Source organism: Rhinopithecus roxellana, chromosome 19 (assembly GCF_007565055.1).
Source record: "Rhinopithecus roxellana isolate Shanxi Qingling chromosome 19, ASM756505v1, whole genome shotgun sequence".
Taxonomy (NCBI): domain Eukaryota; kingdom Metazoa; phylum Chordata; class Mammalia; order Primates; family Cercopithecidae; genus Rhinopithecus; species Rhinopithecus roxellana.
Window position 1 is genome coordinate 82,069,523 of NC_044567.1, and position 121,896 is coordinate 82,191,418.

Here is a 121,896-nt window from a genome sequence, read left to right on the forward strand (position 1 = left end):
TTTGATGTTGGTCCTTGGAAACCCCAAGAGCCATGATGCCCCCTGCTCCTGTTCAAGTAGGTGTATGTGTGAGGATCAGGTAATAAATGAAGTTCTAACTCAGGTATGGCTTACACTGGGTCCACTGAGGCCCTGTAGGTACCTGGAGACCATTTCTCTGATTCCTAAATGTGTAACTACAATGACGTATGAGTTGCAGCCATATTCCTAAGTGTGGAATATACCGCTTCCAGAGCTTGAAGATAATTACCAAGCACTAGGGTCTTTCTTTTTAATAAATAAAGGTTTAAACATGATGTTTAAAAATATTGAAAAGACCAAGTCCCAGTAAAATCCAGATCGCTAGGTCCCTGAAAAAATATGGTGCTCCTTGAGTTTTATAGGGTTTATCTCCTACCCTTTGGGTTGCATATATCTTACCAAAGCCTCCAATCTATTTGCTACCTCTTGCCCGTGTGTATGGATCACCATGATGGCACTGATTTGGTGGGTTAATGTGATGTTCTGTGGAATGTCACAATGGTCTCATCCCCTTGTACTATGAGATGACAGAGGGTAGGGCAATTAATGCAGCCCTGGGGACAGACTTTAAGTAAACGTAATATGCCTCTGATCCTTCTTCCAGCTAGAAATGAAAGAGAACGCAGGTTTACCAGCACACTCCTGGACAGGACACTTTGTCAGCACCAATCCCTCCCTCATTCCAACCTCTAACCACTGCCTTCTATCGTGATAATATCCTGACTTCTATTAATTACTTGACCTACAATCTATTTATGTGACTAACTTTTCATGATTTCTCTCCATTTGCATGTCATCACTTCATTCCTTGCCCAGTTTACATGGTTCCACCATTATATCAGTCCTTGCATATACCCTTGATATCCTTGTCTCTCTTCTAACTCTGCCTTCTGCACACCTGCTTTACGCACCAGAACATGACTCTAGAGAATCATGGAATGTGTTGAAAGTCTCACTTTAAATTCATGTCCACTAATCCCAACCTGGGCCCTAGTCCTGCCCAGAAATCCTACCACCTTCAATTGTATTAGTATTTTCACTCTCCTTATCCTCTTCCTCCAAATTTATAGCACCTTTTCCCTTCTTATTCTCCTTTTCTCACTTCACTGAGGAAAAAAAGCTAGCAGAAGAGAATTTCTGTCATCTCCCAACCACACATCTACTCATTTACGGGATCTGGATCCCATGCCCGTGTCCTCCTTCCTGCTGTTATGGGCAAGTATCTGTGCGTTTAAGGACATCTGAGGACAGCTGAGGATAACTACTTGTATACCAGATTCCATCCCCTCTCATTACCACAAGATGTTATGCATAAACCTCACTTCTCTTCTGCTTCATCATTCTTCTTTCTTTTAGACCTTTTTTTTTTTTTTTTTTTTTTTTTTGGAGACGGAGTCTCACTCTGTTGCCCAAGCTGGAGTGCAGTGATGTGACCTCAGCTCACTGCAACCTCTGCCTCCCAGGTTCAAGTGATTCTCCTGCCTCAGCCTCCTGAGTAGCTGGGATTATGGGCGTGTACCACCACGCCCGGCTAATTTTTGTATTTTTAGTAGAGACAGGGTTTCACCATGTTGGTCAACTCCTGACCTCATGATCCACCTGCCTCAGCCTCCCAACGTGCTGGGATTACAGGCCTGAGCAACCGCACTCAGCCGGTAACCACCTTTCTACCCTCTATGTCCATGAGTTCAATTTTGTTTTTATTTTTAGATCCCACAAATAAGTGAGAACATGCAATGTTTGTGTTTTTGTGCCTGGCTTATTTCACTTAACATAATGATCTCCAGTTCCATCTATGTTGTTACATATGACTGGATCTCATTTTTTTTTTTTTTTTTTTTTAATGGCAGAATAGGACTCCATTGTGTATATGTGCCACATTTTCTTTATCCATTCCTGTGTTCGTAGACATTTAGGTTACTTCCAAATCTTAGCTGTTATAAACAGTGCTGCAACAAATAAGGAGAGCAGATGTCTCTTCAATATACTGATTTCCTTTCTTTAGGTATATACCCAGCAGTAGGATTGCTGGGTCATATGGTAGCTCAATTTTTAGTTTTTTGAGGAACCTCAAAAGTGTTCTCCACAGTTGTTGTATTCATTCACATTTCTACCAATAGTGTATAAGGCTTGTCGTTTGGATATAAGTCATTTTAACTGGAATGAGATGATAGCTCATTGTAGCTCTGGTTTGCATTTCTCTGATGATCAGTGATGTTGAGCATCTTTTCATATGCCTGTTTGCTGTTTGTATGTCTTCTTTCAAGAAAGGTCTATCCAAATCTTTTGCCCAGTTTTTGGATTATTAGATTGTTTTCCTATAGAGTTGTTTGAGCTTCTTATATATCCTGGTTATTAATATCTTGTCAGAAGGGTTGTTTGCAAGTATTTTCTCCCACTCTATGGGCTCTCTTCACTTTGTTGATTGTTTGCTTTGCTGTGCAGAAGTATTTTAACTTGATGTGATCCCATTTGTCTATGCTTGCTTTGGTTGCCTGTGCTTGTGAGATACTGCCAAGAAATCTTTGCCCAGCCAATGTCCTAGAGATTTTCCCCAATGTTTTCCTGTAGGAGCTTTATAGTTTGAGGTTCTAGACTTAAGTCTTTAATCCATTTTTGTTTGATTTTTGTATATGGCGAGAGATGGGGGTCTAGTCTCATTGTTTTGCATACAGATATCCAGTTTTCCCAGCACCATTTATTGAAAAGACAGTCTTTTCTCTGGTGTACATTCTTGGCAACTTTGTGGGAAATGAGTTCACTGTAGGTGTGTGGATTTGTTTCTGGGTTCTCTATTCAGTTCCATTGTTTAATGTGTCTGTTTTTATGCCAGTCCCCTGCTGGTTTGGTTATGATAGCTCTGTAGTATATTTTGAAGTCAGGTAATGAGATTCCTCCAGTTTTGTTCTTTTTGCTTAGGATAGCTTTGGGTATTTCCTTTTACCCTTTCTTACACAGTTGTTGTTTTTAGAAAACACACACTCAGGAATGATCAAAAGTACTTGCTTTTTTTTTTTTTTTTAAATTATGTTTTGGAGTAATGTTCCATAGTAAGATTCTGAATTGGTACCAGGAATGCCTTTCTTTTGTAAACCAGAAAAAAAATGCAAAAATGGGAAGTGGAAAAGAAGAACTGGAAGTCCACAAATGCCTTCTCAAGCATTTTTTTAAGTAAAGTGGTCAAAAAGAGGTTGTGTGTCTAGAAGTTGAGTTCTTTAAAGCTTCTCATGCTCACATATACTCTGGAAAATCTTGTGACCCCAGGGTATGTATGGCAATGCCCTATATCAAATAATGTGCTCTAAATTATTGGAGATCTACACAATCCTCTTATTTGAGCAAAAAGATGTATTTGCATGTCTCCCAAGATATTTGACAAAAGTCACCAAGCTTTCTATTATCAAAAAATATTTTAATTGGTGTATCACCTGACTGTTCACCTAGTTTCTGTTATAATTTGGCTGAAAGAGAACATGGAGAGAGGTGTGATAAGATCCTCATGGTAAGGTAATTGAAAAGTAATGAGCACTGAAAGTCTTTACAGAGAACAGCATTCCTGGGGAGGAACATTGTTGTACCTTTGGGATTTTGCTTGGTTCTATTCAAATCCTCAGTTCTGCAAAAATCCATAAAAGTTACTTCTATGTGAGTCACCAAAGGATATCACCAAGATATCTTTCCATTTAAAAAAAGTAAGATAAAAATTTAATTTTAAATTTTCTTTTACCAAAAGACTCTATGTGATGCAACGTTCCGTAGTATTGGGTTATCGTTATTATTATCATTCACAACTTCTAAAAAACATGTATATCATACAAATGTTAATATATAAATATTAAACATTAAAATTAAATTTTATTGGAAATGTGTATCTTAATGAGGTGAATTGAAGTTTATTTTTCTTTTAGTTCACTTATTTATGAATGAATATTGCTAATTGCTGGAATAAGATAACTCTTAGAACAATAACTGTTCCTTTTTTTCATTTATATATACCTAAATATCGGGAAAACTAACTTACACAAATAAGTAGATAGAAATAGAATGTCATTGTACTGTTACTAAATTATTTACCTTTCTCCCAAGATATTTGACGAAAGTCATACAAAGCATTCTGTTAATAAAAATTCTTTTAACTGGTGTATCAGCTGGCAATTCAACTAGTTTCTCTTATAATTTGGCTGAAAGAGAAAATTAGACACCATTTGACTCGATGGTTTTCTAATTGTTAGCGTCATTCACCTTCTCAACAGGGACACTGCCATTTTAGTAATCCCACTGTTTGTCATTCAGACGTTTTTATACCCAGAGCAATGCTAATGGTAAGGTTCATAAGGGGGTGAGGAGTGACTACAGTTTAATAAGTGGGAGAAGAGTTGTTACAAAAGAAGCATTGAAAAGCAAGAATCTGCATGTTCATCATTGAAACATCCTCAAATCTAGTGATTTTAGGAAAGCATGCATAGGGAATTGAGGACTTAGGGGTCTGTTTCCTTATAACTGTTTAATCCTTGGATAGGTTTGATATAACCTGCTCTAATAACTGCCTGTTGAGGGTGCCTGACTCTCCCAGTTTTCCTCCTTCCCTCCCTGATCATCCCTTTTGAATTTCTTTTGCAGGCTCTTCCTCACCCCGGAATGCTCCAACCAATCCTCAGAAAGCTACATTCTTTCTCCTAGGGAATCTCTAGGGAATCTCATCCATGACTTAAGTAGCACAAATAGGCTGACAGCACCCAGAGATTTTTTTTCTATAGTGGAATCTTTTGGTGAGCACTCAATTTATATAACAAACTCTCTCCGTAACATCTCTAGTGAGATGTCTAGCAGACATCTTAAACTTAAGCTGTCCTAAAGCAAACTTCTAACCTGCTCCCTGATATGGTTTGGCTCCATCCTCTCCCAACTCTGGTCTTGAATTGTAGCTCCCATAAGTACCACGTGTTTTGGAAGGACCCAGTGGAAGATAATTGAATCATGGGGGCGGTTTTCCCAATACTGTTCTCGTGATAGTGAATAAGTCTCACAAGATCTGATGTTTTTATAAGGGGTTTCTGCTTTTGCTTGGTTCTCATTCTCTCTTGCTTGCTGCTATGTAAGATGTGCCTTCGGCCTTCTACCATGATTTTGAGGCCTCCCTAGCCACACGGAACTGTGAATCCATTAAACCTCTTTTTATTTATAAACCACCCAGTCTCAGGTATGTCTTTATAAGCAGTGTGAAAACAGACAAATACACTCCCTCTCCCTAATTTTCTTCTTCCGTAGTCTTCCCCATGAAAGTTAATTTGGAGCATTCTTTAGCTACCAGCCAATGCTGTTGGCACTACCTTCTATTTCCAAAATTTGGTCTCCAATACTGTCTCTTATGGGTTGTTCCTGATACTGCAGCCCAATGAATTCTTTAAAAACACACAGAGAAGAGAAGAACCCTTCAGCACCTATTTCTCTCTCTCTCTCTCTAAAAGTAAAAGACAAACTCCTTAAAATTTCCACAATCCCATACATGGTTGGTCCCTACTTTTCTAAAGGCATTCTGGACTGTTCTGCTCACTCACTCCATTCCAACTCTAGTGGCCTACTCAGGCATGTCAGGTGGGCTCCTCCCTCCAGACCTTGCCATTGGCTGTTCCTTCAACTGGGATTCTTATTATCCAATATATTTATATGGCTTATTCCATTCCCATCCTCTTCTTCAGGTCTTTGCTCAAATGATCAACAGTGAGGTCTTCTCCAATTCCCAATTGAATATCGCATCCAATCCTTCTTCTACACTCCCAATTCCTCATTCTTGAATCATTTTCTCTGTAGCACTTTTCATTCATGATGTACTGCATGCTTTACTTGTTTATTATTATATTACTTTTTCTGTTTTCCTTCACTCTGTCTCCTATGAGGAGAGCTATTTTTGTCTACTGCATCTCTAGGGCCAAGAACAATGACTGGACTCACAGTAAAAATTCAATAAATATGTGTTGAATGATAAGTAAATGAGACAACTATGCCACTAAATTGTAGAATGTAATAATGTGCCTGGAGTGTATAAAGGGAAGGAGAGAAGGAGAAAAGGAGCAGACTCTGCCAGTATTTATTGGCTTCTTTTAACACCTTTTGCCTGAGCAGTCACTGATCCTGGTTACGGCTCTTCAATGTGAATTTCTCTCTAACCTAAATATATAACCTTAGTTACTATCAGTATTGATTTTCCACTTGCCATCAGCTTCTTGCCCCTCAATCTGCTTTTCCATGATTTGGTCATTTACTTGATTACTGTTTGTCCAAGGTGCTGGGTGCCTCACTTTCTATACTTTACCATGTAGAGATGGTCACTTTGATCTCAGACCTGGGAAAGTCAAATTTCCAAATGTTAGGCTTGCCGTCACAGGCTAGTTCTTGGCATGACATGGCCAACTATCATCTGATGCTCCCTTTGAATGGGTCCTTGTGGTATGAAATGTTTATTCTTAACTTTAAAAAATCACATTTTAAAACACCAGCTTATTATTCATTCTCAGTTGATGTAATATTCGACTCAGTGAGGCTAAACGTAATCAGAATCTCAATTCTAATATCATAGAGTGACTAGCAAGGATTTTGTTCTTAAATTTACATCAGTTTATATCAGTTTTTAAAGAGCAGAAGTTGGAGCCTTCATAGCTAGAGGCCATCTAGGGCATTCACATAGGCTGCCTGCTGATAAAGGTCTTCATTCAGATGATTTTTGACAGAAAATTTTGACAGATAATTCATGGAAAGGAGGAATTCTGCTTGGAGAATACAACTAACTGTTTGGGACCCCTGACTCATTTAAAAGTGCTTTTTTTCTTATCCTTTCCTCTGTCCTCCTTCATTTTTCTTTCACAATTTTTTGCTTTAAAACTTGATAAATACCAGTTTCAGAGCTTGGGATAAACACTCTTTCCCATCTAAACGTCCCAGGACAATTCACCTTGGCTTTCCACCAGTGACTTGCCCTCCTGAAATTTTAGCCCCAGACCCACGGTGGCCTTAGGACCTGAAGCTGTAATCCCACAGTCTCAGGAATACACCCATATCCAACAGCCATAGAAGAACTAATGGTCCCACTCGAGGCTCAGTCCCTGGCTTTCATGGCATTGAGGAAAGAAGCCACTCTTCTGGCAAGGTGAGCTAATTATCCATCTAGCAGAGGTCAATGTGAGATTGCTGGTCTTGTGTTCCAAAGCCCTGCATGCAAAGCTCAAGCCACCCTCACAGAAATGCCATCTGTGACTCAAGAGGGTTTTGTATTCTGCTGTCTCATCATAGATTCTGCATTTTCTTCTGAGGTTAAGACATTTCAGAGATTTGCAACTCATTAATTCTCAGAAGAGAATAAAAGATTTAGAATATTTTCTTTTTAATTATTCCTGATAAGGTTTGAGAGATGGGCCATCCTGCAAATGCAGTCAGCATATTCTTTTGGGACATCCACTAAAGTACGTATATAAGTATTTTTTTCTTGCTTTCCTTAACCCTGTTTTGTCCCAGATCAAAAATACTGACCCTGAGACTTGCTTCCCCTATTGGGTCAGCTGCCCTGCTTCCTCTTCTTGTTTGCTGATGCAAACTCCAGTCTCCTGCTCTAGTCTGTTGTTCTTGGAAGAGTTGGCTCCTCTCCTTGAGGAATTGGGGCCTCTAAGAGGAATAATCCTATGTTTGCCGCCAGATGTCTGACCACATCTTCCAGCTAGGTCAGCGTGGTGGGGTATGCAAAGTCCAAGGTGATGTGCTTGATTCCAAAGCAGAAGACATTGTGACTTTATAGTCCCTATGAGTTATCTAGATTGACTGAGAACCCTAATTCTTGCATTGGTTTCAAGGCCCCTCAAGGTCCTCTATTTTGAGAAACTGTAATTACTCTTAATGGGGCATTGTGTAGGAAGTTGTTTTCTGTCTGCTGAAAAATAGACCACTGTCCTCTTTTCCACTCCTCTCTCCACACACTGTCACACACACCCCACACTCAGGAAAGACATGGTGTGGTATTTAAGCATCCAAAGTGAGACCATCAGGGTGTGAAACTGGTTCTATCATTTACAAACTGTAAGAACAAAGCTTAATCTCTCTGTGCCTGAGTTTTCTTTCTTTTTTTTTTTTTTTTTTTTGAGACGGAGTCTCGCTCTGTCGCCCAGGCTGGAGTGCAATGGCCGGATCTCAGCTCACTGCAAGCTCCGCCCCCTGGGTTTACACCATTCTCCTGCCTCAGCCTCCCAGATGGGAGTTTTCTCATTTGAAAAATGAGAACATTCTACTTATCTGGTAGAACTGTAATAAATTAAATAATACATTATAAGCACTTAGAGCTATTCCTGACAGTAATGCTAAATAAATGTTAGTTATTACTTTTATGATCACAATTTGAACTGTATTATAGGAAATTACACATTACCCATGTCTCCTGTAGTCAAGGCAACTAGGCCACCAACCTTCCAATGGTGAAAGTTCCCAGTTGGCAGAAGGGATCATCCTAGTGCTGATTTAAGTCTAGCATTCATTCACCACCTTGGCAGTGGTATGGTTAAAAGCCAGAATTCTTGGCTTCGGGTCTTTTTTTCTGCCACTACCCAGCTCTGTGAACTCAGGCAAGTTACTTGACCTCCTGTGCCTTGTCTTCCTGATCTATGAAATGGACTCACAAGGTAGTCGAGAATATTAAATGAAATAATATGTGGAAAGAGCCAAACCATCAACACTGTAAATCTAACATAAGGAGCCCATTGTTTTCCATTTCTAGGTTCCTCTGGTTCCATTTGGCCCCCTTTTCTTAGTATATCTGGACTGCTTGGATCCTTCCTTATGACTTTTCCACTTCTTGGCTCTCTCAGATGACTGGGGTCAAGAGGATAGAGAATACCAGGCAAGGAGTCCTGGATTCTCCATAAAACCAAACAGTTCTAAGTCCTGGTTTGCTGGAAGCTGGAGAGTTGGAGAGATATTAATGCAAAACTCTGCCTACTTATCATGCACCTGGCAAGTGCTTTCAGTCATGGGATCCAGTAGAATTTCTAGCTCTATGTGCCCAGCGGAGGTGGAAGAGAATGGTAGCGACTGGGGAAGTGGCTAAAGAAGGAGACTGTACTCAAGTCCACATGGTCTTCCTACACTTTCTGTTCCACTGTTGAGCGAGGCACTTTCCATCATATAAAAGAGTCCCCTTTTCACTGAACCATTGGCCCTGCTCTATTCTTCAAACTGTTTGTCTTCTTCTCTAGTTTTCCAACTTCTGAACTTTCTACTCTTTCTTCTATTTTATTCTTTGGGCTTAGATGTCCATTTCTCTTTTTCTAATGACAAGCCATAATTTAGAATTAAGCATATGTAAACTTAATATGTATAAAGCAAGGATAACTTTATCTGCTCTCATAAATTTGGTAGCACTTATCAGCAAAACTATCTGCGTCTGGAGCTTTTTGAGGGTAAAGGATTTAATTATTATTACTATTTTTGTGTGGGTCAATTTTGGCATTTTGGATAATTTTTCTAGAGGTGTATTTATCTTCCTCCCTTTCTTCCTTCCTTTCTTCCTTCCTTCTTTCTTTCCTTCCTTCCTTCTTTTTTCCTTTCCATTCCTTTCCCTTCCCTTCCCTTCCCTTCCCTTCCCTTCCCTTCCCTTCCCTTCCCTTCCCTTCCCTTCCCTTCCTTTCCTATCCTTTCCTTTCCTATCCTTTCCTTTCCTTTCCTTTCCTTTCTAGAGGTATATTCATCTAATTCCCTCCCTCCCTCCCTCCCTTCCTTCTTTCTTTCTTTCCTTTCTTTCGCCAGGTCTTGCTCTGTCACCCAGTCTGGAGTGTAGTGGTGTGATCTTGGCTAACTACAACCTCCACCTCCCAGGTTCAAGCGATCTTCCCACTCAGCCTCCCAAGTAGCTGGGACTACAGGTGCACACCATCATGCCCAGCTAATTGTTTTTGTATTTTTTGTAGAGATGGGGTCTTATTGTGTTGACCAGGCTGGTCTGAAACTCATGGACTCAAGTGATCTACCTGCCTTGGTCTCCCAAAGTACTGGAATTACAAGTGTGAGCCACTGAGCCCTACCTACTCTAGGGTTTCTTCTCTTTTGTTTCCACTGTTGATTAGCATTAACTCAATATGACTCACACATATATTTATTTTTTTTACTATCTATTAAGGTTAGAATTTCTATGTTTTGTCCTAAAATGGTTAAATTCCTGGACCCACTCTGCTACCTGTGTCTGCTCTCTCCTCCTGCTCCCTCCTTGTTGATGTCCTGAGTTTAGCGCTGGAATGTTATAAATAAATTTGTGGGTGTGCTGGGATGGGGTGTTACCGGTTACTTAAACAAAAATAAACTGTACTGAGTTATCCACTTACTCTCACTTCCTGTATCGTTTTGCTTCCTCTGGCGTTATTTTTCTCTAGTGGTTTAATACTTCTTCCAAGAATGTTCCAACAACGCATTTGTTTGGTAAACTTTGAAAGGTCTTGGATACTAAGAATATTTTTATTTCAGTGTCATTCAATTGATAGTTTATTTGTATACAATTCTAGCTTCAGGGTTTCTTTTTTGCTTCCACAGAACCACAGTATTACCCATTATCATCTCACGTCTAATAACCCTATTGAAAGACCTTTAATAATATGGTCTTCATACTTTCGTGGTTCTGCTTGTCTTCACACAATGTGTTTCAGTTTTCTTTGTGTATCTGATGATCTGACGTTTCGTGACAACGTGATTAAATGTGATTTCATTTTTCATATCTCTCCCGCTCAGTGTTTTATGCACTTAATAATTTTGAATCTTCCATCTTCCTTTAGTTCTAGAAAATGTCAGTTAATATTTCTTCAAATATTCCCTCCCTTCCTTTAATTTTGTCCTCCCTAAGAGGGCCTATTCTATTATTTGGAGACTTCTCTTTTAATCTTCCAAGTCTCTCAAATTTTTAAAAATTTATTCTTATCAGTTTATTGTTTTCTGGGGCTTTGTGGGTGAGTTCCCTGATTGGACTAATGGGCTTCTTAGTTCATTTCTCAGCAGTACCCTTTCTGTCATCCAGCCCCTGTGTGGGGTTCTTTATTCAATCTTTTATTACCTCAACTCTCTAATTGGCTCTTTTTCTATTTTCTGTTTCTAATATGTCTTGTTTTCTCTTTGCCTATTATAATTTTTATTATGTTTAATCTATTAATTTTTATTTTTCTGGAATGACTGTGCAGTTGTCATTCATTTCTAAAACTTACACTCTGCAGAATATTTCTACTTTTCCCTCTGATCTCACAGTGTCATGACTTGTAGGGAGTACCTGGGATGGCTGGGAGGAGGGAAAAAGCCCAGGTCCTAGCCTATGCTCTTTGCAGAGATATGGTGGGTACAGGGTAGAGAAGGCTCTGGGACTGGCCTGCCTGTCTCTTCCTAAATCAGGGTGTAGTGCTGCCTTGATGTTTATCTGCCACTGCCTATTCCAGGGGCCCTGCAGTTTTTACTGTCCCATGTATTTTGCAGGAGAGAGAAAGCAGTATAACTGGAGCATTCTTTGCAGTCTAACGTGAGCATTCCTTTCTAACCTATCCTCTTCCCATAGCTGTCTTCCCATTACGAATGACTGTGTGCTGCTTGAGTGTGCATTTCTCTTACCTCCTCCAAAACCAACCTCCTAGTCACCTTCTGCTGCTTTAAGAGTTTCTGAAAGTTGTGTTTCTTTTTTTCCCTCTATTTTTAGTGTACGTGTCAGCACTGGGATTATTTGAAATGCATGTCAAATCTGTAACATCTCTAGGTTTGGCTTTAAGAGAGGAAGACAGGCCCTGATGCCAAGCTGCCATCTTATCTGACACTTGCAATTCTGCATTAGTTCTGTATCTTAAGAAGGAGCTCATGACTGGAAAGATGGGATCCAGGAATGCGTGTGGAGTGTGCCCCAGACAACCCCAGAATGTTTGAGGGGCAGGTCTCATATTTTCTATTTTGATGTCTCAGAAACTGCCACGAGCTGCTAGAGGCTTCTGTTCTCTTTTCTCTAATTTTCTTCACTGTCAACTCTGACCCTGTTGATTTCTATGGATATCTACATTGTCCTATCCTGAGTGACTCTAGAACTACCCAAATGTGACAAATACATCACCTAAACAGTAGTAGTCTCCTCTGGGTGTGCACAGGTCCTCTTTTGACACCAAATTTCTCTTTAGCTTCTCAATTAAGAGCATCAGATGTATGGCATTCAGGTCATGATCATTCTAAAACTTGTGTTCATTGAACGCCATCAGTACTTCGATTCTTGCTAGATTTTTCTGTATCATGAAAGAGAAGCTAACGAATGCTAATGAAGCTAATGACTGAATTAATGTAGGAATGAGTAAGTGCATTAATAGAACGCTATTTTGCTTCCCAGATGATTATGTCATTATAGGAATCGTTGGTTATAACCTTAAAACCCAAGGAAAATTTCACTCTCATCCTGGAACATGCCCCTCCAAGATGGTCCATAAGTTGCCTGTGGAGCATCTGCAACCTTTTCTTGATGTTAAAATGTTTAGTTCATTTAATCATGAATTCAGTATTCAGCATTTTCTCAGTGAACATAAAATGATGGCAACTCTTTACGTTTTTGTTCACTCCATTCTCTTTATTTGGGTCCTCCTCTACTTCTCAGAGTTCATCCAGAATCCCCCATTTTCTGAGGTTGGCACATAGTCCTCTTGGGGCAAGATGTTCAGTAAATACTCTCGAGTCCTCAAGCCACTGTGTGTTCCCAGGAGCCCTCCGTGTGCCAGGGCAAGAGTGGAGAACTGGCCATGTCCTCTTCTCTGTTACTCTTTGCTTTAAGTGCACGAAAACAGTTCTGCTTCGTCTATTTCTTGCTGGGAGTTCAGAACAAACACAGCCATGTATTCCCATTTAACATCTCTCAACCTCCTTATAATTCAGATAAATCTAAGTAAGAGTCACCGTGCTATACTCCATTAATCCATTTATTCATTTCAGAAACCACTTACTGAACCTTCTAGGTGTTAGCCATTGGGTCAGCTCTATAGGATACAATGATGACACAGTAGATAGTGTCAAAAAAAAAAAAAAAAAAAAAATAGACAAAGACAAGAGGGGGCGATATAGAGAGCGAATGAGGGCTGCCCAGCCTGGGAAGCGAGAAATTTGTCTTGGATAGAGCTCTGTGTATCTATGGTGAGGAGGCCAGACCTGGAGTAGCCTTTCCACAGGGTTTCTTTAGATGACAGATGGGTATGAGTGACAGAATTGAAATGAGACCCCAAGGAACACACGTGGCACTCCAGAATATCAACAGTACTATAAATATATGTATGTGTGTGTGTTAACTAGAATTAAAGCATTAAAATTAATTAAAATTAAAACTTCTAGTGAACTATTTCAAAAATTCTAAAGGAAGGAGTGTGGTAATAATGGCCACCAAAGTATCTACAAGTATCAAATGCTGTGTTTATATAAATGAGAGAGGGCATGGGTATTGACAAGATACGCATTGATAATAAATAATTATCCATTGAGAGCTAGGAATTGAAAAAATAATGTGAAACTTTCTTGAGAATCTCAAAAAAGCATTAATTCCTGAAGAATTGTTGAGGTGACATTTTTTTAAAAAGATACTTTTGTGTAGCTGGGGACCTGTAAGGCTCAATGAAATATACAAGATAATCGTGATTATCACTAAGGAAAACATGAGTTCAGAGCCCTTCTTCCCTCTCTCCTTCCTTCCTTTCTTTTGTACATGATAGAATTAGTGAATTGGAGAATTCAGTCCACGCTTTGGGAAGTATTTTTTATAAATGTGTTAATTAAATAGTGGGTAAAGGCATGTACAGAACTAAGTAAACATGTTGTCGTGTGGACTTTTAACACTCCCGCCACGCTGGTCATGTTCAGCACTGGCCACGCTCTGACCGATACCCATGTGGTATCTTGTTGCTCCCTTTCCTAATCCGAATCCCGAATCCCATTACCTTGCTGAATATGTTTGTTGGACAAATGAAGTCCATTTTTAAATTGTATCATTCTTATAAAAAGCAGCCTAGTTCTAGAACAACATTCTAAAGATAACTAATGTAATAATTATGGCAATAATATAGTTGAATGAGAATTGATCCTGTGTAAAGTCATTTTCAGTGCTTCTTTTTATCCATTTTTTCGTAGCCCTTCTCTTGTTGTATCTCTCCTGAGTCCCTCATTCTTCAAGAGCTATGATTGTGTTGTCTGCTCAATCTAGCGTCTGCTCCAAACAATTTACAACATTGTCCTGAGACACTAAAACAACAAGCGCTGTCGAGGACTTCAGGCTTGCTGTTTATGAAGCAGCTCCAGCAACCCTGGGCCTTTCTCTCTTGCTTGCTTCCTCACGTCTCATCAAGACTCACCTGTGAGCCAGGCACGGTGGCTCACGCCTGTAATCCCAGTACGCTGGGAGACCGAGGCAGGTGGATCATGAGGTCAGGAGATTCAGATCATCCTGGTTAACATGGTGAAACCTCATCTCCACTAAAAATACAAAAAATTATCTGGGCATGGTAGCACACGCCTGTAGTCCCAGCTACTTGGGAGGCTGAGGCAGGAGAATCGCTTGAACTTGGGAGGTGGAGGTTGCAGTGAGCTGAGATTGCACCACTGCACTCCAGTCTGAGCAATACAGTAAGACTCCGTCAAAAACCAACCAACCAACCAACCAACCAACCAACCAACCAACCAACCTCACCTGCTACCTGTCTATGTCCTGATGGGCAAGCAAAGTGGCTAAAGGCAATCTCACAAATTAGTCCATAGTGGGAAGATGTTGACTGCATCTCTCACACTTCTTTCACAGTCAAAGTATACTTTATTTTTAAATAAAGTCCTTCTGTGCTTTCAGTGGAGAAGGGGTGGGGATTTTAAGCAATTCCGAAGTTTACTGGGGGCACTCAGATGCCACCCCTTAGACTGCCATATGCTTACTGGAAGGATCACATTGAGGACCCTGAAGAGCCTGAGGAGGAATTGCATACCTTCTTTCATTGCTGTTCGCTGTGGATTGAAGTGTGTTTCTCCAAAATCTGTATGCTGAAGCACTAACCCCCAATGCGACTGTATTTGGAGATCAGGCCTTTAAGATGGTAAGTAAGTTTAAATAAGATCATAAGAGTGGAGTCTTAATCCAAAAGGACTAGTGTCCTTCTTTTTTTTTTTTTTTTCTGTATAGATAAGGTTTTGCCATGTTGCCCAGGCTGATGTCAAACTCCTGGGCCCAAGGGATCCATCCGCCTAGGCCCTCCAAAGTGCTAAGATGACAGGCATGAGCCACCGCACCTGACTTAGGATTGATGTCTTCATAAGAAGAAGAAGAGGACACCAGTAGTGTGCATGCACAGAAGAAAGCCATGTGATGACACAGTAAGAAGGTGGCTGACCACAATCCAAGAAGAGAGGGAAGAGAGACTTCCCCAGAATTCAGCCTTGCCCACACCTTGAGCTTGGACTTCCAGCCTTCACAATTTATTAGAAAATAAATGTCTGCTGTTCAAGCTACGTGGTCTGTGGTACTCCATTATGGCAGCCTGAGCAGACTAATACACTTGCCAGTTTGAAAACAAACTCTCATGTAGGTTAAACATGTATTTTAAAAGTTTAGATCATTAAATTAATTCAAATAATTAATTAATTTTAAGCTTTTATATGTATCTAGGGAAATTTGGGGGTTTAAGTTTCTCACAAAAAGCCCTTTAGAAAACTTGTTATCACAAACTGCTAAGAGTGATCTGGGCCTTGGGAATAATTGGCAGTGATTGACTTATCATTAATTAGGTTCTTGAATCAACAGGCAATGACTTGGTGTTTTCTTTTTTGTGTAAGACTGGAGCTGACATTCACACTGTGGGCTGGGTCTCCCAGTTGCTTTGCTGTCTCACTTACTGCACATTGTCCCATCCTTCTGGATGTGTGACAGCCCTTGCCATGTGGCACGGGCACAGCTGGCTAAACTGGCAGCTGTGCTTTGGAGCTCATGACTGATGTCTATTGAGAGTAAAGATGAGGGATTTATTAGAAAACTATCAAGATTTTGGAGTATATTGGTCACTTTTGGAAGCCTTGAAAGGTCTTGCCTGACTCTTCCTCCCCGGGGTCAGAAGCAGAGCCCTAGAGAAAAGCCAGCACGCCTAGGTGGGGTGGGTGTTAATGGCAGAAGCCCTCACATCTGTGCCAGGCTCAGGTTCAGAGACCAAGACACAACATGCTATAGGCTTCTTATACCTTTCCTAGAAATTAAAGCCAAAATGTCTAGCAGCCCAATTCTGTTTCAAGGAAGCTGCGTTGCTGAAGAACCTTGTATTAGTTCTCACATTGCTAATAAAGACATACCTGAGACTGGGTAATTTATGAAGGAAGGAGGTTTGATGGACTCACTGTTCTACATGGCTGGGGAGGCCTCACAATCATGGTGGAAGGTGAAAGGTACGTCTTACATAGTGGCAGGCAAGAGAGAGCCAAGCAAAAAGGGAAAGCCTTAGAAAACCATCAGATCTCATGGAACTTATTCACTAACATGAGAACAGTATGGGGGAAACCCCCCCGCCCATGATGTAATTATCTCCCACCAGGTCCCTTTCACAATATATGGGAATTGAGGAAGCTACAATTCAAGATGAAATTTGGGTGGGGACACAACCAAACCATAACAAACCTTTACTAGGCCTGAGAAGAAGTGGCTTATATTTGCTGACTCCCTCAGATGGGTCCTGATCACGCAAGCTACCAACAACAGAGGATGGGCTGTCAAGCCTGAGGGAGCTTTGGAAGAGAAAAACGAAGAACCTCCTCAGTGCTGTTCTCACACATGGCCATGGGGGAAATATGCAAGGCACAGACTTCTGGGGCTGCGAGATGGGTTAACCAGGATGCTCACCCTTACGCCTGGATTGGGGACCTCCCAACCCTATTCCTGTCTTTGACATCAGATCAATGTGGGTAGAAATTAACAAATCTCCTTGCAAAACAAGACATATACATTTGAAATTAAAACATTAAATCATAAGTGAGTGTCATTTTATTGAAAGAATAGCACAATATGAGGGAATCTATTAATCTGATTTGAAATATTAAAAAAAGGCAAGCATATAATCCTCTCTTTGGTCCCTTAAAGAATGCGTCTGAAGAAATTCAATATCCATTCATAATTAAAGCACTTTTCTAGGAATTTAAATATAAGGGGAATATTTCGTTTTTAATTTTTTTTTCTTGAGATACAGTCCTGCTTTCTCACCCAGGCTGTAGTGCAGTGGTGCCATTTCAGCTCAGTGCAACCTCTGCCTCCTAGGTTCAAGCAATTCTCGTGTCTCAGTCTCCCAAGTACCTGGAATTACATAGATGCACCACCTAATTTTTAGTCTGTATTTTTAGTAGAGATGGGGTCTCAGTGTGTTGCTCAGGCAGGTCTCAAACCCCAGGGCTCAGGCGATCCACCCACCTCAGCCTCCCAAAGTGCTAGGATTACAGATGTGTGCCACTGCACCCAACAGGGAGGAATATTAATCTTAAGTGTGCCTTGCTCACTTTCTACCAGAGAAACAGAACCAACAGGATGCACGCACCCACACCAACCCCCCCCCCCGCCCCCCCCCACAGAAAACCTTTGGATTATGTGATTGCTGGGGGTGGTTGGCCATATCTGGTACATCTGAGCTAGGGAAGGGAAGGCTGGAAACTCTTGGGCAGGACTGCATCCTGCAATCCACAGGCAAAATTTTGTTTTCTTCAGGGAAACTTCAGTTTTGCCCATAAGATCTTTCAGTTTATTGGATGAGTCCTATTCCAGTTATCAACAATAACCTCTTTTACTTAACGTCAACTGACTGTAGATGTTGATCACATCTGCAAAACATCTTCTTAGCAACATGAAGGTTAGTATGTGTATGAATAGCTGGGTAGTATGGCCCAGCCTGTCATCAAAATGTGAGGCACTTTGAGCTTTAAATAACAAAGGACTTTCAAAATAGGTTTTCCTTTTGCTGATCTGAGAAGCCTAAAAAGGCTTGTTCTGCTTAAGAAAATAGCATTCAGAGCCTGGGTGATCTTGGAGGTGAGAGTAAGGACTAGAATGGGGCCAGGAAGCTGCAGTGGCAGTGGTCAATGATAGAGGTAGGAAAAAGGAGAAAATATGGTACCTGCCTTGGGAGGGTTTTGAGACGGGGATTTCAATACGGAGTTTGAAGAAGCTTTGCTATGTGATAAGTGAGGGACCATCTCTGCTCCAGCTTCACAAAAATACCTTCCAGGCTGGGCACAGTGGCTCACGCCTGTAATCCAAGCACTTTGGGAGGCCGGGGTGGGTGGATCACTTGAGGTCAGGAGCTTGAGACCAGACTGGTCAACACGGTGAAACCCCGTCTCTACTAAAATTACAAAAGAATTTAGGTGGGCATGGTGGCATGCGCCTGCAATTCCAGCTTCTTGGGAGACTGAGGCAGAAGAATCGCTTAATTTGCTGGGAGACGAAGACTGATCGTTCCACTCTACTCCAGCCTGGGAGTCACAGTGAGATTCTGTTTCAACAGCAACAACAACAACAACAACAACAACAACAACAAAAAAAAAACAAAAACAAAATAAAAAACCAAAAACTTCAGTACACATCTCTCATAGTTTCCAGCACTCTTGGAGTGGGACTTCACTCTTCATTTACTGACACTCTGGTTGTATGTCACTATGGTAAGGCAAGATCAGGATAGCCCCAGGGCAATTACATTAGAGTTGCAGGTTTACAGGAGTCAATGAATGAAGACCAGTATTGGAAACATACATGATTGCTATGTTTGGATTGCTGTATTATAGTCAAGTTTAGGTGGCAGTAAATTGAGAGTATGCTGATAGCAGGGTCCACATAGTCTGGATCAAAGACTAACAGCAAATAATAGATGCTTTTCCTTAAGGGATGATCTGATGAGTCTTGGTCACGTGACCTGAAGGTTCCAATTCAAACCTAATTATATTATCTCCTTTAGCTCCTATAATTTTATTTTTACAATTCCCCAGTAGTAGAACACAGAAGTATATATTGTCTCGGTTCTTAAAGCAAAACTTTCTTAAAGTTAATTTTGAAGCAAAATAGGACAATGCTTTTGTTCATCTTATTTTCAGAATGACATAAATTTGGATTTGTTAACTTTAAAATTCCCAAACCAGCTGGAGATGTGAGCTTATTTGTCATTTCCATGCAGCACTGAGAAGCAAAATACTAACGGTAGGGTCAGACTCCTCTCGGTCAGAGTCCTCTGGCCTCCAGTCAATGTTAATTAGACCCTTTCAACAGCTGCAGGAAGTCAACAATTTAATAAGAAACATCACAAATACCTAATTTGCTCAGCATGACCACAACACTAAATTCCCACATCAACAGAGAGACAAATACTGATTCAAGCAATGTGAATCAAAGCAGATGCTAGCTGGCCTTCTCCTGTTAAACTGATTCAGAAATGTAGGACATAGTTGTAAGACAAGGTTACTCTTGTTTGCATATCAATTTAGTTAGGTGTTAAGAGGGAAATTTATAGCACTAAATGTCCACATCAGAAAGCGGGAAAGATCTGAAATCAACATTGTAACATCACAATCAAAAGAACTAGAGAACCAAGAGCAAACAAATCCAAAAGCTAGCAGAAGACAAGAAATAACTAAGATCAGAGCAGAACTGAAGGAGATAGAGACACAAAAACCCTTCAAAAAATCAATGAATTCAGGAGTGTTTTTTTTTTTGAAAAAATTACAAAATAGATAGACCACTAACTCAACTAATAAAGAAGAAAAGAAAGAAGAATCAAATAGATACAATAAAAAATAATAAAGGGGATATCACCACTGACCCCATAGAAATACAGACTACCATCAGAGAATGCTATAAACCTCTATGCAAATAAACTAGAAAATCTAAAATAAATGGATAAATTCCTGGACACACACACTTTCCCTAGACGAAACCATGAAGAAGTTGAATCCCTGAATAGACCAATAACAAGTTCTGAAATTGAGGCAGTAATTAATAGCTCACCAAAACCAAAAAAAGCCCAGGACCAGACAGATTCACAGCTGAATTCAATTAGAGGTACACAGAGGAGCTGGTACCATTCCTTCTGAAACGATTCCAAACAATTGAATTTGTTGCTTCCTAGCTCATTTTATGAGGTCAGCATCATCCTGATACCAAAACCTGGCACAGACATGTCAAACAAAAAAAAAAAAAAAAAAAAAAAAGGAAACTTCCAGCCAATATCCCTGATGAACATTAATGGGAAAATCCTCAATAAAATACTGGCAAACCAAATCTAGTAGCACATCAAAAAGCTTATCCACCACGATCAAGTCAGTTTCATCCCTGGGATGCAAGGCTGGGTCAACATACGCAAATCAATAAACATAATTCATTACATAAACAGGACCAACGACAAAAGCCACATGATTATCTCAGTATATGCAGAAAAGGCCTTCGATAAAATTCAACATTCCCTCATGTTAAAAACTCTCAGTAAACTAGGTGTTGATGGAACATATATCAAAATAATAAGAGCTATTTATGACAAACCTATAGCCAATATCATACTGACTGGGCAAAAGCTGGAAGCATTCCCTTTGAAAACTGGCACAAGACAAGGATGCCCTCTCTCACTACTCCTATTCAACATAGTATTGGAAGTTCTGGCCAGCACAATCAGGCAAGAGAAAGAAATACAGGGTATTCGAATAGGAAGAGAGGAAGTAAAATTGTCTGTGTTTGCAGATGACTTGATTCTATATTTAGAAAACCCCGTCATCTCAGCCCCAAAACTCTTTAACCTGATAAGCAACTTCAGCAAGGTCTTAGGATACAAAACCAAAGTGCAAAAATTACAAGCATTCTTACACACCAACAACAGACAAGCAAAGAACCAAATCATGAATGAACTCCCATTCATAAATGCTATAAAGAGAATAAAATACCTAGGAATACAGCTTACAAGAGACGTGAAGAACCTCTTCAATGAGAACTACAAACCACTACTCAAGGAAATAAGAAAGGACAGAAACAAATGGAAAAACATTCCATGCTCATGGATAGGAAGAATCAATATTGTGAAAATGGCCATACTGCCCAAAGTAATTTGTAGATTCAATGCTATTCCCATCAAGCTACCATTGGCATTCTTCACAGAATTAGAAAAAAAGTACTTTAGATTTCATATGGAACCAAAAAAGATCCTGTATAGCTAAGACAATCCTAAGCAAAAAGAACAAAGCTGGAGGCATCACACTACCTGACTTAAAACTACGCTACAAGGCTACAGTAGCGAAAACAGCATGGTACTGGTACCAAAACAGAAATATGGACCAATGGAACGGAACAGAGACCTCAGAAATAACAGCACACATTGAAACCATCTGATCTTCGACAAACCTGACAAAATCAACCAATGGGGAAAGGATTCCCTATTTAATAAATGGTGCTGCGAAAACTGGCCAGTGATATGCAGAAAATTAAAACTGGACCCCTTCTTTACACTTTATACAAAAATTAACTCAAGATGGATTGAAGACTTAAATATAAAACCCCAAACCATGAAAACCCTAGAAGAAAACCTAGGCAATGCCATTCAGGATATAGGCATGGGCAAAGAATTCATGACTGAAACACTAAAAGCAATTGCAACAAAAGCCAAAATTGACAAATGGGATCTAATTAAACTAAAGAGCTTCTGCACAGCAAAAGAAACTATCAGAGTGAACAGACAACCTACAGAATTGGAAAACATTTTTGCAATCTACTAATCTGACAAAGTCTAATATCCAGAATCTACAAGGAAATTAAACAAATTTACAAGAAAAAAAAAAACATCAAAAAGTGGGCAAAGGATATTAACAGATACTTCTCAAAAGAAAACATTTATGGGCCAACAAACATATGAAAAAAAGCTCGTCATCACTGATCATTAGAGAAATGCAAATCAAAACCACAATGAGATACCATCTCATGCCAGTCAGAATGGAATTACTAAAAAGTCAAGAAACAATAGATGCTGGCAAGGCTATGGAGAAATAAGAATGCTTTTACAGTGTTGGTGGGAATGTAAATTTCTTCAATCATTGTGGAAGGCAGTGTGGTGATTCTTCAAGGATCTAGAACTAGAAATACCATTTGACCCAGCAATCCCATTACTAGATATATACTCAAAGGAATATAAATCATTCTACTATAAAGACACATGAATTTGTATGTTTATTGAAGCACTATTTACAATAGCAAACACTTGGAACCAACTCAAATGCCCATCAATAATAGACTGGATAAAGAAAATGTGGTACATGTACAACATGGAATACTATGCAGCCATAAAAAAGAATAAGATCGTGTCCTTTGCAGAGACATGGATGAAGCTGGAAGATGTCATCCTCAGCAAACTAACACAAGAATAGAAATCCTAACACCACCTGTTCTCACTCATACGTGGGAGTTGAACAATGAGAACACCTTGACACAGGGAGGGGAACACCACACTCTGGGGCCTGTCTAGGGCTGGGGGGAAAGGGGAGGGAGAGCATTAGGACAAATACCTAATGCATGTGGGGCTTAAAACTAGATGACAGGTTGGTAGGTGCAGCAAACTACCATGGTATATGTATGCCTTTGTAACAAACCTGCACATTCTCCACATGTATCCTGGAACTTAAAGCAAAATAAAATAAAATTTTAAAAAAAGGACATCAACAACAGACATTGCTAAGAACGAAAATAAGTATGTGAATTTTTTTGAATGGTAGAAATGGATTTTTTGGAATTCGATATAATTGTAAACAACAGATTCACTTCATAAAAAATATTCAAGTAGAAAGGGAATAATCAATCTTTTTCACTTTATAATTATTCAAGAATTGCTAGAAAGGTTCACATGCATAGCAAAGATGATGAAATGAAATATTATTTGCCTCTAGATTGATTCCCTGATTGGGGAACATTGTGGTTTTTTTTGAAACATTAGGCTATTTCTGTTTCATGTTATATATCTGAGTTCCTCACACAATACTTAGATCCAAGGAGGGAAAAAAAGTACAAATTATTACAAGGACCTTTCTTCCACAGAATAAAGGCATGCCTACAAGCTGTATCATGGCAACTCTGGAGATCTTTCTCATGATTGTATTAGATACCTAAAATGTCTACATTATCCTAGCTGTCTAGGAAATGTGTTATAAATGGCACATATGTAATCTTAATTAATTTATTTGGAGGGGAGTGCAGTTAGAAAGGGAAAAAACTGCTTGATAAATTATGAAATTCCTCTGTAACTTTGTATCTTTTTTCTGTTTCTTTTCCAGTTTGTTCTTACCAGATGAATTAGTGAAGATTACACACACACAAATGCACACACACCTACGTCTGTGTATATCTCCTGGCATGTACACATGTAATATGTAATGTTACTTTTGTGAACCAAGTGTCAAATTTCACTCCCTGGGTGCTCTTCACTTTTATGGGTCATATTCTATTTTAGAAAGAAGGATTTATTAAGGAAGTGACTTTCGCTACAGCACACCTGTTGGCTGCCCATTCTCACATGGGCCTTACTTTCTAATTGCTACTCCCAAAATAGCCTCATCTAATGTAATGCAGTATCCTGTGTACAACTGAAGCTCTCTGATCTCTCCTTGGCTCTGCATACTAACTTCATTTCCTCAAACTGCCTTTCTCTCTGACTCTGGAGCCATATCTGTGTGCAACTCCAAACTTTCACCTCCTTAGCTTAACTATCACAAGGGAAATGGAATCCTGCTTCAGTTCTTAATACTGGAGTGCTGAATCTAGGTATCCTCTCTTGGGTCACAGGCTCACTGCTTTGAACCAACTGCTAGAGAGAGAGGGGTGAAGTTCATGACTGTCTCAGCTTGCCAGGATCAAATAGAACGCCGCAGTTGTCATGGAGGAGATGAAATTCCTTCTAGAAAAAGGGCATGGTTAAAGAATAAAGGGGAGGCTGGGTGCGGTGGCTCATGCCTGTAATCCCCGCACTTTCGGATGTTGAGGCGGGAGGATGGCTTGAGTCCAGGAGTTCAAGACCAGCCTGGGCAACACAGCAAGACCCTATCTCTATTAAAAAAATAAAAGAATAAAGGGAAAAGAGATGCTAAGAAACTAAAAATAACAGCTGTCTACTACTGAATATTTGTCTTACTTAAGTTTCAAATATCTTAAACTAAGCCATTGCAAACATTTAAAAATATTCATAACATAAAAGATAAAACAATAATACTGTTTTAGGAAGGAACCTAGAAATTTTTAATGGGTTTTAAATACTTAACTAAATAATAGATATTGATAGTTTAATACCTAGATTTGTATTTTACCAAAAAATAAAGTTTTTCTATAAACCACTAACACAGTCTAAGACAAAAGCATTGCAACCAAAAGAACTAGCTTAACACTTGATCGTGCTAATGTGAACACATTATTGCAAAATAAATGAAAAGGCCAAATTCTTGATGAAGCTGACACAATACTTAAGTCATTTAAATGTGGACAAAGATCAAAAGTTTAATTAGAAAAAAGAAAATACATGCAATTTATCCCTAGCACCCCTAATGTCAAAAATAAGTTCCCCAGTGATCAGGGTTCATTTACATTCATGCTCTCAGGAAAACCAGCTATTAAAACTGTTCTTTGTCTAGCTATATCATAGCATGGGTTATGCTTATTATGAACCTTAGACTGTTTCAATTCCAATCTACTTTTTAAATGTTAAGAGGAGATGCTACATTCCTGGGTTCCCCTAGCTCATTTTTCTCCCATCTGTATATCCCAATAGACACTATGTTTTAATCTGTGTCCATGTATTGCTGAAGTCCTTTAGGTATGAAGAATTCCAGTGTTGGGGAATTCCCTGTAAATTTGCATTTTGGGGGTAGAAGGTAGGGGTCCACACATGGCAGAAGGTGTGAGCCATTGGGGATATCAGGGCCAGAGATGCTGGCAGATAAAGATTGGCAACATGCCAGGTCAACATGCCCAGGCAGGAAGTGATGTTGCTTGAGCTACCTTTTCAGAGCAGTCAAGACCGGAATATCCCCAACAAACCAAACAATCCTTGAAAAATCAGATCAGAATAAGCTAAAGGAAAACAAATCAGGCTAGGGAAAGAAGAATGAATGGCAAAGCTTAATTACTTCAATGGTAAGAATTTATCACTAAGAAGCAGAAACAAACCACTCATGTGGAGAGCAGATGTTGTGGACTTGATTTAAGTAGGACCAAGTGAGGGTGAAAGCTTGCAGGAAGACATATTCAGGACCAGTCTATTAGAAATGCAGTTTTAGTCCCAATACAGCCCTTCACTTGTCTTGCCTTTTTCTCTCTATTATTCCCCAGCCACGTTGCATGAACATTAGTGGTTCAAACAAGGGATACTGTGAAGGGTTGACCCACTGAAAAAAAAATTGTCCTGTTATTTGCCCTGCCCCCTGTCCCACAAGTGTTAAGCTGAGGGTGGAGTACCATTCCAGGCCAAGTTTCCTTTTCAAATGTGCCCTTGTTAGCCTTTTTTTTTTTTTTTTTTTCCAGGAACTCTTCAATTTCTGGCTCACCATGCTCACTATACAGTTGTTTTCCATAATCTCCGAAGATTAGAGTAGGAGGAAAGGACACATTTATCTTGAGACCTAAATCTTACATTTAAGTTGAGATAGCAAATAACAAGGGAATACAGCATCAGCCTCTTTTTTTTTTTTTTTTTTTTTGAGACAGAGTCTTGCTGTGTCGCCCAGGCTGGAGTGCAGTGGCCAGATCTCAGCTCACTGCAAGCTCCGCCTCCCAGGTTTAGGCCATTCTCCTGCCTCAGCCTCCCGAGTAGCTGGGACTACAGGCACCCGCCACCTTGCCCGGCTAGTTTTTTGTATTTTTTAGTAGAGATGGGGTTTCACCGGGTTAGCCAGGATGGTCTCGATTTCCTGACCTTGTGATCTGCCCGTCTCGGCCTCCCAAAGTGCTGGGATTACAGGCTTGAGCCACCGCGCCCGGCCCAGCCTCTTCTTTTTCTTCTCCCCTCTCCATGCTCACAAGAGTCACTGCCAACTGAAGTAACTGCTCTGCAGAAATTATCTTGCTTTCCGCTCCAGGCTCATTGTGGACAACTCCATACTTTGCTATTGCACATGATTTAGAATTCTACCTTGTTATATTATGCTTCCTTATTACAAGCTTGAGGGGAGATGTACATTAGTTAGGGGCAGATCACATATTTCTTACTTTCCTTTTCTTTATTCCCCCAAAGACTCCTCCTAAAGACTTTACTGGACAGTAGGGGGTAACCAAGGAAAGTAAGGCCCCATTCTCCTGTTTAAGCAAACTCCTGAGCATGCGTGGGAAAGATTCTTCAAGTCATCCCAGGATAGGGTGGTGAAAACTGGATTTACTACATGCTAAAGTCTCAAAAACAAGCAAAGGATAAAATGCATTTAATTGCTTTAAATTTAAAATTTAAAAGCTAATTTATGTAAGAATCCAAGTGATTTAGTTTTCTTTCAGTGCTTATCAAAGATGTTTAATAGTTCAAATCTGAGCTTTTTTATGTATAAAAAGCAAAAAATAAGTTATACGAAGTTCTTAACGACATGACTATGGAGTTTCTCAGTTGAAATAAGTTAAAAGCAAATATGATTGTGAAGATTTTCTTTCATTTGTTTCTAATATTCAATCCAAAGTTGGTGAAACGTTAGATTTCCCTCTTGACCTTGACCTTAGCTCTACTTGGCAAAAAATTCAAATTGTGGAATATTTCTTGTTGAGGAAAGTGTTCAATGTTTGACTCAAAAATGTACAGGCGCTGGAACATTTGGACCTAAGAGAGAAAAGCTCCAGGATACAGCTTGAATAGAAACATGGAATCCAATCACATTTTTGGTGTTCTGGAGAGTCTCAACTCTGTGTCACTGTTGTCATTAGAGATGCTCAGGACTAGAAGAACAAGGTGGACATCAACCTTGTCAACATACAGGAAGTTATTTGAAATATTTGTAATGTCTCAAAAGCAACCAATAAAATGGTTTACAAATACAACAAAGTGGATAAAACCCATTATTTCCTGAAGTCCTTGCTCATGATGTTGGGAACTCTCAATTAACCTAAGGAATTTGTCCTTAGGTTATGATTTTTAAAATTCTTCTTTCTATCATTAAAAAATAAGAGTATTAAACTAGAAAAGTTTCTGAGGTGAGAATCCTATGGCAAGTGGCTTTGTTTTGGTTCAGGGTATGTTTTTGGGTAAGAAAGAAAACCTTTTATGCAGTCTGAATATTTAAATATTTAAATTTAAGATTGATAATAATGGATACATACCAAGAAGAGTATGGAGATCCTGGAGTAGTGACCAAAACAAACAAACAAATAAAAAAACACACACACACAGCAAAGAATAGAACAAGAAACTCCTATGATAAATTTGATTCTGTTCGTCATCGAGCAATTTTTCTCTTCTCCTATACATGTCCACAGCTGTTCATCTTCCAGATGTTCTCTCTTGTGAAACTTTGTCTTTTAAGAGGTTCATGTTCCTTCAAGATAAATCGTTCTTTTCCATTCCCCGAAGTATTACTTGCTCAAAACAAGCCATTCTTCTAAGCCTCATTTAAACTTTCCTAAATTTAGCACAACTCTTTTGGACACTAAACTGAACAATTTATAAACTTGAAGTCTTGGTGGAAGGCAAAAACTGGCTGTCACTGTGGCAGCCAAATGGACCAATCTTCCTTCTTGCCTTCTCCTATTAACCTGGGGGCAGGCAGATTACTCAAGCCCAACTAGTAAGATGCTCCTGCTCAAGTCTTTGGAACCGGGGAGGGGGGGGCGGTAAAGATTAAAGATGGTAGAGATTATTCACAGTAACAAAGACGTGGAATCAACCCAAATGCCCATCAATGATAGACTGGATAAAGAAAATGTGGTATGTATACACCATGGAATACTATGCAGCCATCAAAAGAAACAAGATCATGTCCTTTGCAGGGACATGGATGGAGCTAGAAGCCAGTATTCTCAGCAAACTAATGCAGGAACAGAAAACTAAACACCACATGTTCTCACTTATAAGTGGGAACTGAACAATGAGAACACATGTACACAGGGTGGGGAACAACACATACTCAGGCCTGTTAGGGAGTGGGATGGGAGGAGGAAGAGCATTGGGAAAAGTAGCTAATGAATACTGGGCTTAATATCTAGGTGATGGGTTGATAGGTACAGCAAACCACCATGGCACATATCTACCTATGTAACAAACATGAACATCCTGCACATGCATCCTGGAATGTAAAATTGAGAAAACAAAAGATGGTAGAGATACCATTTCATGGTGTCCATACTAAGAGCCCAGCAGCAATGACAGCTTCGAGAATTCAGTGCCCGCATTCAGTGCTGTTGGTGTTGATAATCCTGTGGTAGTTGTCTGGCACTCTGACCTTGAAACAGATTGTCTCTGCAGTGTGACATTAGTTGTACTTTCCAGCTATCTAGCTTCTTCTAGTTCTTGACCACATTTTGAGGCTAAGTCTATAGCTTTTCAAACATTCCTGTGAACTCTCTATTTCTTTACAATAACGCCTTTAACAGCTGGCAGATTTGACTCCTATTATTTCAACCAAGATTGTTACACTATCTGCAAAGTAATTCTTCCAGGCTTTGGCTTATGGGTGGGAGCCTTCTTGTGTTTCTGGTTTTGGCACCAAGGCATATATGTATGTATTCATGGGTCATTATGTAGAATAGTTGGCTTCTCTTCGCAGAAAGTTGGCAGACAGAAAAGGAGATTCAACGTGTCAGTGTACTTTGCTTTCTTAATTCAGATTCTTTTTCTATAAACTGCACTCTGTAGATTAAGGGAACCAGGAAGGCAGAGGGTTATGTGTGCCCAGTGACCCTTGTTGGAGCCTGTCTCCAAAGAGGAACTCTTCTGATTTAGAAATTCTTGTGCTTTTCTTTTCCCAATGGGTATATTTGCATACCATAAGCTGTTCCACATTCCCGAGTTCCTGGTGAGAACCACATGTTGCCTTGTTCTGTGTGTCTTCACTGGGTGTATTTTTTATGGTGCATGCCCATCACTACCCAACCCTTAGCTCCTGTTGCTCAGACAGTCATGATTTGTAATAAGCAACTCTGTTCCTCGATCCCAATTGCCTCAAAGCAACACGAAAAACAAGGTTGAGTTGGAGCCAAGGGAGAAAGAAAACCCGCAGTAATGGGTCATGCGACAGGGCAAAACAGGCACGCAGATTATCTCTGGCTTCTTAGGGGCTTCTTCTTCAGACGCTAGGCTGCTGCTGCTTCTTCCCAGCATCTTTTTGACTTGGAAGCCAGATAACAGTTTTGGTGGAGATTACGCTCTGGACACTGCCCTTATACGACTTCTTCCTTCTCCTGCACGAGCTGTGTTTGAGTTGAGGAATGCCTTCACAGAACAGGCAGGTTCTCAAATAGCTCACATTTTGCCAGGCTCTCATGGGTATCTCCAGTGCGTTCATAGGTTTGTAGACAGTCAGGTATGTGTGGAGAGTTAAGTTTCTCAGACTTTCTATGCTTGTGGACTTCCATGGTTCCTCCATTAAATTTCTTACTGGTCTGCTTACTGCTCCGGATTGCATTCCATGCCTCCAGTTGTAGAGTTGTGGGTCTTTACTGCCAGCTTCAATCTGGCATCGCCATCTCTCCCCACCTGTAATGATGCAGGTTCTGAAGCCTGAATGTGCTGGAAAGGACGAGAACAGCTCCAGGAAAGAAGGCCACATACTCACCACTACTGTACCAGATACAGCAGCACCATTTCAAGAGGAAAATCTTCACTATTTCTTGTCCCTGAATTGTTTTTATTGGTCATTGTTTTCAGTACCTCAAAATAATTGTTTTAAATAATTTAGTCCAGTTTTATGCTTGTTTTCTAGGCACAGGAATTATCTGACCTCATGTTGCCTTTACTGGAAATAGTCTTATAATTGTTCTGGGAAAGAAGACAAATGAATTTTTATGGGACTTTCAGTTCTCATATATGAGTGTTTATTGTATTCCTCACAGAAAAAATAAAGTTGCTCTTGATAGAATGCCACCACTATGGAGTTCTTTTCTGACCTACCAACAGGGGCTATTTTTAAAAATTTCCTTTTTGTTTTGTGGGGAATGTTCCAGACTGATACAGCTGTCTCTCTCTCGAGGTCTTTTGCAGCTGCAGTATTTTGAAGGGTTCATTTGTTGTTAAATCTGGCTATCCAGACTGGGTTAATCCCTTTGAGATACAGCTGCAGCGATTTTTAATGGCAGAAAATGACACTATTTTCTTTTAAAATCATTTGTACAAATGGAGTATCATTTTACATGTTCCTTCATTTTTCTCCATCCTTTTCCTCCTCTCATTATGTGTTTTCTCGGTATTGTTGTTGTTTTAGTTTTTTTTTTTTTTTTTTTTTTTTGTCATTTTATCCTTGTCCCAATAGTTTGGTTGTATTTTTTTTTTAAATAAGCTATTTGAACTCCTTTTTATCAATATGAGAGGGTATGAATTAAAAAATGAGAACACTATGTTTAATAATTCAATCATTTTCTTTTGAAATTCTTCCATGTTTACGTTAAGAGGTACATTCATTATATGGGGCAACTAAGACCTGTGGAGTAACCCACAATCTGCTTTCTGCATCTGATACAAAAATCTCAAGAGAGTAACAGAGAAGGAGCAAATAAACCCCTCAACCTGTGTTTCTCAGTCTTTTAAAATCTGAGATCCCTTTAAATGAGAAAACATACTCTCATTGTGCTATTGGTGTTATGTGAAATGTACAACAAAATATAACAACCTCGGTTAATTTGAGAATATCTTAATCTATAAGTTTAACAGTGTAACTTTTTTTTTTTTTTTTTTTTTTTTTTTTTTTTTTTTTTTTTTTTAGACAGCGTCTTACTCTGTTGTGCAGGCTGGAGTGCAATGGTGCAATCTCAGCTCACTGTAGCCTCAAACTCCTGGGCTCAATCTATTCTCCCACTTCAGCGTCCTCAGTAGCTGGGACCACAGGCACACACCACCATGCCCGGCTAATTTTTGCTATTTTTTGTAGAGATGTGGTTTTGCCATGTTGCCCAGGCTCATCTCAAACTCCTGAATTCAAGTCATCTGCCCACTTTGGCCTCCCAAAGTGCTGGGATTGCAAGCATGAGCCACTGTGCCCGGCCCAGCTTAATATCTTTGAACCTCAGTGGAGGAGGAGGTTAAAGTTCTAATATTGCCTCTTGGAACATGGCTATACTTGTATTTAAATTCACAAATGTAATTAGATGTTCTGCAAAAGAAATGTAGCTAATTTGATTTAAGGCATCAAAGTTTCAAATGCAACGTGAATGCATTGGGAGGGGCTGAGAACTCAGATCCTTACCTGCTCAAGTGACCTGTTAGATTACTACTAACTCTAGACTGGGCGTAGTGGCTCATGCCTGTAATCTCAGCACTTCGTGAGGCCGAGGCGGGTGAATCACCTGAGGTCAGGAGTTAGAGATCAGTCTGGCCAACATGGTGAAACCTCGTCTCTACTAAAAATACAAAATTAGCTAAAATTAGCCAGACATGGTGGCTTGTGCCTGTAATCCCAGCTACTTGGGAGGCTGAGGCAGAAGAATCACTTGAACCTGGGAGGCAGAGGTTGCAGTGAGCTGAGATTGTGCCCTTTAAATCCAGCCTGGGCAAAAAGAGTGAAACTCCGTCTTGAAAAAACAAAAAACAAACAACAACAACAAAAAACAACCAAAAAACTGAAAGATTACTACCAACTCTGTACTTACCAATACTCTATACTCTATCCCTACTTACTATTATTGCCATCAAAAAGTAAGGAAACGATTTCAGACTAAGTGCTTACCAATTCCTTGTCTTGGAACCTTCGGAGTATACACTTAAGCAGCGTGGCTTAATAAAAACACAAACAAAAGCAGCATATTTTTTGAAATCTGGGTCATCAGAAATAACTTGTATAGTGGTTTTGAGTGGAGAAGAAATAATGCTATTGTAGTTTTACCTTAAATTGGAATATTTATGTTAATTGCATCATTAGCTCATCGTCAGTAGTATTAGAGGTTCCAATAGCTTAATAGGCCTATCCTGCTTCTTTAAATTCAAACTTCTCAAACTTTTGTTCTTCTAGAGAGCTCTGGCAAGTTTTTGTTGTGACTCAAAATGGCAGCCAACCAGCTCCCTTCTTTTCCAGCCTGGGATCCCTTAGCCCCATCCTGTCATCCCGGGGCTCATTTTCTTCCTTTCTGGGTTCTTTGCCAACACTCTTTTTCTGCCCTGCTGGGATTTCTTAAAGGAGCCAGGCTTTTCACCTTTCTGAACTACAGAATCCCTATTCCCTGAGACACAACAATATTGAGATTAGACCAGATAATAACCCAAATAATAATCTTACAGGGTGCAAGATTGGATTCAGGAACAACAGGGTGGAGGCTAATGCAGAAATCTGGGTGCCAGGTGATGGCAATTTGGACTAGGGTGGTAGCAGCAGATAAAAAGAAGTGAATAGATTTGGGATACCTCTTGAAAGCAAAGTCAGCAGTACCATTGGATCACCCAAGGGGGTTGGGGAAGAGAGAAATAAAGAATAGTCCCTAGCTTGGCAACTAGTGTGTTTCTATTTACTGAGATGGAGAAGACAAAGAGAAATGTTAAGAGTTCTATTTTTGACGCATTTTCTTTGAAATGCCAACTAGATATTCAACAGGAAAAAACATCCAAGTGGTTGGATGTATGAGTGAGGCTCAAAAGAAGGGTCTGTCTGGTATTTGAAAGTTTTGCTTTATTTAAGAGATTGGATTTCAACATTTCTGCCACCCCTCTTCCTGTGTGCTTTCCTGAATTGCAGAGACCTGAAATTTAAGGTGCTACAAAGCCTCCTCTTCTTAGTTTCAGAACCACCACAACCATTCCAGGAAGTCGGGTTTCAAATCAAAGCCAAAATAATCAGAAATTCTAGAGTTTGCTATGTTTTACCCTCAGTAGTTCTCTGACTGGTGGTAGCAAAACAACCTCAGCCTAGTTAGAACTTGGATACATGCAGCCAGGCACAGCAGCTCACGCCTGTAATTCCAGCACTTTGGAAGACCAAGGTTGGTGGATCACCTGAGGTCAGGAGTTTGAGACCAGTTTGGGCAACATGGTGAAACTCCATCTCTCCTAAAAATACAAAAATTAGCTGGGCATGGTGGTGCACGTCTGTTGTCCCAGCTACTTGGGAGGCTGAGGCAGGTGAATTGCTTGAACCCAGGAGGCAGAGGTCGCAGTGAGCCGAGATCGTGCCACTGTCGTCCAGCCTGGGTGACTGACTGAGACTCCATTGGAAAAAAAAAAAAAAAAAAAAAGGACTTGGATACACGCTACCTCTCAATCCCAGCACCAAGACTTCAATCACTCAGGCTCCCAAAGGCTAAACTCTCAACTCCAGAACTTCTATTTAGTTTATGGGTAGACCTTGTTTTTTTGTGCTTCCCAGATACTGTTTTATACAAATTGAAGGTTTGTGGCAACTCTGTGAAGAGCAAGTCTATCAACACCATTTTTCCAATTGCGTAGGCTCACTTCATGTCCCTGTCTCACATTTTGGTAATTCTAGCAATATTTTAAGCTTTTAAATTATTGTTATATCTGTTATGATGACCTGTGAACAGTGATCTTTGGTGTTACCATTGCAATTGTTTTGGGCCACTACAGACCATACCCATGTAAGATAGCAAACTTAATGAATAAATTTGTGTTTTCTGACTGCTCCACTGACAGGCTGTTTCCCTATCTCTCTCCCTCTCCTTGGGCCTCCCCATTCCCTGAGACACAATGATATTGAGATTAGGCCAGATAATAACCCTACATGGCGTCTAAGTGTTTAAGTTAGTGGAAAAGTCACATGTTTCTCACTTTAATCATAACATTAGTGAAGAAGGTATGTTGAAAGCTGAGATAGGTTGAAAGCTATGCCTCTTGTGCCAAACAGTTAGCAAATTTGTGAATGCAAAGGAAAAGTTCTTGAAGGAAATTGAAAGTGCTACTCCACTGAACATATGAATAAGTAAGCAAAACAGCCTTATTACCAATATGGAGGAAGTTTTAGGGGTCTGGATAGAAGAACAAACCAGCCACAACATTCTCTGAAACCAAAGCCTAATCCAGAGCAAGGCCCTAATTCTCTGCAATTCTATGAAGGCTGAGACAGGTGAGGAAGCTGCAGAAGTAAAATTGGAAGCTAGGAGAGGTTGGTTCGTGAGGTTTAAGGAAAGAAGCCATCTCCATAACATAAAAGTGCAAGGTGAAGCAGCAAGTGCTGAAATAAGAGCTGCAGCAAGTTATCTAGATCTAGCTAAGATAATTGATGAAGATAGCTACACTAAGCAATAGATTTTCAATGTAGATGAAATAGCCTTCTATTGGAAGAAGCTACCATCTAGGACTTTCCCCATAGCTAGAGAAGAAAAGCTACCACCTGGCTTCAAAGTTTCAAAGGACAGGCTGACTCTCTTGTTAGGTGATAATGTAGCTGGTAGCTTAAGTTGAAGCCAGTGCTCAATTACCATTCAAAAAAATCCTCAGGCCCTCAAGAACGATGCTAAATTTACTCTTCCTGTGCTTCATAAATGGAACAACAAAGCCTGGATGACAGAACATCTGTTGACGGCATGGTTCACTGAATATTTTAAGTCCACTGTTGAGATCTACTACTCAGAAAAAAAAGATTCTTTTCAAAATACTATTGCTTATTGGCAATGCACTTAGTCAGTCAAGAGCTCTGTTTGAGATATACAAAGAGATGAACGTTGTTTCCATGCCTGCTAACACAACATCTATTTTGCAGCCCATGGATCAAGAAGAATTTCAGTTTTTGTGTCTTGTTAGTTAAGAAAGACATTTCATAATGCTATAGCTGCCATAGATAATTTTTCTTCTGAAGGAGCTTGGCAAAGTAAATGAAAACCTTCTGGAAAGGATCCATCATTCTAGATTAATTACATTTACTAATTACATTAATAATATTTGTGATTCATGGGAGGAGGTCAAAATATCAACATTATCAGGAGCTTAGAAGAAGTTGATTCCAACTGTCATGGATGACTTTGAGGGGGTCCAAGACTTTGGTGGAGGAAGTTACTGCAGATGTGATGAAAATAGCAAGAGAACTAGAACTAGAAGTGAAGCCTGAAGATGTGGCTGGATTGCTGCAATCTCATGATAAAGCTTGAATGACAAGGAGTTGCTTCTTACAGATGGCGAAGAAGTGGTTTCTTGAAGTGGAATTTACTCCCGATGAGGATACTGTGAATGTACTTGAAGTGACACAAAGATTTAGAATATTATATAAATGTAATTGATAAAACAGCAGCAGGGTTGGAGATGATTGAGTCCAATTTTGAAACAAGTTCTACTGTAGGTAAAATGATATCAAACAGTATTGTATGAGACAGAGAAATCTTCTGTCAAAGGAGGAATCAATTGATGCAGCAAATTTCGTTGTTGTCTTATTTTAAGAAACTGCAACAGCTACCCCAATCTTCAGCAATCATCACCGTGATCAATCATAGCCATAAATATTGAGGCAAGCCCTTCTGCCAGCAAAAAGATTATGATTTGCTAAAGGATCAGATGGTTATTAGGGTTTTCTTTTTAGCAATAAAGTACTTTTTCATTAGGATATGTGCATTTTTTGCACATAATGCTATTGCACACTCAAGAAACTAGAGTGTGGACATAATTTCACATGCACTGGGAAACCAAAGAAATTGTGTGACTTGCTTTATTTTGATATTAACTTTATTGCAGTGGTCTGGAATGAAACCTACAATGTCTTTGAGGTCTGCCTGTAGGTCTCATCTATATTTTTCTTACTTGTGAGGAGAAGGATCAGGACTCAAAATTTAAATTATCAAAAAAAGAGTAAGGACATTCTGGAATTTATAAAAAGAACATTAAGCCTCTCATCTTTCAAAATATTGCTGTTTGCCCTCTACTGTGTGGTGGTGATGGTTTACTTTCTTCCCTCCCTCCTTTCACAGCTGGGAATGTTCTTCTTATTGAAGAAGAAAAAGGATGTATCTTGAGGCACTCAGTTCCCACCATTTAAAGACATTGCATGTCATCCCTGTTCTCTTTAGCATCTCTTGTTCAACGTATTTCTTGGCCTCTCTGAGATCTTAGACGATTGTACATATTTTTTTAATTGCAAGAAAAATCCTCCCTTATAGTTTTAATTCAATAAAGTCTTTAAAAAACTTTGTTGAAATTTGCATAGGCCTAGAGAGAAGGAGAGGTAAGAAACATGAAAACAGAAAAGCAATTTAAAGCACAGAAACTGGAATAAGCAGGAGCCCAGGAGAGAGACATAAACCATATTTCCTTGACCCTAGCTTACCTGGTTGAAAAGTGAAGAGTTGGCTGGATGTGGTAGCTCATGCTTGTAATCTTAGAAGTTTGGAAGGTCAAGGTGGGTGGATCACTTGAGGTCGGGAGTTCGAGACCAGCCTGACCAACGTGGAGAAACCCTGTCTCTACTAAAAATGCAAAAAAATCAGCTGGGTGTGGTGGCGCATGCCTGTACTCCCAGCTACTCAGGAGGCTGAGGCAGGAGAATCGCTTGAATCTGGGAGGCGGAGGTTGCGGTGAACCAAGATTGTGCCATTGCACTCCAGCCTGGGCTACAAGAGTGAAACTCCGTATAAAAAAAAAAAACAAAAAAGTGAAGAATTGGTTCATTAGGCATCAGAATTGTTTCTACCATGCCAATAAATTAATTTTAATTGCATGTATCTTTTAAATACAATTTGGTATAGTGTCTACACAACCACAGTAAAAAGAAAACAGAGAAGTTAAACTAATTTTATAGAATATGAGAAGAAAAAGAAGGGTGGCATAAGATTGGCCATAAGAAGCAAAAGGAATTACCTCTCATGCAGCAATATGTTTCCTGCCTTTTGTGGCCTGTAAATATAACCAGTTGTGGCATACTGGGCGTAATATAATGCTTTCAGTTCCAGGTTTGCTCACTGGCCTCTGAAATGAAATCTGCCAGCCAGTCATCAACTTTTTACGGTTCACCATGCCCTGTGTGGTTCTAGGTTTGTAATAGTGGATTTCCTTTGCAGATATATCAGGTGACATCAGCACCAGACCTTGGGCTCACATAAAGCCACGTGAAAAGTTGGGCAGGCTTTTCCTTGCAAAAGAGCAGGTACAAAACATAAGCTCATTTAACACAGTTGTTAGTCTCATTTTTCTGAAAATGTGGTTGTCTGTGGTATCAATGCTGGTTGGTTCCATAGGCTGAATAAAAATCCTTTTTGGTGCTGAAACTCTGCCTGCCCTGGGATGTCTCTCCCACTGACCTCTCAAGTACCTTCAGATAACAAAGATTGAGCTAGTTTGTACTGTTTCTTTGGATGACAGCATGAATTCTTCTATTGAAATAAATTTGTTTAGCGCATTATTTGCAGATATCTCAGTTGGCCGTTGGGAAATGAAGTAAAAAAAAAAAAAAGAAGAAAAAACAGGTGCATTTTGATGTGTCACTGAAGAACTGAGGGGAGTAGGAGCAGGAAGGGAACCATCCAGGATGTGAGAGAACTTGGAGTTCTGGGAACAGCCAAGGAGCTTCTTGGTGCTGGTATTGCTTTTGTTATTCTTGGTTGCTATGGTCACCCTCTGAAGTGGGTACTGATACCTCCATTTTCTGGATGATGAAACAAAGTCTGTGTAGATGATAAATGGCAGATCCCAGATTAAATTTAGGTCAAGATCTTAATCACTGTACCATTCAGCTGCATTTACTGCAAGGAGAAAGTGAATTTTAATCATCTACTGTTTCCCAGAAGAAAGGGTGTGCACAAAACTGGCAGAGAAAATTCAGACAATCATCTCCCTGACTCAGAAAATCTTGCTTAATTATATTTCACACATGTAGGTAATCATGTATCTTGTACTTTTAGAGGATTATTCTAAGAAGTGTTTCTGCTTTCCACCACTTTTTACTGCCTTAATCATGATGTGGTTTGTTTATATTTTGGTAGAAGATTGATTAAACCAGCAAACTAGCTCTAATTGTGTACTTATAAATATTCTTTAATCTTCCCAAGTGTTTACATTTTCTCTTCCTAATTTGATTATAAGCATTTCACAAAGCAGAACTACACATCCAATTCATACTGAGTTCCCCAAAAAGTGTTTAATAAATGCTTGGAAGCAAAATGGGCTAATGGAAACTTCATGAACTTCAGGCTTGAGAGAGAACTCACTTGGTTCTGTCTCTTAGTGAATGTCTATGGCAATGGCCTAATTTTACTATTATTGATCCTAAATAACCTCAAGATACAGTAGAAACTGTGGTCTTATTTTTAAAAAGAATAGTCTGAATGCAAATTTCAAAATTTGACAGATTCAAATACACACCAGTGTTAAATGCTAGTTTAACACACCACACACACACACACACACACACACAATTATGGTATTTTAAGATTCACTGGCCGTACGATCTTCATACCACTCAAGATAGTGGTATTAGAATTAAACCAGTAAAAGTTTAGCTCTTTTGAAATAGGTATACATCTTATCAGTACATAAGAAGGATTTATGACTCTGGGATAACATATTCAAAGTGCTGAAAGAAAGAAAAGAAACTGTGAATCAGATATTTGATATCCAGCCTATCTATTATTCAAATGTGAAAGTGGAAAAAAATACATTTTCAGATAAATGGAAACTGAAATTATAATTTATTGCCAATAGACTTGCCATAAAACAAAACAAAAACTTAAAGGACGTTATTTCATCTGAAGGTAAATGAGACTAGATGGCATTTCAGATCTTTAGGAAGAAACAAAGAACACCAGGCATTGTAAAAATATAAGCAGATAAAATAAATGATGCATATATTTTCTTTGTTTTTTAAATTTTGTTGATATAATATGGCTTTTTAAAGCAAAACATATAACATTATTTTGATGGTTTTTTTATAATGTACATAGTTGAGTTATACAACAAAATGTGGTGCAAGGAAGGGAATAAATTGAAATAAACTATTGCAGAGGTTCTTTATTATGCAAGAAGAAAGTCAGTATCAACTCTGTATAGATTAACGTAAGTTTAATATGTGTTGTAATTCCCAGAGCAACCACTAAAATGTATGCAAAGAGAAGCTGCTAGAAAGCCAATAGAAAAATTAAAATTGAATGCTAGTAAAAGGCAAGATAGGAAAAAAACAAGGCAATAGTAATAACTACAATATCTGAAAAAAGAAAAGAGACACAAATATTAAATGATACGATCCTATCAATAACTACATTAAATATAAATGAACGTAACATTCCAATCAGAAGATAAAGCCTCATACTTGATATGAAAATAAGAACCAAGTATATGCTGTGTACAAGAGATACATTTGAACTACAAAGACACAAATAGACTGAAGATAAACACATGGAAAAAGATATACCATGAACAAGATAGCCAGGAGAAAGCTGCAGTAACTATGTTAATATTAAAAATAGGCTTGAAGATAAGGAGGGACACTACAAATGATAGAAGGGTCTATGCATTAGGAAGATATAACAATTTTAAATGTGTATTTGCCTAATAACGTCGTGAAAATACTTGAAACAAAATCTATGACAGAAAAATAAGGATAAGCAGATAAATCCACAAACGTGGATGGTGACTTTAACACACTCTCTAAGTAGCTGACAGAATAATCAGATCTAAAAAGAGAAAGTCTAAATGACACTGTCAATGACTTTATCCCAACTGACATTTACAGAACACTAAAACAGCAACAGCAAAACACACATTTTAAAAAGTGCATCTATATAGATACGCATAGTTAACACCCAGTATTTGCACTCTGAGATGCCTAGTGAGGTCTACTTACATGAAAGTTAAATAATGCAAACAATAGTGAGAGGAGGGAATTATCAGCAAAAGGTTTGAGAGAACTTTTGTTGCAAATGGCAAAGTCGTATACCACAATTGAGGCATTGGATGATATACATATAAATTATATATATATATATACACACACACACACAATTTGATAAGTTTTGACAAATGCATATATTTGTCAAATGCATTTATTTGTCAAAAAAACATATATCTGTGTGTGTTTGTCAATACTCATCAAATCATGCATTTAAAATTGCTGACTTTTATTGTATATAAATTACACTGTAATAAAAATACTCATCCTCTAAAACCCAATGATGAACTCTTGTGAATGTTAAAAATGGAAGGAATAAATGGCTACAATTCATGTCTACAAAAATATCATCACCTTTTATTTAGCACAAATTGCATACATACATAGCTCCCATTTTCAGTAATTGCTTTATAGATATTTTTAATGATACTGAGCAGCCATTACTCTTAATCTTCTCTCAAGGTACTTTGCCATCAATAAGAATAGTCATTCTTATTCTTAACAATTTTAAGAAGGTTGTATTGATTATAGAGTACTGTATTTTTACTTGATATTCACAAAAGCAGCCATGGGCTATAATCTAGTGTTTCTCAACTTTAGCATGCATTAGCATTACCTGGCGGGCTTGTTAAATACAGATTGCTGAGTACCATCTCCAGAGTTACTAATTCAGTAATTCTGTGTGAACCTCTGGATTTTGCATTTTTAGCAAGTTCTCACATATGGTGATGATATTGGCACATGAACTTTATTTTGAGAACCAATATTATGAAGACTATGGAGAATAAAGGTGATCATGGGTTTTTCACGTGCGTTCAAGACAGCAATTTGAAGCTATACATGGGGGGGCAGCACAAAGCACAGAGAAATTTTTTTTTAGTCCAAGGATCTCCAGAGTCACTCACCTTATTTGAGAGAGACTGTTAGCCAAAATATATTGTTGTTACTTTGAGTATTTAATTATGTGCCTTTTCCAGGGGTGACTCAACAAAGGAATAAACTTCTTTGCTCAAGAAATACATGTAATTATAATATTAATTTCAACATTTTTTCATACTTTGGATGAAAACTCCGCTAACATAAAAACCATGTCTTCTTCTTTAGCTTGGTAATACAACTAGAGTAAGCAATCCTAACTATCAATGGTGAATTACCCTATATATTGATGCTCTTCAGTTTTTCTTACTCAGAATGTTATTGTTCTTTTTTCCCCTTGTGAACTCAATGTTTTCTTTAAAATCAAGGTTAAATTCCTTTTCACTCATAAGAATCTTCATTAGATAACCTTAGTTCAAAATGGATCTTAATTTTTGTAGACAGCACCTTTGTTGATAGCATGCCATGTAACATTTGATCTTATAATATTGTTGTATTTTTGCTTTCTACCAAGTATGTGTACTTTCACTTCTGATTGAATTGTAAGCACATCAAGAAGCCTCCGGGTTTTCTATGTCCACTGCCTTCTGAATTAAGTTATCGGTAAGTGCTTGAGTTAGCTTGAGGTAGTGGGAAAAACATGGGCTTTGGTATCAGACGTTGTTGAACGCTGGATGGGCTAATGACCAGCTGAGCAAACTTGGTTAAGTTACTTGTCCCTTTGAACACAGATTTGCATATCTAAAAATAAGAAGGGTTTAATTCCTGAAATCCACCCCAACTAGCAGCAATGGAGTACATTAAGGCTTGACAGGGTTGTACGATTTACTCCAAATGTATATGTAAAAAATAAGACTTCCATTTCTTGGGATTCCAAATCCCAGCATATTTCTGTATAACACAAAAGTTGAATTAGACAGACAAACTTCAGCCCAAGCAAATAGAAATATGAATATTCTTTTCTGTGTTAACTGTCTGGTTTTATGGCTGTAAACATGAAGGAGTGCAGTACCAGGAAGTATGTAGAGCTGGTGTTTCATTGTTATACTTGGCAAACAAGGGTAATAATTAGGCTAATATCCCAAACGTTAGCTTAAATAGTATAGCAGAAAATCCTATTATGGGTCTTAAAGCCCAGTAATTATGCTTATATTAGAAATTATTTTTAATGAAATTTGTAAGTAGGAGGCCACCGAGTTAAGAAAAAGACACATGAAATAGAAAACATATTTCAAAACTACATATGAGATTTATTTCACATTTTCTACCTACTCAGTCATGTGACCTGTTGCTACATTTGTGAACTTTCTGAAACCAAGTGACAAATATCCACAAAAGATCAGTTACAACATAGACATCACTAAAGTCCAATGAAAATGGCACACAGTTGGCTTACAGAAATAAAAAAAGTACAATATATTTGAAATAGTAGGTTTTTGGTTTTCAGTTTATGCCTACATCATGGTGTTAGCTGTGGAAATGGTATCAACTATATTGATATCAGATACTATGACCCATGACATTTAGTATTTTTAGCAATAAGAAACACACTTAAATCTATTTCAAAAAGTATGACATGTTAAATTCTTAGGAAAATATCAACTTTACAAAGTATCAAATACCCAGAAGAGTAAACACATGAATTTCTCAGTCTAGGTTAGAAAAAAAGTGTTTTAAGATTTTTATTTAAAAAATTTAAACAAAATTTGTTTAGCATATCTACAAACTTATACCATCATATAAAAGTAAATTTGTTTATTCGGTACTACACAGAAAAATGGAACCAGGGTGACCTGCACAGATACAGGGGCTGTGAGGGGAGGTTGGCTTAGTCAAATGCCTCTGTCCACACAGACACGGCACTTACCCATCACCCATACCTCCTCCTCCCACCACACAAAGAACCATTTCTGTACTTATAATATAGTTTCTAAAAATAGAACATTGACACTATAAAAATAAATGTATTAAGAAAAAAACACCACGGGTTTAAAAAGAAACACAGAATTTGGGGTTTTAAGGCTCTTCCTTGGGGAGGAGTTTCCACTTCACTGAGGAATCAAAATCCTCCTCAAAATCACCCAGCTCCTGCTCCTTGGAGAGCTCTAGGAAAACCTGAAAGGGAAGGAAGAAATAAAGAGAGGAGAATAATACCTATTGTCTTTGCAGCTCCAAGTGAATACATTATACACATATACCATGGATGATATAGAATCACTAAAAGTGACCCACCTGCTCCAGGGTAGACTGTGAGAGGCTGTACTCCTCTAGGTCAAAGCTCTGTTTAACTGCATAGGGATGAACATGTATTAGTTCATATATTTCATATCTAGAGGTCTCATAAATCAACATATAGTACAAAGGATATATTTTTTTTAAATCTTAAATAAATAGGTTAAGGTAATATTCATTCATGTCTTAAGTACATCATTCAGTTAAGAATATACCAATGCATTTATTTAGGTTTGGGAAAAAAAGTGCTTGGACTATGCTTGTATGCTGTGCAGTTTTTGCGAACTGTATTTAACGGAGAAAATGGTACTGAGTAAGTTTTCTTTCTTGCCTATAACCCAGTGAGTTTTGCACATTCAACACAGAAAGAGGTGGAAACCAGACACATTTTGAAAAGGCTTGCATCAGAAGATTATAGAGAATGATTTGTGAGCTGTTTTAGAGAGCAGGTATCTTCACAGACCTCTATCCAAAAACCATTGCAGCTTCCCCTGATTGGATTAGAAACTGTTCTTATTGACCAAAATAGACTGGGAGAGGCAGTTAGGGCTCTAACAGGAGCTCAGCAGATTGGAAATATGCCACCAAAAGTTTCAGGTCAGTACTGGGCTTGTTGCCAACCTGGAGAGTGCTGTGAATGACCACATGGCCCAGAAAGTTGGATTGCTCAGATCCATCAGAGCATGAAAAGAAGAGCATTACTGTGAGCACAGATGCTCTCAAGGAGAGAATCAGACAATTACTGATGCTCTAGGAAGTTAGACAATTCCTCTAGAACTAGAAGATCTGAATCTCTTCCTTAGGGCAGGGGATAAGCAAGCAAAGATATATCACTGAGCAGTGACAATGAAAATAGCATAACGAGGGAGTTCTGACTAGCACAGTTCAGAGTAGCAGAGTTAATGAACTAAAATTGCAAGGAAAACATGAGCCTGTGATGACAGATGCAGGGCAGTTAGCTTTAAAATGTGACAGATGCGAGGAGATTGTTTCAACGATCAGACAGGAGTCAGTTTCTTAATATACAGCCTAAGACAGCAAAATAATATGCTGGTCCATGAAAATTTAATTTTACATATATATGCATAGATATTTTAAAGGACAATTTTCTTAAATGCATATATAAATGAGTTTTGACTTAGGTTGTACCAATATATGTGAAAAATACATGACAAAACCCCACAAAGCAAGTGAAAATAATCACTCTCATTATCTCCTGGCACAGACACAGAGAATCCCTCTAGCTCCTTGATTTTGGTCTTACTAAAATTCAATTTGAGATTGTAACTTTAAAATTTAGTGCATTTTGTCACATTTCATTTTTGTCATAAAGATGATTATTTTACAATTCAAAATTATCTTCTTTCCAGGGTCTTATTTCAAAGTCATATTTCTTACCCTTCTCTAATTTGAAGAAAGCTTGGGCTAAAGGTCTCACATCTTCCACTGGCAACTTATAAACCATCAGAGAGGAGTACCTGAGAGGAAAGATCAATGGAACAGAATAGAGTGCCATATTGTTTTGATTTGTGTAGCTTTGTATATGGGTTGTTATTTCTATAAAGGAGAGTCAGTTTGGTGTAGGAAAAAAGCGTAGGGTGAGTCAATATTAATCAAAAGGAAGCAGTTCACAAGGAGAACTGGGGGAAGGGAGTGTAATACTCAGACAGTTTAGTGTTGTTGGCCCCTTGGATGGAAGTGAGTAGGGGCTGTCCAGATGATATTTCAAGATTTGCAAAAGTCAGCTTCCACCTTATTTTCTAACTGAATACTTGATCTTCAACTTCAGCCTTCAATGAGGAACTTATACTGCATAGTTTCTTAAAGTTCCTCAAATAGGGTGGAAATCTAGATATATTTCCCACAAGTCACATATCTCTCCTTCTCCTCCATCCTACTCAAATTGCCTACCTAATATAGGATAATGTAATTGAGCCTCTGGTTAGAAGAGCAGGAATTCAACACCAAAAATGTAGGCAACAACAATTTTTAATATTTTGTTTCTCGGACAAATGTTTGTCTTTTCATCATTTGAAAATTAGGAAGATGTACATTTGATTTCATAAGACATCATTACATATGTTTATGGTGCATCATTCTCACCTATTTTGCTTATTCCCTATGGCTTCATGATGTATTTCTATACAGCCATGAGCTGGACATTGAATTATAGCGTTGCTTTTCCATTTATATTACACCGTAGAAATATATTTTCCCACATTGTTATTATTATGACTTATTTCTCCTTGTTAATATTTTTCTCACCTAACTCCTAAATTATCTATCATCTGCTATAAATTCTAGGTGTTAAAAATGATCCTAAGGCTACTCTTTAATTTTTTTCTGTCTATGAAAATAAATACATCGGGATGGTGCTGTTACCAGAATTTACATAAAATTGAAAATGTTAATTGATTTGAAATAAAATAATTAGGTTTACCTCTTGGTTCTGCCACTTGTTAACTCCTCATGTGACCTAACCTGTCTCTCGGCCAATTTCCTCTTCATAAAGATAGTAATCAATTTCAATTACGAAGGTCCCTGTAAAGGTCCCTCACAACCCTTTTTTAAGTCCACTCACTTTTCGCTGGAAGAGTTATGTCTACGCTGAAAAGTCTCTGTAAGTTTTGGATAGGATAACACAATACCAGGACAGCCCCTGGCACATAGTGGGACCATGACACTTGCCGTATCAGCTCTTACATCTGCTGTCTCTTCTCTGGTTTACTTCCTGTAGAATCCAACAAATAATCCCTTTCTTTTAGGTTTTCCTTTTGAATGACTATGAGTCAACATAACTGACAAGTAACATTGAACATTTGGTACCATTTCCAAAACAACAACCACGTTTACCTTTCCTGCCGAGCAGCCTGGGGGAAAAGCCTCAGGATCTCTGCGTGGAGGGGCTCCACTTGTGCCAGGTTCTTCACCTTCATCTCCAGCAGGTAATCTTTCCCAAATTTGCTTTTCAGGTGTTGGATGGAACCAATACATCTGGAGGTAGGAGGAGGATGAGGTCATATGAGAAAGGAGAAAAAAAACATTCAGTATAATGTTTGAGAACCTTGATTTGCTGCTAGCATTGTCTCAAGGTCCCTATTGTTAGACCTGGGCACAGTCATTTCAGCTGTTTTCAGTGATCTCTCCCTGCCCACAGACAACATTTTGCAGCAATGCACCTTGAGTTCAAGTGTGGGTCCAGGACAGGCACTCACCTCAACCTCCCGGACACCATGATGGCCACTCGGTCACACACAGCCTCAGCCTCTGCCATGTAGTGGGTGGTCAGGAGGGCACCCCTTTCCGTGTTTCTAAAGGTGGCCCGGATGGCCTGCCTATAATGTCAAGAGATGATTTGCAATTTAGGAAATCCTCTAAATAATCAGAAAGAGATAGAGAAAAGAATTTTTAACTGGCACGCATGTGAATAATTAGCAAAAAGAGATTAAGCAAAAGAGGGTTCTTGGTAGGGCAGATAGGATGAGGAAGGGCAAGCTAGGTGAGAGCTGTTAAACTGGAATCATGCATTGGAAGAGGGGTGTTTACAGAACACAACATTCATTACAGGGTTGTATTCAAAAAGAAGTGCTAAGCAATAGAGGCTTGTTTATGAGAAGTCTGTGTGAAGGGGAACAGAATGACATAAAATTTAACAACAGCATCTCACGACCTAGTGAGAAGAAAATAAATGCACAGTAAATGCACACAATGACAATCACCTTTACACCTTAATGAGAACTACTGTTCTCATGCTAAGTTTGGAACACTACGTGATTGTGATCCAGAAATGCACCTAAAAGAGCAACTGAGCACTTATGAAACTCAAGAGTGAGCTCTACGGGCCCTAACAATGGTAATTCTTTCTTCAATAGGAAATGTTTATAAAATATTATCAGGGAAAGATTTTTTTTCAAAGTATTGGTTTTACAAGTGACATTGATAGTTTTTTTTTTTTTTTCCTCCACAAAAAAGTTTAAAGGACAATTTTTACAGAAGAAAAATGGTTCACAAACTTCATGCAAGTCATCCACGCTGGCCCTGACCGTGGTAATGTTCCTCACCACATTTGCTGCTGCCCCTCGGGGTCCATCCCGGTCGACGGCTCATCCAGAAGTACCACTGATGGGTTCCCCAGGATGCTCAGGACAAAGCACAGCTGCAACGGGAGGAAGAGCCTATCTGGTTCCCATCTATGGCACTTGCAGAGCAACACCAAGCCCTGCCCATACCTTTCGCTTTATTCCCTCTGACAAGGTCTTCACAGGAGACTTCAGCTGGTCCTGCAGCTTGAGTGCATCCACTAACCTGAAGGAAACAGGAGAGTTGTACAGTCTTCTTGACAAGGCAGAAGTAGATAAGAGGATAACCCAAGCAAGGGTGGAGGATCAGAGCTCAAAAACGCAGTTCTGGAAATAATGTGGTGGTGTTGGGGGCAGTATGGGGGAAGGAGGGGTGGTATTACTGGCTGATTTGCTCCTCCACAAAAGATAATGTTGCCTTTTGAAGAAATAGAAGGACATGTCATTATATCCAAATAGTTGTTCTATGACAGTCCAAATTTTAGTATTTTCTATACATTTTAACAATGAATAATTACTTTTTAAATTTTAAATTTTATTATTATTATTATTTTTGGGGACAAGGTCTGACTCGATGCCCCAGGCTGGAGTGCAGTGGTGCAATCTTGGCTCACTGCAGCCTCTGCCTCCTGGCTCAAGTCATACTCCCACCTCAGTCTCCCAAGTAGCTGGGACCACAGGTGCACACCACCATGCCCGGCTAATTTTTGCATTTTTTTTCTTAAGAGATGGGGTTTCACCAAGTTGCCTAGGCTGATCTGAAACTCATGAGCTCAAGCAATCCACCTGCCTCGGCCTCCCAAAGTGCTGGGATTAGAGGCATGAGTCACTGCGCCCAGCCTTTTTAAATGTTCTTATTTAATATGAGAAAGAAACGTAACACTTTGACATGCAGGAAAGGAGTTTCCAGTTGTAAATCGACCCAGCATGACCTGGGTCAGCATTCAGAGTCTCCCATCCCGAATTTCCTGTGAGGGTCATCACTCCCAACCTTCCCCTCCACCCTCCCTTGGGTATAGAACAGATATGGCTCCTCTGTGTACCGTGTGATGGCAACCTCAGCATCCCCTTTCCTCAGCCCTTTCACGGCGGCGTACACCTCCAGGTGCTGCCTCACTGTCAGGTTGGGCCATAGTGCATTCTCCTGAGGGCAGTACCCCAGGAACTCCAGGGCATCCCCTCCACTGCTCCCTTTCAGTAGCACCTGCAGATGAAAGTTCCCTCTCAGAACCTACATTATGCACTGCTTCTTTGACTATATCCATGACATCTTTCTCTTCACAAACCTAGAAAAACTAGAGAAACTCTAGGACCTCATTGGATTTAATAATCTGTAATCATTTTGCATTGGAGAAAGGCTGTCAGAGAGCAAATACATGAACATAAGTGTGTCCACAGCCAACAATCCAATCTTGGCTGAAAAATCCAATATCCCATAAATGTGGTGCCTGTCCATCCTGGCCAACAGTTGATATCAATTTTTTTAAAATCACTGTCAAAATGAAATACATTGATTGAGTTACTATTTAACTTCACTCATGGATCAACATCTTTTGAGTACCTCCTATGTAACGAGTGCTATGTTGCCTGTGGGTACAGTGGAGGGTGGAATAACTAGTGCCTCTGTTATCAGGAGTTTTCATTCTACTGAGTGAATCAGGCAATGAACAAGTAGAAAAATCAATACACAGAGTAAAGACAGATCAAAAGGTGTGCTGTTGTGGAAATTCAGGAGGCTGGCGTAGAGAATAACTGGGGAAGTGACAGTAGGTAGGGTAATTAGAAAGAGCCTGTCTGCTGAGGGGCCATTTCAACAAAGAGGAGAAGATGCTAGTCATGGAAAAAAGACAAAAGGCAAGGAATTTGGGGCAGAGCAAAAAGCGAGACCAAAGCCCTGTACGGGGATGAAGCTTGATGTGGAAGCTTGACGGGGAGGACAAAGATGAGGCAGGAGGGACAGGGAAGCCAGCTCCTGCAGCTACCTGCAAGACAAGGAGGGTTGTGTCTTTCCAGCCATAGAGCAGCAAGTGGTCACTGAAAGTATTTAATCAGGAGAATGCATGGATTAAGAAAAACTCACACTGGCTGATCCAATTAAGCTCATTTTGTGACACTCAAATGGCTAGCTTTCTAGTTCAGATCAGACTTACCTTTTAAAAGATTTCATTCCAACGTATTAATGGGCAGTTATCTCCTTTCCTCCCATGCTTAATGAGGAATAAAATACTGACTTAGAGCCCAGGTGGTGACTGAGTTGGAGGGTGTTCACGATTGAAGTTAAGGGCTAAGTTAGAATTGGCCAAGCCACCAGCAGAGAGGCATCTTCATGAACATCCGCTCTCACCGTGGCTACAGAGGGATTGTGAATGTCCATTTTCTCTTCTTTCTTTAGTGAGATATTTGTCAATAGCATTCCAAGCTGTCTTCCTTTCTTGGCTTGACTACTAGCCCCTTTCCCATGGTACGGTTCCACAAGTATCTGCCTTATATTCTGTTCTGTACTTCCTCTGGACATTCTTTGTAAAAGAGTTCTTAAGGTTTTCTATTTTCTGCCATAGAATTTGGGAGAAAATGTTTTATCTCTACCACATGATGTCTCTCTTAGATAAACCTGAGCTCTTTTTCTGTTTGCCTAGCCACCTTATACATCTAAATTGCAAGTACAATTAAAGTCAATTTCACCTCCTTGTATCTCATTTTTGATATATTTCTTGAAAACACTCACAAGAAACAGTTGCATTTGCACAAAAATGTATGTTCCAACAACTAAGCACTTTGTGAAGGACAACTGTCTAATACAAGTTTTTTTTTTTCTTTTAAAGTTTTACTAAAGAGTAAATATTATATACTGGAAAGACAGTGCTCACTAAAAGTGCAAATCCATGTGACTGATGGCAGTATAAATAGGATTTTATGAATTCTGGCATTAATTTCATTTCTGATGCTGGACATTCTCTCTTAATGCCTTTAATAATTACCCCTTGAAGGTGGCTGCAGCCTGTCTGCAGCCGCTGCTGTGAAGATGCCATCTGCAGCAAGGGAGACGTCTTAATGCCTTTAATAATTACTCCTTGATGGCAATGGCAGCCTGTCTGGAGCAGCCACAGGGAAGATGCTGGCTGTAGCAGGGGAGGTATGACTGGGGCTGTGTACTCTTGGGGGCTGATGGGGGCCAGAAACAGATGGGAGCCTTGCCCTTTACTGAATTGGGGCGCCCTTTACTGAATCTCGGGGGCTGGTGCTTGCTCCAATTTTGGAGCAAAGTTGTGGCTGAGTCCAGGTGTTGTTGCAACCCTGCTGGGTGTGTACACACCCAGGGTGGCACCGATATGCCAGCCTCCTGCCGCCTCAGCCCCCTCTGGACTTTAGGCCCTGACAAGTGTGAGAGGGAGGCCAGGGGGTTGCTGAGGGCAGCTTGGCACAGACCTGCAGGTGCTGCTCAGCACAAACAGCCTGGGTGCTATAGATGGCATGTTGATGGCAGGAGGCACACAGGCTCCTGGGTAGAAAGGGGTGGTTCTCTGGTGAAACCCCACCTTCCAGTCAAGGATGGCCTGAAGTCTGGGGGCCAGGCTGCCAGTTCTAGGTGGGGTCTGTGGCCCAGAGTGAGAACTTACGGTGCTTTTTCCAGGCCTGCCCAAGGCTACTCATGGACCAGTTGGCCCACACTTTCTCATTTCTGAGCCCATAAAAATCCTGGACTCAGCCAGATTCACACAGACATAGGGACTACCAGCTGCAGAAAGGTGCTACCCACTTTGGGTCTCCTCTCTAGTAAGAGCTGGACACTCATCAAGATGACCTGTCTGCAAATAGGAGACCCACTTTGGGTCTCCTGAGAGCTATTCTGTCACTCAGTGAAGCTCCTCACCTCCAGTTGTCCACATACTTCATTCTTCCTGGACATGGGACAAGAACTCAGGACCTGCCAAATGGTGGGACTGAAAGAGCTGTAACACTAACAGGGCTGAAACACGCCCCCTGCTTGCCATGTTGTGGGCAATGAGGAGAGAAGAGCTGCAACCCTTCAGGGATCCCAGGCTTAGGGACTCCCCAAGCCAGGGCTGTGACACCCTCTTTAGGACTCTGTGGTTCCTGGCACTTCCAAGCTTCTGGGTGCCACCACGTTTTTCGGTGCCTGCAGTGGAAGCTGCTTGCAGTATGCCTGGTCCAGCCACAGCCTTACATGGAGCTGGTGCCTGTGCCTATGCCTGGAGCTGCCTGCCTTGCCACAACCAGCATGCCAGGCTGTGTGCAGCAACCAGACCCCATGCTTGCTCACACACCCATCACCACTCTGTGCCTGGCTCACTCTTGGTAGGCTTGGGATCCAGGCTGGTGGCATAAACAGAGTGCAGCCTGCTGAGCTGAGTGGGCAGAAAGAATGCAGTGGGTTTGAGCCAAACTTGGGCAAAGGCACCACCAGCTCCAGAGGTTTTGACTGGAAAAGCGACACCCTAAGGATTCTGTGACACCCTTTCAGTGCTTAACTTTTATGTGCATTTATGTGATAATTCATGAATTTATTCTCCTGTGTATTCATTATTCACTTCAGTTATCTAATGATTAAGTGATATTCGTTGTTCTTAAGGTCATCAAATCTTACAAATCTATTTCACCATTAAATAACATATTTTCCACATAATTCACCTACCTGTCCAGCAGTTGGTTTTGTGTCTCCAGTTATCACCTTAATGGATGTGCTTTTACCAGCTCCATTGTGTCCTAATAATCCTAAAACTTCACCTGAAAAAAAAGTTATACTTAATATTAATCTATTTTAATGGTAACATTAAGAGTAAAACATGGTTGAAGTCTCACAATGTGACAAGCATTTGCTATTAGTTGTCATTTAATTGTCACAACCACCCTGAGAAGTTATTGTAGTGCCTTCTTATGCTGTTGGGGCAGAAGCTCTCTCAATGATGGGGTTACCTGTGCAAAGTCACACTGATGGGAAGTGGCAAAACCACTCTTGGAAGCCAGGTGTGTCATATTCTGTCTCCTGTGATCCTAACTTTGGTGCAATATTGGCACAAACTGAGGTCATCTAACACTTGCTGGCCAAGCCTTCAGAGTGTGCTAGTACATCTTGTCCATTATCTTGTGAAAAACAATGAACATTAAGAAATCAATTGTGTTCATTTAATAGAAATGTTATGACTTCAAAAGTTCATCTTATTAGAGAACTTATGGTTTCATTGTAGATGTGACTAGGCTCCTCTTCATGAGATGAGTTAATTTAAGTTAGAAATGAAACATGTAAAGGATGCTATCATTGTCACTCTCCTCTGGGTCTGCATGTGAACCAAGAGGTGGTATCCAGAATAATGCTCATTAGGAATCAGGAAGCTCTAAGGAGGACTCTGAGCCAGCAGTGGAAGATCCCCATGGCCAACCTTTTCTAACACAGAAGGAGACATTTCTTGTGGCTATCTTATTCTTCCTCTTGGAAAAACAGCCTTTCCGCTTCCCCACATACTCCTTGCGTAGACAGCTGGCAATAATGACTGGCTTCTGTAAATGACAAGAAGTTACGTCAGACCTTAATTCTCTCCATTAGCTTTGAAACAAAATTCCATCTTCTCATTAGTTGGACCCTTTGTTGCCCCAGTCATGCATCAAAGACCTTCTGTTTGGCGACATGCTTCTTGGCCATGTCCTTAGCCTAACCCTTGGTTTTGGAGAGGAGAGATTGTCATTTTCCTCTCCTACAAAGGCAGTTTTTTCAGAAGCACATTATTTTATACAGCTTGCCTGTCCTTTTAGAACAAACAGGGGCAAGAAGACTTAGAGAAGCACTGATTATCCTCAAACAACAAAACAAATGCTGTGGGCTGGACCTGACCCTGAATTTGTACTGTGCACTTTCTCCAACAAGCAATGATGTTTGTTGCTTAGTTCAGTTTCTGAAATTCTTTCTTGGCTTTGATAATTTCTATTGCACTCTATTTTTAATTTATTCCAAGAAGAACAAAAGAGTTAATGTGACTTTTAGTCTGCTCATTTAATTGTAAAAATGATGACTACCTACTAAAATAGTGATCCTCATTTGTAAGGAAAAGAGAAACTCAAAATCATTAGAGAATTAGACTGGTAGACTGACTAGTAAAAAAACCTTTGTGTAACATTTTACCTCATCAAAATTAGTAGAATTCAAGGCATTTGCTGTTCTCACTCTTTCCATCTGAACATCTTCATCTTCTCCTTCTGGTTCTTCTGGATTTTGACACACATCACTGCTTCTTGGAGAAATTCTAGAGTCAAAACCATCCATTAATAATTGATTTCTGGCTTTCATTTTTGTGTCAAAAGTTGCATTCTTTAAAGCTTATGTTTGAGCAGTACGAGCAATTAACAAACCATCATAATCTCCCTTCACAACTCCCATCCCCTTACAACCTCCTTGCTTATCTTATCTATAGAAGTACGTTTTTTCAGTATCAGTTTTAACTTGAAACCTAATAGCTGGCAAAGAATTTTTATATCATAACTCAATGGAGTAATTTTTCTGGGAACCATAGCTTTGACACCAACATGTTGACATCATTATGTTTTCATGGGGAAAATGGGCCAGAATATTTGTAATCAGGAGTTTCTAGCAAAATACAAGTTAGATGCTTGATCTCTCATTTCTTTGGAATATGTGGCATATTGACCTTTCCTCTCCATTCTAAGTCTGATCATAGCCAGGATATACTTATTCTAGTCTCTCTTCCCTTGAGTGCCTCCTTCATACTGATCTCAGAAGATTAAAGGTCTGTTCTCATCTTGGCAGTCTCCCATCCAACTTTCTGTAATAGCAAAAGATGAAACTGATGTGGTACAGGAGACACAGAGGGAGTAAGATGCTTATGGTCGCTCTTCTTTGTATGGTGCCAAAAATAGTCTCAGCTTTTAAGTCCCATTAATAACCAAACCGGTCTGTCATCCACCTGCTGGGATGCTCACTACTAGGAAAAGAACACAGCTATTGCTGTCCTTGGTTAGTGGATTATTCTGTTCCTTCCTCCTGGATGGACAGCATTTCTTCCACTGGCAATATACTGTTTGTTAGGTGGGACCAGCCACATTTAACTTTCCCCAGTGCTCCACTGTGGATAGTGGCAGACAGAGCCTTAATACTCCATGTTTCAGGTCTGTTTCTTCCATTAGATCATAATCTTCTTGGGTTTAGGTATCTGGATCTGCATTATTTGTATGCGTCCATGGTTCCTACTCCAGCCTATCCTAGCACACGGCACCTCTTTGTTAATGAATTGATTTATGCATAAAAATATTTTACGATATTAATCAACAAAATAAAAATCTGATTTGTTTTTTCCAACCTAAAGAAAGGATCCTTTCTCATTGATTTCTTTCCAAACTTCCATTCCAGACATCGAAGAATAAAAAGAAAAATGAAAAAATGAAGGAAAGGCTAGGAATAAAGAGAGAGGCATGATTAGAAACATAAAAAGATAATTGTTCAATATCAGAGATGTGCTATAAATGACTGAACTTCTGCAAAAATGCATTCAGTGAACTAATTGCAAATTTCTAATAAGCTATCTAGCAAATTATGAAACTATCAAGTTCATTTTCAATCTTTTTTACAGAAACATAGGAAACAACTATAGTTACATGATATCATTACTTTCTCATCTCCTCTAACAGTTGTACAGTGTCCTTAAAATTTGGGAGGCACATTAGCTAGCCAGTTGATCTTTGTAAAAATAATTCTTCCAGATTTTACAAGCATTATATCTCCTTGGGCTATAGATATCTATATCTTTACCTTAATAAAAATGTTTCACAGTGTGTACAGGAATGAAGATTATTAAATTTAGTAAAAAGCGATAATTTTTAAAGAAGAGTGTGTTCTTACAATTAGGAATACCAGAAATGGCTGTACATCCATTCGTTCTTCAGAAAAGAGAGGAGAAAAGAGAAGCTGCAAAAGAAAAGATAATTGCTAAACTGGGAGATTTTTGTTTCCTAAAATTTGTCCACATATATGTGAATTGGCCCTAAACAGGCCTGCTAACATTTGACCATGAATATCACGTTAAGTGCCCTTTCTAAAGTGCAAAGCAAGGGGCTGTCTTCTTTCCTCCCAAGGTCTATGAACTTTTGTTTGGAGCAATAGGATTTATCAATTACTAATCACATGGCAAGAGAAGCCTGGAGATCCGTGCTAACCTCCCCAAACAGTGAGAGACAGTGTTCATTCTTCTCACACAGAACTTCATACCCCTTCCTGTGCCTATTGTTTCTCTTTGTGAGGCCCCCTTCTCTACCTTTCCCCTTCCCATAGATACCTCTTCACTCACGTACTGTAACTTCCTTCCTTTTGCAGAAGTATAGGTATCAGTCAGCCAGAAAAAAGGACTTTGCTTATATTGGGTGCTTCCTTAGAACTCTGAAATCCCAAAGATTAGGGACATTTCATTTGCTTCCTTCTAAAGCCGAGCATATCAAGGAGGAAATAAATCCCCACATGAGTGTAAGGACTACTCTATTTCCTACCACTCCTTAAACCCTTCCTCCCCACATATTAACCAGGGCCAGATTTTCCATTACCAGTCAGCTGGAACATATTGTCTTATCTGGGAGAAAATCAGTTGTATTCCATGAGGTAGAAATGTTTGAACCCCATGCACTTTAAACATGTTGTAGTAGACCTTCAACACTGGGCAAAGTTTCACAGTTGGTCATCAGTTTCAGGGGACTGGGACAGACTGTGTCATTACTTACATGAGAAGATAAGAACAAACAGCCAATCATTGTGGCAGGTGGTATTAAAAAAGTGAAGATAAATGGAATATCACTTTCAAAGATATTGAACACAAATCCAGCCACAGAGAATACAGTGATCTAAAAAAAAGCAAATATGAAGGTTAATCACCCTGAATTTCAATGTAAGTTCCAAATCAAGAGGCTCATCTTGAAGATATTAGTAATTTCAACTTCAATCTCGCTAACCAAGCTGAAATCAGTATATCTCCAGTAACAGTTTATTTTAGTGACTTAGCCAAATTCCTTTGGCCTAGAATTTCACAAATGAGACATCACTTGATAAATCTAGGATGTGATATGTAGAATTTCTTTCTGTTTTTTTTTTTTTTTTTTTTTTTTTTTTTTTTTTTTTTTGATGGAGTCTTGCTCTGTTGCCCAGGTAGAAGTGCAGTAGTGTGATCATGGCTCACTGCAGCTTCAAACTCCTGGGCTCAAGTGATCTTCCTCCCTCAGACTCCCAGAGAGCTGGTACTACAGGTGCATGCCAACACACCCAGCTAATATTTTTGTATTTTTAGTAGAGATGGGGTTACACCATGTTGCTCAGACTGGTCTGGAACTCTTAGGCTCAAGTGATCCACTGACCTAGGCCTTCCAAAGTGCTAGGGTTACAGGTATAAGACACACCCAGCACCCATACATATAATATTTTAATTATAGTAGATAAAGTTTAAAAAATAAAAGTAGATGAGCAAAAATCAAAGAAAAAAATTGAAATTGATATCTAACAGGAATAAAACAACAAAAATAAAAGGTAAGACTTTTGGTAACTATACCAATGGGGAAATAAAAGTATTTAACGACATGGAATGGCTTAAGCAGAAGTACTAAAATAGAAAATTTAGGGATAACAGGAAGTGATAGGTACACTGGAAGCCCTCATATTTTACCTTCTAATACACTGCAATGACTACTTAAAAGTTTTTGCGTGCAAACCATCACCTTTATGGCTATCAAAGTATTCTTCCTGCAAGTTTATCTCTAATCCTATTTCTGTTCTGCACTATGAGCTTTTAAATTCTTCAGCACATCATTTAAGGGCAGCCAAGATTTTATTTTTTGCCATAACCAGGACCATGGCCATTGTGCACCTTGTTTTTTGTCTATATTTAGGTGAGATTATTACCAGTTCCTAGGATCAGTATGGGCTTTTCCTCTGCTAGGTTTCTGTTCATCATTTCTATTTGTGCCTTATACTTCTCTCGGCTGAAATTTTACTCTTTTTCAGATTTCACCTTTTAAACGAAATCTCTACTTTCATTTTCATAAATGAATCTCTGTTTTTCATGGACCTCTTTATTATTCAGTTGTATAATAGACTCTTAAGATGGAAAATAACTCATGACTGTTTTAATAAGCGGCTGCTTACTCATCTGTTTATCTTTTGGGAGCTCTTTCAGGATTGAAACTGTCCATTTAATCTCTTTCCTCCCGTTATCAGTCTTAACTTGGACACACTGTAGAAGTCAACAATTATTTATTGAAGTAATAATTTACTTTTTGGCATCCTGAAATCATAGGAAATTAGAACAGATACTCTTAAATTATACACAATTTTCCTCCTAATTTAGACAAAAGAAGGGAGGCTTTATGGAATTAATTCTCATTAGGGAGTTTGGTGAAGCAATTTCTAGTTTTAACCATGCCAGTAAATGAATTTGTACTCTTGTGTTTATTATAGACCATAATATTATCATCCTACAGAGGGCAAAATTGAAAGGATCGGCTTAGAATTTTATATTAAATATATACAGTATACATCCACAATAAACATACTTACGACATAGAAAGAAAACGACCAAATGCCACTATTTTTTCTCCCCTTGTGAAAGAGGAAGGAGATCACGTATGTCATGAAGATAAGGGAAAAGGAATAACCGACAGCGCATGGGATCTAAAATCAACAGGAACGTGAAGCTTAGTTAAACACAAATGCAATCAAGGAAAACATTTGGGATTCAAAACATTGTCATAGCCCGGGATTTTATCGTTCTTTAATTTATGACCATATAAATATTGATAGAAATATTTCAAATTCTCAAATTAAATCACACAATGATATTATGAATATTGTCACTTACTTGAATATTGTCACTTACTTGAAAAATATGTATTATTGTAAGTAGCATGTCTTCAAGGTTTGAAATGTAGCTCATTAAATATATAAAAACGAAGACCAAGAAGTACAGGGAAACATCCACTAGCGCCTGCCCAAACCAGTAAGCAGAAGGGGAGAGTCCCGAAATCCGTAGCTGGGACCGAGCTCTGTTCTAATTAGCAGACAGCAAAGATACAAAATTTGTGGCTTAAGAAAATGTGGATTATGCAAGGAACTATTCAAACAAAATCTTTAGTTGTAACAATTCTAGATTATGTCTACAAATGTAATCTGGACTAAGGGATGTGGATAGTTACAAACATAAATAACCAGTCTGCTGCTTTAATGAGCTACACTGATGTTCATCACACACCTGGTAGAAATATGTAAAAGAAGACCTTAGAATAATCAAAGCATTGGACACTGCAGCAAATAAAATAGTGATTTAATGCCTTACAGGGGGATAGGGGTGAATGGGATGAACAGTTTATTCCCTTAAACAACTACATTCTCATCATAGTGATTTCTCTCTCTCTCTCGTCTCTCCTTCACACATACACACACACACACACACACACACACACACACACAGACACACATAATTGCTTTATCCTTTAATTGGAATAAAAGAAATTGGGTTGTTCTGCCATAGTCCACATTCAAATATTTACCACTCATTCACATATTTCTGTGTATCTACATAAATATAAATACATTTATAAATGTAAATGTATTTTACATTATTTGTCATTCTCTAAATAAACATACCAAATTACATATTTTAAAACTACTTATGAAGCGATGTGGTTTTCAGTATAATCAATAGGTTTATACATTAAACTATTCTAACAGTTGTGAATTTTTTTCTTTTAAAAAATACTTAAATTCATTTGTTGATGGGCTTTGATGAGCTGAATGATGCTCCTGCCTGAGACATAATTTGACCTAAAGATTCATATCAGAGCCTGCCTACATCAGACATAGGTCTATGCAGGTAGTTGAACTGGTAAAGAATTGATGATTGACTCAACACATGAGTGGAGGCAAGAGAAGAATTAAGGATGATTTGGGGATCTTTAGGAAATGACTGAGTACATGGTGCTGCTATTTATGGAGAAAGTAGCCAGGGGGAAATACATTCAAGTAGCTCTACATTCCATTCAGTTTTGAAAGCATGAAACTTGAGACATCTGTGTTGCCTACAGTGGAAATGCTGAGAACGGAGTTTGTATCAACATTGGAGGTCAAATTAGATACAATTAGAGATCGGGGGTAGAGTCAGATCTGGGACTGACCAGCTGGTAGAGGGAATTCGAAGCCATGGAGTTAGATGGGTTTGCCTAAGACAGAATGATATCTAACATGAGAAGACAGCCAAGGGCCAATATCTGAGGATTTCCGAAATTTAGAGATTACATAGAGGAATGAGAATCTCCAAAGGAGACAAACAATGGACAGTCTTAGGATAAACATGGTGAAATTGTGGCATCACAGAAGCCAAAGAAAGAGTTCATGTTTCCTATGGAGGAAGTTTTAAAGTTTGGATTAACACCAGAATGACTTATAGTTACATCGTACTAGTAAATAGAATTTCTTGAGATTCCTGCATGTTCCACATGAAAAGGGAACATTACATAAATCGTATGCTCTTTTTGTGGGCACTAGAGAGACAGAGAAAATGAAACAGACGAAGATGACACAGTGGAGATGCTTACACAAGTTTTCATAGATTTTTTTCATGAAGTCACAAAAATGGGAGTTGGCCTGGGTTGATTAATCATATAAATTCACCGCCTATGATTGCCACTCAAAATCTGGCTCCACTGCAGAACTACTGAATCAGAATCATCTTTTAAACAAGATGCTCAGGTAATTTGTGAACGCATTATAGATTCATTTGGATTAATGAGTGTCTGTAAATAAACATTTGTAAGTTATCAGTTCAATATTGAAATTTTCTCTTATCTTTTCAAGTTCTTGCATTTCCAAAAATATCATTTCCTTTTATTTCAGCAATCTCTTTTTAATTTTGGGGGGTGTAATTCTCAAACAAGAAAAAGTACCCATATTAAGTACATAGTTGAATGAGGTCTGATGAATGCATATGTTTCTGTACCACCATCATAGGCAAGGTGTAGAACAACCCCTGAAGTTTCCCATGATCCCTTGCAGTCAATAGCCTTTACCACTGGTTACAGGTGACCTCCCACACCCCGAGCCTGCCTTCTGTCACTACAGATTAATTTTACCTTTCTAAGAATTTTTTAAAAAGTAAATCATCCTAATTAAAAGTACCTAATTATTTGTGGTTATCATTCCCTCAGTGTAATGGTTCTAAGACTCACCTGTGTTGGTGCATTTATTAGTTGTTCCTTCTGTTATACTGCTGAATAGTATTCCATTGTATGGCTATATCAGAATTTGTTTATCAGTTCACTGCTTGGGGGACACTTGGGTCTTTTCGAGTTGTTGGCTGTTATGACTAACGCTGTTCAGAACGTTAATGCTCAAGTGTTTATGTGGAAAGATGTTTTCTCTTCTTTTGAGTAAATACTTAGGAGAAGAATTGCTAGGTCATAAGAATAAGTATATTTTTTAACTTTATAAGAAACAGCCAAATTATTTTGCAAAGTGATTGTACAATTTACAACCCCACCCACAGTGCATGAGAGGTCCGGTTTCTCCACATCTTCATACACTCTTGATATTGTTGGTCATTCTAACATTATTCGTTTTATTGAGTGTGTAGAGCTATCTCATTGAGGCTATTTTCCTGATTACTCGTGACATTAACTATCTTTTCATGGGAGTATTTTCCATCTGTACATCTTCTTTGGTAAAGTATATACACAAATACTTTGTCCATTTAAAAAATCAGGCTATCCTCTATTACAGAGGAATGAGAGTTCTTTACATATTCTTGATACAAATCTTTGTCACATATATAAGTATTGTGAATATTTTTCTCCCAGTCCGTGGTTTGCCTTAAATAAAAGGCATTATTTTTAAATTAATTACTTTATTTATTTATTTTTTGAGATGGAGTCTCGGTCTGTTGCCCAGGCTGGAGTGCAGTGGCACAATCTCAGATCACTGCAACCTCCGCATCCCAGGTTCAAGTGATTCTCCTGCCTCGGCCTCCTGAGTAGCTGGGATTACAGGCATACACCACCACTCCCAGGTAATTTTTGTATTTTTAGTAGAGACAGGTTTTCGCCATGTTGGCCAGGTTGATGTCAAACTCCTGACTTCATGTGATCTGCCCGCCTCGGCTTCCCAAAGTGCTGAGATTACAGGCGTGAGCCACCAAGCTCAGCTGCCTTTTATTATTTATTGGTGTTTTACAAAGAGCAGAAGCTTTTAACTTTGATGAAGTTCAAGTTATCTTTTTTAAAATGCTTCTTCTTCCCTATCTGAAAAATATTGCCTATCACAAGATCTGTGATTCATTTCAAATTAATTTTGTGTATGGTGTCACGGATGTTAAGAACATTTTTTTTTTCTTTTTTCAGAATGATACCGACTTGTTCCACCACAGTTTGCTGAAAAGTCTAATCTTACCCCCATTTAAGCTATTTGGCAATTTTATTGAAAATCAATTGATATATGTGTGGGCTTATTTCTGAAATGTCTATTTCATTTAAAATATCTACATAATTATTCTTAATACAACACATACTTAATTGCTACAAGTTTGTAGTGAGCCTTGAAATCAGAAGGATATTTTCCAGCTTTGCTTTTTTTTTCAAAGTTGGTTTGACTATTCTAGTTTGTTGGCATATCCAGATAAAGTTCAGAATAATTCTCTATTACCTATTTATCTATATATTTCAACTTCTAAAACTTTCTTTTATTTTTATACCTTAGAATTTATGTCTGAATTGGCTGCTCAGTTAAGCATGTATAAATATTCTTATGAAAAATCCTGTAAAATTACCTTCTGCTTCTGACTATGCAAAATAATGGAAGTTGCAATTACTCATTATTACCTTATAATCATCGATGCTGCTCATGGCAATGTAAGGTGGGCAACTCGATGTTAAAACCAGCCAGAACATGATATATGCCAGGAATCCGATTGGATTGTCCTGTCCATTCTGAAAAATCCAAAGAATACAAATGAACTGAATGAAGAAATTTAAAGATCATTTTCTGGAATACATTTTTAAAATTTTAGACTCAGTTTATGTAATTCTGCCTTAGGTCCCTTCTGAGATTCTCAGACTCTTTCATTATCCTTCCAGTTTGGACACTTAACTTTTGGCTTTATACTCAAATTTACAGATAAGTGACTGAAGAAAATGAATGCACTGATAACATTTGGAAAATAATAAGAGCAAGATTTTTCTATTTTCTTGCCTTATGATTCTAAAATGTATTTTGGTGCTAAATAATAAATTATAATTCACAGTGGACAGATTCAATTTCTTAGCTGATCTTTATCTCAAATGTGGCAGCTTGAACTCAAAAAATATCTGACATTTTATGGCTACAGTGATAATAAGCTAGTTTTTAAGGTACACCATGAGACCTGATAAATATTGGTTGAAGATGCAAAAGTAGAGATGAAAAACTAGAAGGGAGAGCGAAAACACCAAGAAAACCTTTGCCCTAGTTCCATCTGTTGTTGCTCCTGTTTGTAACAATCTTTAAGGACAAAAGACCACAAACTCTCTTGAAAGCCAGTCCCATGCTATTTTCATGATTCACATAGTTGCTTCTTTGATTAAACACATCACTGAAGAAAGTTCTAACCAGAGCCTGGTGGTCTTCAGCTTGGTCACCAGAGAGACACTTGCTAACCGTAGATGGTAAGATTACAGCTTGTTGTCTGGTTGCTTCCAGAACGTCCTGAGTACTGGGTAGGTTTAATACTTAGTGGCTGAACTACTAAGTATATATACACAAATGGTATATATACAAATATACAAATACTTTGTCTGTTTAAAAAATCAAGTTATCCTCTATTACAGAGGCATGAGAGTTCTTTACATATTCTTGATACAAATCTTGTCACATATATAAGTATTGTGAATATTTTTCTCCCAGCCTGTGATTTGCCTTTTATTTTTAAATTAGTTAATTAATTTATTTTTTGAGATGGAGTCTCGGTCTGTTGCCCAGGCTGGAGTGCAGTGACGCAATCTCAGCTCACTGCAACCTCCGCATCCCAGGTTCAAGCGATTCTCGAACTTTGGGCAGGATAGAAGCAAGTTCTGAAACTCTGGGAAACTCTGACTTTGGGGGCAATGAGCAGGTGAAGTAGAATAGAGAATAAAATGAGTTGCTGGGGATATTGGTTAAAGTGACTATATCAGGCACATAAATACAAAGTCAGCTGAGCTGATTCGTATCTAATTAACTCTAGTTGAAACAGGATATCTTGATAGATAGAAGTCTGAGGCAATTTGCCCAATTATTGTATACTGCTCTCAGAAACCAGAAAATTGAAAGATGTTAAAAATACATGATCTTTGTGTTCAAAGAACTCTCTGAAAGGGAGAAATGTATGTATACAATAACTAAAAAGGAATCATTACGAACTGTGATAGTTATTCTGGTTCTAAACTTAAAGGGCTGTATACATTTCGATTACTTGGACTTTTTTTAAAAAATAGATTCCCTCCTCTCACCATGCCCATGAGGAAAAGTGGTTTGATTGGTTTGGAGTAGGCCAGGGGAATTAATATTTTTGACAGGAATCTGCAGTAATTCTAATGTAGACAGTCTGCAATTCTAGCCTGAACTTTGTCATGAATTTCTTTTGTAAAATTTCTAAAAGTGATAATAAAGCTCCTTCCTTCCTTCCTTCCTTCCTTCCTTCCTTCCTTCCTTCCTTCCTTCCTTCCTTCCTTCCTTCCTTCATTTGTTCTTTCCTTTCTTTCTCCTTCGTTTCATTTGTTCACTATTCTCATGCTGGTTACAGTGCTGTATGATTTCATTTTTATTGCTTCATATTCTCTTTGAAAAATGTTTTGTTCGTTTTATTTTACTTTAAACAAATTGAAGCTCTGAAAAGGCATTGATTTTCCAAAGTCACAGAACTAGAATGAGTCCAAATGTTAATTTATTATGCAGTGGTTTACTCAATAAAAACAAGATTCCAGCCCTTTAAAGGGTGATCTGGGAGATTCCTGTTAGAGGAAAGTCAGGAATTGTACGATTATATATACTTACCTCCAAAAATGTACTTCTTTCAGTTTGGATATGTACTGATGGTTTAACCATTCCAAGTAGCCCATTACTAACAATGTCCATAAGAACTGGGAAGCAATTCAATCTTTTGGCATTGCATGCTAATGAAAAGCTGTAACTCTAAAATATAACAAGTAAGGATATAAGTTCTCAAATATCTTCATTTTGTTCTCTAAAAAAGTCAAAATTTGACATTTAAGAGGTTATACTTTTCTTATGGTGTCAAATAACCAAAGTAAAAAGCCAAACACTGTGTAAGTAAAATCAAACACTGTATAAGTAAATCAAAACATGTATATAGTAAAACTAAATCATGTAACTGATATTTAGGACACCAGATGTCTTGCTTGAGATTAGCATCATATGTTCAGTGTTTATTGTTTAACAACAAAACAGAAGTTTTGGAATACATGTATTATAAAATCTTTGAGGGGAAACATGAAATTTTCGAACTTACATATGGTCTTGATAGTAGGTATTCTAGAGTATGTATTTTGCTAATAGTTTGTGCCAGTAGACAATGATGGATATATGAATTACTTATGCCAGTGAATACAATTCACTAAGTAATAAATGAAAACAGTATTTGCTTTTCATTTTTATTTCTTAAGTTGGAGGTATGAGTATATTGATATTATGTTAGCTTTTCACATTTTTCAGAAAGATTATTAGAGACCTGCATACCTTTTCACTACCACACACTGTGATGGCTCCATTATAAGATGGGTCATCTGTGCCATTTCTAGTTCCAAATGCATCCACTTCTAAAGCTACGTTCTGGTGCTCCACAGAATGTATAAAGTCATCAATGCTTGCCCCTAAGGTGTAGTTAAAGATATTAGGTATCACAAAACTAAAAAAATTAATGTCAAGTTGTGTAGTCAAATTACAATTAATGTCATTAGGTGATGCAGTAATGTGGACCATCAGGATATTTTCTACATAACATGCTTGTTAATGTGAATTAAAATATCTATTTCTCACGGAATTCCTTCATGATATTTTTATTTGCTTATGATTATTATTAATGTGAAAGTTTTTTTAGTTCCAAATGTCTTTCAAAATAGATTTCCTTCTAGAATCTTGCAATGAATGGGCCATAACCGATAAGGCTTTAATGATACAGATAACTTCTATTGATTAACCACCAAATTTGCTAAAAGTCATTTTACTACTGCTAGATTATGAATTAATTTTCAAAATTTTCTTGATGCAGGAAGACAACATATAGACTAGCAATGTGAGGAGCTCTGTAGACCTTCTCCCCAGAAAAACAATGATAACTTATAAAAATTCCTAAAAAACCAACGAATTAAAATCTTTTGAAATTGTTCTAAGAGCATACAGAACATGATGACACACTTAATTAATAAAATTTATTAAATCTCAGTAAGAACACTGAGAAATTGTGGCATTTGAGCCACAGCCTGATCCCTTCACTCCCCACTTCCTTCTCAGATCTGTGTAACAGAAGCTTCACTCTGAAAGGGTGTCGGCAAGCACGCAGGGATCCTTCTTCCCCAAGTCCAGTTCAGGGCTATAGTATCTTCATGGGAGGGGCTTCCCATCAACTTTTCTCATTTCCCCACCTCTATGTTGCAGAAGATCAATACCAGGCAAGAGGGGCTAAGAGATCTGGAGTTCTCTTCCTCCACCCATTCCCTGATCCTAAAGTGGAAGCTCTACCCTAGTAATAAGAGGCCAAAAACACCGGGACACAATCATCCTTGTGCCATCTCACATGTAGGACAGAGTTTCCATGACAGGAGAGGCAAGCTGAGAAGACCAGAGGCCACTACCCCTGCCAAGTACCCTGCTCATAAATCAGGGGCTCCACAACAAGAGAATTAGGCATGATTCATGCTTCCAGCTCTGAAGCAATGGTGAGATTCTTGTTTCAGGAGCAGCGGCAAGCCATAAGAACAGTATGTCCTGAAACTCTCCCTCAAGAAACTGACTTTAGTTGGAACAGAGTTTGGGGAAGTTCAGGCCTAAGAGTGCACTAAAAATCGTCAAGATTTTGTTGGTAAGCAATTGACAGGAGATTGCAATTCACTCGGTTAAACCATACACCAGCTAAAAGTTTACTAGAGAGAGCAGCAAAACAGAGAGTTAAGAAGAGCCCTTCTGTGGAGAGGACAAACCTCAATAACTGGTCTCGAAGACTTTTCCTACAAACAAGCCCATATTTATAGTAGTGCTCCCTTATCCATGGTTTCACTTTCTACAGTTTTAGTTACTTTTAGTCCACTGCAGCTGTAAAATACAACATGAAAAATTCCAGAAATAAACATTGTGTAAGTTTTAAATTGCATGGCATTCTGATCAGATGGATGAAATCTCATATCGTCCACTCTGCCCTGTGCAGGATATGAATCAGCCCCTTGTCTTGTGTGTCCACACTGCATATGCTGCCTACTCATTAGTCACTTAGTAGCCACTTCTGTTATCAGATCGACTGTCAAGACATCACAGTGCTTGTGTTCAATTAAACCTTATTTTACTTAATAGTGGCCCCAAAGCACAAGAGGAGTAATGCTGGCAATTTGAATACGTCAAAGAGAAGCCATATATTGCTTCCTTTAAGTGGAAAGGTGAAAGTTGTTGACTTAATAAGGAAAGGAAAAAAATTGTATGCTGAGTTTGTTAAGATCTACTCTGAGAGCAAATCTCTTCTGTAAATTGTGTAGAAGAAAAAAGAAACCCATACTAGTCTTGCTGTTGCACCTCAGACTGTAAAAGTTATAGCCACAGTGCATGATAAGTGCTTAGTTAAGATGGAAAAGGCAATACATTTGTGGATAAAAAACGTGAACAGAAACGTGTTCTCATGGATGGCCATTAGGTTTGGTACTATCTATGGCTTCAGACATCTGCTGGGGATCTTGTAATGTTTCAGATGAGAGGGAATTACTGTAATTGGATCAAACTGTGGAGCAATTTATGCATGTGGGCATTTTTGAAAACAATAGGCCAATCAGTTTGCTACTGGTGGTGACTAACAACTGAATGTTATCCCAGTGGAGTTAGCCAGTTTAATGGAGAGATCAGGGAAAGAGACAAAGAAAGGTCTGCCAAATCTATTGCCATCTCAGGGGAACAATGCACATGGCCAAAACTATGCCTCTGAAGAACAGCATCAGAGTTGTATAAAGTAAGGGAAATGAGCAAACAATAATAACAAGCTTCAAGACAAGTTGGCGATCATTATCCAAAGTTGTTACAATGTATGACTTTAAATGTCCAGTTTTCAACCAAAATTACGAGACATGCTAAAAAATAAGAAAGTGTCACCCTTATACAGGAAAAAGGTGGGCAACAAGAACTGCCTTTGGAAGGCTGAGATAGCAAACTTGAAAAACAAAGACTTCAAGGCAGGTATCGTAAGTATGCTCAAAGAACTAAAAGAAAGCAAGTTTAGAGAAGTGAAGAAAGGTGTGATGATGATAATGTCTCATCAAATAGACTATACCAATAAAAAGTTTTTTTTTGAGACGGAGTCTCGCTCTGTCGCCCAGGCTGGAGTGCAGTGGCCGGATCTCAGCTCACTGCAAGCTCCGCCTCCCGGGTTCACGCCATTCTCCTGCCTCAGCCTCCCGAGTAGCTGGGACTACAGGCACCCGCCACCGCGCCCGGCTAGTTTTTTGTATTTTTAGTAGAGACGGGGTTTCACCATGTTAGCCAGGAGGGTCTCGATCTCCTGACCTCGTGATCCACCCGCCTCGGCCTCCCAAAGTGCTGGGATTACAGGCTTGAGCCACCGCGCCCGGCCAATAAAAAGTTTTTTTAAATAATAAAGAACCAAATCGAAATTCTGGAGTTGAAAGTACAATAATTGAAACGAAAAATTCACTGAAGGAACACAACAGTAGATTTGAATGATCAGCAGAAAGAATTACAACAAACCTGTAAATTACAGACAGGAAGACAGATTAGATGGGATTATGCAATCTGAAGAACAACAACAAAAGAACCTCAGAAAAATATGGGACTTTATTAATCACACTATTTCATATGCAATGGAAGTACCATAGGGAGAGGAGAGAGATAAAGGAAGAGAAAACAACCACTGAAGAAATAATGACTGAAAACTTACAAAATTTGATTAAAAACTTTATACATCCAAGAAGCTCAACCAACTCCAAGTAGGATATATGCAAAAAGATCCAAATCCAGACACATTAGAGTAAAAACGATGAAGACAAAGCCAAAGAAAATGTTTCCTTAATGATGTATCAGGAAACACCAATAAGAACCCAGCTGATTTCTCATCAGAAACAAAGGAAGCCAGAACACAGTAAAATGACATATTCAAAGTGCTGAAAAAAAAATTCAGCAAAACTAGCTTTCAAAGATGTAGGTGGTAATAGGTATGATGTATACTGTTTGAGTGATGGTTACACTAAAAGCCCAGACTTCACCACTACACAATATATCCATGTAGCAAAACCACACTTTTATCCTCTAAATCTATAAAAATAAAAATAATAAAGAATAAAAAATGGTGAAGGTAGAACTTTTTTTCCTAGATAAACAAAAATGAAGAATTTGTTACTAGCAGACTTGCCTTATAAGAAATACCTGGCCGGGCGCGGTGGCTCAAGCCTGTAATCCCAGCACTTTGGGAGGCCGAGACGGGCGGATCACGAGGTCAGGAGATCGAGACCATCCTGGCTAACACGGTGAAACCCCGTCTCTACTAAAAATACAAAAACTAGCCGGGCGAGGTGGCGGGCGCCTGTAGTCCCAGCTACTCGGGAGGCTGAGGCAGGAGAATGGCATAAACCCGGGAGGCGGAGCTTGCAGTGAGCTGAGATCTGGCCACTGCACTCCAGTCCGGGCGACAGAGCGAGACTCCGCCTCAAAAAAAAAAAAAAAAAAAAAAAAAAAAAAAAAAAAAAAAAATACCTAAAACTGAAAGCAAATAACCCCAGATGGCAATTTGAATCCAAGTGAAAATGCCAAAGAGGTTCAGCAAACACAGCTATGTACTTATAATTGTAGTACAAATGCGTATTTCCCTCTTGTATTAACTCATTTTAAAAGCAATTGTATAATGCAGTATCATATAATTTTATCATTGAGGCTGTAAAATATAGACATGTGAAATATTTGAAAACAATGGCACAAAGGAGGCAGGTGGAAGCCTAGCCGTACTGGAGTAAGGACATCACATAGGATGATAATATGAACTCACAGGAACAAATGATGAGAACCAGAAACGGTAAATAAACTTAATTTCAATGAGCTAAAGACTCTTTCGTCTTATATAGCTGTATTCACTCTTCCCCGTTTTGATGTTATTATTACACATATTATTACACATCTAAATGTTTTAAAACCAGCAATACATTGGTACAATTATTACTCGATATGATTTCATATCTTTTAAAGAAGCTGAGAGAAGGACAGCAAGTATATATTTGTAGACTTTGTTACATTAATCTTAAATTTATGTAAACTTTAAGTAGATTAAAATAAGATGTATACTCTAGGCCCCAAAACAACCCCAAGAACATAATTCAAAAATATAATAAAAAATCATTGAAAGAATTAAATCATTAAACTAGAAAATACTCAGTGCCAAAGAAAACAGTAAAGAAGAAATACAGGAACAAAAAAGACATGAGACTTTCAGAAAACAAACAATAAACTGGCAGATATAAATCCTACATTATTAGTAAAAATATGGTTTGTGAATAAAATAATACACACAAAAGGCATAGATTGTTAGGTTGTATTTAAAAACACTATCCAACTATATACTGTTTATAGGAGACACATGTTAAATTAAATTTACAGGAGACACATATTAAATTTCATTGATACAAATAGATTGAAAGCAGAAGGTGGAACAAAAATACATCATGCAAGACAAGACCATGGGAAAACTGGAGTGGCTCTTCTAATATCGGACAAAATAGATGAAAACAAAAAATGTTACTAGAAATAATAAAAGACATTTTCTAACGATACAGGGGTCAAAACAAGGTCAAAACAGCAGGAAGTTATAACATTTATAAACATATATGCACTTAACAGAGACTCAAAATACAAAATAGCACTGAAGAGTGAAATATACAAATTTTCACTCACAACAGCAGAAAGCATATTCTTCTCAACTGCACAAGAAACATTCTCCAAGATGAGATAAAGGCAAGGACATCAAACAAGCCTCAATATATTGAAAAAGGTTGAAATTTTATAAACTATGATATCTGACCACAGAGGATGAATTCAAACTTCAACAGCAAAAACTTAGAAAATCACAAATTTTTGGAAACTAATCTTCTCCTAAATAACCAATGAGTCAGAAAAGAAATCACAAAGGAAATTCGAAAATATTTTGGGAGAAATGAAAATTAAAACATGATGTACCGAAACTTATGCTATGCAGCGAAAGCATAGCTTAGAGGGAAGTTTATAGCTGTAAACACCTATGTTAAATAAAAGAAGAAAAATCTCAAACCAGCAAGTGAAACTTCTGAAGACACTGAAAAAGACACTGAAAAAGAGAGGAACAAGCTAAACACAAGGCAAACAGAAAGAAATGAAACCAAGAATATTGGTTTGGAAATGAGTGACATAGACAATAGAAAAACAATAGAGACAATTAAGCTAGAAGTTGGTTCTTTGAAAGCATCAACAAAATTGATGAACCCTTAGTTAGGATGACCAAGAAAGAGTAAAATAACATGAAAATTACCAAGATCAGGAACAAAAAGAGGGTATGAACACCAATCTTATAGATTAAAAGATAGCTACACTGGTACATTTCTACCTAATAAAGAAGAATTGTCAATCCTTCACAAAGTCTCAAAAAGAAAAAAAAAATAGACGAAGTGCAGGGAACATTTGCCAACTAATTATACGCAGCAAATATTACCCTGATATCTAAAGACATTAGCATAAAATAAAACTACAGACCAATATCCCTTATGAATAGAGATGGAAAACGTTATCAACAAAACCCCAGAAAACCAAATCCGGGAGAAAATGGAAAGGATTATACACCATGACCAAGTAGAATCTATCCTATAAATGCAAGGTTGGTTTAATGTCTGAAAATAACGTGGTATAAAACCCACATGATCATCTCAGTAGACACAGAGAAAACATTTGACAAATCCAACATCTGTTCATAATGAAAACAGACCAAAAAAACTAGAAAAAGACATGTCACATGTTTCTAAATGCAAGAAGGCACTTCAGCACTATTCTTTGTGTCATTTTAAACAGCAAAATCACCACAGAAAAAACCACACAAAAATGTGAAAAATGTAGCATGAAAGAGATTGCAAAAAAGCATTTGTTTCTAGTACGAGAGCTAAAACAAGAAAGCAGTGTCATTTTGTTCAATCTCAGTTGAAAATGGGTACATCAGGTGACTAAAAATGTTCACTTCTCCGAGCATATCTGTAAATATCATGAAAGTACAACAGATATGTAGTTGGGGGTTAGCAATAAATTTCAGTGAATAGGCAAATTCTTAGATACAGAATCTGAATATGAGGACCTATGGTATCTGATAGAAGAATTTTATCTAGAATATAGAAATAACACTTAGAATTCAATAAAAAATACAATCCATTTTTAAAAAAGAAAACAGACATTTCTACAAAGAAGATGTACAATTGATCAGTTATCACACGAAAAGATACTCAGCATTACTGGCCATTAGCAAAACACAAATCAAAATCACAAGATACCACTTGACATACACTGTTGCATGTAATAGAAAAAACAAAAAAACAGGTGTTGGCAAACATATGCAGAGAAACTTGGAATCCTCAAAAATTGCTGGTGTGGGGCCAGGCGCAATGGCTCACACCTATAATCCCAACACGTTGGGAGACTGAGGTGGGCAGATCACGAGGTCAACAGATAGAGACCATCCTAGCCAACATGGTGAAACCCCGTCTCTACCAAAAACACACAAAAAAATTAGCTGGGTGTGGTGGCACGCTCCTGTAGTCCCAGCTACTCGGGAGGCTGAGGCAGGAGAATCACTTGAATCTGGGAGGCGGAGGTTGCAGTGAGCCAAAATTATGCCACTGCACTCCAGCCTGGCCACAGAGTGATACTCCATCTCAAAAGAAAAAAAAATGTGAAGATAAAGTGGTACAGTCACTTTGAAAAACCGTTTGGCAGGTCCTTCAAAGGGTAAACATAGTTACCATGTTACCCAACAATTCTACTTTTAGGATTACACCCCAGAGAAACGAAAACATATGTTCAAACAGAAACTTGTACATGAACATTCATAGCAGCATTTTTCATAATATCCAATTATTGGGAAAAATATATCCATCTGCTGATGAATGATAAATAAATTGTGGTATAACCATCAATAAAATATTACTCAACAATAAAAATGAAGTATTAACACATAGATAAATGTTACAACACAGATCAACTTTGAAAATATGCTAAGTGAAAGAAGTCAGTCCTCAAATATCAGATATTGTATGAGTCCAGCGATATTACATGTTCAGAATAGACAAACCAGTAGAAACAGAATGTAAATTTGTGATTGTTTAGGACTGGGGGGAAGACTACATGGGAGTAATTGCTATTCAGTATGGGGTTTCTTTATGGGGTGATGAAAATATTCTAAAATGGATTGTAGTGATGGTTTCACAATTCTGTGAATACACTAAAAACCATGGAATTGTGCATTTTCAATGGATAAATTGTATGGCATGTGAAGTATATCTTAATGAACCTGTTAAAAATGCTATTTTGGTACAAACTCTTTCATTTCGCAAGTTGCCACCAGATGTTCCTCCTTTAGAAAATATCTAATTCCTGCTTCTTTGGGGGCCTGTATTTATTACCTTTAAGTTTCATAAACTGTGTTTTAACACATGCTGAATAAGTGAAAAGCTATTTTCTCTCTCATGATTATGTTTTCTAAGTACTGCTCTGAACAGTAAATGTATTTGGAAATCAAGTATCCACCATTTTACCTGTTTTATTGATGATCAGTAACTGAGTGAGAGGATCATGTGGTTGTTGTCCAGGAGCAAGGAAATACAAATGAGGAGAAAGTTCCCAGGTGTAGCTGTGGTGATATATATTCACCATGGTATACTCCACAAGAAGAGGGCAAAATCCAGCCATTAGAATTAATAGCCTACACAAAAGAAAATTGCCAACGTGAATGCAATGTCATTTCCTAATCGAACACTCTCTGAGCAGTTTATAATGTAATGGGATAAAGAAATTATAAAAATTAAACACACAATTAACTGTCACATTTATTGAGCATTTTGTCCTTTTGCTACCTCCAAATTCAAGGTGACAAACCATAGATTTGTCCTTTGTTCATTTCCCCTGTTGCTTTCTGGCCATTGAATATCCCATTAAAATTCATGAGATATTTGTCCTTTGGATGTCAAGATTCTACCTCTCTCCTGTGCTTCCACTGTGATGCTTTCCCTGTCTGCTGTGTAATTCACCATATTTTTGTGTTTTTTCGCTTGCCTTTATACCTTAGATTTGCTTTTTAATGCATTGACTTAAATAAAAAACCTATGGCAACTCTGATACTTACAGTGCTAAAAGAGCTTTTCTTTCATACTTCAACTTTAACAAGCGAACTCTTGCAATTGCACAGATTTGCTGTCGCCAGAGAGCCACACCACCTATTGTCTTTCTCATCTTGTTAAGTGAAGAGAGGACTTGTTCCATCTCAACAAGCCTTTCAGTGTCGTCAGCTTTTTCCACTTGTACTTCTCCCAAAATAGCAATGTCTGCAAAACATAAAATAAGCAACTCTTACATACTTTATATGGCTTACTATAGGGATTTGCTCTGGTAAGGATATCACGATTAGGCTCTTCTGCGTTACTATAGGTATAATGTGGTTTTGCTGGTTATTGCCTTAAAATAGAGAAATAGATGAAATATTTATTTCTTGAACAAAAGGGATAGAAAGGAGACCTTAGGTAATTTAAGGTCAAGATAAATAGGCAAGGTCTTCACAGTGCTTAGGAATGACTTGGAAAATTAGTAAAGGAAACAAATATCTTACATGTTCAATTAAGCTACAAATTGACATGGTCTGAACAGGGAGTAAACTGTAAATGGCAAGCTACAGACTGGGAGTTAGCTATGCATTGTTACTGCAGATATTTCAAAACAATTCAGTTTTGAATAGTTTCTGAGACTGCATTCTTTTGTGTGTTCCCTGTAATCTCTGGATACCCAGGATACTGTCCATCGTATAATGCCAAAATAATCCTAATATCAAACCTCAAAAAACACACACCCGTAAATGTATAAGTACAACGACAGGACACAACAACACACTGTGAAGGAAGATATAAGGATCTTAAGACAGTGGTCAAAAGTCTATTAAAAAAAGTAGCTGGGCGTGTTGGCGGGCGCCTATAGTCCCAGCTACTTGGGAGGCTGAGGCAAGAGAATGGCATGAACCAGGGAGTAGAGCTTGCAGTGAGCCGAGATTGTGCCACTGCACTCCAGCCTGGGCAACAGAGCGAGACTCCGTCTCATAATAATAATAATAATAATAATAATAATTATTATTATTATTATTATTCAGGGATATTCTGCTTCTCATTAGTTGCAAGAGACTGTCACCTGTCTTACCAAGGGAATAAATATTAGTTATTTTTAATCCATCAGATGGGCAAGAGCACAAAGAAAGCTAAAAAATCTAACACGTACAAAGGAAGGAAACATTTTTAGGGGGAGAAGATTCCTGTGGAAGCTTTCATCTTTAGGGAAATGGCAGAAAAAGGAGAAAACCACCATAGGTAGGCTAAATGAAAACAGCCCAGAACAAACAAATTCTATGGTTATATGTGGGCTAAAATAACTGACTAGAATCATGTGGTACCTAAGTCACAAAACGAGTTTACAGCATCTACCAACTTTTTTTCATGGAGCCTTTCCTAAGTGCATAGGAACAGTACACCAGTAGCTGGGGGCAGATACTGAGAAAAATGGAGAGAGAAACACAAGAAGCTGCATAGTGTCTTGAGCACGACATCATCAGGGTTCATGGGTCTTTCCTTTTGTGGAATACATTAGTCCACTAGGGTCCAGTCACTGAATGAGAGAGTGGAGACATATATACTAATAAATAAATAAACAAAAAGTGATGGCAGGCTGAAAATCAGTGAGATTAATCGTTACCGAGATATTTGATAGCAGGACTATAGAGAAATATATAGAATTTTTCCAGTGCTATAATTCAAAGTCATGTCTAAGGGAAAGACCTGATTCTACCTTTAAAACATTCGAAGCTGGAAGTGGGCTGAATCTAATAAAACCTGTGCTAAAGCTCAGATACTTGCCAAATACAAATTAGATGAGTTCTGCCATCCACATCAGCAGCCTTGCAGAGGAAGAGTCATGCCATTTTCTAGCCACTGTTTACCTCAGTGTTTCTGTTTTGTTAAAGTAATGTCTATGATAAAATACAAATTTCAAGACATATGAAGAAGCAGGGAAATATAACCCATAGGGAAGAGGAAAAAACATCAGAGTCAGTTACTGATAAGGGTCATTAGTCACATGGCCCACATGTTAGAATTAAAATACACGAGTTTAAAAATAACTGTGATAAATATGTTATAAGATCTACTGGAAAATATGGACACTATTGGGAGCAGATGAGAAACAGTAAAGAACTGAAGCTCTAACATTTAAAGAACAAATGAAAATGTTAGAATGAAAAAGTACAGTATCAGAAATAGAGAGTTTATTAGGTTCGGCTTCAAAACAGTCTGAACACAAGAGAATAAGTTATTTGTGACCTTGAAAATAGGTAGATAGATATTTCCCAATTTCTAACATAAAGAAAAAAAAAAGAAAAACCTGACACCAGAGAATCTGAGATCTGTGGAAAAGTACAATATGTCTAATGAAGACTTTGTTCTTTATCTTTGGCCTACAGGAATTTAATAGTTTCATTTTTAAAGTATTGTTTGGGGCTCCTAAGTGTTTTAGATCTGTGGGTTCATGTTTTATATAAATTTGTGATTTAGAATAAATGTTCTATCTGAAATTGCCCTTAGAAGCCTAGGGCTCAGATGAGTGCAGTGAGCCTTGGATGTAGGAAAATGGATTATTTTTAACTACAAGGCAATGCTGACAAGGATGTGTTTCACTTTTCCACAAGCTTGTCTAAGAAGAGCCTTAATCATGGACCCCACATTTTGTAATCCATCTTTGAAACAGTGTGCTCTTGAAACATATGCTTTTACATAGTAATTTTCATGCATTTTATTTACCCGATTCATTAATTGTTGATTTTCCTTCTAGCTTCAGGAAGACTTCATTCAAAGTTGTCATGGAAACCCCATAATTCTCAATTCCTAGGTCAGGATAACTATCAAGATCCTTGTAAAGTTCTAAGGAATACATACACAGCAGTGAATTAAAACAAGAATCACAAGTGAACTGAAGACACTTTTTCAAACGAATAAGCACAAATCTATGAAATTATACTTGTGATATGTCAAAGACATTTGAAAATTAGCATTTCATAATAGATCAGCTTATTCTGCAAATTCTATATATTTCTATTGTATATCATGTGTTACAATCCATATATTTCTATATCAATATAACTTATATTCACTTGCATTTCTAGTAAAGTTTAATCTTAGTTTTTTCTTTTTAAAATTGAATTAACCGTGAAACTCTGGGTTTTTCCACTCTAAGCCTAATTAATTGAAGAGTCTTTTCTAGAGAATAGATATAAACGGGAGCCATTTATGCTGTAACTGACAAAAGGCAAGGAATTAATTTTTTGAGAATTAATTGGATGGTGCAGAACCTTCTGTAGTTTAGAAAATATTTGTTAAAGAGAAGTCATAGACTATAAACCATTTAAAAGTTTTCTAACAATGGAAGAAAAAAAATCACAAGACCTAACAGGCAGAGGATGTGGAATTGAATCGGGGAATTTTCCTGGAATTGTGACAGTGGTCATTTCCTCTAGCAATTTTGTATCTATTCATTCTTTAGTTCGTTCATCAAAATATACCTATGCATCCGTCATTGTTCATGAAGCAATGAACAGTACCCCAGCCCGCACGGATTTGAACTATAGTGGTTAAATCAAGCTTAAATTAAAACCTAATTCTAACGCTAGGGTGATTACAGAAGTCCTGAGGCTTCGATCTCGAGCTCTTGCTTGGGCAAAAGGATAAGTTAAAAGCTTTTTGTCTTGACTAGAATGCCACATACAGAAAGGTAGAAAAGAAGTAAGATTTAATATGCGCCATTCTTCATTTTACCTAAAACGTTTGCAAATTTTCTTTAAGTTATAATGACTGTTAAAAAGTGCTAATTAGAGTTTGCTTAACACTTTACCTGATGATTCTAAGGAATGCTTGTGTTGTCACCATAGAACGTGTGTTTGAATGAATGTATATGTCTTTGTTAACCACATATACAGCAAGGTTAATTGTTTCAACCACTAACACGGGTCCTCATAGTGCCCCATTGTTAAGGAACAGGTTCCCTGAACAACAAACGTAATTAGTACGTTTTTATGCATTAGCCTGAAAAACCCAAAGTTATTGCACAGTTCTCACTGAGAGAGATAGCCACATCACAGGGCTGTTTAATGTAGTGCGTAAGCCAGAGGTTTTCTACCATTTGGGTTTGTGTACATTTATGAATACTAGAATACTATGTTACACACTACTAGGGAAGAAGGACTAAAAGAAGCCCTCTAAAATGCCCATGCATTACAATACAACTATGAGAATATAATTCTATTTCTCACTATACAGAAAATAATTCAGTTATTGTACTATTCTTTTGATTATGTTTCAGTACCTGAGCATATATACTGTAAGACCTTGATAAATGTTAGTTGTGATAATAATAATTATGATGATGATGACTATTATTTACATATTTTATTTCACAGTGTTCATATACATTACCTGGAAATTTATTTGTTCTTTCTAAGGGTAATGTATAAACAAGTTTTCCTTCACTTTTGGCTGATAATTTGGCATCAGGGATGTGCTGTTTAACAAGTGATGTTATGTTTTCCTCAACACATACTTCATTTAACTGCAAGCTGGCATTCAGAAAAAAAGACACATGTTTGACATAGTCTCTAACAGCAAGAAAATAATTAACTAGTCTCTATAGGACAAAGAAAATCAATTAAAATCTAATGCCAGAAATAGGTCAGACAAACATGAAATAAGAGGACACAAACCCAAGAAATAAGAGGACAAAAACCCAACCAAATCATATAAATGTGATGGACAAAAGAAAAGAATGAGCTAATGAGAGTTACTGGTGAGGTTACTCAGGGGTGGTGCCCAGAGAATTCTGATATTGATTCAAGCCTCTGAAGAGAGAGTAGTCACAGACCGGAAATACCAGGGTTGCAACAGAGCAAAGGTCAGGAGTATGCAAAATGGATAACGTAGCAGATGATGTTCAGTTTTAAGTTGACTAAATAGAATTGTTGTATTGCTTCAAAAGAACAGGAGATTTGTGATAAGTATAGATGCCAAACAGTTTCAGTTGTTCAGTTTAGACATCCAGTGCAAGTTTACTAAGTTCTTAGTATGTGACAAACGTCATACTAAGTGCTGAGGATACAATGGTGACTAAAACAGCATTATTCTGCTCTTATGGAGTTGATTATCTAGTGGGGGAGACAGGAAGAAAACATGTAGACAACTAGATGAGTAAAATAATTATCAATAGTAGTAAGTGCTACGAAGGAAACTGGATTATAGACAGAAACTAATAATGAATGAATATGGGTTTGCTTTTCTTGTAATGCTAAGCCCAGAACTTTGAATAAGGACAAAGAATCATTGAGAAAATCAGTTTATTCATTGAAAAACACCACAGCTATTTCTCCATTATAGAGAAACAGACAAACACAATAATCTATTAATTAAGGTTATAAAGTATACAGTGGGCAAAATATCAGTAGTGACTTGGCTTTGAAATATAATTTTGGCATTTGGAATGTGTTATTTAACTTACCTAAACAGTTACTTTATTAGAAAACTGGAATAATGATTCCTAGCATCTAGGGTTATTCTAGCAACTGAATAATAGCAATGTTTATACTTAGCCCTTAAAAATGATAGCAATTTTATTTGACCAAATGCATGTCAAAAATTATTCCACTGACACATAAGGCATGTATGAACGTAAAAGAATATATGCTATTTTTTAGCAGTAGTGAAATCCACTAAAGGAATGAAGCAAAAAATGTCGTAGTTGTTTTCCGTGATGCTGATGCCTGAAATGAAAACAATTTAAGAAATATTCCTTGGCCACTTGTAGAACTTGTGCTGAGTGCTAGGGGGGAATGAATGAATCATGCAGAAAGTCATTCCTTGAGGAGCTTACAGCTTGAAAGGGGAGGTTATAAAACTTTTTCTGTAAAATGTGTACTAGATAGTACATTTTCTAGGCTTTATAGACTATTAGGACTCTGTTGAAACTCTTCCACTCTGCTGTTGTAATGTGGAGGCAGCCAGAGCAGTATGTAAAAGAATGGGCATGACTGGGTTCCAACCAAACTGTATTTACAGGAAGAGGAAGTAGGCTGGATGCGGCTCATGAGCTATAGTTTGTTGACCCTTTGATTAGAAGAAAATAAGGCAATTGCACAAATAGGAGTCCATGAAGGGGACTCGCAAATTGGGCAGGGATCTTGACTAGCACTTTTTATTTTGAGAACATGTTATGTTTCCATGCAATGTGCCAGGCAGTCTCTTATTTATTTTTCTATAACCTTTACTTGTAAGTAGCAATTGCTACTCTAACTTTGTAGGTGAAAACACTGAATTTCAGATCGTTTAGTTAATTTCCAAGAAGAGATTCAAGCAAAGTGCTGTAAGAAATTAAAAAAAAAATTGGGACATTACACAGAAGTGAAAGATTAATAAACTCTACATGAGACATTTTTCAAATAACTTTCCAGGACTTAAACAAGTGCAGATGAGTTAAGGAAACTGTCATTCTATTTTCTTTGTCTTGTCATCATATGTTTGTTTTCTTTCTTAAGTATACATGGTATAAATTTACAACAATGACCGATCATGTAATAAAAAAGTAGTTTAGAATATGGATTTGACTACTAGATTTAGAAATTAAAAATATTCAGGTTCAATTTCTGGTTCCAGCACTTCTTAACATAGGGAGTTTGTAATTTCATCCATAAAGTAAAAGTAACAACACTTCTATTTTAAACAATAGAAGATTTAGGAGGGGAAGTAGAGCAAGATGGCCAGATAGAACTCTCCAGAAATCCCCCCCTCTGCAGGAACACCAAATTGAACAACTGTCTACACAAGGAAGCACTTTCATAAGAACAAAAAATCAGGTGAGCAATCATAGTGATTTTAACATCATATAAGGAAAGAAGCACTGGAGAGGATAACAAAGACAGGCTTGAATTGCTGACACAACTTCCCATCCCTGGCAGCAGCTGTGTGGCACAGAGAGAGAATGTTGTATGCTTGTGGGAGGGAGTGGACAGTGATTGTGAGACTTTGCATTGGAACTCAGTGTTGCCTGTCCCAGTGAAAAGCAACGTAAGGCAGAATTCAGCCAGTGCCCACAGAGGGAGCATTTAGACCAGCCTTAGCCAGAGGGGAATCATTCATCCCACTACAATGGACTAAAGTGCTCTGGGGATCGAAATAAACTTAGGACCACAGGGATTGCAATTCCTGGACAAGTCCTGATGCTGTTCTGGGCTCAAAGTCAATGGACTTGGGGTGCAAAAGACCTAGAGAGACACCAGCTGGAGCAGCCAAGGGAGTGCTTGCTTCACTCTTCCCCCAACACCAGACAGTGCAGCTCACTGTCCCAGGGGAGACTCCCTCCTTCTGTTGAGGAGAGGAGAAAATAGGATTTTGTTTTGCAACTTCCATACAAGCTCAGCCACAGCAGAACAGGACACCAGGCAGAGTTCTGAGGACCCTGTTCCAGGCCCTTGCTCCCAGATGACATTTTTAGACATACCCTAGGCCAGTAGGGAACCTGCTGCCTTGAAGAAAAAGAGCCAGTTCTGGCAGAATTCACCACCTCCTGACTAAAGAACTTTCGGGCCTTGAATAAACACCAGCAGTAGCCAGGCAGTATTTGCCACAGGCCTTGGGTGAGGCCCAGGGCTCTCCTGGCTTCAGGCTTGACCTAGCACATTCCCAGCTGTGATGGCCTTGGGGAGACACTTTCTGTCTGAGGAAAAGAGAGGAAAGAGTAAAGGGGACTTTGTCTTGCAGCTTAGATACCACAGTAGAGTAGAGAGCACCCAGGTGGACTCCTGGGGTCCTGGATTCTAGGCCTTGGCTCCTGGATGGCATTTCTGGACTTGCCCTAGGCCGGAGGGGAGCCCATTGCCCTGAAGAGAGCTACCCAGGCCTGGCAGCATGTACTATAAGCTGCCTGAAGGCCCTTGGGTTTTGAGTGAACATCAGTAGTAGCCAGGCAGTACTTGCTGCAGGCCTGAGGCAGTGGTGACTATGGGGAGAGACTCCATCTCTTTGAGGAGAGGGAAGAGTGGGAAGACTTTGTCTTCTGGTTTGGGTGTCAGCTCAGCTGTGGCAGAATACAGTGCCATGTAGATTCCTAACATTTCTGACTCCAGGTACTTGCTCCCAGATGGCATTTCTCGACCCACCCTGGGCCACGGGGAAGCTTGCCACCATAAAGGGAAGGACACAAGCCTGGCTGTATTTGCTACCTGCTGCCTGAAGAGCCCTTGGGCTTCGAGTGAACATTGGCAGTTGCCAGGCAGTGGTCGCTGCGGGCCTTGGGAAAGACCCAGTGCTGTATTGGCTTTAGATCTGACCCAGCATAATCCTAGTGGTGGTGGTCACAGGGGTGCTTGTGTCACCCCTCTGCCAGCTCCAGACAACTCAATACACACACACACACACACACACACACACACACACACACACACACTCCATTTGGAGAAAGTTAAGGGAAGAGAACAAGAGTCTCTGCCTGGTAATCCAAAAAATTCTCCAAGAACACCAAAGTGGTACCTCTAAGAGTCTGCAAGAATCACAACGTTACTGGGTTTGAGGGTGCCCCGTAGTGCGTATACAGCTGCAGTGACCAAAGATTTGGACCATAACATTCTATTCCCTTTGAATACTTGGAAAGCCTGCCCAAGAAGGATGGGTACAAACAAGCCCAGACTGTGAAGACTACAATAAATACCTAACTCCTCAATGCCCAGACATTGATGAACATCCACAAGCATCAAGACTATCCAAAAAAACATGACCTCACCAAATGACTAAATAAGGTACCAGGGACCAATACCAGAGTGACAAAGATACATGACTTTTCAGACAGATAATTCAAAATAGTTGTTTTGAGGAAGTTCAAATAAATTTAAGATAACACAGAGAAGGGACTCAGAATCCTATCAGATAAATTTAACAAAGAGATTGAAATAATGTTTAAAAAACAAGCAGAAATTCTGGAGCTAAAATATCAATTGACATACTGAAGAATGTATCAAAGTGTCTCAATAGCAGAATTGATCAAGCAGAAGAATCAATGAGTTTGAAGACAGGCTATTTGAAACTACTCAGAAGAGACAAAAGACAAAAGAATTAAAAAAGAATGAAGCATGCCTACAAGATCTAACAAATAGCCTCCAGAGGGCAAGTATAAGAGTCATTGGCCTTAAGGAGGAGATAGAGAAAGAGATAAGGATAGAAAGTTTATTCAAGGGATAATAACAGAGAGCATTCCATGCAAATAGAAAACAAAAAAGAGCAGAAATAGATATCTTTATGTCAGACAAAGTGGAGTTCAAGACAAAAACCACAAAAAGAGAAAAAGAATGTCACTACATAATGATAAAAGGGTCAATTCAGCAAGAAGATATAACAATTGTAAATACATATGCACCCAACACTGGAGCACCCGGATATGTAATGCAAATGTTATTAAGGCTAAAGACAGAGAGAGAGAGGGAGACCCAATACAATAATAGCTGGAGACTTCAACGCATTACTTTCAGCACTGGACAGATGATCCAGACTGAAAATCAAAAGCATTGGACTTAATGTGCACTATAGACCAAAGGGACCTAATAAATAATTATAGAACATTTTATTCAATGGCTGTGGAATACACAGTCTTCTCCTTAGCACATGGATCATTCTCAAGGATAGACGATATGTTAGCCACAAAACAAGACTTAATTTTTTTTTTCAAATTGAAATTATACCAAATAGCTTCTCTGACCACAATAGAAGAAAACTAGAAAGCAATACAAGAGGAACTTTGGAAACTATACAAACACATGGAAATTAAATAATATGTGTTAGAACGACCAGTGGATCAAGGAAGAAATTAAGAAGGAAATTGAAAAATTTATTGAAACAAAAGAAAATGGAAACACAACATGCCAAAACCAATGGAATACAGTGGAAGCATTACTAAATGGACGATTTATAGCAACAAGTGCTTACATCAAAAAGACAGAAAAACTTCAAATGAACAACCTAACGACACTTCTTAAAGAACTAGAGAAGCAAGAGCAAACCAAACCCAAAAGTCATAGAATAAAAGAAATAATAAACATCAGAGCATAAATAAATAACATTGAAATAAAATAAACAATACAAAAAGTTGAAAAGTTTGAAAAGTTAAACAAAATGGACTTTTAGCCAGACTAAAAAAAAAAAAAAAAAAAAAAAGCAAAGACAAAAATAAAATCAGAGATAAATAGGAGAAATAACAACTGATACCGCAGAAATTTGAATGATCATTAGTGGCTACTATGAGCAACTATATGTCAACAAATTAGAAAACCTAGAAGAAATGGACAAATTCCTAGACCCGTGCAATCTACCAAGATTGAACCATGAAGAAATCCAAAACCTGAACCTACCAATAACAACTAGCAAGATTAAAGCCATAATAAAAAGTCTTCCAGCAGAGACAAGCGAGGGACCTAATAGCTTCACTGCTGAATTCTACCAAACACTTAAAGAATACCAATCCTACTCAAAATTACTCTGAAAAATAGAGGAGGAAGGGATACTTTGAAACTCATTCTATGAGGCCAGTATTGCCCTGATCACCAAAGACACATCAAAAAAAAGAAAACTACAGGCCAGTGTCAACGGAATATTGATGCGAAAATCCTTATCAACATACTAGCAAACCGAATTCAATAACACATTAAAAAGATCATTAATCTTGGTCATGGTTGGATTTATCCCAGAGATTCAAGGATGGTTCAATGTATGGAAATCAATGTGATACATCATATCAACAGAATAAAGGGCAAAAAAGATATGATCACTTCAACTGATGCTGAAAAAACAATTAATAAAATTCAACATCTCTTTTGAATGATAAAACCCTCAAAAATCTGGGTGTAGAAGGAACATGTCTCAACAAAATAAAAGCCATATATGGCAAACCTACAGATAGTATCACACTCAATGGGGGAAAGCCTTTTCTCTAAGATCTGGAACACAACAATGATGCCCACTTTCACCATTGTTATTCAACATAGTACTGGAAGTCCTAGCTGTGGCAATCAGATAACAGGCAGAAAAAAAGGCATCCAAAATGGAAAGGAACAAATCAAATCATCCTTGTGGGCAGATGATATGATCTTATATTTGAAAAAATCCTAAAAATTACACCAAAAATCTATTAGAACTGATAAACAAAGTCAGTAAAGTTGCAGGTTACTAAATCAATATACAAAAATCAATAGCATTTCTATATGCTAACAGCGAGCTAGCTGAAAAAGAAATCAAGAAAGTAATACCACTGACAATAGCTACAAATAAAATAAGATACCTAGTGATAAACTTAACCAAAGAAGTAAAAGATCTCTATAGTGAAAACCATAAAACATTGATGGAAGAAATTGAAGAGGACACAAAAAAGGAAAGATATTCTATGCTCATGGGTTGGAAGAATCAATATTGTTAAAATGTTCATACTACCCAAAGCAATCTACTTATTCAACACAATCTCTATCAAAATACCAATGACATTCTTCAGAGAATAAAAAGCAAACTCCTATTTATATGGAACACAAAACACCCAGAATAGACAAACCCATTTTTAACAAAAATAACAAAACTGAAGGAATCACATCATCTGACTTCAAATTATACTACAGAGTTATAATAACCAAAACAGCATGGTACTGGCATAAAAACAGACACATAGACTAACGGAACAGAATAGAGTTCTGTGTGCAGTTCTGTACGCAGAAATAAATCCATACATCTACAGTAAACTCATTTTCAACAAAGGAGCAGGAACATACATTGGGGAAAGTCTCTTCAATAAATGGTGCTAAGAAAACTGGATATCCATATGCAGAAGAATGAAACTAGACTCCTATCTCTCACTGTTTACAGATATCAAATCCAAATGGATTAAAGACTTACTTATAAGTCCTCAACCTAGGAAACTCCTACAAGAAAACATTGGGGAAACTTCCCAGGGCATTGATCTGGATAAAGATTTCTCTGCCCCACAAGCAGAGGTGACCAAAGCTAAAATGGACAAATGAAATTACATCAAGTTAAAAAGCTTCTGCACGACAAAGCAAACAAACAGTCAAGTAAAGAGACAACTCATAGAGTAGGAGAAAATATTCTCAAACTATCCATCTAACAAGTGATTAATAATCAGACTATATAAAGAGCTCAAACAATAGGAAAAAATCTAATAATCCAATTCAAAATGGACAAAATATCTGAATAGATAGTTCTCAAAAGAAGACATACAAATGACAAACAGGCATATGAAAAAGCCCTCAACACCACTGATCATCAGAGAAATGCAAATCAAAACTACAGTGAGATATCATCTTATCCCAGTTAGAATGACTTTTATCCAGAAGACAGGCAATAACAAATGCTGGCAAGGACGTGGAAAAAAGAGAATCATTGTACTCTGTTGGTGGGAATGTAAATTAGTACAGTCACTGGAGACAACGTTTGGAAGTTCCTCAAAAATCTAAAAATAGAGTTACCACACAATCCAGCAATCCCACTGCTAGGTATATACCCCAAAGAAAGGAAATCAGTATGTCAAAGAAATATCTGCACTCTCATGTTTATTGATGCACCATTCACAAGAGCCAAGATTTGGAAGCAACCTAAGTGTCCGTCAACAGACAGTTGGGTAAAGAAAATGTGTTACATACACATAATGGAGTACTATTCAGCCATAAAAAGAATGAGATTCTGTCATTTGCAACAACATGGATGGAATGGAGATCATTATATTAAGTGAAATAAGCTAGGCACAGAAAGACAAACTTTATATGTTCTCATTCGTTTGCGAGAGCTAAAAATTAAAACAACTGATTTCATGGAGATAGAGTAGAAGGATGGTTACCAGAGGCTGGGAAGGGTAGTGGAGTTAATGGGTACGATAATACTGTTAGTAGAATGAGATCTAGTATTTGATAGCACATTCTTCACAGATGATATTACATGTGAATATAATTATATTACTGTGACATTCTTCACAGATTATATTACATGTATAATATATTAATATGACTATAGAGACTATATTAATATGTGCAATATATTGTTGAATACAGTCAACATATATTAAAATAACTAAAAGGGTATAACTGGAATGTTTATAACACAAAGAAATGATTAATGCTTGAGGTGATGAATACCCCATTTATCTGGATTTTATTATTATGGACTGTATGCCTGTATCAAAATAGCTCATGTACCCCATAAATATATACACCTACTATGTACCCATAAAATTAAAAGTTAAAAATAGAAGATTTAAGTAAAACAATGTTAAGTATCATATCTGAGTCACTCAATAAATTACAGCTAGAATATGCTGCTATTCAAAATAAAGATAATAAAATGAAGAGGATGGACAGGAGGAGAAGAACAAGAAAGAGGAAGATCTAGGAGTGGAAGCAAGTAGCCGACATAAGAATATATTAACACCCTGGGTGAGAGATAATGAAGGTGTAAAATATAAGTGTGTCAGTTGAAAAGTTTCCCTTAATATATACCTCCGTTAATAAAAACTGTGTTGCAGATATATATTTTTAAATCATATTTATCTAAACTTTTGTTATTATATTCTCAATATCTAAACTCTCCAGATCAATATCTCTTACATATACATACTAACTAGGTAGACACACATACGTATATATGTTTATACGAACACCTGTGTATAATAATAAAAGTTTTTCTTATGTGTTGTAATGTTTTGCTTCAAGCGTCATGCCTTACACTAGACCAGTTCTCATTTACTCCCAGCCTTCTTAAGTGGCCTTACCTTAAGTGATATCCAATTCCCCATTTCTTCTTTAGAAACAAAGAAGAGCCTGCACACTTTAGCTTCCCTTGGGAGAGAAATACTTTCCTGTCTGAAAAAGAAGAGCAAAGAAGAAAGTTTGTTAAAACGTGGTCCATTCATTTCCAAGAAAAGACAGGTAACCATCTATATAATCAAACTTTAATTCAGGAGCTTCTAAGCTTTTAAACACAGGGCTTGATAACAATTCAATGAAATAGATACATTTTAATCTCGTTTACATACCGTATTTTGCAATCCATCCCATCAGGGAGGTTAAATTTTGTGGATATATGTTCTAATATAGAAAATTATCCCATTATATATTTTAACAGATGAAACATTAAAAATCATTTGAATATTTCAAGTGGATTTCCCTCAATTCTGAGTAAAAGGATTGATCTCTTAGAATCTAAACTTCACTTAGTTTTCAATAAGCGAGTTTCCTGGCAGATCATGCTTCTATGTGACCAAATTGTACAAAATTCTACAAGATACACTGAAATGGTTGCAAGAGGCTTTGTGTCCAGGTCAAATTACCACCAGCCGTTCAATTTACCAGATACAGCTAGATTGCCGAATTACAAAATATAACTGTTCAGAGAACAATCCATATTTTTGAGATCTCTTCAAGTCCTCCTCAGGGTACTTAACAGAAACCAGTGATTACCTGCCAGGATGTCGGCCTCATCCATGAACTGGGTACTGAAGAGGATCACGCGGTCTGTTTTGCGTTCTTTCAGAAGGTTCCATACTTGATGTCTTGAAAAGGGATCCAATCCAGCAGTTGGTTCATCCAACAGGAAAATCTATAAACGAGGAAAGTATATAAAGCGGTTTTCCACAAAGGTGAAGTTCTTCCAGAAAACAATGCAAAAACCATATTGATTATATTTAACAGAATATTATGGTTAGGATTTATATACTGTATTTAATGTTCTATTATGAATATTTTATAGCACATGTTCTTTGCAAATAAAATATTTGAACTATTACCAAAAGTTCCCATTTTTTAAAAATTTGAATTCACCTGCAAATTCAGTGTGACTCACCTGAGGATCTCCTAAAATGGCAATCCCAAAGGTTAGCTTTCTTTTCTGTCCACCACTTAAGTTTTGAGCAAGAACATCCTGAATATTTTTCATTTCCAATTCCAGCAAAACTCTCTGTATCTAACCAAAAGACAGTATTTATGTCATACACCAAAATGTATTCCTCTTTTAAAAATTTATAAATACAAGGCTGTAAAGTGTAAATGGTTAAAAGCACAAACACTAGGCCAGGCACAGTGGCTCACGCCTGTAGTCCCAGCACTTTGGGAGGCCAAGGTGGGCAGATCACGAGGTGAGGAGTTCGATACCAGCCTGGCCAACATGGTGAAACCTCATCTCTACTAAAAATACAAAAATTAGCCAAGTATGGTGGTGCGTGCCTGTAATCCCAGCTATTCAGGAGGCTGAGGCAGGAGAATCGCTTGTACCTGGGAGGCACAGGTTACAGTGAGCCGATATAGGGTCATTGCACTCCAGCCTGGGCGACAAGAACAAAACTCTATCTCAAAAAAAAAGCACAAACACTGGAGCCAAACTTCCCGGGTTTGAATGTCAGGCACATTAACTAGTAAGTTGGTCAAGTTACTTGCTCTCTTGAACCGCATGTATAAGATAGGGATAATAATAGCACCTATCTTATAGGGTTGCTATGAAGAATGAATGATTTATTAGATTAAAAGTTAAGGATATGCTTGGCACATTGTAAATTATATGCAATGTTAGCTATTGTTTAAATTGGATTTTCTTGTCCAACAATTGTACAACGATTTGCACACAAATAATTTAAAATTAAAACTCAGTGCAAACAGGTTTTAATAATCTTATTTTGACCAACACATTAACTCTAACACATTTATGTACCTCTTTTTTTTTTTTTTTGAGATGGAGTCTCACTCTGTCACCCAGGCAGGAGTGTGGTGGCTCGATCTCAGCCCACTGCAAGCTCTGCCTCCCGGGTGCACACCATTCTCCTGCCTCAGCCTCCTGAGTAGCTGGGACTACAGGTGCCCACCACCACGCCCGGCTAATTTTTTTGTATTTTCAGTAGAGACGGGGTTTCACTGTGTTAACCAGGATGGTCTTGATCTCCTGATCTCGTGATCCGTCAGCCTTGGCCTCCTAAAGTGCTGGCATTACAGGCATGAGCCACCGCGCCCAGCTATTTATGTACCTCTTTATCCACTTCTTGTGGCAGAATCCCTTTTATTTTAGCAAAGAGTCTGAGGTTTTCTCTGACAGTGAGGAAGTCAAATTGCACATTGGATTGTGGGCAAACTCCAGTCAGCTTGCTGAGATTTTCTAGGTCAGCCACTTCTGAAAGCTTATTGTTATAGATGGTGACTGAACCTGTAACAAAGGAAAAGTTAATATCAAGATAAGGCTTAAGATATTTCTTAATAAAATCACTGATAATTAAGTGTTGTATGTATGACTTTATCTTCACAGTTTATACAATTCAGGCATTAGAAACTTCTACTTTAGTTGCATAGTATACTGAAAAACTGTTCCCACCTGCAGCTTTTCTCATCAAGGTATAGTCTCTTTGTCTACCCCTCACATTTAGCTTTGCCTATATACCCCGTAGGATCCTAGCAAATGTGATACAAGCAGAGTCTGATGAAGAGCTTCTACCTAGTGATTTGTCTTTGCTTGCTGCTGGGATCATGCAGATCATTGGGTGAAGAATCCTAGTGGGCCTTCTGAAAGATATATTTCCATGTGGGAAGAGACAAACAACCATCCTAACAGAAGCCCCAGATATGTGAGTGAGGCCATGGTAAATCATCCAGCCCCAGTCACTTTGGTCCAGAATAGAAAAACTGCCCAGTCAACCCACAGAATCATGGGGAGCAGTAAGACATGAAATCAACTTAAATGTCTATCAAAGACAGCCTAGATGAAGAAAATGGGGGTGCGTATACACCATGGAATATTATGCAGCTATAAAAAAGAACAAGATCATATCTTTTGTGGGAACTTGGGTGGAGCTGGAGGCCATCATCTTTAGCAAACTAATGCAGGAACAGAAAATGAAATACCATATGTTCTCACTTATAAGAGGGAGCTAAATGATAAGAACTTATAAACACAAAAAAGCAAATAACAGACACTGGGGTCTACTTGATGAGGGAGGGTTGAAGGAGGGAGAGGAGCAGAAAAGATAACTATTGGGTACTGGGCTTAATACCTGGGTCATGTAATAATATGTTCAACAAACCCCCATGACATGTGTTTATCTATGTAACAAAGCTTCACATGCACCCCCAAACCTAAAATAAAAAATAAAAAAAATTAAAAAAAAAACCTTATTGCTAAAAAAAAGAGAAAAGAAAAAAGAGCTGAAAGATACAAGCTGGAATGCCAAATAGTAACTAATGACCACGAAACTAATTACTATGAAGTACTCAGACTCCATATGCAGTATAGCAATTAAATATTACATACTTCTGTAGAATATTACTATTAAATGAAATTCAGTTTTTCCCTAGATATGTGTGTTTGTGATTAACACTTGAAAAAACTTTATATTAACAGCTGATTTATTTGTCAGTTGACTTTGAAAACAAACTAGTTTGTACCTTTGATGGGAATAGACAACCCACTAAGAATGTTTAGCAGTGTTGACTTTCCAGCTCCACTGTGACCAAGTATTGCAGTGATTTGGCCTTCATAAATGTCAAATACCAGATCTAGGAAGAAAAAAGGAAAGGAAAGAAAGATAAGATAAAGGGATGAAAAAAGAGGTGGAGAAAAAGGAAGAAAAACAATTAAAACCACAGATAAAATTCTATTATGGAGCCAATGAATCATTATTTATTTCCTTGAATGGTTGTTTTTTCTATATATAAATATAGTGAGTTGTTAAATTCAAAATAAAACATTAAAAGTTCCCTCTATAAACTTATTTCTCAAAATAGCTTCTTTTGAAATTTTGAGATGACTTAGTTTAAATGAATGAAACATGTCTATGTAATAGGTTCATTGACATTTCCTACATATGGTAGGTCAATGTTAGTATTTATTAAATGGAAGAATAAATTAATGGTAAATGATTACATGGCTAAAATTCCTTTGAGGTAAGTGACATTTTCACACCAAAGAAAAACATACGGTATCTACCAATAGCTTTTGGATTACAGAAGACAAAGTTGAGTTTGTAGAAAAAAAAAACCCAGAATATCCTTAGACTACCTCAATATTACCCAGTATTGATTCTAAATACATTTGTATCTAAAACATATTCCTTTTTTTCTAACTTTTATAAAGTAGAAGCCATATGTTAGAAAAAAAATATATTATGTAGTTCAAATAACTCTTTTCAAGCCTGAAATACCACCACTGATTACTCACTGAAAGCAAAACTGAATTAAAATCAGGAAATCAATATTAATATAATAAATATTTTCTCTCTCTCTCTTTTTTTTTTTTTTTTTTTTTTTTTTACCTTTCAAGGCTTCTATTTTATCAGGCTTTCCTTTATATTCTTTTGTAACATTTCTGATTCTGAAAAAGAAGAAAAGATATTTCAAAGTGACAATTTTCTACAGTTTGTAATTTCCAGTTTGGTAGACAGGATTGGATGAATCTTATCTTCAGGGCACATGAAGATCTAGGTCTTCACTCTTACACAGTCATAGTTGTGTGACAGAATCAGCTAGAATACTGCTTGCCAACCCTGTCTGCACATTGGCATCACGTGAGGAGTTATAAGAATTTAACTGTGCTTGGGACCTATAAGCAAATGTTCCATAGATTGGGGTATAAGCTAATATTAGTATTGGAGAACAGGATCACCTCTAAGTTACAAAGCTAAGGAAGCTAGACCAAGAGATGACATGGACATCAGGTACCCAAAGGCTCCTGCGAACCACTGGCACAGGTTGGAAAGATCTTTGGCTATCCTGATTCAAGGTCTCCAAGAGTTCATTAAGAGCTACAGTAAGAAAGAAAATCAATGTATCATAATAGCAAGAGCATGAGGTTCACAGTACTGCCCACCTAAGCTTATCCCATTACGACCACCTAGGGCTGTGTTACCTTAACCAACGTACTTATTCCAGGTCATGAAGTTTCAGGTTTCACAACCTGAAAATTTGCAGGGCTTTAGGACTGTGTTGTAAATGAAATATTTCATCTTGCATGTACAGTGCATATAAGATGACATTGGTTACATGGTGATGATGGCTATAGAAAGGCATGAAATAAAGGAATGAAATGAACTTATGCTGGGTACTATTGTAGGTCTGGAATCCGAGGCCCTTAAATCTGCATGGTTTTATTTTACCAGGTAAGTGTATAATCCATAAGCCAAATCAAATTTATGTTTCTTATTTTATCATCTACTATTCATAAAATATTGTCTCTATTCATATAAAGCTGTTTAACTAGAGTTTTTTTTATTTTTCTGAGGGAGAGCCTTGCTCTGTCATCTAGGCTGGAGTGCAGTGGCACAGTATCGGCTCACTGCAACCTCCGCCTCCTGGGTTCCAGCGATTCTGGGGCCTTAGCGTCCCAAGTAGCTGGGATTACTGGTGTGCACCATCATGCTTGGCTAATTTTTGTGTTTTTAGTGAAGACCGGGTTTTGCCATGCTGCCCAAGCTGGTCTCAAACTCCTGAGCTCAAGTGATCCACCCGCCTCAGCCTCCCAAAGTGTTGGGATTACAGATATGAGCCACCACTCCTGGCCAAAGCTGTTTAATTAGATATGCTTATTTTTAATTCCATTTTACCATCATTCCATAGCACCTATAATTGGGCAAGGTGTTAAAGAGATCAAAGAGGAACAAAAAGAAACACATAAACACATCGAATAAAGCCCCTGTTTTACTCTGAGCTGCTCTGCTAGAGTAAACCTAGCTTAGTTATGGGACAAATAAAAATATGGAAGATAAATATGGAACAGGCTAAAATAACAAAATGAAATAGGCTCTTTAGAAGTTCAGCAACCTGGGATAATCTGAGACATTTCACAGGGGGCTGACACGGGCTGGTCATTGCGATGAGTATGACTTGGATAGTCAGGGATCTTAAGGATTTTCTTCCTATTTTCTCATATCTGGAAATAAAAGTCACCAGCACCAAACAAAATGGACATTTTGTTGTCACACAGAATGAGATAAGCTTAATTCTGAAGGGCGCCTCTTCCTGAATTCCCTTTGTATCTACCTCTAGGCCTTTTCTTTGTCCTTCTTTCTTACTCTTTCTTTCATCTTCTTTTAAAGGACAAAAAATAGAAGAAAAATGAGAAGTTTAAAAAGTGGAGAGAAAAGGCCAGGCACAGTGGCTCATGCCTGTAATCCCAACACTTTGGGAGGCCGAGGCAGGCAGATCACCTGAGGTCAGGTGTTCGAGACCAGCCTGACCAACATGGAGAAACCCCATCTCTACTAAAAATACAAAACTAGCTGGGCATGGTGGTGCATGCCTATAATCCTAGCTACTTGGGAGGCTGAGGCAGGAGAATCGCTTGAACCCGGGAGGCAGAGGTTGCGGTGAGCTGAGATCGCACCATTGCACTCCAGCCTGGGCAACAAGAGTGAAACTCCATCTCAGAAAAAAAAAGAAAAATAAAAGGAGAGAAAAAGGAGACAGATGAGGTGGGGACAAAGAATGAATAACTGAGACCTAGTAAAGCAATGAGGGAGGCTGAGGATGGAGAGAAACAAATAAAAGACTGAATCCAAGCAAGGGTTTTGCTGAATTATCTTAGCTGGTAAAATTTAAGCTTTTATTTAGTGTGAATGTTAGGCTGTAAGGGGTTGGTAAAGGGGTCTTCCTTTGAACTTGAGGTGGAAAGTGACAGAAGCAGCGTAGGTGAGGACAGGTGGGAACTGTCTACAGTGCACAAAAGGGAAAACTGCTTGCCTCAGGTGCTAACTCTTAGCTTTCTGCCTTTTTGCCCTGTTCTCCACCTGCAGCCTTATTACCTGATGGCTTCTTTCCCATGGAATTCTGGAGGCACTGGTTCAAAAGAGTCATGAGATGAGGGATCGGCATCCATTTCATCTTCAAGGGCCACGTGATCAGCCTTTTGTGTTTGAGACCAAAATGAGGACTTCAGGAAAAACAAAGGTGGACGCCGATGTCCATATTCATCTACATGGCCAGAAGACAAATATTGGTTCAATCAGCATGTTGGGGAGAGAGAGTCACAGTAATGTTACATGGCAATGCAGCCCCTTTGTTGCTAAACCTGAACATATGGTCAACACCAGGTAATGCACGTTTTGACACATGTAGCTTCATAAGGAACAAAAAAATTACCAGATGTCTCTATTATAATAGATCCTATAGGAAGCAATGAAAATGTGATTTTTAAATATTTCCAAAGGAATTTAAATAAATGTTTTAGAATTTCTTAACCTCAAGAAAGACAGATTGAATTGTTAATGTAAGATATGCAGGCATGCTGAATTCTGTCTGGAAGACCAGGTGTCATTACATAGGCAAAGAAAGAAGAAATTGAGAACGACTATTGGATACCTTAAAACAAACCAAAACAAAACAAAACAAAACAAAACAAAACAAAACAAAAAACCCAAGAGAAGATAGAAGAGGATTTAAGAAAAGTAAATGACACATTTGTAAGAAAGAAAAAGAACACGATAAAATAATTAATTGAAACTTAAAGTGAATACTTTTAAAGCTATTTTGTATTTCTGCTTTATTTCATCCCCAAACCATAATTTTCCTCTGAAGCAAATTTATGATCTGCTTTAAAGACATGTTACTCATAAACATCTTGCTGGAAACGAATCCAGCTGTATTAGTATTCTATCATCACTTCTGTTTTTCTTCATATTAGGAAACATTATGAAATGGAAGAATCATGCTTCACTGGTATTCTCCAACTGACCTCCACTGTAAGGTTATGGGTTTTCAAACTTCTGTGTATTTCTCACATGTTCAGTCCTTCATTTATGCAATAAATATCTTACACTCTCTCTATACCTGCCATATTGTATGTTGTTAGTACCTATCTCTCCCTTTTGACAAAAGAAAAATCTAGCAAATAAAAGCATGCCACCATAAGTAGATACATTCTGCCACCAGATTTACCATGAAATTATTCTGTCATTTTATCCAGTTAATTTTTCTGTCATTCATATTCATTATCTTTGAAAACATTTTGAACACAGTCACCTCTGGTCTTAAATTCAAGCTTAGTGAGCAGATAACAATTAGGAAGAAAATGGAACAACTCACTTATTTGGATGAAATACATTTTCTGGTTATAATAATAAAATACTATGCTTTTGAAATTGGAAAAAACATGGATGTGAAAGATATTTTTGTGATATAATGTTAAGTAAAAAATAAAATGCAGACATGAAAATGTAACAATATGTGACATAACTTGATAAAGCATATACAAAGAGAATATTTAAAGTAATATCATTAGAATATGTTTGAAACAAGGACTAAAAAAAGATGGACTATATCACATAATGCACATCAAAATAACATTTAAATTCGTTAGAGAAAACAATTACCTAAAAGGATACGAATAAGCAATTGTAAAGACAGTGACATCTGTTTGTGGATCCACTGAGAATAAACACATTGGAAAAACAAACAAAAATGAAAAATAATACAACCAGAATGTTTTATTAAGTAGAAGGAGAAAAGGAAGAATTAGTAAGTACAAGGGTCACAAGAGTAAATTTCCTGAACTACACAGCACACCAGGGATATACAGTATGATAGAAACACAAAAAACAGTCAATGAGATTTTGCCATAAAAACAAAAGTGGAACAGAGAAAATTTATTTAAGTATGTGTCTTAAGCAATGTTAACAAGAGGTAGAGAGGCTTAAAACATTAGTAGGCAAAAAAGTAATTTTTCTAATCAGTTGTGTAATTTTTACCTCTACTAAAAAAAATCAAACGAAAATAGACCATATTCAAACAATTCTAATTGTATAATAAGTGTGCTAGCCAACAATAGTGGATGCTGACATCTTTTGTTCTGGGTTCTTTTAAAAGGCAGAGACAGTAATTCTTAAAGGATTATCTCAAAAACAACAAAAACAAAAACAAAAACAAAACAGGATGAATTTCCTGCCTCAAGATGTGGCTTTCTGTCTTCCTGCTCACGCTTTCCCTTCTTCTCTTTCCACAAGTGTGTATTCATTGCTTTTTGAATAAAGGGCCCTTGGCATACTGTCTTAAATAAATAGAAAAGGCAGAAGGGAGAATCAGGCCCTGCCTTTGGTTATAAAAGGAGGGAGAAAAAAGTGAAGCAAGCCGGACACTGTGACTCATGCTTGTAATCCCAGCACTTTGGGAGGCTGAGGCGGGTGGATTAACTGAGGTCAGGAGTTCGAGACCAGCCTGATCAACATGGTGAAACCCCGTCTCTACTAAAAATAGAAAAATTAGCTGGGCATGGTGGCACACATCTGTAATCCCAGCTACTTGGGAGGCTGAGGCGGGAGAATTGTCTGAGCTGGAAAGGCAGAGGTTTCAGTGAGCCAAGATTGTGCCACGCAATCCAGCCTGGCTGACAGAGCAAGACTCTGTCTCAAAAAAAAAAAAAAAAAAAAAAAAAAAAATAGTGAAGCACACAAGTATCTACTGAGTCTCTAGGGTGCTTCAGACACTGTGGTGGGTGCTTAAATTTCATCTGTGAACAAAACAAATCTCTGCTTTTGTGAAACTCATATTCTCGTATGTTGCAAGGTGACACAAATGAAAATTTATGATATATTGGCTTTCCTATTGTGAAATTCTGGGGAGATTTTTTAAAATGTAGATGCATTGATTAATTAAATCAGAATCTCTTCAGGTTGAACTGGGCTTAGAATTGCTTTAAAATTCTTCACATGATTCTGTTGTCCAGCCAGAGCTCAGAACCATTGAGCTAAATAGTTAGACATAAGCAGCTATAAATGTCTATGATTACCAGACTTGTTTAGGAACTATCTTTCTAAGATCTCCTTAAAAAAAAAAAAAAGAAGGTTTATACTTAAAGTGAAGTTCAAGTGAAGGTTAGTGATTCTATAAACAAAATTCAGGCTTTAGTTCTGACAAGTCAAGTAGTGAGAAAGAAATGAAGAAATAATTTGGTCAGTGGCGACGAGATTTTTCCTTCCTTTCCTGTTGATACACCAAGTAGTCCTTAAAATATAAATACTGCGTGCATTAGGAGATTTGTTTTCAGAAATACAATTATTTAAATGATATTTGATTTTAATTATATCACTACTCACTTGGCAAAATTTTTTCAAAGTAAATCGCCAGCGCCAGATAGAGGCAAGTATCAAATGCCAACATGAAATCTGTTGCTACAATGATATTTGAGCCGTCCAATGGATGAGGAAATGCATTAGAATTCAAATCATAGTCCAAGTGTAAAAGCTGAAAATTGAAAAGTAATTAAGGGAAATTAGGTTTAAGGTTTATATTTAAACAGTTAGGTTTAGCATAGGAATAAAAGGACTACTAGTTGCCTCGTACTGAGAATAGAGTTATATAGGGAGATTGCCTCCTTTATGGTTCTCAAATTTATGCCTTGGAAGGCATGGACATATGAGCAACTAGAATGCAATTTAGTAATTGCTATGATAAAAATATGTTCCAAATGAAATTGAAACATTAAGAGGAAGTAGGGAACTATGGGAAGAGATTACATTTGAGATGGAACTCAGATGAACTTTTACCAAATAGGACCCAGTCAAAAGATGTGGTGATCCATGTAGATTGGTGGCATGAGGGAGAATTTCTGGGCAAAAGGCACTGGTGTGTTTAAGGAGAGCCAGAAGTGGACTCGTCTTATGATGTTCAAGTTAATGAGCTCTTTATAATTAATAATCCTTTTGTTAAACACTAAATAATGGATATTTAATGGTTGACATTTCCATTTAATTAGAAAGCAAGGGGAATTCAATAAGAATCATGTAAACAGAAAAGACATTTTATGAACAGAAACATAATTTACTAATGAATTTTCCAGATGTTTTCAATTTTCAATTTAATTTAATTTAGTGATTTTTAATCATGTATTCTCTTCAATTACTAGGTAAAAATATGAACTGGGATAGTTATTTAGAATTAGATTTGCAATAAGTCCATATTTAATTAATAGCCTAAGAAACTACTTTATATTGCCTTTAAATAATTGTATGTTGATCCTCATTTTTTCACTTTCTAAATGTCTTATTTTGTTGGGCTAAATAATTTCAAAGCTTTTAAAAGTTCTGTCTTTGCAACTTTACAACAGCCTTTGCTAGAATTTTAAGCCTTACAATGCTGAATTTGTAATGATTACTTACAGTCTACTGAATTCCAGAGAGGATAGATGTTTCAGAAATATCATTAGTAGACATTCAGATGGTGTCTCACCTGGGCCATTCCAAGCATGAAGGCAAAGGGACTAAGCAAGCTTAAAATCCATTCCAAGGATGCAGGAAGGTGTCTGTACAGTGCTGTGAACCCCAGACTGCCCCAAAAGACAGTGAGGAGGAACACCACCAAGCCAGTGAGGAAAGATTTCTTTACCAAGATGCTCATTAAGAAAGCCAAAGCTATCTAAAACGAGAGAAGATCTAGTTGGCTTATATTTCTCTAACATTATTACTAGCATAATAAAATTGATATACAAAATTATAGTTATTATTTTGTGTATATAACAGTTGTATATTATAGTTATTATTTTGTATATAACATACAAAACTATGCTCTGCAAGTTGCACTAAAAATTGACTTTACAAAACACCTCAAATCAAATTATACCTGTTTATAGATTTTTCACATGCAAGCAGAGTAGACAGAAAGAAAAGGAGGCATATAGAGTAATCAATCGGAAACAAATACTTAAGTTTTAGGCTATGAGGTGATAGAGAGATATTTCATTCACTAACTCACCAAAGACAATCCATACAGGAGAAAGAGGCTGAAGACCACCATGAAGCCAGACAAAATGATGAACAGTGTAGATTTTATAACAAGTGCCAAGAAAAGGGACATAATGAAGATGAAGCCAGCATAGAGCAAACCCCAGGAGAGCCTAATGTGGAAACAAAATGTTATTTTAGCATTTTATGTTCACTTGAAAAGGAAGACCTGAGATGGATTCTTTTTTTTTTTTTTTGAGACGGAGTCTCGCTCTGTCTCCCAGGCTGGAGTGCGGTGGCGCGATCTCAGCTCTCTGCAAGCTCCGCCTCCCGGGTTTCCGCCATTCTCCTGCCTCAGCCTCCCGGGTAGCTGGGACTACAGGCCTGGAAAATTTTTTGTATTTTTTGGGAGAGACGGGGTTTCACCTTGTTAGCCAGGATCGTCTCAATCTCCTGACCTCATGATCCACCTGTCTTGGCCTCCCAAAGTGCTGGGATTACAGACTTGAGCCACCACGTCCGGCCCTGAAATGGATTCTAACATAACTTTTCATTCACTTATTCATCCATTCATTCTCTCTTTTAACAGGTATTTATTGGGTGTTCTCATTCCCTTATTCGTCCATTCATTCCCTCTTTCAACAAGTATTTATTGGGTATTCTAAGATACATAAATACACGGTAAAAGTTTTGGGCAGAATTCTTTAGGAATTAGGAATATTCTTTGGGAATTAGGAATTGTTTTTCCTAAAACTGATTTCAGAAATACATTCACACATACATGCACATTGTCCTAGGGGGTGGGGGCGGGGGGGGGGAATTAGGTTTCCAGTCTAATAGATTTTGGATCGAACAATTTATTTGCTGCATTCTTGCTCTGTAACCTTGGGCGACCTCTGTAACCACTCTATTATTCCTTTATTTCTCTGGACACCAGGAGTAACACTGCAACTGTGGGCTCAATAAGATGATGGCTGTGTAAGGCACTGTCTTGATACAGGGTAGCCCCTCAGTGAACCTCAGACCCTTCTGTCCTCTCTGGAGTCTCTCCATGTTCAGGACCATCACAAGTTTCCTCAGATAGAAGAAATTCTTCCTTATGTGTAATTCCGTCATGCCGCTCCTTCCCCAAAAGCTGTTGTCATCTTTCTCTGGATGTGTTCACTGAAAAGTCTACATACTTGCCTTTAATTCCATTCATTGTTTTTGTTAAGAACGAATGTTTTTTTATCCCATTTCTTTTATATCAGAATAATTCACTTTCCTTTCCTCATCAATTTATTTTGTTTTACAATATTCTTTGAAAACTGTAATGAAATAATAATTTTAAAAATAAAAAGCAAAACAGTGGCAAAACCAACACAATAACTCACACACATAGCAATTAGTATGTGTTGAAGAATATTTTAAGAGCTTAGCAAGCATTAATTTATTTTATTCTCCCAAAAGCCCTATTCAGGAATACCTTTATTTTCCTCATCTTATTGATAGAGAACCTAATGAACCAGTGTGTTGTGTAACCATGTTTCAAGTTCAGGGGTTTTGGCTCTAGAGTCTTTAGATTTCACTGCTCTGCTACGTCTCCCTCAAGTATTAATTCAAACAAGAGGTCAATATGGATTTATAAGATGTTAATACTGGAAGGAACTCTTCCAGACTCCTAATTTGTTGCCCTATGCACAGCCCATCTGCCTTCCTAGCCTCTCTGTTATTTAATGTCCTACCCCCTGTAAACATCACCTCCATGCCCTTTCAGTCAATTATTCATAAGTTCTCACACAGAACCTTGCCCATTCTTGCAATCACCCAACCTCTGACATTTTAAACCCACACTACCCAGCCCCTATTCACCATCCTGTTTCGTCAGCTCATTCCCTCAGGTACACCCACCACGTTCTTCAGTCTCAAAGGAGCTCCTGGTCTTTGGCTTCTTTTTCCCTTCCAATCCCCTCCTAGCTCACATCCCACCTCTGTCTGGCACCGATACCAATGTCTATCTTGTTTACGCCTCTCTTGCCATGGTCATTCCTCATTATGCCTTCTTCACAATCACCCAGTAACCTAACCGCAGTCTTCTTCCTTAACTCGGAGAAGCACAGTAACACGCAGCCTCAGCCTGGCAAACATTATACCAATGACAATTTATACCGTTCATGGGGATAAAGGATTTCTATTCTTTCCTTGTTACTAACGAATGTTTAAAAGTGGCATTTTCTTATTCACGGTAACAAATTTTTTTAAATGGAAAACATTGATGTGTGACAGTTGTGACATTATTTTTTCTGTAAAATTCTACACTTGGCTCCTTATTTGTTTTCTTAAAGTTTTTTAATTTACTTTTTAGGTTTCTTTAAAATATTATCTTCCTCCTTTCTAAAAAAGTCAATATCATTCATAATAGAAGTTGTATTTTCTTAAATGTTAGCATGTCCTATCCCCTTTTATCTTATTTCCTATAGCAGTTCCTTCATGGTACAGTGAATCTGAAATAGATTTAGATATAATTGGGTCAGAGATTGTTAAATATATTAAATAACCAGCCTCTCTACTTAGTCCTGTAAAATTTCCAGAGGCAAAATACATTTTCCTTTTTTTTTTTTTTTTTTGTCCATCACTGCAGAGCATTTCTCCCCACTGAAATTAACTGAGTGGAAATTTGTTCATGATCTGAAATTATTCAGTGTAGGTATCTCTTATTTGTACCCCTGGGTTGTGGAGGAACAGGTTTTAATAAAGATGCATTGAAGAGGCCGGACGTGGTGGCTCAGGCCTGTAATCCCAGCACTTTGGGAGGCCGAGGTAGGTGGATCACGAGGTCAGGAGATCGAGACCATCCTGTCTAACATGGTGAAACCCCGTCTCTACTAAAAATACAAAAAATTATCCAGGTGTGGTGGCAGATGCCTGTAGTTCCAGCTACTCGGGAGGCTGAGGTAGGAGAATGGCGTGAACCTGGGAGGTGGAGCTTGCAGTGAGCCAAGATGGCGCAACTGCACTCCAGCCTGGGTGACAGAGCATGACTCCATCTCAAAAAAAAAAAAAAAAAAAAAGAAAGAGAAAAGATAAGATGCATTGAAGAGTCCCAGTTTTCCTGAGTTCCTCCATTTATTTATTTGTGCTGCGTTTGACTCACCAGAATGCTGAATCCCGAAGACCCATCATTGTCATCAAGCCCTTCATCCTTTTTCTCTCTCTCGTGACATTAACAGATGCATAGTAAATGAATGGGGAAAAGGAAATAATGCAGAAAAAAAGGTACAAATCAGTTATAACTCCTGATTGACCAATGAAAGAATGCATCTTCATATTTTTTCCAGTAACTGACATCAGCTCCTCCATCACTGAGTGATTTGTTGTGATCTGAAGAAAGGCATTAATAAGCAAAATTTGTATGTTAATGAATAGCATGCTGTTTTCTTTTAACCATCTATTTTCCTATGGATGTATAATTGGCCTATTGGGATTTGATGCTAACCTATATTTCCACTTCTATGTCCTGCCATTGACCCCCTGGGAGCTTGGGTGCAGGCAGTCTGAGTGACTCACCGTTCTCAGAATTCGCTGTGTTTCATTACGTCCCTGCCTAACGTTACTTTATGATTTGCTTGGCATGTCTTTTCTGAGTGTATATATTCTGTAAGCCACCCGTCACCTCAAGCTTCAAGCTGGTATGTTATTTCAATTAGGCATTCTTCCATGGCATTCTAAGGCTGAGAAGGTTTTTACTCATTTACTTATGAAGACCTGATTTATCGTTCTGTACTAGTCTACTTCTGTTCTAATAGTTTTCTTATATGCCTGGCTTCCCAGCAAAGGTGAGTCCATGAATGAGATGCTTTTTCTTCTCTTTGTGTCTACATTCCATGGTATATAGAAACTTCAGTAAACTTCAGTGTGAGCAAACAAAATAACAAGGCTATCCACTTATATTTTCTTTCATGAAACTTTGGATGCCTCTAATATCATTAACTGGCATTAAACACTAGTTTGCATTGAACATTTTGTACTCACTTCTATAATAGCGGCATTAATGGCAGCTTGAAGAGCCACAAAACCTTCCTTCCAGAATACTGAAACTTCACAGTAAACATCTTCATTTGTTTCATAACAATGAGCTTTGTGAAAAAAACAAATTATAACTATCATTACATCACTATCTATATTATTGAAACATGATTTCAATACTGATTATAGCAAACAGTGGACTTTACAATGGCCCCAAATTCCAAACGTTCTTATTTTGACTCAAAGCTTATGAAAACGTAAGTTATAATATTGATTCTCAAAATGAATCAGGCAGACTCAGGAGGCGGAGCAGTCTCAGGAAATGTTTTCCTTTTCTCATACCATGTCCTGTGCTTTTCTGCTGATTAAGAATTTTGTTGATCTCTTCTCTTTTCTGATTTGTATTGTGAAAACTGCATATTTTAGTGTTTTTCAAAAGTTCGCAGAGCCTAACATGGATTGAGAAACACTGAACTAAAGCGTTTTCTAACACTGGATATAACACAGGCATAATAGGCAAATGGAAGTTCAAGTAAGATTACTTACTATGCTTAAATCATGCCAATCAGAATATCTTTGGAAGAAAAGGATTTATTTAAAAAGAGCTATCAGTCCATTTAATAGTAAACTAGATTAAAGAGATATCCTTGAATAAGATTAATTAAAATTGAGTATAGGAATTAAATGCATATTACATGAAACATGGTTTTAATAAGATCTTGAAATATTTCAGATATACAAATGATATAAAAATACAATAAAAACACAAGGACCCACTACAAATTTGCAAAATAAATGCATCATTTCAAATACAGTTAGAAACTTGTGCGCTTCCCCTAGCACCAAGTTTCTAACTAGCTAACTGCTTTCCTGAACATTGTCTTTATACATATGCCACTATATATCTCTAAACTGCATATGTAATTTAAAAAATTAAACTGTACTAATAATTATTATGAACTATGCTCGTTTATTCCATATTATGATTTCAAAATGTATATAAGTGGCCCCATTTAATTTTGTCTTCTTTTTTATGGTTATGAAATCCCATTGCAGGAATGTAAATCAATATATTTATCCATTTTCCTGTTGATGATAATTTGGTTAGTTCCTTTTTTCTTTTTGCAATTACCAGAAAAAAAATCTGCTGCTATAAAAATCTGTATATACATCTTCTTGTAAAGATATCTATATTGGTCAGTATAGTCTCTTATATGTTATAGTAATAACTCCTAAATCTAAGTGATTTATCACAGTGAAAGTTTATTTCTTACTCAGGCTACACATTCAGCAGAGGTCTTTGGTAGGAGGGTTGTGGGGTGGTACTCTATTCACATCAAATTTAGGATCCTAAGATGGAAGGCATTTCCTCCAACTGTTAATTGCACTGTCTGTATTATACATGACTCCTTAGTTTGCGGAAGCAGGTGAGAAAAGGTGAAGAACTTATACTTGCGTTTAAATGCCTTGGGTCTAGCTATCTTATTATGGCTACAAAAAGCAATTATTCTGTGTCCTCAGGAAGAAGAGAATAGGCTGCAAATCTTTAACACAGGTATGAGAGTTTCACTAATAAGATTTCTATGATGATGAGTTATAGGTTATGTGCACATCAACTTTAAAATAAAATTTCTCAGTTTTTGTGGAATTTAAAAATTTTGTAAAGCTGGGTAGGTGTTCTCTTTGCCACATGTCCTTGTCCATACTTCAAATTGTTCTATTTGCTAATTTTTGCAAATCTTATGAACATGAAATGATATAACATGTGGTTTCAACATGCAGTTTCCTGGTTGCTAATGTCGAAAAACACTTCTCCTAGTGCTTATTCTTGATCTGTGTTGTTTTATGAAATTATTTTTAATTATGTTGTTTTATGAAATTATTATTTTTGTATTTTTGATCTTTTTCCTATTTATTCAAAGTAAATCTTTACATATTCTGGAATTAATTTTTTGTTAGATTTTTCTGTTATAAACACTTTATCACTTTTTTTTCCTTTTTTTTTTTTGGAAGTGGAGTCTCACTCCATCACCTAGGCTGGAGTATAGTGGCGCGATCTCTGCTCACTGCAAGCTCTGCCTCCCAGGCTCAAGCAGTTCTCCTGCCTTAGCCTCCGGAGTAGCTGGGACTACAGGCGCACGCTGCCACACCCGGCTAATTTTTGTGTGTTTGTGTGTATTTTAGTAGAGACGGGGTTTCACCATGTTGCCCAGGCTGATCTTGAACTCCTGAACTCAGGCAATCCACCCGGCTTGGCCTCCCAAAGTGCTAGGATTACAGATATGAGCCACTGCACCTGGCCACTTTATCACAATTTTTGCCTTTATTTTTCATTATCTCTATGGTGTGTTTTGATAATGGGAAGTTCTTAAAATTTATATCTAGTCAAATTTATCAATATTTTAATTTATGGCTGAGTAGTATTCCATGATATATATATCATGTTTTCTTTATCCAGCCCTCTGTTGACAGACACTTACGTTAATTCTCTCTGCTTTTGTGAATAGTACTGCAATAAACATATGAGTGCATGTATCTTTTTAAATATAATGTTTTTTTTTTTTTTTTTCCCTTTGGGTAGATACCCAGTAGTGAAGTTGCTGGATCAAATGGTAGTTTTGTTTTAATTTCTTTGAGAAATCTACATACTGTTGTCCATAAAGGTTGTACTAGTTTACACTTCTACCAATGATATATAAGTGTTATCTTTTCTTCGCATCCTTGCCAACGTCTGATTTTTTTAGACTTTTTAATAATTGCCATTCTGACTAGGGAAGATGGTTATCTCCCGGTTTTAATTTGCGTTTTCTGATAATTAGTGATATTGAGCATTTTTTTTACGTTGGTTGGCTGCTTGTATGTCTTCTTTTGAAAAAAGAAGAATTCAAACAATCCAAATAACACCATTGAAAAATAGGTAAATGGGTTATTTGTTTTGCTTGTTGAGTTCTTTGAATTCTTTGTTGAATGCATAGTTTGCAAATTTTTTTCCATCTGTAAGTCGTCTGTTTACTCTGTTGATTGTTTCTTTTGCTGTGCATAAGTTTTTTTTTTTTTTTTTTAGTTTAAGTCTCATTTGTCTATTTTTGTTTTTGTTGTATTTGCTTTTGAGGACTTAGTCATAAATTCTTTGTCTAGCTCAATGTCCAGAAGAGGTTATTCCTAGTTTTTTCTTCCTGAATTTTTATAGGTTCGGGTCTTATGTTTAGGTTTTAATCTATCTTGAGTTAAATTTTGTATATGGTGAGAGATATGGGTCCAGTTCTATTTTTCTGCATAAGGCTATTCAATTTTCCCAGTACCACTTATAGAAAAGGATTTTTCCCCCAGTGTATGTTTTTGTTTGACTTTGTCAAAGACCATTTGATTGTAGGTATGTGTCAGGCTGTTTTAGTTATTATAGCCTTGCGGTATAATTTGAACAATTGAGCTTATTTAAAGAGAAGTTTGTTCTATCTTATCCATAAACAACCTTGTTTTCTTTTAACAATCATATATTCCATATAATATCTATGTGTGTACATATGAATACATATTAAATTTACATATATTAATACATATCTATGTAAATATATGTATATAACTATATATAGTGACCATTTATCAGTGTGTTCTTATGCCCAAAAATGAATATTTTTTTAAACGTTGAGGGACATGTGTACATCATTATGACAGATAGCGAAGCTCTAATTTGGCATACTAACCTCTATTCCCACACATGGTTTATGACATAATTGAAATAGAGAGTAGTGAAATTTTAGAGCCAGAAAATTACCTGTATGGTCCCTGTGTTCCTTTTTTGCTGGCATTTCGTGTCCTAGCAAGAACTTCAAATGATATGAATATGTATTAGTAAAGATGACTCTTACTATTTCTTCAGGATAATTTGCTGTGAATTCTTTAATACTTTCTTCATCTGGCAGTCCCAAGACCTCTTTACCTTTTGTTACAAGAAGGAAATATTATTGTTAGTAAATTACTAGGAGACACAACTTTAGGATGTCATGTTGAATTGCTTTTACTAGAGTTTTCTATGGAAGTAAAACATAATCACGTATTAACTTTCAGAAAGGTAAACTAAAATTTTGGGTGGGAGAGAAATTTCTAAAGTTCCATCTGGATATAATCAGAAGAAATACATGAAAATTAGTTATTTTATTTTCATATGTTGTGATTACTGAGCCAATTTCAATCACAAACAGTGTCATACTATACCAATTAAACTGTTCAAAAATAATTAACATTCCTACAAATTTGAAATGGTAAATAGAGAGAGATAGATATTTGAATTACAATTAGGCACTGTTTTATATCAGGCGGACATACCTATACAAATTTATTTTTCTTTAATAACCCTGATGGTATGGTTGATAAGCTAAAAAAGGTGATAAATTTAAAACCATGTAAGAAACGATGTTGACATCACTGAAAGAATCCCTCTTTTCTGTAGGTGTTGTGTCCAAGGCCACGTGGATGTTTTATTAATACTGAAAAATGAGACGAAATACAAGAAAAGTTCTGGATTGGGGTGGAAGTGTTGAAGATGAATGTAGAGGGAGCAAGCAGTATGTATTTTGATAGAATTAATTTTATTCTCAAACTTATGTCATCATGAACGAATACCTTTGTTACTCAATTTCTATATTTGTAAAATACATGTAATAACCATTATTATTATTATAGAATATTAATAGAGTACAGAATATAGAATAATATCTTTACAAAATATGCTCTTTTTACAGAATACAGTTTTTATAAAAATATGCCATATTGTAGCATTTAGTGAATATTTATTATTATAATTGCATGTGGTTTGGAATGAGGTAATGTTGAGAAGCTCAAGTTCCTGACATTAGGACTTGTTATGGACATCTGTGAAACAGCAAGAGCAGACACATCTCAGGGCTGTTTAGGAGACTGGACCTTAGGTAGATAGTTCATATCACATTACAATGTTGAATCAGAAGTGGATTCAGTGTTGGTAGGTAAGATGCACAGCATAGTCATTAAAATGTTTGTGGAACTAGCGGTGTGATGCTTGGTGAGGTGCCGCTGGAAAGCAAGTTTTGGATGACTCACAGGAAGGAAAAGTCCAGCATGCTCTGGAAACTGTGGCCACAGAGACTCCAAACAGCAAGTGCATGAACTGGATTACTGGATACAGAATCCAGTGAAGGGGTCAGAATCCAGGCATAAGATTAATAATTACTTAAGCTGGAGTGGAATTTGGACGGAAGTTGACAAAGAAAGGAAAAAAAGAGGTTATGCAGCCTTCCAGTGACTGGGTGGAGCAAGATGTGTAGGTTTTCCTTAGAAGAACCCCCTTGGAGGGAATTATGTTGCTTAAAATGAGTAGTCAGTACCTTCTAAGACACATTTTTACATTCTTTTAAAAATTGAAATGTAATTCACATACCATAAAATTTGCCCTTTTAATAATATCCTGGTTTTTAGGATACTCACACAGTTGTACAAGCTCAAAGTCACTTTAAAATTATAACTCAACTCATAATAATTCAATTCATCAGATAAAATCTCACTTTATATCCAACCATCATTTCTGATTTGAAGCTGCTGCCTGATACTGACAGCCTGTGGATATAGTCTGACTGTTCCTATACCTCTATCTCCATTCATTAATGAGAATCTTCTTTTAGTATTAGCATAGTTGGCTTTGAATCAGCTGGGTTTGGTATAATCCAAAACAGAATAACGAACCTCCTATTAACTTTATTGACAAATACATTGCTAGCATTATTTTTTGTAGTTATTCTGATTATAACAATTAAATATTTATACAGAAAAATCATGCCCATATGAATGTGGGTCTGCTCCAATAGGATACACCTATCTGCCATTCTCTACAAAATTCTTAGTAACCATTACAGTTTTACTAGCTGATGTAGAAATCATCCTCCTGTGACCATTACCATGAGCATCTCAAATAAAAAACTTAACACTTAGACTCACTATAGCACTAATTTTAATCTTTATCTTAGCCCTTGACCTAACCTATGAATGAATGACAGGGCAACCACCACAGGTTTCCCTTTGAAGTATGCATTTATAGTTGTAAAGGACATATGTTGTTTTCATCTGTTGACATCCAGTTCTTCTTCTAGTAAAAACACACTGTGATCCATTTGGGATACTTCCCTTCCTTCACTCATATATCCTGTGATTTTGATGTGGTCCATGACCTGGGAGCTCAACAAGTGGGCAATGAAAATACTGCATGTCCCCTATCCAAAGAGATTAGTTCTTGGTGAGCCAAGATCAATACTAACCCAAAGTCACCTATTTGTTCCTGTGGATAAAATCCTTGAAGTTATTGTGAACTATCAGAAATGATCTGTAATCTTTTCACTGGAGTTGCTAATCTGGGAGGGCTTAAATCTGGAGAGTCTGCAGACCAACTCTGCCTCTGGGAGAACCAACTTGTGAATGAAGCCAGCACACAAAGCTATAGATCTGAGGGGCAGAGACGTACCTCCGTTGATGATAAACCTCTATCCTGCATTAATACTCTGCTCCTTTAAGCTAGTCAAAGGATTCTTTTTCTTAAGACAGATTGAGTTGGGCCTCACTCTCAAATGAAATATTTGTGAAAAATATAGTGTTATTTTTTACAGATTATTGTTAACTAGTCACCCCACTGACCTATCGAACACAAGGTCTTATTTCTTCGAACTGTAAGAGTTTATTGTTGCATAAATTCTTATTCTTATTTTGCATATGCTAATAATAAGGCTAAGAGAAGCTGATGGCTTTCAAAATGCACTCCAGACACATATATATTACAGCAGTTCTCAGTGGGCTCTCAGAACTACTTTTAATCAAATGTCCTCTGACTCTAAGCCTAATTCTCTTGCCTTTGTACCAGGCTGCATCTCCTCTAATTTCAGAACATTGCTATAAAAATGATTGTTACAAAATTTATTGTTACAAAAATGATCTTTACCCTTCAACTTTAAGGTACTCGTTAAGTAACCTTAACCTTAACTTGACTTAACAACTACTTAACCTTAATTCATTAAGCACCTTAATGCTGAAGGATGAAAATCTGAAATAAGGAATACTCAAAGGAATATTCAAATAGAGCAAGGACATGTTTTTGGTGTTAAAAGGTAAAGTTAAAATTCCTATAATCAAATTTAGGAAAGGAAGAGACTGGTTGTTCTTTGTCTATAAGGACAAGAAAACACTATAGCAATGATGCCATTTTGGTGACAATGCTTTCAGAGTCACATGCCAACATATCCCTAAACACTACTACTCTAAATGTGCACCAGTCTATATAATTTCATGCTTCCTCAAATCCTATACCAGATCAACAAGTTTCTTTTTGAAAGACTGTGTACCCCAAATGGTAAACCCTTGTTTGGGAAGCAATACATTTAGTTTTAACTTAGATAGTGAGTGGTGAGATGTTACTTCCAACAAAGGGAAGACATATTCCCAATCTATGTACTCCAGAAAGTTTGACCATTAAGATTTGTCAAACTGAAATACAAATTAAATGCATAAATTTGCAGTCAAATTAACCAAATATTCACACCAGACGTTCCTCTTAAGTAACTAGAAAACCTACCTGCCAGGAAGGGAGCAGAGGCTACTTTATTCATTATCTGTTGGGTTGTGTTGGTGACAGGTGTGTATGCAACAGAAAATCTGGATTCATTAAATGTATCTACCCGTCCCAGGTCCATGGTAAGCAGTGAAGAAAAATCATTTACTTGATGACTATGAGGATATATATACAAACAAAGTAGTAGGAGCAATGAGTTCAGCCATTCCTATATAATACAGGAGAAAGGATAAAGAAAAGTCTTATTTAAAATTAGTCAGCCACAATCATTTTGTCGTAAAGTTTGTCTCTTTTGTACTTTTCTAGCTTCAATATATCCCATATTATAAACTGTTTAAAGTCTGCTGAAAGTCTATGTGTTTTAAGAGACAGTTTCAAGGCATTGCTAGCTTAGTAATGGTATACTGGTTAAATGCCAAGATTCTGGAATTACAAACTCAACAGTATACCAGTTTGTAAGGGCATTCTGATAATTCTAATAATAAGACAGTGTCTGAGGGACAGTATCTTAATTAGTTATAAATCCTGATCACATGCGAAGTCCCAATAAGAAATCACTTTATTTCCAAAATGCATGATCTTAGGGGAAGAAAACTTTAAAATGTATGTATAGTGGAATTTCAATTTAGTTAAAAATGCTACCTAGCTATATCTATCTGACTTTTAAAATATATCAAAGTTTAATCAAGATTTTTTATATGGTAAGATTATAAGAGCTAATGCTAATTTTCTTCTTGGACTTAAGACAATTTCAACTTTTCTCTTTTTTTCTTTTTTCTTTTTTTTGAAGAAAACTAATTGTTTCAAGAAGAGAAAGAGATCCCAAAGAGAAAATGCCAGTTACCATTGTGATGGGTTGGTTTGTTTACCATATCTTTGGAATGTCAGTATCTTAACCCTAGTCTCTATGAGTGGGGACACTAGTAACAAATGTGACCATTGGCTTTTAAAACATGTATTGGTCTCTCAATTGCTACCAGATTCAGTGGTTTCAGACCTCAATTTATGAGCCCATGTCAACTGAAATGTCTTCAAAAACAGATTCATGGCCTGAAGAATAGCATTTTCTGTTGTATAAAGGTGCTGTATTTTAGTGTTTTTGGTGTGTCGGGGGAGATAGACGTGGCATAGATAACCTCCCAGGAAACGGGTATTTTCCTATCATAAATACAGAACAACATACATATTGAGTCATACCATTAAGGACTCTCTTTTAATTCTCCATTTTTTAAGAAAGTTCTTGCATAATAAGGCCCAAGTTTGTTGACACACACTGATCTCTCTCTTCCTCATCTTGTCTTGTTTAATGAAAAAGAAAGAATATAAAATTAATATGAAGTTCTCAATAAGAAGAAATATCCTGCAAACAACAAAAAAAGAGTCACCAAATACTCCAGTGTTGCAAATGAGTGCAAAGAGTCTGAGTGTTCCCCAGTCAGCATTGCATTACTCCCATGCTCTCCTTCCTTCCCCACTTGTAGACTCTGTTCCATCATTTATCTGTGATGCCCTGTGCCAGTTACCAATTTACTGTCTCTCAGCCCTAAATTCACTCTGCATAGCCTGCTCTATGAAAATGGATCTGAATCCTTTAAGTACTTTCCTTTGCCAGCGGGCATGATGCTATACTGTTTCAGCAGAGAGGATAGTAGAGACACTGCAGGCATCTGATGCCATCCAGGTATCAGAATAGTTCATTTGCCGGGTTTCTATAGAATGTATTTTTCCCCACTGAGTAAATTGTTTTCTCCAATGCAAAGTACCTGTAGTGTGCAGGATTCACTGTGTGTTTCCTCTAGCTCTTGACTTGAGTAGCAGTAGTATATCTGGAAGCCCCCAGATAGCTACAGCCCTTTCCTCAAAGCTCTGTTTCCTTTGGCCATCCTGTTGCAAAAGCAGTGCACTCCAGTACTGGTGTCCACAGCTTGCCAGTCAGGCTTCTCTGACATTCAGTGGGTTTCAACCACACCTTATCCAATTATGAATACCTTATCTCCCCATGTTTATTCTTCTTTGGATATTCTCCCTCAACCCTAGGAAGGCCTCTTGAGCTCTCAGTCCATCTTTATAGTTATTCTCCTGCCACTATTCAATAGTACGTGTATTGAACTTACTTTGCTTAATTACTGGGTAGTTTCTGTTCCGTGATTGCACCCAGACCAACACCTACACATATACCACTCTTTTATTTTTTGTTTTTTTGAGATGGAGTCTCATTCTGTCGCCCAGGCTGGAGTGCAGCGGCGGGATTCTGGCTCACTGCAAGCTCCGCCTCCCGGATTCACGCCATTCTCCAGCCTCAGCCTCCCGAGTAGCTGGGACTACAGGCGCCCGCCACCGCGCCTGGCTAATTGTTTGTATTTTTAGTAGAGACAGGGTTTCACCGTGTTAACCAGGATGGTCTCGATCTCCTGACCTCGTGATCCGCCCTCCTCGGCCTCCCAAAGTGCTGCTATTACAGGCGTGAGCCACTGCGCCCAGCCACATACATCACTCTTAATTTCAATAAACACATCCTTGAACACCCAATTTAATGTCTCTATAATATTTAGCTTAAGAACCTGAATAATCTGTTTTAGGAATTGATCTGTCTAAGACAATTTAATGGGATCTTTGTTATTTCTAGCAGAAATAACTGCACTCTTTACTAATTTGTTGTGGGATGAAAGAAATTTTTCTTTCCTAACTGAAAGAAATCATACTTTTCACTATCTTTCTTTGAAAAACTAAAATCTTAAGATAGGATAATAACCATAGTTTGGACTGGAAGATTGTAAAGAGCTTTACATTGTCATTTTAAAATGTCATTTTAATCAAATGTCACTTAAAAATGACATTTATTTCTTGTTTCCTTATTTAAGAATTTATGTTTATTATGCAGAGTCATCAGGAAAAATACACACACATATTTGCATATGTATCACCTCTATGTATGTGTGTATATATACTTTTTTCTAAAATCATTGTAGCAATTTGTACTATGATAAGAAGTATTTCAAAATTCATCTTTTCCACATTCTCATCTATAATGATATTGACATTCTCTATAAGATTTCCTGAATTTTTCTTTCACTTACAATGCATAAATTCTCAAGAGAATAGTGCTGCTTTCCTAATAATGAGAGAAAGTCAGATAATCTATAAAATTATAACTTTTGTTGGGTCTACCAAAGAGCTGAGATCACAGGTAACTAGGTAAACTAAAGTCCGAAGGGTAAAAGCCTTCTCCAGGGATGAAAGAGACCCGTGATCGGTTTCAGAAGTGGTAAAGTATTAGAGAAAACATGGCTACTATAAAAGCAGGTAGAGAGAAAACAGCTGAAATGTTAAATTTTTGATGGCTGAGTGTGGACGCTAGTCCTGGTACCCACAGCTTGCATGTTTGCTTACAATTACTGGGACCCCAGCACTTACTTGTCAACTCCTTTTTTTTAATAGGTTTCACCTAGTATTATTTAAAAAATTACAATAGCAAAGACTTGGAACTAACCCAAATCCCCATCAATCATAGACTAGATAGAGCAAATGTGGCACATATACACCATGGAATACTACGCAGCCATAAAAAGGAATGAGATCATGTCCTTTGCAGGGACATGGATGAAGCTGGAAGCCATCATCCTCAGCAGAATAACATAGGAACAGAAAACCAAACACCTCATGCTCTCACTCATAAGTGGGAGCTGAACAAGGAGAACACGTGGATACAGGAAGGGGAACATCACACACTGGGGCCTGTCAGGGGTGGAGGGAAAGGGGAGGGAGAGCATTAGGACAAATACCTAATGCATGTGGGGCTTAAAACCTAGATGATGGGTAGATGGGTGCAGCAAACCGCCATGGCACATGTATACCTATGTAACAAACCTGAATGTTCAGCACATGTATCCCAGAACTTAAAGTATATATGCAAACAAGAAACCTGAGAGACCCCCAGTGGCTCCCAGGCCACAAAATACACCCATGTCTCTGAATAGTTTTTCCAAAGGGCAAATCTAGAAGCCTTGGTGGAAGGACAGGAATCCCTGTCAGCCCCACAAAACAACTTGTTGTTGCATCTTGGGGAGGAGTTAAAGCAAAAATCAGCAGCTAATGGGAGGCAATCTGTAAAGCACCAACCACCCCTTCCCCCAACGACTGTTCCAAGTAAACTTCTACTGCTGCGAAGCTATGGGCAGAAGCAAAAAGCCACTTTGTGGAGGGAGAGGAAGGAAACCACATCGCTCGATGATAAGCCTTGCACCTGGTAAAAAGCAACAGCCTGCTACCACTGCAGGTGGGTGGGTGGGAAACTTCCAGTCCCCATTCCCAAAGTTGCAGCCGAGATTTGCAACAAGGACCCAGCATGGATACAAAGCAGAGACAGGCTCTCACCACAGGAGGGGAAAGGAAACTCTCACAGGCCCAGAACCTCTCAACAGATACAAGGTGGGAATCGGCTGGTATGTAGGGAGAAAAACTTGTTGAGGAAGCCTCACCTCAAGGGCCAGATCTATAGTATCTAATACTGAGGTTGGAGCAAGAAATCTAGAGTTCCTCCTACCCACATCTCAAGCACTGCACTGAGCAAAAAGCTATAGCAGTCTATGGATGGGGGAAGGGTAAGAGAATGGAGAGGGTCTCCTTTATGGCTTGGGTGCACAAGGCCTTTGAAAGTTGAGGGTGGAACAGGAACACACAGAAAACAACATACAGCTTCCCAGAGCCAAATTATGCACAAACATAGAGTGTGTAGGGTATCTCATTATTTAAATTTGCATTGTCTTGTTTTTCATAGAATTTGAGCATCTTCTTATATGCTGAATGGTTATTTAGACTTCTGGAAATAGCTTTTTGTACTCAGTTGATTTTTTTTTTTTTTTTGGTCATGCCTTTTTGTAGGAGTTCATGATGTATTCTAGATATTGGTTTACTGCCAGTTATTAATTTTGTCAATCTCTCATTTTCTTTTATTGTATTTAAGTTTAAGTTTTGTTGTAGTCAAATTAAACAACCTTTTCCTTTGTGATTGTGTATTTGGTGTGTGTGTCCTGTTTAGAAAGCACTTTCCTTTTCAGAAATCATAAATACACATTCCTTCATATTCTTCTAATAATCTCAAGTATTTTTCAAGAGTACATGAAAGATGTACTCTTTCATACCTCTGAGTTTATTTTGTGACCTCAGTCATTAGTGACAAGTTTTTTCTTTCTGCAGTTCTCAAGCCAATTTTTCCAACATGAACTACTTTCTGGTTCCTTCTTTCTGTATTGATTTGTTATGCCTTCTCTCTCAAATAGCAGATATGTGTGTGTTTGTGTTTGTGTGTGTGTGTGTGTGTCTGCATATGTATATTATGTGTATATGCACTTGGAAGTATCTTATTTTTCAATTAATCTCTTTGTATATTTCTTGCACATAGTCTACTTATTAGTAGTTACTAGAACTTCATAATAAGCCTTCATAAATGCTAGAACAGGTTCTTCATCTTAGTTTTCTTTTCAAAATTGTCTTGGCTCTTCTGGGAGCTTACTATATGTGACAGAAACTGTTAGCTTTTTACAAAAATTTATTTATTTATTTATTTATTTGAGATGAAGTCTCAATGTGTGGCCCAGGCTAGAGTGCAGTGGCACTATCTTGGCTCACTGCAACCTCTGCCTCCCAGGTTCAAGCGATTCTCCTGCCTCAGCCTCCTGAGTAGCAGGGACTACAGGTGCCCGCCACCATAAAATTCAACATCCTTTCATGTTAAAAACTCTCAATAAACTCGGCATTGATGGAACATATCTCAAAATAACAAGAACTTTTTACTACAAAGCCATAACCAGTATCATACTGAATGGGTAAAAGCTGGAAGCATTCGCTTTGAAAACTGGCACAAGACAAGGACGCCCTCTCTCACCACTCCTATTCAACATAGTATTGGAAGTTCTGGCCAGTGCAATCAGGCAAGAGAAAGAAATAAAGGGTATTCAAATAGGAAGAGAGGAAGTCAAATTGTCACTGTTTGCTGATGACATGATTCTATATTTAGAAAACCCCATCATCTCAGCCCCAAAACTCCTTAAGCTGGTAAGCAACTTCAGCAAAGTCTCAGGATACAAAATCAATGTGCAAAAATCACAAGCATTCCTATGTCCAACAATAGGCAAGCAGAGAGCCAAATCATGAATGAACTCCCATTCACAGCTGCTACAAAGAGAGTAAAATACTTAGGAATATAATTTACAAGGGATGTGAAGGACCTCTTCAAGGAGAACTACAAACCACTGCTCAAGGAAATCAGAGAGGACACAAACAAATGGAAAAACATTCCATGCTCATGCATAGGAAGAATCAATATCATAAAAATGGCCATACTGCCCAAGGTAATTTATAAATTCAATGCTATTCCCATCAGGCTACCACTGACTTTCTTTGCAGGATAGAAAACAACTACTTTAAATTTTATATGCAAGCAGAAAAGAGCCCACGTAGCCAAAACCATCCTAAGCAAAAGGAACAAAGCTGGAGGCGTCATGCTACCTGACTTCAAACTCTATTTAGATTTATTAGCATGAATTTAAAATATCTATAACTAAAAATACTTTTGAAAACCTATTATATATCAATGTATTTTTTTCTTCTATTTTTAAACTTCTTTTTATTTTTGTTCATTAGTCTTGCTAGAATTTTGAATTTATTAATGGCCTTTTAAACAAAACAGAAGTGTTACTGTTTCATCATTTTGATTACTTAGTTTGTTTTCTAATTTTTAAATTTATCTTCTTACTTTTTATGATTTTATGTATACTCTTTTTGGGGTTTGTTTTGCTGCTTTTTCCTTTGGCTTCTTGGCTGAAATAGTGAACTAATGTTAGCAGAGTGGCTGAGAAAATGGATTCGGGAGTTGGGTAATTGATTACATCAGTGACCTAATTATCCACCTCTGCCTGTGTCCACCCTTTGTTTGGTAATTTTGGAGCTTTTATCATCAAGGCAGGCCAGTACTTGGGCCAAGAGAAGAAGGGAGGTGGGATGACGCACGAGTTCTGAACCTCAGCCTCCTGAGACCTTGAGTGTATCGGCTTGCTTTTTTGTGCTTCTTCCATTGCTGTGAGAGCAGACCCGGCCTAGCCTACTGCAGAATGAAACCACGCTGAGTCCTCTCAGTCATCCAGTTGAGAGTGCTAGCCAGTCCCCTCCCAGAGATACGATCAAGCCTGTCCAAGATCAGCAGTCTCTTAGGAGCCACTGCAGACACTGCAGCTACAAATGCTTATTGCTGCATGTTATTATTTGGGTTTGTTTCCTTTTTGCTACGTAACATAAATGTGTTACTTAGGATTGCCTGTTTAGCATATGTTACTTAGGATTGCATCCACTATATTGAAGTTTCTTTGTTTTTAGTGACTTTTCATTTTTGATTTCTAACAATTACATTGTGATCGAAGAAATGACTTCTCAGTAAGATACTGCTTCTTTAAAATTCCTGAAGACTTCCTTGGTGGTGCAGCATATTTTCATATTTGAAAGTGTTCCACGTGCACGTAACATACCTGTAACTTGCTGTTTAGGTGAAGTGTTTTGTACGTATCTATTCAGTCTTTTTCATTGTGTTCTTCAGATCTTCAGCATCTTTTCTAATGTTATATTTACTAGATCAATCATTTCATAATAGAGTTCAATTAAAAATTTCCACTCTAATAATAGGTTTGGCAATTTCTTCTATCTCTGTTAGTTTTCAGCATGTGCATTTAACAGCTAGGTAGCCAGGTGCATAAAACATTGCTTTTTTATGTTTCAGCAGTAGGTTGCTTCTATTTCTGATAATAACATGGAGGCACTAGGTTTCTATAGGTTAATATTTGCCTGATGTATCTGTTTCGATCTCTTTGTTGTTAACCTTTTGCACCTTTAAAAAAATTTGGTTAATGTATAAAAAAGCTCATCAATGCATTATGTTTAGAAATCTCAACTGATAGATAACGGTATATTAAGAGATGTATTAAATCATGTATGAATTTTTGTTTTGGATGATCTCTCATTGTATCTTATTCTCATGTTAAACCTACTTTTCCTTTGCTTCTAGTTTTGTCTACATCTTTACCTTCTATTGAATTGAAAATGTTTTCCTACCCTTCTCCATTTCCTCTCCTGTCCCAGAGATATAAAAGGTGGTTATATATCTTTTATGGTTACTCTTAAATACTTTTCTAAGGAACTATAACTTATTTTATGAAAACTCAAAAGTATTTATTATCTCTGTTCTCTTCTTACAAACAAATGTCTTCTAGATATTTTAACACTCTGCTGAATTTCAACCTAATTATCCTGGTTATTATTGTGTAGAAATGTGATTCAATTTTCAATTTAAAGGACATACAAAGTAGATTCATTTTTTACCATCAAACGACAATTAAATTTGCCAATGAATTATGCATTTCTGTAGAGAGGCTGTGATATATTTGGGCTTGTGCATGAGGTGGAAGGTAGAAATTCCTCCTGTACAGGACTTAGATTGGCTGCAGCTGCTCTAAGAACCCAGAAACTTTTGTCCTCTCCATAGGCTAGCTCGCTGTGAAAATATCCCATGGATTTGACCTAAAATTGCCTACAGAGAGCACATTATACTTCTATAGATAATTGCATCAGTAGCCAGAGAGGAGAAGTACAGCAGTAGACTACCCTCTACCCTCCTGGGAGGAGTAGCACATCAGAGTCTCAGCATGTTCAATTTTGAGCAAAAAACATGATGTGAGTGTTTGTGAGTAGGTCTGTATATGGGGAGTGATTTTGTAGGGGAATTTATGTACACTTTTTATTGCAGCAGGCACATAAAATACTTCCCAGAAGATTCAGTGCATAATAAGAACACCACATCTTTCCATAACTTCAATCAACCACTGCTACACAAATACAATTTGCTAAGCCACTTCTGAAAACTGTAGGACTGGAGTACTCTCAAATGGTCTTTGCTGTGGGAGAAAACAGGGTACCTAAGCTGAATTATAGAAAGTAAAGAGATTCTGGGAGGTACCATCACAGTTTTCTGGGAAGCATGTGAAGGACATGACTTGAAAGAATGGGTCCAGACTTTTGAGCACAAAGCTGGCAGCTCCACCCTGAAGACCATCATTTGGCTCATAAGTCCTGACTCCTGAAGCAAGTGATCTCCCTCCATATGCATGCCATGTTGGCCATGCGGTTTCTATGAACTCCTCCATAGTGATGAGAAGTGAATGAGCCCTACCTGAAGCCATCATCCCATTTATGGGACAGGATCACACAAACAGGGTGGTGCTACTTCCTAGAGTCAAAGCTCAAGTAAGGTATCCAGGGGTCAGTTGCAACAGAAGGCACATTAGCCATGGCAGTCTCAGAGAACACTGCTAGAAGAAGAACCTACACATGGCCATGTAATGAGGATGAAGGGGAAGCCTAAGTAGAAGCAGACTAAGAAAAGAGGTCAGAAAGTCCATGGAAAGAGAAGAGGGAAGGACAGTTTCAAGAGTAAAGCAGCCTAGGTTAAGGTGCAGAAAATTCAGCATGGATACTTTTAGGAGAGCTGTGCTAAGGCTGCCCAGGACCATGAACTGGCCAAGAAGATGATCTCCTCACTATGGAATCAGCCACAGTCTTAGGTAGCATGCAAACTCCAGTCTGACTCCAATCCCTTATATCTTTCATTGTAAATTATTATTGCCTACTTTGTTTCTTTCCAATTTTTATATGTTCTGCAGTTTATATAAAGACTAGCAAAAACGTGAATTCTTTATTACACATATGGCATATAGTCTCAAATTGTAATGACTCATTTTTATCCTTTTATATTGTTGTAAAATGCAGAACAAAATATATTCACGATAGGAGCATGAAAATTCTTTTTACCAAAACAATGTACATTTTAAATAACATTGTGATAAAGAGAAGCTACATGTTTCACATTCTGATTCAACTCACTGTATCCAATGAGTAAAAGATCCTAGAAAGAATCTTATGTTTCTAAAATTCTTATAGTCCGAGTGAGAGATAGGAACAATAAAAATATTTCTGTAAGTGCTCTTGGTAAACAGTCTCAAAATCAGAAGAACACTTATCCAAAAGGCCCTAAATTATTGTGCAATCAAGATAGATAACTTTAACTTCAAAAACAGCTCAGTCTTCCAATCCAGTTCCTAAAACTGTAAGATGTTCACAAAATTTTTACAGCCAGTTTAAACTTATTTCTATACTCAGTTATGTTTAAAACAACACAATGGTTGCATAATTTTTAAAAAACATTCTAACTCAATATTTTTATCTATCTAATATTAATGACCAGATATAAAATCTTCATAATAGCCCAGTATTTTTCAAAATAATTTCTCCATAGATGATTGTCATTCAGTTTATAAAACTTTATTTATAATTTTGTCATAAGAATAAGAAAAGACAAAACCTCTGAAACAAAGACACACACAAAACCAAATACAAAACAAAGCAGAAAGAAATACAATGAACTTACTTCTGGGAAAATTGAAGCAAGGAATCTAGAGGTATGTTTTATCCACTGATCTTCTTGTTTAGAAGAAAATTATTCACATTTTCTCCTTGTCTCTACCACGTATCTAGAATTTGCTTTAAATGTTTGACTTCTGTGAAAAGTTTCTGTGAAGACTGCTTTCAGAGTGGAGGTTATGATCTCAATTCTGTTGGCCCTGCCAAACATCACACTCACGTGATCGTGCTTGGACTGTTTGTCTTCTCATTGATATTCGGCCAGTTCCTGCAGAGCAGTGGCATTTATACTGGGTTGCCTGGCTATATATCATGTTATAGGAAGCAATTTCTTTTTTATGTCCAAGATGGTTGTGGCTAATATCAAACTTTAAAGTGCTGTCTTTAAGCCA

At 37.7% G+C, this 121,896-nt stretch overlaps 1 protein-coding gene across 2 annotated transcripts; it reads right to left on the minus strand.

Moving 5' to 3' along the window:
- Nucleotides 1-42,083: 42,083 nt before the first annotated feature.
- Nucleotides 42,084-121,685, minus strand: ABCA8 (ATP binding cassette subfamily A member 8). Of its 2 annotated transcripts, XM_010353117.2 has the most exons (39): nt 121,512-121,685; nt 112,241-112,341; nt 111,047-111,251; nt 107,231-107,395; nt 103,462-103,565; nt 102,584-102,810; nt 99,482-99,623; nt 98,960-99,145; nt 97,828-97,975; nt 94,543-94,711; nt 92,059-92,117; nt 91,193-91,303; nt 89,785-89,960; nt 88,614-88,733; nt 88,232-88,370; nt 87,544-87,634; nt 78,168-78,307; nt 76,500-76,619; nt 73,793-73,991; nt 73,206-73,372; nt 64,921-65,054; nt 64,219-64,356; nt 62,031-62,138; nt 58,043-58,213; nt 57,724-57,837; nt 55,902-56,021; nt 55,033-55,098; nt 54,494-54,585; nt 53,302-53,422; nt 52,565-52,682; nt 51,820-51,911; nt 48,209-48,369; nt 47,316-47,391; nt 47,148-47,242; nt 46,302-46,421; nt 45,940-46,080; nt 44,485-44,564; nt 43,087-43,142; nt 42,084-42,969 (listed from the first exon to the last, which is right to left on the minus strand). In XM_010353117.2, the coding sequence occupies exons 2-39, from the start codon at nt 112,334-112,336 to the stop codon at nt 42,871-42,873; spliced, it is 4,866 nt and encodes a 1,621-aa protein (XP_010351419.2). In that variant the 5' UTR covers nt 112,337-112,341; nt 121,512-121,685; the 3' UTR covers nt 42,084-42,870. The 2 variants fall into 2 exon arrangements, with proteins under 2 accessions (XP_010351419.2, XP_010351420.2); XM_010353118.2 differs by lacking the exons at nt 111,047-111,251; nt 112,241-112,341 and having other exon boundaries at nt 121,512-121,656.
- Nucleotides 121,686-121,896: the final 211 nt, after the last annotated feature.

Bases quoted from the DNA above. Each gene is read 5' to 3' on its own strand.
- ABCA8 (XM_010353117.2), bottom strand. From the start codon at position 112,336: ATGAGGAAGAGAGAGATCAGTGTGTGTCAACAAACTTGGGCCTTATTA. The intron at 107,396-111,046 runs GTAGGTTTTCTA...TTGTAACAAAAG, and splicing joins CTCTGCTCCCTTCCTGGCAG to GTAAAGAGGTCTTGGGACTG. The intron at 44,565-45,939 runs GTAAACGTGGTT...CTTTCCTCTCAG, and splicing joins CAGGCTGCTCGGCAGGAAAG to GTACTCCTCTCTGATGGTTT.